This window comes from Diplotaxodon limnothrissa, linkage group LG6, assembly GCF_057381915.1.
Source record: "Diplotaxodon limnothrissa isolate DT_005_m linkage group LG6, D_limnothrissa_male_GT1.1, whole genome shotgun sequence".
NCBI classification, from domain to species: domain Eukaryota; kingdom Metazoa; phylum Chordata; class Actinopteri; order Cichliformes; family Cichlidae; genus Diplotaxodon; species Diplotaxodon limnothrissa.
Window position 1 is genome coordinate 21,239,744 of NC_140601.1, and position 144,179 is coordinate 21,383,922.

Here is a 144,179-nt window from a genome sequence, read left to right on the forward strand (position 1 = left end):
GTACTTTATCTCTGTTGGGATGTGTATCAGCAGCTATGCATAAACCTTTCACTGCTTCAGGGAGGCAGTAGAAGACTGCTCTGGTGTCCGTATAATATATGCTGTTATTCCCACATTTTTAACAGTAGAGCTTTTTGTTTTGCATAAAGATTGAATTTCCAGTTTATTACAAGCCACTGATGTTAAAGCTTGATGTCCACATGCGACTTCTGTGAGTTCAGCTTAATGTCAGCGCTCTGAACACCCACTGTCACTGCAGGACTCTGTTACAAAAAAGATTATTTTTATTGCGCAGAATTAATACCCATTAGGAAAACAACAAGGGCTTGAGGGGTATCTACTGCACTTAGACTTGGCAGCTCTTCCTGCCAACACTGGTGAACACTCTGCTTTCTCAAGACGAGCTGGGATTTATTCAGAGTGACAACCAAGCCGCTTGGTTTAATAGTAATACATCTTAAAGATATCAAAAATAATCATAGCAACGTTAAGGATTTATTGTAAATATATGTTACTTTTGTTTTCCAACCACTTTTTAAAATTGCCAGAAAGAAACAGAAAATTTGAATTTGAAGCTTTAAAACATGTGAAGAGACTCCCACAGCATCTCTGTAGGCGGTGCTAACACATAAAGACACATCAGTGTGAAACTTCAAATCTCGCTAAAGTTCAAATGAGTGCTGAGTTGAGATATCTGAGCTGAGAAAACAGAAAATCCAGCAGTCGAATGAAAAACAGGGGGATTAAAATAACGACAGAACAAGCCTCGGTGTGTGAGGAGAGAAAACACCCACAGATAACTTTCTGAATGGCTGCTTACGCTTCGCTCTTTAAGATAGGCGAGGAGAGAAAAAAGACTAACAAGATGCACATTTTACATTGAAAACTGTTATTGTTCCCCTCCTAATCTGGCCCACCATCTGAGAGGAAGGCTGCGCTAAAGAGCGCAGGGCTTTAATGGGAGGATGACAGCCAACTCAGTTACAGGGGAGATGAGGGGAGGAGGGGGAGATGATGGTGCTGGTGGTGGTGGAGGCAGGGGCCTGGTCTTTGGCTTTAAGGAGGGGATCAGTTGGGAAGTGTAGAATGGATGTTTCTTTTTCGCTATGGGGGGAACTTTGTATTTGACTGTTGTTTGTATCTGTCTTTCAGCAGCCTGATCCCCGTGGGCCAAGACAGGGAGATGCCTCTATATGTGTTTGCATGTGTGTGTGTCTATATGTGTGTGTGTGAGGCAGAGAGAGAGAGACTGATGGTGGGATCTACCCCTCTTCTTTCCTACAGCTGCAGCTCAGCGGATTAGCCGTCATCCACAAGGCAACATTACACAAGTAGCCTTTGAACAAAAGTCATGGATACTATTAATGATATGGTAATCCGTAATGGAGCTACCTCCCAGTAGTGATTATACTGACATGGGAAGAATGTCCAAGAGTCCTGGACGCAACTACCCAAACAACACTGTGGCTATTGTTGCCAGGCCTGGTCTGAGGCCTGCACCTATTTCCACTGGCATCGGCCGACGAACAATCCCTTCCTCCTACACACACACACACAGACACAAACTGCCCCCTGCTTTCTTGACACCCTTCCCTCCACCCCGACCACCCTATGAATAAAAATGAAAACCCCAAAAAATGGATGGACAGAAAGAGAGGGAGGGAAGGGGTGGGAGAGGAGGGGAGAAAAACAAAGTGTCTTGGCCAGGATCAGCCAGGGATTTCTTCCTATGTGGTTCCCACACACTGACTGAAGCTCCTCTCTTTCTCTGCCCGGTCCATCCTTTCTCCCCACGTCCCAGAGAAGACCACACAAACACTAAATGATTTCATGATTTAATCTCAGAGAGGATGAGAGTTGAATCAGTGCTCCTCTTTTCATTCCTAGGGTGCTACTGTGGTGGGTGTGTTGGGGCTAAGGTGGGGGCTAGGGAGAGGCCACTGTTTGCCTGGGTAAATGTTCTCTGCAGGACAGACTGGGTCACAGCAGGCATGTTTAACCCTAAAAATTTGTTTCTTTTACCAATTACTGAGTCCTCTGTTAACTCCCACCACTAATCCACTCTGAGGTTCATCCATGTTCTAAGGTGAAAACATTCAGGAGAGCTTGGGGCGCGTAAATCAACAAGATGGATGGAAAGAAGGGGTCCAAATTAGCATATTTGCTTATTACCGTCCTGATTGTTCATTTGTTCACTTCATTAGCTTTTTATGAGATTTAATTCAAGTCACTTTTATTTATATAGCACTAAATAACAACAGCAGTCACCTAAAGGCACTTTTTATTGTAAGGTAGAGATGCTATAATAATAGAAAGACATTACAATGATTGCATGTTTCAAAAGTTTGCCGTAAAACTGCTGCATTATTTCTGTTTTCAATACCTAGCATAGTGAAAAACAAAGGATGTTCATTTGTTATTTGTGCTCTAATTTCCCAAACGGGTTTTACAATGTACTAAACGTGAAAAAAAAATACAGCATGGAGTGTTTCGTTAAAAAAAGAGCTCATTCTGAAATGTCTTGTCAAATTCCAGAAAGGCTGGGACAAGGGTGGCAACAAAAGACTGGATCATTTGTGTAAAGCAACCAAGAGGAAGAAGATGTCAGAACTAATCGGGATAACCGGCTAACATAAAACTGCAAGAATGTGGTGATTTCAACACTGATATAAAATACATAATTCACAGCACAAAGATCCAGAGAATCCAGAGAGAAAGTCAGTGTGTGGCCTCAGGACCGCTCATGAACATTGCTGCTACTTTCAGCCTGTCAATAAAAATGGGGGTTTACATTCAGCAATATTATGTGCACCAAAAGTTGTGAAAGGATGCTGTCATCAAAGCTAAAGGAAAGTGAATAAATGATTATTGGGCGACACTCCAGAACAGTGGTTCAGTGGTTAACAATGTTGCCTCACATCAAGAAGGTTGTGGGTTTGAATCCAGCTGGAGCCTTTCTGTGGGGGGTTTGCACATTCGTATATGTGTCAGTTCTCTCCTGCTACTCTGGCTTCCTCACAAAGTCCAATGACATACATTTAGTAGGGTTAGATTAACCAGTAATTGTCCAAAGGTGTAGTGGGAAACTATACTATGATCTGAACAACCAAATATGGAATTGTACCAAAGCACGAATAAAGCTAAATCATATCTACAGGTTTTAGAGTCACATTTTACTGCCAGGTTTATTTCAGCAACACAATAACAAAGCAGCACAGCTCCAGAGTCACAGACCGAGTACTAAACTACTCCTGAAGTGCAGACCTGCCACCCACTGAATATAATCAATGCATTACAAACTGAAAAATATTTCAGAGGTGGGCCTGAAACATAGAGCAGCCCAACTGGTATATTAAAAAAGAAAGAAGAAAGATGTTACTTCTTGGTTTTCTCAGCTTCCAAAATGCTTAGAGTGCTTTTAAAAAACGATGTGATGCAACAAAGTGAAAAACATGCTACTGTCTCAACTAAAAACAAAATGAGCTTCTTTTTTTTAAATTAAACTTCTCATTTTAACTCTATCTAGGTGCAAAGTTTGATTAAATAATTTTCTACTCGGCATCCTGTCTTATAATAATTATAATAAACACATTTCCCACATGTTGAACTAACAATGGTTATCTCATCTTATCTTATTTTGGAGAAGGTGATATATGTGATTGCTGAAGGGTTTTTTTGTTTTTGGGTGAGGAAATTTACAGGAACTTGTTCATTAAAAGCACGTGCAAAGATGGGAGTTCAAGTTGCCTAAAGTATTACAAGACACAGAGTAAATATAAGTTAAAAGTATCTGTAATCTGTATCTCTTGAGAGGCGACATCGAAAAAATACATGTTTATACATTCGCTGTTAGGTAGCAATAGTATTTTTCAGTTATATTGCCCCTCCTTTTTTTATATGTCCCCAACGAGACTAGACAAACCTCCAGTGCCACAAGCTGAGGTGTAGCTCAGAACGTCTCCTCAATCACATCTTCTGAACCAAAGACTGAGCGGAAAAGTTTCGACTGTAAAGTGAAGACATACTTTGAAATCTCTGACAGTTTCATTGTGAAGATATTCAGTAGCAAACATTTAGTTTAATCCAAAAAATATGAGTTCTATGTAGATATTTTATATTCTAAAGACAGAAAAGAGACAGTATTATGATGATATGCAGATTTCATACTGAAAACTAGACACATATTTTCTGTTTGGAGGTTTTAAAAGTTGTTTTTGATTTTCTGGACGTCTTTCTGCTGTTTTTTTATGTCTCGTTTGTTGCATTGTTCTGTTGCTTTTGTTTGTCGATTGCTTCCTTTGTGAAAGCTTCTTGTTCTCAGATCTTTTTTAAATAAAAAAAACATGTTTAAAAAAATAATGGCATTTCTGTCTCATTAAGGCTGGCTGACCAAATGAACTATGAATTCAATGTATAGATGCATTTATGGCAAAAAACAAAAAATATTAGATACTGATCCAGTCTCATAGCTTTAATACATAAAAATGCAGTGTTTGAATCTAAAGTGCATGAACTGTTTTGCAGAGAGACAAACTTATTATTATTTATTTCATCAATTCAATTATTCTTTTAGAAAATAACATTTCTAAATATTTATTCCAATTCATTTATTGCTCGTTTTGCATTGTTAAGTTGGTCAACATGACAAGGGTGTCTAAGCATGATGTAAATCACAAAATGTTAGAGGGATTTTGTGTTTTAAGGTTAAGCTACAGGAAGTTTGAGGCAAGTAGCATTATATTAAAAATAAATCTCCAGTTAATGTACTACCCTCCTATGTAATGGCCTCCATGTGTGTGTTTGAGCTTAACAATTTATAAACACCCTTATTATTAAAATGCATGTATTCTGTGTGTAATTAACGCATGCAACAAAATCAAGGCCTTCTTGATTGTGTCTTATTACACATTCTTATACACAATCTGAACTTAATAATGTCATGCACAACTTAACAGCATGTCTGTTTAATGATGAGGAAATTGATCTCACAGCCCATCAGTGGTGCTAGTTTCAGTCAAACCTCAAACCTCAGAGATCAGCAGAGACTGAAGAAGTCACTTGGATGAGTAACGTCCACATGACTGGACAGATGAACAGAACAACTTTCGGGGAGCATGTCTAATGTTGCTTTGTTGGAGTTCTAAAGACAAAGGTGTTTTAAACAGTTTGTTTCAAGAGGACCTAATAAATACATGCAAATTTACAAATAACATTTAAAATGCCACTTCTTAGCCATCAGTCTGCCTTCGGATCAGTGCTCTTTGTGGCAGAGTGTCCTTGCTTGACTGATATGTCAAAGTTGAGGACATGGCGGAAAGAAGAGAATGAGAATACCACACAGGCACTGACACAGGGATCAATCCGATTGGAATGATTTAGCATTTCTACGTTTTGAATAAAAATGAGTGTGCTAGACGGTGGAGGTTTGATTAGTGAGATCCCTAAGTCCCCCGAAGCCTTCAGGGCCCTTTTTCTCTTCCTTCACTGCTAGAAGAAAAGTCTTCTTTCTCTCTTTTCAAAAGTCCCTTGGTACCCCGGCTTTTTGCTCACTGTTGGTATTACAAAATCCCCATTCAAAACAACCCTTGTCACCTGTCAGCTAAGCCAGGCTAATTTGCTAGGTCTTTATCCCCAGCACATACACTCACACGTACACAGAGGCTAACTCCCTACCCCCACCTAACACCCCCACCATTAATGCACATATCCCCCTACATTTATACAGATACATAGACACAGCCACAACTGCAAATCCTAACCGCACACACACACACGCCCACCCACTCACCCATGCTCACACACTAAAACCACATGTCTGAGAGCTGTTACTAGAGCAGTTTAAAATTCATTACCCTGTTCACTTTAACAAACGTCAGCTCTGGGATGGGCTGCTTTCAGCTGTACTTTGGCGTGCTGTGGTTAGGGTCGGAGAAACAAGTCTGCTGCTCCGTGGGTCAAATCTGTTGGACACATAGGACAAATTAAGAGGAGTTAAAGAAAAAGGCAAAGAAACATTTAGCAAGACAATTTAAAAGTTATTGTCCTCACATCCCAACCATCCTAATCCAATAAAAAAAGAAAGACAGATAGTAGTTAATAATTTTGTTTTAACAATGTATAAAATCTATTCATGTCTCAACAGGGTTTACGCAATTAAATATATTACCTGATTAAATCACTGTAATCTATTTGTTTGATGTTTTATTGACTTTTTTAGTTCATGATTCAACTAATAAGGATTTCTGAGGTTACATCAGCAAATAAGAAATCAAGAAAAAATAAATAAATAAATAATAAAACAATAAAGAAAATCACAATTTCATCTTTCCAGTGGGATGTTTGAGTTCGGTAAATCTGTATACATCACTACAGCTCAGTGTCAGTCAGGGTAAATGTGGCAAAACACTCACCTTCACTGTTAGAGCATGTATTTAATAAGGTCTGAGGCACTTTACCTAGATCAGTGGGTCATGTGAAGTAATCTGTGACAGTGTTGTAGTCGATTATTATGAAATTCGAGACAGGTGTTTCAAAAGCTGTTTCATTTTTAGTAGATTGTTACTGTTACAGCAAAGGATGCCAATACTCCTACACCACAGAAGATGGATGGATGGATGGGTGGATGGATGGATAATTGAAACAATTACTACCAGAGGACTAAAATGAACTATTTTTTAGCGTTTGTGTACTTATATGTATATATTGTACTATTCTTAGTTAGTGTATTGTCTGTCTTGTCTTAATGTTGGTTTATAATGGAGCACTGTAACAAAAAATAATTTCCCCCAGGGATCAATAAAGTATTCTGATTCTGATTCTGATTCTGATAACACTTATAAAAGGATTATGTCATTATTCATGTCCGCAAAGCTTACATATTATAATGTATTGTGTTGATAACCGGCTGATAATGAGTAAAACTACATTTACATAGCAGAACAGGATATAGGCATGTACTAGTCTTATAAATAGGCTGTAACATCTTTCAGTGTGAGTGAAATAAGTTTCTACATATGTAAAAATTCTAAAAGCATAAAGCAATGAGTTACATGAATAAACCTATTAAAACATGTTTTAATAGTGCATCAGGATAACATTTATTCTAATGAAATTTATGCTTAAAAGTCAGTTTCAGCTTTCAGGGTTTTTTTTTTTTTTAATAATAATGCTCCTGTGTTGATAGAGTTGCTGCACAGCTGCCACAGGTTCAGTGATCATTTCCGCTGCTGAGCAGTGAAAGCTTGAGCAGCAGCTGCACAAACCCGAGCTTAAATCCTGAGTCCCAGTTTCTCTCGCAGAGAGGGAGGAAGAGCAGAGGGTATTTAACTGAAGGCCATAGAGAGATGCAAGAGTCGGGGCAGAGGGTGGTCATCCGGTCTGGTCACTTAGCCAGGGCCCAGCATGCCCCGAGCAGCCGTCGCTCATTAACCCACTGACAGGAGCTCCGGACAGCGAAGAGAAGAGCGCCACCCCACACACAAGGGTCACAGGGTCAATCTGCTCTCTCTTCGGCCATCAAATCAAGATGGATGCACAAGCAGAGACTTATCCCCCAATCAATGAATTAGCCATGCATTGTCAGGCACACGCACACACTGACAGAGGAACACACGTGAAAACAAATTGATTTACCAAAGGCTTTGAGTTGCTTTTGAACTAATCTACCTTTAAGATTTTGAAATACTCTAAAACCTGAGACAAAGACAACATGAAGACATTATCCCGGACCAAAGATGTGTGACTGGGTGCTTTGCATGAAAATGATACACTAGTGTTATAGGTGAGTATCAGAAAGCAGACGGAAGCAAACAATGTATGACAACATCTTCGCTCTCCTGGGGTGGAGCAAAAATATCTGAAAAACAAAATCACATTTCAGTTTCAAAAGTTTATTTTTGTGTCTGTCAGATTCTAATCTCTGAACATCTGTAGAGTAGCACCTTTCTGGGTGTGTGAGCACGCAAGGTCGATGTTATTTTTAATAAAGTTTACACACACACATGCACACAAAACCCTAAATAAAGATAATGGAATAAATATGAAAAAAAATACACAGAACAATAAAGATTTAACAAAAATATTTAACCTGCTCAAGATAAGAATATAATTACATTTCACATAGTTGTCTTTAAGAAAGAGTTAAAATATTCTTACCTAAGAACATGATTTGATATTAAAATCCAATAAATAAATAAAAAAAATAAAAATTGTGAAGATCACTTTTATCCACTTTTTTAAAAAAAACTTGTTAATTTTAAAGAAGTACAAAAAAAAGAACAATAAGGTTAATCTACACCATAATGAAAGCATATTTGTTTCAACATACAGTACATGAGACTATCATTTGTTTAACGAAGCATCAAATTTATTTGTACAGCATTGCATTTTTTACTTGACTTATTTGAGATTTGATTTTAATTTATAATTAAACATTATTACACTCAAATAAAGACAAATATATATGCATTTTCTCAAATATATTTTCTCACAGCCTTTGAAGTAATCTCTTCTGGTCTTCTTGTTTTCTATCTGCAAATGCAGAAAGATGCCCTCTGTGCAAGAAAGTGGCCGAGCCTTTGTACAACAAATTTCCAAGACAAAACCTGTACTTTTAAGTACATCTACACAATAGAGCCTCTAAAATGTAAACTCAACAAGCTGTGCAACAAAGCCTTCCTCATTGCACACTCTGACCCGGGCAGAGATAATTTCACAGCTATAATGGCAGCACTAATTTGAAAGTAAGAGCTCTTGAGAAGGTTCAGAATCCGTCTTAAACGACCCTAAAGTTTGAAGAGGTTGTTGTCTTTCCGAGCAGCAAGACAAATGAATGAATGCCGTGCATGTGCTTCTATGAGAGGGACCATCATCTCGAGGGTTTTACAAGTATGTGACTACTCCGAACTGATTAGGTTGTCTTCACTGACCACCAGTCCAAGTGAAATACTCCTATTATGGGAAGAGATGAGTGCAACTATTTAAAATTTCCAACGCTGTGGTGCAAAGAAACCATGGCAGTGGAAGGTAAAAGAGACTTTAACGTCAAAGAAAAGAAGAGAGATTTTGTTCATTACTTTGCTTTATGCTGACGAGGTTTGCACACATTTCCTCGGCCAGATGTGTACCTGGATTACACAAGAATGACATCAATTAGCCGATGAATGTGAACGCCAGTGTGCATGAACCTCCACTAGGTTTATGCATATTAGATATTCTGATGCATGAAAACCAGAACAAAGAATGTAAAAGTGCACTTGATCATTCTTAGTAAGTAAAAAAGATCTAAAAGGAGAAGAAGACATGAATGAATGCAGTAAACCTCTTATAAAACACTCTCTCACACAGAGACACAAGCTGGGTGATCCTGTTACTGCTCATTCTGCACCACAGCCACACCAAATCCTGAAAATTTGCCAGTTTACAAATGGCAAATTTATCCAATTTAGGAAACTTAATCTATGAATCCCTGAAATTTTATCATTAAAGACCAGCGCAGAAGGTTCTTAAGTCTCTAATTTTGTATGTGAGTCATTATTAGCGCCAAATGCAATGCTTCTTATTTTTATAGTAATTTATATTTGTTTTGAGGTGCTGGGTGAAAATATGACACCTCAAACAACCCGGAATACGAATCTGGCTGGAAAAGTATAACAAGTTTGGAAAATTAACTGGGACTGTACAAAGGTTTTGGCCCTAATAGTAAAAGTAAAATGCAGTGAATCAATAAATGAACAGTTACTAAAACTGCTTTACCACATTATTAGGACAAGACAAGTAGTATAAATACATAAATTCAGCAGTTTTCTCAGGAGGATTGCTTGCAGTCCTCCTCTGGGACCAGAGGAGCATCTTTTACTACCTCACTTAGCACTTCTTCTTATTGCAGATATTTTGTATTAGTAGTTCTCATAGGAGCACTTTGACCTGGTTTTAAGTGCAGCTGATAAAATGCTTTACTGGATATTTCTTCCCTGTGCTCTGTTTACAATATGTCCCTGTTATATTAACATATGTTGATCATTGTCTTACAGTCATTTTCAATATTGTACATTATATATTTATCTGTAGATTATTTACTTGACTAAGCAATTACCATTTTTCTCTTCAAGGTCAGACAATGATGAAAATAGCCATGAAAAATTCCCACAGCTCCAGGTCATGTGTCTGAATTTTTATCCTTAAGTATCCTTTAATGTCAAAAAATATTGTAGCTGTGCCATGACCACCCAGCAGTGAATCATCTTCATAGATATTTTTAATAACATATTTTTAATAACGTAATTGTTGTGCAGACATTGTCATAACAAAACACCAACACACAATGAACTTGAGTGCTCAGGTTTATTTGACAGCTGCAATCATCAGACTTCGCTCTTAACTCTCATCTTTTCTTCTTCTTTCCTCAGCAACACGTCTGCTCTCATATTGTCACTCTCCCCCACTTCCTTTTCTCATGTTTTTTCCTGTCACTCAAGTGTCTGTCAATCTGAAGCCCCCACTCCTGCCCGGTCCATCCTTTAGTCCCCCACTGACTGCATGTCTCCAGGTCCTTCTGATTGGTCATGGAGATTTTTACTCCTTCGCAGCTGTGTGTGTGTGTGTGTGTGTTCATCCACCTTGCATGCTCTGCCATGGGCACTGCCCTGACTGCGGGTGTTAAATGGCAGCTGCATGATGCGCTCTCCCTCTCACCATGTCTGCATCTTTTTTTATATCCACAGACACACAGACACACACACGCATACGTGCTTTTGACATGTTTAGTCCCCAGTCAGCCCCTTTAACGTTTATGAAGAGGGGCCAACAGCCAATAATGCACCAAAGAGAAGACAGAAAGCACTTAAATAATCTCCTGAGCCCCAAAGAGCACAGTCTCTCTGTCTGCCAGGGAGAACTCATGCTGGATCTGAGGCCATGGGATTGTGTTAAGATTGTGCCTTTAAACTCACAAAGCTCACGGGACTGAGTATTGTGAGGAAGAAAATAAACAATATGGTTTTCTCTTAAGAGGGAGCCGGGTGTTTGCTGATTCATATGTAGGAGATAGGACAAAGAATTATGAAACATCCTCCAAATGTCTGTATAATTATTGGTTTTTGTGTCGTATCCCCATGCTGCCTTAGGACCAGTTGGAGCTTAGTGCTACAGACAGTGTAGAGAAGTCAGAAAGTGTTAAGAGATGCACAGAAACTCGGTTTGGTTCGGTTCGGTTTATATGAAAGGTTTTTCTTTTTTAACCTGTGTACATGAGAGGTCAAAGTATCTTGGAAAACTAAGCGACTGTGGTTGGTGAATACTGTAAATCAAAATAACACAAACATTAATGTTTACAATGTTTTGGACGAAACACTAATACTGTCAAGGCAGCGCAGGAGGTTTGCAGCAGTTTTTGTTGCATTGTGGCAAAATTAAATTAAATCCTCCAGACAGAAGAAACCTACGCTGCTGAGTTCTGACCTTCATATGAGTGGTTTTAACCCTGTCTGACATTCATAATCTCCATTCTCATCGTGCCTCAAATAGACAATAGGGGCTCAGGGGAATTAAAAAAAAGAAAAGAAAAACATGCCTGCTTCTTAACAGATAAAATCAGTGACTGTATTAGTGTAAGAGTGGTGTGTAACGGCTCTGTGTATGCGTGTTCTCGGAGCGGTGGGAGGGGGTTAACTGTCTGACACCTGCAGCTCTTCATACTCAAAATGCAAATCCAAACTCAACCCCCACCCTGGGTGACCCCTCCCTCAATCTAAAATCCAAGGTTACTGAGCAACGACTTTTGCAAACCTAGATTAGATTTAAATAATAGCACAAAAAGAGGTTTGACAGCAGTAAAGGCAACGTTAAACTGCTTCTCTAGAATTATAATGAGATCACTTCAGATAATATTCACAGCTCATATGAAGACCTGTAGACTTTGAAAATCCTTGAAGATGACGAGTCATAAGAACATTTTTAGAAACAAAAAATCTCTCTTTGAATATTAGGTTATATTAGGTCATCCAAAACTCCCTCAGTGCACATCATCTTCAATTAACAGAAGATGACTGATGCAGTGGATCAAGATATAGTTTCATTTCAAGAATACTTTCCAAAAGTAGCCTTTAATAATCCCATTAAATGAGGCTGTCTGCTGTAACTCAGGATAAAGATGCCTTAGAAGACAATGATGTAAACTAAAAAAGCCAGGTTTGAGTCTGTGCACTTGTAACTGCAAAAACTCCAACATTTGCTCACTCAAAAGCAGGTGCAAGTCCCGGTGCCAGCCAGCATCTGCCTTACCGAAGTGCTCAAGTGAACAAGATGCTGAATCCCTAACTAGAAATAAGGTCACAGGCCTGCAGCTGAGCCTGACCTCTGACCTGGGTGGTGGGAGGGGGGGCAAATAAAGTGGTGCATTATTTTCATTGTTGTGTGGTAAGTAAATAAGGAAAAGCACCTGTTTTACTGAGCGCACAAGTTGCACTCTGGAGGCGTTAGTGATGCTCTGGTGTGCAATTCAGCTCTCTGGTGCCACCCAGTGACTTCTTTTAATTCAAAAGTCAGCAGCAGGGAAAAGGGGAAGGACCACAACCAGGGGACCCTCCAGATAAACATTTAACACAGTTAAAAAGTTAAAGATGAAAAACATTGTTTCCCCCATTCTATAAATAAGAGCTTCAGCAAATATGGTTTTTGATAATGAACTAAATAGATAAATAATAATAATATTGTCTCCATGGTGTTAGATATACTACCATGAAGAATCTGTTTCTACGTCTAACATACACACATATACATACAGACTGAGTGTAAATGTAGGAATAATGAGTTTTGTAGTCTTACAACGGGGTTACTGATGCTATCCTGACAGGAGACGCCTTGTAGCGTCAAGTTGGCTGTGAATCTAAACAGTCAATAAGCGCCACCAAGTGGCCACAAGGTGGTAGTTAGTTATAGGCATATTCTTAGAGTGTTAACAAGAACAAAGCATTTCAGGACGGGGGGACGGCAACTCAAACATTTATCAGAAATAAAATCTGTGCAGAAACCCTAACATTGGGCACGATTTTCAGAATCCTATTCCAAATTTATTATGTGAAAAGTGGAGCTGCATAAGACTTTAAATATAATTTTGTGTTAGATAGTTGCTTTGCAAAGTGGAAAAAAAACAACCTTATTTATGCTTTTAACTTCAGTAAAAGTTACAAACCTACTGAAGTATTATAATAGTGCACAAGTTGCTTCAGCAATCAGTGGTGTATATATGTCGGTGCAGTGGTTTAGGACTGTTACCTCGCAACAAGAAGGTCCTGGGTTTGAACACTGTGCGGAATTTGTATGTCCTTCTTGCTTGAACTTGTCATAAAGGCCTAGTGTAGTTTGTAAATTTTTAAATTAATGTTATTGAACTTCTGTGCAGTGAATCTGGTATTGCCCTGGCTTATTGAACAGAAAGTAAGTCTTTGGGGAAAATATGTGAATGGGGTAATTTTGGAACACTATAGAGAACATGATACTCTGGTTGGTTAACATTTGCTCGGCAACCCCTCAGTGGAACAAATCCAGGTTGGCCAGTTTACCTGTTTTCAGGTAAGTTCATATCATCTCTTATGCAACAAGAAAAAATGACCTAAAACTATATTTTTGCTTTTTGACAAGTGGTATGCATTACTTAGAGAGTTACCCTAACCACAGAGAGTTAGGGTTAGGTGGGGCCATAGAGGTGGAGCAAGATTACATCAGTGGCTCTGCAGTGAATAACCTCTCCTCCCTACTAACAAAGCTGGACAAGTGACATTTTGAAATGACTACAGGGAGTGCAGAATTATTAGGCAAGTTGTATTTTTGAGGAATAATTTCATTATTGAACAACAACCATGTTCTCAATGAACCCAAAAAACTCATTAATATCAAAGCTGAATGTTTTTGGAAGTAGTTTTTAGTTTGTTTTTAGTTTTAGCTATTTTAGGGGGATATCTGTGTGTGCAGGTGACTATTACTGTGCATAATTATTAGGCAACTCAACAAAAAACAAATATATACCCATTTCAATTATTTATTTTTACCAGTGACGCCAATATAACATCTCCACATTCACAAATATACATTTCTGACATTCAAAAACAAAACAAAAACAAATCAGCGACCAATATAGCCACCTTTCTTTGCAAGGACACTCAAAAGCCTGCCACCCATGGATTCTGTCAGTGTTTTGATCTGTTCACCATCAACATTGCGTGCAGCAGCAACCACAGCCTCCCAGACACTGTTCAGAGAGGTGCACTGTTTTCCCTCCTTGTAAATCTCACATTTGATGATGGACCACAGGTTCTCAATGGGGTTCAGATCAGGTGAACAAGGTGGCCATGTCATTAGTTTTTCTTCTTTTATACCCTTTCTTGCCAGCCACGCTGTGGAGTACTTGGACGCGTGTGATGGAGCATTGTCCTGCATGAAAATCATGTTTTTCTTGAAGGATGCAGACTTCTTCCTGTACCACTGCTTGAAGAAGGTGTCTTCCAGAAACTGGCAGTAGGACTGGGAGTTGAGCTTGACTCCATCCTCAACCCGAAAAGGCCCCACAAGCTCATCTTTGATGATACCAGCCCAAACCAGTACTCCACCTCCACCTTGCTGGCGTCTGAGTCGGACTGGAGCTCTCTGCCCTTTACCAATCCAGCCACGGGCCCATCCATCTGGCCCATCAAGACTCACTCTCATTTCATCAGTCCATAAAACCTTAGAAAAACCAGTCTTGAGATATTTCTTGGCCCAGTCTTGACGTTTCAGCTTGTGTGTCTTGTTCAGTGGTGGTCGTCTTTCAGCCTTTCTTACCTTGGCCATGTCTCTGAGTATTGCACACCTTGTGCTTTTGGGCACTCCGGTGATGTTGCAGCTCTGAAATATGGCCAAACTGGTGGCAAGTGGCATCTTGGCAGCTGCACGCTTGACTTTTCTCAGTTCATGGGCAGTTATTTTGCGCCTTGGTTTTTCCACACGCTTCTTGCGACCCTGTTGACTATTTTGAATGAAACGCTTGATTGTTCGATGATCATGCTTCAGAAGCTTTGCAATTTTGAGACTGCTGCATCCCTCTGCAAGATATCTCACTATTTTTGACTTTTCTGAGCTTGTCAAGTCCTTCTTTTGACCCATTTTGCCAAAGGAAAGGACGTTGCCTAATAATTATGCACACCTGATATAGGGTGTTGATGTCATTAGACCACACCCCTTCTCATTACAGAGATGCACATCACCTAATATGCTTAATTGGTAGTAGGCTTTCGAGCCTATACAGCTTGGAGTAAGACAACATGCATGAAGAGGATGATGTGGACAAAATACTCATTTGCCTAATAATTCTGCACTCCCTGTATTTATCATAAATGAATATGCGACAAAACTGCCAGTGTGATGATACAAAAATCATTCTAATCTTCTTCTTTTTTTCAGTAAATATGTGTTCCATCCACTTGCCCTGTCCTAGAACAGATTGTATTTAGATAGATAGATAGATAGATAGATAGATAGATAGATAGATAGATAGATAGATAGATAGATAGATAAAAATCTCTTTTATGTTCTTTTAGGTTTCCCGAGGCCTTAGCAACTGGAGTCATTGGATAAAAATTACACCATGAGATTTACAGATTTACAGAGTACACAGCTCTCTGTAAATGTCATACTGGGGTTGAAGTCATGATACACATTTAATACGCTATGAAATTTAATTGTTACCTTAATATTATTCTAATAAAGACAGATTTTTTTTTCAGTTTTCTGGAAACTCAATAAACCCCACAAGTGTGTGTAGACAGAATGCAAAAGCTGTTCTCCAGTCGGACTTTAGATAAAGGACTTCTCCATCATAAGGATTAGTGACATCTGACTTTTAATAATTATCAAATTACACACATTGTGTCCTTTAAACGTCCCCGGGTAGGCCGACTCTTGACTTCAGAAACATGGCGCACGAGTTGAACTTTAACCTCGGAAATTTATTCGGCCTCGTTTATCTGTTCGACCAACTGTAAATCCATCACTCAAGATTCTCGCGATAATTGCCCCGCATATATTAAGACACATGGGGGTTGCCTCGTCCACTTGGAGAAGCGTAAGGTTTCCTTGAGGATCTTGGCCACTTTTGGAAAAGTCAGAAGTCTCGGATCTCCACAAGAAACAACCAATCATGTCGGACGCGGTGACTAGTTTTATGAAAGACTTTTTGGCCGGTGGCATCGCCGCTGCCATCTCCAAAACAGCTGTCGCTCCCATTGAGAGAGTCAAGCTGTTGCTGCAGGTAAAATGACTGAACCAACTGCTGCCTCTGGCACGGTCGCATGTCTGCGTAAAGCGTGCGTAATTGTGGGGCTTCTGCGATAACTCAAACACAAAATGCAACACAAGAATTGTTTTTCAAGAAAGAAATGGCCCTTTGGACTCATTTGGTCTCGTGCGTAATGCCAGTGGGCACGTGAGAGGTCATGGATTGATGTGGAAATAGTTTTACGCGCCAAGTTACGCAGAATTCTTCTGGTGACAGTAAGGGTGGCAAGCCCTCCTAATAAGCGTTGCAGAAAAACGACCATAAGTAGCTAGTTCATCATGCTGTTTGTGCTTTTATTAAGTTAATTAATCCTTTATTATTACAGATGACCGCTGCAATAGTCAGTGAAAGTGGACTGCTAAATTTAACTTGAAGTGTGTAATCTAATACACAGTGAGGTCTCAAGTGACAGGAGTGTGCCTCTGCTGGGCCTACAACTACATGATGTCTGTCCGGAGAATATTAAACATAGTAGTCTAAGATTATGTAAATACCAAAATGATGTATTTAAAATTAAAATTTTGCTCACATATTGCATACTATTTAGAAAAAATGGTCCCTGTCGTGTCAAGGTTTACATTTACATGGAACTATGGCACACGTGTGTCCAATACAGAACTTTTATGCTTTGTTTGCAGGTCCAGCATGCCAGCAAGCAGATCACAGCAGAAACACAGTACAAGGGAATCATTGACTGTGTGGTTAGAATCCCCAAGGAACAGGGCTTCATTTCTTTCTGGAGAGGCAACCTGGCCAATGTCATCCGTTACTTCCCAACCCAAGCCCTCAACTTCGCCTTCAAAGACAAGTACAAGAAGATCTTCCTCGGTGGCGTGGATCAAAAAAAACAATTCTGGCGTTACTTCGCTGGCAACCTGGCATCTGGTGGTGCCGCTGGTGCGACTTCGCTCTGTTTCGTGTATCCTCTCGACTTCGCCAGAACGAGGCTGGCTGCAGACATCGGCAAGGGCACAGCAGAGAGAGAGTTCACTGGTCTTGGAAACTGTATTGCCAAGATCTTCAAAACCGATGGGCTCAAGGGTCTTTACCTCGGATTCAACGTGTCAGTGCAGGGTATTATTATCTACAGAGCAGCCTACTTTGGATGCTTCGACACGGCTAAAGGTGCGCACAGCTGTTACACTAGAATGTATTAACAGTGTACATGTGCATTTTACACGTGGGTGACTTAACTTGTGCTTCTTATAGGTATGCTGCCAGATCCCAAGAACACGCACATCATCGTCAGCTGGATGATCGCCCAAACCGTCACTGCTGTAGCTGGTCTCATCTCATACCCCTTCGATACAGTCAGACGTCGTATGATGATGCAGTCTGGACGCAAAGGAGGTGAAACCATGTTCGATTCGTTTGGCCCAGTTATTGCACAGTTATTAAGCATTCATGTGAGGGCATTATGCAACATTATTCATGTCCGTTGTCTTCTTCTCTTTTTATTTCCAAAGCTGACATCATGTACAAGGGCACAATCGACTGCTGGAAGAAAATCATCAAGGACGAGGGACCAAAAGCCTTCTTCAAAGGTGCCTGGTCTAACGTGATCAGAGGCATGGGTGGTGCCTTTGTGCTGGTGCTTTACGATGAGTTCAAGAAGTTTGCATACTAAACTTTCAACCAATCCCCAAGGAAACCCTTTACTTTGTTTAAGTCTTATTTCTGGTGATACAGTGATAACAGCTTGGTGAATTTACAGTGTGGGCGTCTACAGTATGACAGCCCAGGTAAGGAGGGTGGGTGAACCAAAAGTGTATATATCCCATCTAGGACATGCCAACAGGCAGTCGTTCAGTAAAAGTCAAGCAGGTGGAGATTTTGTGATGACGCACATGATGATGTCACTTCAGGTCATGCTTCCCATGTTAGTAAGTTTGTGAAGCAAGTTGAGGAGACCCATGTGTTATGCTGTGACCACTCTGATCCTCATAAATTATTTTATTAAGAATAAAAACGTATTATTCTAACAGTCCAGTCTTTTTGATGAATGCACTGTTGTCACAGTCTTGTTGGTTTTCATATTAGATTTTCTGTTTAACTCCCCACATGGACACCAAGCCAACATACACAATGCTTCAGAAGTGAAGCAGCAAAGTGCGACTTTTCAATGTATTATTTACACCCATTTTTTTCTGCTGTCCCATCGATTGTCTTCCATGATAAAAGCTAATAAATGCATCTTCCAGCAAGAATGATTTGAACAAAACTTGCATCTTTAAAGATGCAAAACAGTACACTGTTAATTGGTGGGAAAACAGCTTTAGTTAACAGGAAACAGAATAAATATAAACAAGTAAACCTTTAAATAACTTAAAAACACAATTTTTTGTGTATCCCATTTAATCAAGCAATGTAAAAAAAAAAGGTTACATTTATAGGAACTGAAATTCAGTCATAATAAACAATAATTTGTACATTTATACCTTCAACAAAACAATATCTTCTGCTTGTGCAGCTAACTTCGGTACTGCGACACTGCTGTGGAAGCCACACATACCATATTTCAGATTCAAAGAAAATGTTTATAATGGATAAGCATGGTTACACGAAAATCACTGAAGAGTTGATTAAGCCAGATGAAAGTATGCTGAACACATTTACGTGACAAGAACCTTTGAGCTTTGTTCCTTTTTTAATATTTTGCGATGCAAAGATATCAACTGAATATGGATAACAGAAACCAGATTTTAGCAGATTAAATGTTAAACAGCGCTCTCAGCACCATGCTGCCCGCGCTGCACCTGGTTTTTTTGACCTGGGTGAAGGTCTGCTGCTGGAGTCAGTGGAGGGGAGTGATGCCCTGGAGTTGACTGACCTGGGACCTGCTGAGTGGATAACAGAAACATGCTCTCTGATTACAGGCTTATCATTACAGTTTAATCATAAAATAGCACAACTTTAAAAACCATTATTACACTGCTAAGAAAATATGTACATATTTGAAATTGTATTTAAAAACAATCAGGCAAACACACACACACACGTGTTTTATGACAGTTGGAATCTGTTATTGGTTAATTATTTCAAATGTTATTTTAACACCAGGAAGCAACAATGAAACATAAACATTAAAAAGACAAAAAGGTGTTAAGAGGAGAAACAGTTTGTCAGTTACTGAGCCATGAAATTCATTTCATAGCAGTGTTAAGAGCTGCTTTTTACAGTCTTCTCGTTCTCTTTAATCCAGTCTTTGCAACCATCTGGAGATAAATTTGCAGCCGTCAGTTTGACATGAGTGCGTACCACATGCTAATGCCTTTTTCTACCTTAATTAATGCAACACAAGCAAATAACAGCAGGCTTCTCCAAATGTCTCCCCACACACACTCCTGCAGGTGGTGTGCTCGTTGAACAAAAACACTGAGGTCTGCATGCAAAGGTTTTTTATTTATTATTAATATTCTGTAGCTGTGCTTTAATTGCAGTATGACAAACTGTAACTGGAGGAGCATATAGCATGTACTAGAAGGTACATATCTGTTATCTAAACCAAAGTACTTAAAATTAAAATTGTTGGAAAACAACCAAAGATGTAAGACACCAACCGGAGGTAGTCCTGCTGCTAGATCGATCTTTCTTTGTGGTGGACCTGCAGATGGGAAATGAAGAACCTCCCAGGTATCCGGCTTGGCGCTGATAGTCTGCCAGTTGCTCTGAGCGCCTCAGGCCAGGTGTGGGCTTCACAGACTCCAGCCTCTTCAGGAAAGCCTGAGAGGAATAGAAAGATTCTTACCTCATTAATACTCCAAAAATACTGTAAAAGTAAACTGTTCCCCCACCACTGTGGGAGGTAACTACATTTCAAACTCAAATTTTGGTACTGGACCTAAGGTACTGACAGAAAAAAATACACACAGTTTGTAATATTGTATGTGATATAGACCAATGATGCCAAATATACGTCCCATCAGGCCCACTGATGTTTAGTGTAATCAACTTGTGAAGGTTTTTGTTTGTTTTTTGTTGTTGTTTTTTTAAACATTAAGTCAGTGAGATTGTTTCTTTGAAGTGCTTAACAAAAGTATTAGACCACCACCCAATGTTAGGGTTATGCCAAAGCTGCCTGAAATTAACTACTGTATTGGCAAAATACTTTTTTTATGTTTAGGTAATGGTTAGATCAACATCAAGCTGGTGTGCAAGCTCTTTAATTAAAATAACATTTTTAAGTCTAAAATATAATAATTATTTTTCATGAACTTTTAAATTTACCATTTTACAAAAAAAGCTGAAACAAATAGTAAAGTACATGATTATTTTTTCATTAACAAGCTAAATTACCATTTGTTTGGGGTTTTTTGCAATACTCAGCAGAAAAAGTTGAATATTAGGCTTGATTCATTTCAGACTTCTTTGAGAAGTCTAGTCTGCTGTTTCTGTATTAAACATTAATTCAGTGAATTGAGCAATTTTAAGTTTTAAACAGGTTTTCGACAGATTTCTAAAATATTTGTGTTCTTTGTTTTTAGGTGGTCAAACAGTTTAAGTGCTGTATGTCCACTTTAGATGAAACCGGGGTGACACTCTTGAGCTAACCCATATGGAAAAGATATATATAAATCTTACAAAGTTTGTATCTGTCTTGTGTGAAACTTGTATGAAAAGCATATAAGTGTGAAAACAGATATAAGATCCCTTGAAAAATTATATAATGAAACTTGTATGTTTTGGATACTTACTAAAACAATGTATGAAAGTAATGCGAAAGTGGCCACTTTCATGAGTAAATCATGTAAGCCTTATATGATTTACTCATGAAAGTGGCCACTTTCATGAGTAATCACATATAAGTTTTTACTATTTCTTTTCCGTAGTTTAAACTACGCAGCACAGTTACAGTAAATATAGATAAAACAACCTGAAATGAACACCGTGCAAAAGAAATATATGGTAAGAGTTTATTTTTTTAAATATTTTTTTAAATATTACTTTTTTATTATTTGATTTGACTGGTTTGATTATATTCATTCTTGCTCTTGGCTAGAATGAATACATAAAAAAACAGCACATACACTAAGATGTATTTTAAAACAATCTACCTCTTAAAAATAAGTCACTATTTTATTAAATAAGTCAAATTTACCAGTCAACAATTTACCAACTGCTGTGCACCAGGACTTTGCGAAAGGTACACAGCAACCCCAACAAAACAGCATGAAGCAAATCAGTGTAGACAAGTGGCTAAATGTCACGCATGCACTCCCACACGCAGGGTCTGCTGTAATCTCTCAGTGAACAAAAGCTCCATATGAAGCAGTGTGATGAGGAAAAAGCTCAAGCATCACCAGACCTTCGTGCTGAAGATCAAAAGTCTTCCAGAGGGCATGAAAAGGCACTGCAGGCTTCTAAATACAGCCAGAATTACCACCTACTATATTTTTAATGTTTGCATTACAGGAGACATCTTCAATGAAAATGTACCCATTGTATTATCATTATTATTATTATTGTTATTATTAGTGTATATAATTTCTTTGAAAGAATACTATGTGTAGAGGGTAAACTAGCACTTGAAATACACAGAAGTGGTACTACTTGTGGTTGCCAGAGGTGTCTTACATGTGTGATGTGTGGGGTGTATACACTGATCACACGGGCAGATTCAATTACTAATCTCTAAGAATAGAGAAGGCGAAAACCACTCCTGACGCAGAGAGATGGGCTCAAGAGAGAGGACAGTCTGTTCTTAAAACCATAGAAACATTCTGGCTTATAGCAGCAACATTAGGGATCAATTTAAAAAATATATAATCATTATTACAGGAACACATGAGTAGAAAAGAAGTCAGGTTTTCACTTAGTAACACCAGTGCCTTGGCTGGCTACCAATAATTAATATGTCTTTACTTCCCCATCTCCTCTTTTGAAACTGTGCTGCATGTAGACATAAAAAATGTTGCCAAGATAAGTCAATATATGGGATGAGAGACTAAAGCGGCAGAGACTGAACTCTGTCAAATGTCAGTCTGCGGCACTGCTGCTGGCTGCCACCTGCTGCCATCTGTCCAAGTCTTTCCATTTACGTTTGCAGAGGTGGCACTCTTGGACTGACGCTAAACTCAAATCAAAACATCTCTATTCTTTATTCTCTCTATTCTGTTCTCTACTTAAAGTATTTATGAGGAAACTTCTTTTTTTTTTTTCATAAAATGTTTTCTTTATGTTTCTTCAATAGTTTACTAAAGGCAACGTAAAAAACATAAAAAAAAAGAGTAAATAATTAAAAAGTAGGATGCAATACAGTAACATGTAGACTGGTTTTCAAGGAAGTTACCAACTTGAGTAACAAGTCTAGTGGGAAAAGTCAACTTCTATAGTTACATGTTGTATTTACAGTCTCTTTAAGAATTTAAAATACAGTAAGAAAAGATTGTTTTTAGAACAGGAACCCAAAAAGACTTATTTAGACGTCCCCTAACAAAAAATAATGCCACTCTGACCCTATCTAGCAAACTAAAAGTCATTTTTATTCTATTAATTTCACACCTATAGACGTTTAGATCCAACAAGAAAAGAAATATAATTATTACATTTGAATTATGAAACCTCAAAACCAGTCCTAAGGTTTCTGTTTGGGACTTTTCTGACTTACATCTTAACTTTTGAGTGATTTACATATTATTAACCTACACGATCTCTCGCAGAGTGACAAGCCTGTTCACAGCAACATTAAATCTCTCTGCTCTTTTTGATATCCACTCATGTTAATAATTATCTTTCTTAGTTTTGAGAACTTCTGTTAGGGGTGTTGTTCTTTACAGTATTTCTCCTCAAAACCATATTGAAGAAAGTTGCTTTCAACCATAAGCATTTTGAGATATTTGAAAAACTAGATAAGAAAATACATTTTCTTATCTTTTCTAAAAATTTGTTGAAGAAAAACAAACATGAAAGCAATATAACAATGCTATTATAGCAGCTAATGCTGCTGTGCAATTGAAAGTCAATTCAAAAATATGTTACACTAGCAAAAGTTGATTGAGAGGGAAGAACAGTTAGATGTACCCCGCCTCTTGCCCTATGACAGCTGGGATAGGCCCCAGTGCCCCCGCGACCCCGAAAAGGATAAGCGGAAGAGAATGGATGGATGGATAAATATATTTATATGATTGAAAACTGGAATTTCTTTCTACAGATTATAAGTATACTGCAAGGACACAGGAGTAATTTTTTCCCCAACATTACATACTAGAATTAGTTGGGGGGGAATCATCCAATTCAATACATTAGTGGGTGAAGAGTTGTCGCCTGGTGAAACTCTTCTGTTGTTTGCAAAAGACAAAGAAACACAAAAGCAAATTAATTTCTTACTCAGTTTATCACAAATGTTTCTCTTGCTATTAAGACCGCCTATTATCAAAACAATTAAGCAAATCAAGGATTGAGTTTTGACCCAAGAAGTGAAACTTACCAGGTTCTCCCGCTCAATCCGTTGCTGTTCTCGTTGCCTGTTCACTGCACTGTGAGTGAGGCGAATTCGAGGAGAGTTACTTTCCCCGTGGCTTTTCTTCACTGGTGCGCTTCCCGATCTGGGACCCGGAGAGAGGCGAGACAGCTCGCGAAGTAGTCGCTGATTCTCTAAATCAATGCGCCGAACCTCCTCATTGCTGAAGGAGTAGTTTTTCCTGTTTCTCCCTCCAGGATAGTGGAAGACCAGTTTTCTTCCAAGCTGACTTTCTAAATTGAGAGAGCCTGAAAGGAAAAACAAACAGTTGTATCATAATTTGAGTTTCACATTTTGTGCTAGTGGTGGAAAATGTTCTGTTGTACTGATGCTCAGGTCAAACATCAGTACATCAGAACACCCTCTGCAAACAGCTAAAAACGCATCTTTTTCCAACTTGTTTTTGAGTCTTTGTTTTTTAGGTTTTAGCATTTTTGTTGTGAATTTCTCTGTATAAATAAAATTGTACTTACTTCTGCTGCTTATATAAGTTTGGGTTCTTTGATATGAAAAACTGAATTTTTGAAGAGCCATATTCTTGAGCTACATTTCTGCAACCTCCATCATGTACATTTTGAAAAGTCACAAATAAGTGAAGTGGAATCTTTTTGTGCACTTTATTTCTTCATCAGTGTTCAAAAGAGCTTGCTCTGCAATGTTAACCACACTCTGTGCAAACCCCTTCTGAGCTACATTTTGAAAAACAGCAGTATGTTGAAACTAAAAGAGAAAACCTTGAAAAAGATTTTTATGTGAAGCAGAATTCAACTAAAACTCACAAATCTTTGTGTGGACAACTGTTTTCATACACGTTACAATTACTTTGGGGAAAAAGCTGATTTACTGAACTCACGGAGGAGAAATAAACTTCTGTTTTAGAGAGAGAGAGAAGCTCATATAAAGCTTACACTACACTTACCAGCTAAAATCTTTAATGAAATGCATGTTGATGCAACAGTTCCTATTTTTCAGGTTAGGGACTGAAGTGTTTTTTTATACTTAGACTGCAATTTTAAGTGTAACAAATTTTTTATGTCATTTTCACCACATCAATGGACCTTTTTCATAGCCGCTATTCTGAAATGTGTTTGTAGGTTAATTATGGCCTTGTCCCTAGTAATGCATGCTGTCTCACTGGAATGAGTGTGGCGTAATAAAGGAAATGTTCCCATAATACCTTTAACCAATTAAACATCTATTTACACTTCTACGACATGTCAAAATGACTGCTGTGAAAAGAGGCCTAGGGCATAACTCCATGTGGGCTTAGAAATACAACTATTATAACGTAAAGCTCAACCATACTCACACTCATCCACATCCTGATCTGAGTCATCATCTTGTATGTTTCTAAGACCACTGGAGGGCACACTCTGCCGCGGCTGCTCCTCTTTATGACTTTCTTCTTCGACCTCTGTGACATTCAAGTCCAGTGACTGAAGAGGACTGGTGTCAGGTGAGGAGAGTGGGGTCACATCTGTCACTGAATCATCTGAGTCTGCCGTATGGAGAACAGGAAAATCACGAGGCCTTGCTGAGCCTACTCTGGTCCTTCTTATTCCTGGACATGAAGAAGAAGTTGCACTTGTTTTCGGGAGGGCAGGGGACTCTAAGCTGCTCTGGTGACTGCTACTGCTATAGGAGCCCTCAGAGTCTGCATCTGTGCTGGTCTCAGTCGATGAAAGAGAAGGACTCTCAGACCTGCTTGGAGGAGCTGAAGGACTTTGGTTGTGCAAATTTCTTATTACTTTTTTAGGAGATTGTTTATTTCTCCTTTTAGAGCTGGCACTGAATGGTAATGCTTCTCCTTTGGTCTCTTTTGGACTCTGAATGTAAACATCTGTATTATCTACCTCTTTGGCTTCAGCCAGTAAAGCCATGAATGTTCTACTGGACCTTTTAGGTTCTAAATTGGCGCAATCTTCACTATCACTGCTTTCATTGCTGATTTTATCCGATGTAGTGGAAACGGATGATCTACTGCTCCTATTATAGGTCTCCGCTTGCTTTAGATGTTTTCTTGTCTGATCACTCCTTGATGACAGATCGCCACGATAATTCTCTCTGTGTTTTGCATGTAACTTATCATGTGCTTTTGAGATCTTCTTCTCAGCCTTCAAACCTTTCTCCACCTTATGTTCTGCATCTGTGCTGCTTTCAGCACAATCGCTGTCGAAAAACGAGTGATCCACTTCACCTTCCAGTTCACTGGGGTTGAACATGGCAATTTCCCCTCTGCACACCTGTAAGGATGTAATGTGAGATACCTAAATAGTAATTTTTTAACCCATTTATTTAACATAACAGCTAACAACTTAGCAAAACCTGCTAGAGTGACTGCTTTCAAAGACTGAAATGATTGGCCAGGTGTCCCTTTTTATGTTGGGTTGCACAGCATTTTTATCCTTTGTCCACTGTCCCACATATTGAGACAATGTTCCACATTTTATGTGGTTCTAGCTTACAAACATCCTCACAAGAAACGTGGTTTAAACAGACATGTGCAAACAAGGATCCATACTGAAATACAAAATAAAGGTTAAGAATTTTAAAGGTTTTTTGCAATATAAAACAGGTAACACTGCATAAATCCATGAAAACAAGAACAAGAACAATAGGACAGTCCAGTGAACTCAGTGAAAACACACGATGGAGAAATGTTGATATGCACAAGTTACAGAACTTGAATGCATTTCTAAAGAACTGAAGATCATCACTTCAAACTGCTGTATGATCATCAAGTGAAAGGAAATTGTGTGAGGATGTTCATTATCAACCCAGGAAACAGCAAGGCTCGAGCCTGCCATGAACTGGAAACTGTTCGATCACCAGTGCCACTGTCTACAGTGAAGAGAGTTTTACATGACCATGTACCAAATTTCCCCTTTTGGGACAATTAAAGGATTATTAGAGGGCACCAATGAAAAAAGACGCCCCTTTTACAACATCGAAACCTTCAAGTTCAACTATTATTTGCAGCTGCCCACAGGAATAAAATAAATGCCTTCTGGAGAAGAATTTTATGGTCAGATGAGACCAACACTGAGCTAGCTGGCTACAATGACAAGAGGAATGTTTGGTAGCATGAAGGTGAGGCTTTCAAACTGTAGTATCTGTCAAGTACTGTGGTGTTAGCATGATGCTCCGAGGCTGTTGTGCTGCCAGTAGTACTGCCACACTACACAAAGTGGATGGAATACTAAAGACAGAGGACTACCTCCAAATTCTTCAACTTCACCTCAAATCAGCAGCTAGAGGGTTCAAACTTGAACCATCTTGTTCCAGCAAGCTGAGCACACACTGGCTTGGATGAAGCAGGCTAACACTAAGCTTCATGAATGGCCTTCCAATTCAAAATTTGTGGACCATGCTTAAAAGCTGTGGTCTGATAAAGGAAACCAACCGGTTTGAATGAACTCTACTAACTCTGCCAAGAAGAGTGGTCAAATACACACCCAGAATTATGCCAGAAAGTTGCTGATGACTACCAAAGATGTGTGCTCCAGGCGCAACTTGCTAAGGGACAATTAACCAAATATTAGTAGGGGTGCATGTATACACTTGAGACTACATGTATACTTTTGACGATGTGTGGATTAGAGAATCCAAATTAAATTCAAACTTATGGACCCAATACTAAAGTAATTAAAGATGTAGCTGTACAATCATTCTACCCTGGAAAAAGAACAGTCCACAAAAATTAATTAAAAGCCCCAAATTACCAAGATATTCAGGCCAATGATGTGTATGTAATCCTTTGTGTCAGATACAGTAACGGTCAGTCAATAAAAGACATCTGCATAGTTTGTGCGTGTGTGTGTGTTTTTGTTGAGGTTAGATAATACATGTTATACTATCGTGTAGCTTTAGCAAGCTTTGTCACATATAAATAAAATCTTTGCCCCACATTTCGCTTGTTGGTCCCCCTAGAGTGGCCTCTTCAACACTTTTCCTCAGTGCAAAGACCGGGTTTCATTTAGCTTAAAGTGGCATAACAGCAAACTGTTGTGTAATCTATCCATCAGTGTGTAGCAAGCTCCAAAACACTAACACTATTGGTTATCTGTTTACCTACACTTTCAATCTCCATTACTACAATAATATAAAATGCGGTGGGTATAATGCTTTCACGTGTGTTTTAACCCATAAACAACACACGTTAAGCCTGGCAGTTAACTAACGTTAATAGTAACATAGCTAACTTATCCAATTAGTTTAGTTTAGCTAACTTAAGCTCCAAGAATATCTTAGTTCTCTTACCCAACGAAAGAAGGCACGACACACCGTTTTCACGTTAGAATTAAGTTTCTTCTTAAGAAAGAATGTCAGGAATCTGAATAAATACAGAGCAAACCTGCAATAAAAACAAATTTAGCGTTAGCAGGCTAAAGCTGGAGTAACACGGTGCCTGGTAACTACGCAACGTCACTTCCTGGCAACGGTCGCCCTAGGAGATCTCTGCAGTAGTTAAGAGAAGCAGTCGACTCCAGCATTTTATCGCTATGAGGGTTATCAGAGTTTGATTATTTCATAAAAACAATAACAGCGAAAATTCAGCCGCTGATTTGCTAAATCCGATTATTTCAGTCAAAGTAAGTTAAACTGATCAAAAGTAAATTTATTTTTTGGTACTGAATCTAACAATAACTATTTGTGTTATATTTGAAGGTATTTGGGATAAAATTCAGTTAACATACAGTTTACAAAATGGTTTCTTATTGAGTAATATTAGGTAAACTTAATTTATATTGTATTATTTCTTTCTCATGATTTTGAGTGATAGAAAACATGCGCATTAACAAGACAAAACTGATGCAACTGATACACTGGGACAACAGAGTATATGACATATAATATACTTGAATTTGAATCACCTTTATTCCGATTTCTATCCTTTATTTATCGTTTGTTACTCTTCCTGCCCCTTGTATTTGTTTATGCGTGTCTACTTACTAAAATATGACTTAATACAATGATGTCTCTTCATGTTTTATATTTTTCACCTTTTTTTCTTGAGGTTATAAGTTTTGTTCTTTATAGACAATAAAAATTACTTTACTTCCTGCAATCTGGCCACTCAACTTACTGTCTGTTTTATGCAGAAAACAAACAAAAAGAGAGTTGCCCTGTGTTGTGTGTTTTTATCTTTGTGCACAAATTTCTAACCTACTTAAGAAACATGTCAAGAGACAGATACTGGAGACAAACAGATGGGAGGTCATTAAGTTTCTCCTGGGGATCCATTATACGACAGTAACTGCTCCCCCTAGTGCATCTCCATTACCAAGAAGAGGATTATCTGGAGGCGCGTCCCCTGAAATCACAATTTGTCATGGTTTTACTCTTAATAACATAATTAGACCAAGAAGTGACACACACTAATGAAATGCCGATGTCCTGGGACAATAGCACTCGGGGGGATCTGTTGTATAAACCTGTGACTGGTCACTGTCATATAATTTACATGCCAATGCAGGATGGGTAGAAATGAGGATTGAATAGGGGGGGTTTCTTTATTTGTCCCATACTCAGACAATGAAGGCATAAGTAACTGCAAATTTAGTATGAAAAAGATGAAAAAAGTTAATAAATCTCTGTTTTCTTTGAAAGAAAACCATCCATTTGACTGTGACACCTGGCTAATATTGGAACTTCAGTTACGAAGAAGGACCATTTTCCACAAATAACTTTTTCATTAACCATTTTTTTTTTAAACACGAATACCTGCATATCCTACAAACTGAGGGTTAGTTTCAGTGAAATGTATTTTATTCATTAAAAACAGAGTTAATTTCTTTCTGTTTCAACTGTAACTTGTTTCCAAATGAATACAGAATACATATTTGTACAATGTGATGTAAGGTTTGTTCTTTAGTCGTCTTATGTAGGACTACACCAACTAATTATTTATCATATAAATAGTAATATTGTAGCACAGATTCAACAAGGTGCTGGCAACATTCCTGAGAGATTTTGGTTCATATCCTGGAAGTATTGATCAGAAGATTACACTGAGGTCATAAAAGGATGGACATGGTCAGCAGCAATGCTCCCCACACCATTACACCACCATCAGCCTGAACTATTGACATAAGGCAGGATGGAGCCATGATTTCATGCTATTTACACCAAATTCTGACCCTACCATCCAGATGTTGCAGCAGACATCAAACTCTTCAAACTTCTTTTTTCCAATTTTGGTGAGCCTGCATGAATTGTAGTTTCCTGTTCTTAATTGACAAAAGTGGCACCCAGTGTGGTCTTCTGCTGCTGCAATCCACCTGTTTCAAAGTTCAACACATAAAAGATGCTCTTCTGCATATCTTGGTTGTCAACTTAAAGCAGTTTGATCATTCTCTTCTGGCATCAGCAACATACTTTCACTCTGAGAACTGCCACTGACTGGATAATTTCTCTTTTTCAGACCGTTCTCTGTACTTGTCTGGCACTAACAATCATGGCATAAAAATCACTTTAATCCCCTTTCCTCCCCATGCTGATGCTCAGTTTGAACTTAAACAGGTCGTCCTGTCCATGTCTACTTGCCAAAATACATTGAGTTGTTGCTATGCAACTTGCTGATTAGATATTTGTATTAACAAGTGGTTAAACAGGTATACCTAATAAAGTGACCAATGAGTGGTTTGCCCGTTATGGCATTTTAGCAAGGACTCCATCTTTCATGGTAGGTTCATAAGTCCACCAGGAACAAAAGGCAATGAGAAAACTGTTTAAAATGAAGTAAGATCAACGTATATAACTGAGCATAATTGATATAATTGATGAGCCTTTGTTATATTAAACCATGTCAAACAATGAAAGCACAGTAAACAACTATTTTCTTATTTCAGTACAAACATTACTTCCAACTGTAGCTGCAAGTTAATCATTTATGCAGGACTCAACCAAAACCAAAGCCTTTTACATACAGTAATAACACATTTTACTTCAGTTTGCAAAAGTTGACACGTGTTCATAAAGAAGGCGAGTTAGAGTGCTCCTCCATATTTCTGAACATGATTCACTGAAATGAGATCCATCTGGCAGGCTGAGGGAGCTCAGATGACCTTCGGCCTCTGAGGCAGACAAAGATTATAATACGCAGTTTGATCCCAAAAGTCAGGTCCTTTCCAGCCACACCAGCCCTGGAAATATAACAGCCACACCAAGATCAGCACAGTGTGTGGGAACCTGCTTTTCAGACTGAGAATTGCTGGCGGTGTGAATGCTTTTCCGTTACCTTGTCTGTGATAACCTGCAAGTCCTCTGCTCCAGTGTAATGAGGATCTAGGATGAGGTAGCGGATCTGCCCTGTGGTCTCACTCCAAGCCACACCCAGGATAGTGTGAGCTAAAACGCCTCCTCCTGCAACACAGAGCAAACAGCAATGTAAGTTTGAACAAGCTTTGTCTATGTTAGCTATCAACAGTACAGGCTTCTGAAAATAGTCAGCTCCCTCCTTTTCCAAATCCATAATCAATAGAATACAATAGAATACAATTCATATTTTTGGGCCAATTAGTAAAATTCTTAAGATGACTGTACGCACAAATCCTGGAAATGATAGCAGGCTCTGGTTTTCTTTGAGTTTTTGTGGTGATGTGACTTTAAAAAAAAATGTTTTAATGTTTATATGTGGTGTTTATAGTGAGTTTTATGTTGTCATGCACTGACAGCAAAATTCATGACAAATTTCCACTACTTTGTAATGGAAATGAAGTTTATTGATTATAATGAACTCCCTTCTTTACCAAATCCAAAATCAATAAGCTGCCAATTAAAACAAAACAAACAAAAAAATCCTGGGAATGATAGTGGGCTTCTGCTTCTCTTCGGGTTTTTGCGGTGAAGTAACTTTTCTATATTTGGATAATGAATTATAAAAATAAGGCTTATCATAAAAAATATCAAGAAAACAAAGTTTCTGTGAGGTCATAAAATTAATGTAACTGTAACAGTTTGAAAGTGAGCTCACCAATCATGACTGGAGTTCCTTCAGTGAGGAAGTGGTTGGCCAGTTCTCGGCCTTTGGACGCCAGCTCAGCTCCCTGACTACAGAGAAGGCAGATTAGTTGTCAGATATATTAAAATCATCCACAAACACATAATCATTCACAAGAAATGCAATCCCACCTCACAAACAGGATCTTGGAAGTGAGCCCAAGCAAATGACTCAGAACAGCCTGAACCTCAATGGATCCAATCCACTGACGTGACCCGACGAAGGATGCCTGCTTGTCTCCAACATCCACTAAAGCCTGGAAAGCAGAGAACCAGACAGCTTGGACATGTCTGATAACATTGTAAAAAAAAGAGGAAATGTGGGCATATCTTGTACTCTGATCATATTTTATAGGGCAACTACCTGCTGGATCTCCTTGTGAGTGGGCACAGGCAGCTCTACGTAACCCTGCTGCTGGAACCAAGAGCAGATAGTCTGCAGGGAGCGATAAGCACAGCCCCAGCCATTGTCATCTACACGGTCCTGCATGTAGTGGTGATAGCTGTAGATCCCCTGGACCAAATACACCTTGAGAAAAGAAAAAAAAAATCTTGCTGTGTTCATCTATTTCTGCAAATGAGCAGAATACTGTTAAGGATTTAAAATAAGTAATTAGATATACCTTTCCATTATCTAGGGTAGGGTGCGTGAGAGCCAGATGAGGGTTTCGGAGATAACCGTCTTTGTAGGGCTCATTGGGAAAGTGGTAAGCGTTGGCTCTTCTGAAGTAAGGCCTGTCATCTGGTAGCTCAAACTGCTGATGCAGCTCCTATTCAGACAAAATAAAGTTTCAAGGAAAGGTCATTCATTCTTTTTGTCCTTTCTTTAAACAAGAAAGCACAAGTTGAACTCATTGGGATTAATATGATAGAAGTTCAGTCTGCGGTTCTTACTTTACTTTCCCAAAAAGTTGATTCTGTTCATCTGGACGGAGCTCTACATCCAGATGAAGTGAATCAACTTCTTGGGATTTCCTTACCTGGATGATTGAGCACATGTTAAGACACTAACCTTACGTTGTGCTACTAGCTGGCTGTCAGGCACTCCTACTGGATAAACCACAGTCACCAGTCCTTTTGGTTCTGGAAGGAGGAAGTGGACCGGTTCAGGAACAAGTAATGTCATTCCCTTCATGTTCTGAAGAGTCACTTTCTCCATCTCACACAACTGATGAGTTAGTGCCTCAATTAGCTGCTCGCAGGCACTGCAATACCAGAATAAAAAAAACCAAAAAGTAATATTACTGTAAGAGACGAGCTTTGGTTAGTGGTATGAAACCAGATGTTTTGTATAAAAGACATACTCCTTGATTGTATCGCTGCGGCCGGTGCAGACAACACAGTCTAGTGGAAGAGTCACACTCACAAAGTGGGATTTCAGAACTGTTTTGGTGAGGATGGGGGCTGAGAGGGGGCCTGGCTTTGTCACCTCCGTCATCAGACGAAGGTTTATGACACTCTGAAAGGGAATAAGAGTGAATTTATATTCACAGGTAAACGCAAACGCCATAAAGACAACTAGACATAAAAAAACCGTTATGATGAGAGCTGAAACAATCAGCCAGTGGCATAGGTTCAAGTCGCATCTGCAGTGAACAGCAGGTTGACAAAGACAGAGCATGCCTGGCCTGTGGCAGCAGGACTGAGCCTGCTCTACTGTGTCAGCACTTTTATCATGTATTGTCACTGTGATATGGACTATTGTGACTAGACTGGATCAAAGCATCACACTGGGCTCAGGAAACAGTGCTATTTTCTCCTTTCTTTCTTTTATAAACAAAAATTGGTCAGATAATTAAAAAAAAAAATCACTGTCAAACTGATTATAGTCTTTAATATGGCTCCATATTATTCACAGAACACAAAATATTGCTGATTATTCGATACGTACCGCCACCGAACTTTTTTTGCTTTTCTTTTTTGATGATTTTTTCCCAGAACTCTCTTGTTCGTCTGCCCTGAAATAAAAAACAAAACAACCCCCCCACCACACACACACACACACTTTTCAATATAGCCCAATAAAATACAAAGAAACAGCAATGACAATAAAAGAGGTCCAGAACAATATAGGGAAACACACATTTAAAACTATAAACCAAAACAGAGACTAAAACAGATGAGCGCAAATCAAAGTGTCAAACACATGAATGCATTTATTCCTATAAAGTTCGTAGTATGGAGTGCATAAAATGTATTACATGACCACAGATGTCTGAAATTTTACATAATATCTGAAATTTGCTGTGGGTGGCTGCAGCTCAGGGATAGAGTCTACTCTGAAGGTATCTGGTAGTTTGAAACCTGGCTGCTTCAGTCTGCATGCCAAAGTATCCTCGGGCAAGATACTAATACTAAATGTTCTACTTTAGCTTCGCATTTTTTATTTTTTTTACCTTCATCTATTCTGCTTTAGATTTTTTTTTCATCGTGCCACTAAAAGATGCAGATCAATATGTCACTAAAGACTGTGTTCCTGTTGGTTAGTTGGTAGCAACAGTTTTAGTGTGTGGTAGTCGTCCTAAAATTTCAGACATTTTTTTTATAATTACATCCCAAATTATCTGTGGTCCACAACTCTGAACATCTCTCACTGTGCAACAAGGGACCACTGTTCATGAGCCACAATCAAAGATATTGTCTCAATTCTTGCATGTCAGTCAGCCTTCTTCTTACAAAATAAGATGAAGAATCTATTCAAGAGAGAAATAATGCACTGTAATAATGTCTGTACTTACTGTATCCATTGATGCATATCTTCACATAGTGTACTTGGAGTTATTTCTTCAGGTGTGGCATAAGCATCTTTGTTTGGCCATATAATAACAGGACTGTCGCTCACTGCCAGAACACAGGATTCAGATTTCACCTGGGAGCGAAGAGTCTCAAACGTTCTCGAGATGACATTTCGCACCAGCTGCTCTGTAAGAAGAAAATAGCGTTTCTCTTTAACATTCCTACAGCGTTAGGGTAATAGATTTGTATGGCTTGAGTTCTGGAATTTGCATTTGACCAGTTACTGCCACTCTGTTATAGAATTTACTGTTTCTAGTACACTAAACGGCTACACATGTATACATTTTACTTTAGTTAACTAAATATCTTCTAAATGAGGACATCCAAAGTAATGTTTGGGGGTTTTGTCTTAGAAGGCCATCATTACATCAAGCATGTATATTGAAATTATATTCCTGGTAATGTGGGTAAAGTTTGAAATAGCATTTAGTCTGACTCAATTATAGCAGGAAAAATGAATAGAAAAACTGCATTTTCTATAATCCACACGGGATCAAATATATAGATAGACCCCCACTAATATTTGGTTAAGTGTCACTTAGTGAGTTTCATCGTGGTACCCAACAACAAAATTCTGGCATAATTCTGTCTAGATATTTGACCACTCTTCTTGGCAGAATTGGTAGAGTTCATTTAAACTGGTTGGTTTCCTGGCACGGACGCAGATTTAAAGCATAATCCACAAATTTTCAATAGTCCTTCAGTTGAGCTTGAAGGTACCGATTTTGGAGCAAGGGCTTCTTTCTCAGTCTAAGCTGATGTAAAACTCTCTTCATTGTGGACAGTGACGCTAGTGTTCCAGCAGTTTCTAGTTCATAGGAAGTTTGAGCTTTGGTCGTTCCTGGGTTGTTCCTGAGCATCCTAACCAATTTCCTCTAATCTAAGGGTGATAGTTTGAGTCTTCTACCAGACCATGACAAAGTGGCGACATATGTAAATAACATGTAATTATGTACAGTTGTTTGAAGTGATGATTATGGAATCTGCAGTTGTTTAGAAGTGGCTCCATGAGACCTTCTCAGCTTGTGTAAATCTGTAATTCTCATTCTTAGATTTTCATGGAGCTCCTTTGACTTTCACAACTACAAAAAGAAACTACAATTTATTAATCAATCATGATCTCAAATGAGAAGGTAACAGGTTTTAGCCCCGTCAAGTTAAAATACATTTTAGAACCTTAATCTCCATTTATTAAAAAAAAAAAAATGAAATGAGTGTATTTATTTATTTGAACTTCACACAGGGTTTGACTCTGTGTTTAGTAGAAAAAAAACCCCAAATAAATATGCGCACACACACAATTATTATTATTTTTAAGTCTTAAAAATGTGTGCTGTGCTCGGAAGACAGCACTTCCAAGAAATCATTAAAAGCCCCAAAATATCATGACATTCATGCGCGAGCTGAATGGATGCAAACCACTTACCACGACTGTGGATGTTTTAACTTTACGTGTGTGTACATTTAGACATATTGTTAAAAATCGTTTCTGAACACACCATCTGTGCTGTCCAGCTGACATCTGAACTCCAGCAGACCTTTGACACGAAGAACGGTCGCAGTCTCGGAGTCAACAACGACCTGATAGCACACAAAACGACAGAAGTCAGCGGCTGGTTGGGGAAATCATCTGACAACGATTGTAATTACTCTTTTAGCGTTACTGGCTAACTGCTAAGCCACGAACTGAAGAACCCACAAGATAGACTTACTCGTGGGTCTGAACACAGAGGAACACAGACACGACCTCGTTTCGATAACTTAATTTCAGCAACCTTACCATTTTGGAGTTCTCAGCCTAGCAAAGGAACTACACTGTTTATTGTCAGTTGTTTCTAAGCACTGGGGGCTGACATGTCTACTAAAGCAAAAGTTCAACGTGTCTCTGGTTGGGGCTTTCTATTGGGCCACACTGGCTCCGCCCATTTATGGTGCATTTATAGTAACTCGTAAGTTCGGGAACGTTTTCTAGATAGTTTGTCATACACGTCTTCACAATATTTCGTTTTCTTTTATCAGTTTTTTTCCCTTTTAAATTTAAAACGCCTATAAATGTATTGTATATTACCACCTATATCCTCCCGAGAACCGAGGAAAAGTGCATCTTCTAGTTGAACTTTTGTTGTGAAATGTGAATCCCCTGAGATTCACATTTACTGCATGGATTTTTGTAGTTCATCAGATAAGCAATCATATACTCAATAGTTTACAAAAAAATAATAATTAAAAAACCAACACCCAACATTAGTCTATCTACATCTGGGGTAAAATTAGCCAATAAGTAAATAAAGGCACTTATAATCCTCCTCAGTCCTCCCTTAGAGAACGCTAAATCTTGTGCTTAGTCTCTAATGCACACTTTACTCCATCTAATTAGTCTTGCTTCACTGCCCATGTTCCCCTTCTTATGCAACATTTGACACAATGTGTCAATATTCTTCTTCTTATTAATTTTGTTGAGATATTTATTTTGTATGGGTGTGTGTGACTGTGTGTGTGTGTGTGTGTGTGTGCAGGGGAGGAGGGTATTAAAAACAACAATAAGTGTTTTGTAACACTGTAAGTGCTCACAGTCAGACACACACAAAAAAAGGTTAAAATGTGTTTCTTGGTGCATTGCCAGTTTATCTCAGGATATTCATAAGAGCTATGTGAGTTAAGCCAGAAGTGTAAGTGTAGACAAGGCTTTTGATATTTTAAGTTGCTGTTATGCAGGCTTAAGTCATAAATTGTTCCAAACATCACTGCCAAAGCTCTTCTAGTCAAAGGCAAATAAATTAAATCAGCATCAAGGCTCGGCTTGCAGATAAATCAGATTTACACCCTCTGATTTATAAAATATAAAGGACAACTCTTCAGCCTAAGAATTATAAATTACAAGAATATCTGTAAAAAGGAGGATCTACTGAAAAAATATTCCCATTACAGACCTTTTCCACCCCATTTTAAATTGTATTAGCTATTCTTAGCTGCTATGTCAAAGTCAAATAGCACAAATACCACATGCCAGGAAGTGGGGTTGAAAATGAGGACAGTTTCAGGTCACTGATGTTTTGTCCTAACAATGCCTCTGGATAAAATCAAGTTTGTTAGGATTACTGGAAAACAGAGATGAAATGGTTCCTCTTGTACACGCATGCAAAGTCAGTTGTCTAAATCTAACAGAGTGTCAGATAAAATAAAATAAACAAACCTAACAGGTGCAGTGTAGGGAAAAGGTATTTGCCCCCTAACTTATTTCAATTTCACTAGCAACACTCACGTTACTTTGGTTACTGTTGACTAAAGAAATTACTTAGTTAGAGCCTGTCTGACGGAGTGAAGTCGACTAATAGATCTCTAAAGGCAGCACATCATGACAGAAACAGCTGAGAAGCAAAATCAGTCACATCTATTGGTCTGGGAAGACTTTCAAAGCCATTGTAACTCTTTGGGATTCCAGTGAACTTATGGTGAGAGCTGAAAACTCTGCTGACCAAAAGAAACACAAAGGCTCGACTCACATTTGCCAAAAAACAATATTTTCAGGATCCCCAAGACATTTTGGAAAACAGTCTGTGCACTGACGAGACAGAGGCTGAACTTTTTGGAAGGTTTGAGTTACATGTGCATAAAATTAATAGCATTTCATAAAACGAACATCACACCGACAGTCAAACATGGTGCTGGACCTTAAACAGGCCATTTATGCTTGAAAACCTTCCAGTGTGGTCAAAATAAAACAATTCTGCAAAGAAGAGAGAAAGTAATGACTTTTTTCCACACAGAGCCAGGTAGGTTTGGATAACTTTTTTCTCTAAATGAACAAAGCATTTTGCATTTTGTAAATGTTATCTTTGTCTAATATTAAGATTTCTTTTATCTAAAACATTTATAGAATATTCAATATTTCTTCAATATATACACTAAAGTGCTGGAACACAACATTACCACAGTATTGTACTCCAAGTATCTACATTATTAAACAATTCTTTGTGCCTAAATGTGGCAATCTGCTCCAGGATGTTCCCTCTTATCAAACTGAGTCCGGCAGCAGCAGCATGCATTGTAACAGTGTGAAGTCATGACTCTTGAGTTCCCGTGGACTTAGTGTGCTTAACTATCTCCCTTTGTATCATAAACAGAGCATTAAGATCTTTTCAGTTATATGCTATAAATATTAGAGTGTGAGCGAGGAATGATTATATGGCAAGAACTCACATTACAAATGCACATTCATCATATGTCCATAGGCAGAGTTTATCTTTGGAGCCTTTTATTTATGTGAAAAGTGGCAGATGTGCTGGGATGTAAAAAACAAAACAAAAAACCCCAACTTCAATATATATAAAGAATTTTTGTGCAGCTGTGATGAAACATATAACTATTTTCAGGGTAGCCCATTTTGGCTTTCTAATGAGAGTTATATAAAAGCATTTCAGTATCAGCAGTGTGATTATTTTCTTGCTCCTTTTGCCGAGTGGCTGGTGATTGTAGACAAGCCATGAAGGTTCAAAGCTACATTTTTACAAAATAGAAGCGCAAATCTGTCTTGCACACCTATGTGAGCAACGACAGAGTGGAAAATTGATGTTATATGATAAAAAAACAAAACAAAACAATTGTAAAACATCCACTAGCTTCAGATTAATGTTGGAATCACTTGTACCAAATAGCTACTGAACGTAGATTAGGGAGGTTTTAATGACCACTTTGAACAAGAGGAATGATTACCGCAAGAATCTCATGTTTCAGTGCTTCTATGAGAACTTGGTAGTTATTTTAAGGCCCACTTTAAAAAAAATCCTTTAAGTAATCTTAAAGCCTCACAAGATACTTTTTTTCAAGTAATGTCAAGAAGAGAAACATCTGGATCATGTTATGCTCAGAGGTCTCACAGATGAAAGAAGTAGCTTTTGGCATCTGTGTGCTCTCTCAGAGCTGAAAGATTAATCTAGTTCATGAAAATCTTCTAATTTGTCTATATCAGGCAATGTAAGCAGTATACAGTAAATACTTTATGTAACTATAATTACATTTTCCTGCCTGTCTTTAGATTATCCAGCCATTAAAGCCACTATTTGAGTTTCTTTCCCAAATGCCATCAGATAATGTCAGAAATAATTTGAGCATTGCAGTTTCACTCTGCTCTCAAACATTTGTCACCTGCATGGAACTAAAGTCCAAACAGTTATAAAGAATATTATATCTTATTGGCTTTCCTACAAATGTTAGGGAATGCCAGGGGTAATTAAAAACAACAAGTAGAAGAGAGCATTGCATGAAAACCTCCTTTTGCTGCAGGATATCAAATGAGCTTAGCTTCACTTGATTGGTCTCCTATTGAGGCATGAGGTCTGCACACTGGTCCTAGTCATTCCTCAACACTAAGAGGCTCACCACAGGGCACCATCTGAGGGACGAATAGAGGCAGGCAACAGACGAGGAAAAGGAAAGCATACTTTTCTGTTCCTTATGCTGCATTAAAAAAAAGGTACATATATATAAATAATTTAATCACAAATATTATATTTATGGATTTCCACTTCATGCTGTGTCCCAGAAATTATGATATTTGTTTAACTTGTCAACATAATGAGGCCAATAATAAAATAAAACACAATTTATCAGTAGAATATTCCAGTATATTAGCTTATTCATTCAGTCACATAAATGGATTTCCCTTTACAGATTTCTCTATATTTATGCTTTGCCTGAATGTACTTGGATCAGCTGGATGTTATGTTTATGTCTCCAAACATGGCTGTTCCCAAAAAGGATGCTGCAGAGTGCCCTCTTGTGGACAAACTGTGTAGCATCAACTCTTATAATATGGTTGAAGGGTGTTTCTCCCATCTCTTCTTTACTCTTTAGAATTTTTCATTTATTCCCTGTTATAAATTATACTGATACATGAGCAAATAGCTAATATCTGGTGTAAATACTGGCTTACCAATAATCAGCTGGGCTTCAATATGCAGTAAGGCTGAAATGTAATTATGCTGCCTAATGGCTTTCACATTTACTGCTATTACAGTTTGCTGATAAAATGTTTCTTATTTCCACTTCTATGACTTCAGGCTTTAACGGTGTAGCCATAGATGGAAATATTGGAGGATTTCATGCACGGAAACCAGATTCCACAGAATGGAGGAGCTGGACTTTCTTCCCTCTTTTTCCAACCTCTTCTAGGTATTTTATTTTATTCTATTAACTGATATCCTAATGACATCATAGAGCTCTGCATGAGCTCTCTCTCCACCTTCCTCAAATTTCTAGCACAGACAACCAGAAGTAGCTGTGAGATCAATCTCGGTTCAGTCCTGTGATCATTGAGAGGATGAATGAGATGTTGAAGATATCATGTCATCTCTTATTAGCACCTCTTCTTTCTCTGAATTTGGATCCTTAATCATAACAACTGCACTTAGACGGAGAACCATTTTCCACTTTCCCCTGTCGCCAAGGTGTTACTTGAGAACAAACAGAGCGAGAAACAGACCTGCCTGCTGTGTCAGTCAGCACTTCTCATTTTATCTGAAAGATGTGTTGAAACCTGGTGGTTACTCCCTCAGTGCAAACATGGCTCCTCTGAAAGAACACACTGATAAGACACAGAGTAAAACAAAGCCGAGATTAACACTGAAACTTTTCAGCCAGTCATGACAAAGATGTTTGTTCATGCCAGCGCAGCTGGTGCTCTCTCCACTGGGTCCTGGTGAGAGGCAGCAGCAGCTGTTACCTCTGAGGTAGCAGATGGGTCACTAAGACCTGGGGAAAAAGATCTGCTTCAAGATGTTGCCCTCCAACCCCATATCAGTGCTCCGAGAGGCAAATGCAAACGAGCAAGTCACTGGCTGGATAGCTGTGATAGAGGCTATATTATTAACTTAAAGTGAATTAGAAGTCGTTGCTCTGGACTTGTTGTAAAGCATGATCTTGTTTCAAGCTAAAAATGTCTGAAAAAAAAATCACACAAACGCTGCTACATGTTAAAAATATTATTCAATTGGTCTCCATTAGAGCTGCTTTTAAGTAAATTTGCTTGTAAGGGGGGGGGGGGGGAGTGTTTGAAATGTTAGCTAACTTTTGTGAGCCGGCCTTTGAATGGAGTGGTTTTACTCACCTCAAAGCAGTTTTACACAACAAGCTTTAACAACAGCAACTTTAACAAAAAGTTAATTGTCTTTCCCAAAATATCTTCATCATGAAGATGGAGGAGCTTGGGATAAAACAAACCAAAACAAAATTAGGAAATGAGCCACATCCTGAGTCTTGTGGCTCAGGAGGCTTATTCATCAGAACCCCACAACTGGGTGCAATAATTTTAAGTTAAAAGTCATTGAAAGTCTTTAGAAACTCCAAATGTAATTAAAAGATTTGGTTCTCTTTCTTAAATCATATCTATAGGGGTCGAAAGGGTCAGAAAGCCATCATTCTTAAGAAGTGTACATTACAGCACCAAGAGACCAACGCCTACAGTAGTTTTAAAGATAGTCTGCACAGTTAGGACTGTGTGGTTTCAAAATGTTTTATCTCATTCGTGAATAAATTCACGATCAATGTTTGGGTCTGTGTTAAATGACAGGTTTTGTTGTATTCATGACCAAGATTGGGTGATTTTTTTTTTACGACTACAGGAGCACGTTCAGTAAAAGAAATCATTCCCACCTGTGGCCGTCAAACTCGATGGCTCCTCCCCATGACTAATCATGATTACAGACTGAAACCTGGATTATTCCACTTTCCATTTTCTTTTATATGAAGAACATAACTTTAATTAACTTCGGAGTATTGATTTAATATATTTTAATTATTTTTTTTAATAAATATTTATTCTATTTTTCTGCATTTCATATTGTGATTTTGTTTGTGTAAAATAACTAAAGTCAATTGATTTATTTTAAAAAGGCAAATAATGATATTTCTATTCATTAGCACCTTTCTGTATTGACTGGTAGTAGATGCTACAATGTTAAACAGATTGACTTTATTTGGTATTAATATTATTTAACCTTTACACAAGCATGATACTGCGATTCTTGAGATTAAGAGACACCTATACACATAGCAAAAATCCACAAAGTGCATTAAGTATACCAAATATGCAATAGATAAAGAGGAACATACTCAAATCTGTCAACTTCAGTGGCAGTAAAGCCTAAAACATCAGTAAAAGTGATTGTCCAGTGGTATTAATGGCACTGATTTGCACTGAAGCTGCTTTCAGGTTAGTTAAAATCATCTTAAAATTCATTGACTTTCACTGAATTTATTTTTATTTTTATTTATTTTATTTATTTATTTTACTGCATGGCCAGATGTAGCTAATAAGCCACTATCTGCCTGTATCACTAACTTTAGCCTTCCTTCAGAGCATCCATGCTCTTGTCATTTCAGTTAAAGTACCATGAAACTGTCACATGTAACATAACTTGCACATTTTAAATCCCCTTTTTTTTTTTAAATTCCCCCCCCCTTAGGTTGAACTGTTAAATTAATTACTCTAGTGGGGCGCCCACCCTGGGGCCTGATGAAAGGGTTCCTCCTTTAATCTCTAACCTATAAACCTTTTGTTTTATATGGTAGCAACATCTTTGGTCTTGACCTTAAAAGAAGCTCAGGGTTATATAAGAGAGAGTCCCTGTGAGAAACAAGAAAAGTCCCATGTGACAATACTATTCATTATTTAAACTCTCGAAATTGATTTATGGTGTTGTAGTGAAATTGCTTGCTTTTCAGACCAAACATGGCCAACAAGCACGAGTTTAGCCTTGTCATAGCCAACAAAATCTATTTTTTTCCACAATTTTTTTTATAAATGATCATCTAACATGTCCAATCCTTTCTGCGCCTTTCCCCGACCTTCAGTAGAACAGACCTAATTCAACTCACACAGGGTAACATCTTCTGTGGAAATGTGATCTCATGTTGCTCAGACTTCATATATTTACAAGACTGAAGCACATTTGTGTTTTTGTAAATGTGCCACTGTTAGACAGCTGCTTCATGAAACCCTTGAGTTATCTGTGGTTGATGTAGCCTCGAGCAGAGATGAGGAGGACTCACTTGTTTTTAACATTAGTCCCTTTCAGCCAAACTGGATGCAATGGCATCAGTTAAGTTATCTGTACAGCTTTATAAAACGTGTATAGGCATGGGTGTGAGTTAAACAAGTTGGGGACCATCTTTAAATCATTGTGCTGCTCATAAAGCATGTAGAAATACTGCTTTTCATACAGTCTTCCGCTTAAATGAACTTTTGGTTCAATAGTTTGTGTAACGATTGCAAGTTGCGGCACCACAAATTGTTTAAGACTTAAGACCCTGTAAGAGTTGCAGTAGTGACATTCACTCTGTCAAAACAGATCAATCGGAAATTTACTGCCCAAAATGTAGAAATGTTTTTAAAGCACTGTTCGTGAATCAAACTTCAATTCCCTTCATGTATCTGACAAGAAAGCTTTGGAAAGTGTTCTCGGTGAGGAAAGCTTTAATGCGCTGATCCTGATCATGACTTATTTATTTATAATTTTATGTTGGATAGAAAGTTATTCAAACAATTAATTTGTCCAACAGCTGTAAATTACAAAACGCTTAGGAAGGCTTAAGTCGTTGGTTTGAAAAGACAGGACAATTGGCTGCATTGGCCTGATCTTTCTCATAATTACAGTACAGCTGATCGTTCGTACAGGAAATACTGGTGAGATTCTGGAATGAATTAAACATGTGCAGATAACATGAGTGACAAATACATTATTAGAGTAAGCCATGCGAGATTTGTAATGCCAAATAAGATAATAAATGTAAAATGAACACCTTTCAGCGCAGAGCGGGGATATAACAGAAGTGTGGTTAACCTTATACGTTACTAGTTTTATTTGATGGTTCCCTGTCGGGCTAAAGTGAAAAAATTTTTTTTGCATGCGACGAGTCGTCTGGAAATAATTTCTCATTGCTGATAGGTTGCTTGGCTACACCATCCCCACTTGCGCATGGATTGGCTTAGTGCTCTTGCCCCCCTCTAGTTCCTCATTGGCTTTTGGTAATGATAGTTCCCTGCCATCATTTGCCCATGCTGTTTTCAATAAATATTGTATGTGGTCTCTGGCTTTGGTGCTGATCATGTGAATCGTCGGGTTGAGAGGAGGAAGGTATCCCGATGAGCACATCAGATGATGGAATTTCCCCCAGAGACCACAACTGCTCGTCCACAACTGTCTCCCTCCGAAATTAGATAAGAGAGAAGCGCCAGGAGGTTACAGCCGGGAAGATGTTCTGCGCCAAGCTGAAAGAGCTGAAGATATCCGGAGAGTGTCCGTTCTCTGCCAGCGCCAAAAATAATGAGCTCGGAGACTTTGAGGAGCGCTCAACTGAGACGGCGGATTTATTGCCTGTTTCCAAGGACGTGCACGGAAAAACAGGTGAGGGTGTACCTCGAAAGAAGACAAGCAGAGCCAAAGTTAACCTGCATACACTTGGGGATAGCATCCGAAAACTGGCATGTCCCGAGGTGAGTTATAAATGCATTTCTTATTCACCTCATGTATCTTCTGCAGTGTTTTACTTAGACCTGTGAAAAAACACAACTATTACTGCATTTATCGCATCTATTTTTATTTATTTATTTATTTTTGCCTTAAAGCACAGACACCATGCCCCTGTGTCCGCTTGAGACAATGAAACAGATAAATCTTATGCTATAAATATTAGAGCCTCTGTAATTGACGTTTAAGTATTCCCAGACGCTGACCTTTAACTTGCTTTGGGCACTCTGTGATACAGTTTCAAAGGCTGCACACTGCCCTCCAACGAATGATGACACTATCAGATCACAGCAGGGACTCTGAAAGGTAACTGGTGTTTTTAATTTCAGCTGCCACCAACACATCAATAAAAACACTGCTCATCCTATCAGCTGCAGTCTGTGAATTATAGGTCTAGCCCACAACTTTCACCACAGCGTGTATTCCTCATGATAAAAATAGTGAGGGTGAGATGTGTGATTTGTTACAAAATATCTTCTGGCACTCTCACTACTAGACTGATACAAGGAGTTGTGACACAGACTCCGGCTGCTATGGATACCTGGAGAAAAAGAGAAAACCCTCCCAAATGAAGGGCACATTAGACTGCTATGGAAAATATCACATGCGCAGTGACATTAATGCGTAGTTTTCACAGTAGGGTCATGGTCTGATGAGGAGCTAAAACGATTAGTGTATTAACCAATTAGCTGAAAATTAATTTGGAACTATTTTTGGTGATGTTTTCCCTCATTTTTAATGCATGTGTACCGATTGTTACCTTGCCGCAGCCTCTCAAATGCAAGGTTTTGCAGTCTTTGTGGTCACATGTCATATATGTGGATATAGAAATATAAATATGGAAAAAAAAATCTTTGGCTGTTTGTTCAGACAAAAAAGCACATAGAAAAATGCCACCTAGGAAGTTATAGCAGACATTTTCCATTTTGTCTGGGATGTTACAGACAGATGAAAAGGAAAATCAATGGTTAAAATGATCTTGTGGACAATTCCAGCCGATGTCTGCTGTATCTCAGTGACTGTCTACTGAAAGTGTGTTTTTAATGTGTGTCTGACTTTGATATTTGTTGACTTTCCAGTCTAGCAATTTCCTGTTCACATCACCAGAGCTGTAGCAGTGAACCAGAGCATTTATTAGAGATGATGAACATTCATTCTGTCAAAACAGGTAAAGACAAATCGGAATCTTATTGGCCAAAACATGCTAATGTTTTAGGGGGGTTTTAAGCACTGATTGTGAATTAGATCCCTATCCTCTTCATGTATCTAACAGGAATCCCGATAGAAGCTTTGAAAATTGCTCTTGGTGAGGAGATTTTTAATATGTGTTACGAAGAGGACAGCCACATTTTGACGGTGGTGGGGGGAGCGCTCCACGACTTCCTCAACAGCTTCAATGTCTTGTTGAAACAGAGCAGCATGCTGCCCAACCCGGATAGACGAGATTGTGTAAACGAACCTTCGGTACTCTGCTTAGACAAAGATCCAGGCCTGCTTACTGTCTATTTCTTCAACCCTTGCACCACCACTGAGCTCTTTTTCCCAGGAGTCATCAAAGCTGCTGCCCGCCTGTTGTACAACACCACTGTGGATGTGGTGATGGACCTCCAACATGGCAGAGACACCATCTTGCAATCCAGTCCACAGCCCAGCCTCCTGTACACAGTTGTAGTTAAAGATACAAAAAATCTGAGCCCCAGTCCGTTGCGGGCTACCTCAGCTGGGACCCTTCCTACCTCTCTCTTTTCCACTATCTTCCCTTTCCATCTGATACTTGACCAGGATCTGGTTCTGGTGCAAGTAGGACACGGGCTCAGGAAAAGACTGATCAGGAAGGATGGACTCAGACGGTTTAGTACCTTCCAAGACCACTTCTCTATTGTGTCCCCCCAGATCAAATGTACCTTTCAGGGTATCCTCACTATGCTAAATGCACAGTTTATCATTCGGATAAAGCATGGAGTTGCCACCACAGATAACACAGGAAAGGTACGTTGATACATCTGTGAAATTCCTTGAAAAGTGACTAGAGAGACTAGAGAGGCTGAAAACATTTTCCCATCATCACCTACATGTTTAAGGAACTTGGGTAGAAGAGGGGGAAAATGGGCTGCTTATAAGCATCGTAGCTTATTAGTGGTGTACTTGGGTGCACTCGGCCTGAGGTAGAGATCAACATTATACCCCCAGTGGAGATCAGAAGGAAATGTCAAACCATTTTATCCATCAAAGCCACAGCCATGCTCATGCTATTTTTGTAAGGGTGCACAGCCATCAGTTGCAATGAGAGGTACTGGCGAGTAAATGTTGCATGCTATAATGAAACTTATTCAAAGATGCTTCCACTTAATACCATGTGGCACTTGTCCTCCAGTGGTAGATTTACAGCTAGTGAACAGGGTCCAATTAAAACAGGTAGAAATCAGCAAATGGGCGAGCCAGCAAGTTTCACAGTCTCTTGCATCTTGGGTCAGCAATTTGATACTTATATTCCAGTCAGCAGAGATAGCACATTAACATAACTTGAATTATCTGATACGTTAAAAAAAGGAAAAACGGCCCACTCCTATGGCTCCACAAATCAAATTTTCATGTTCATTTATTCTAACAAATATTTAATAATTTATAGTAGAGAGAATATAAACATGAGAAATCAAAAGCATTCAGTGTCATTGTTGCGAAAGCTGTCTGTCTATGAAAAATAAAGAATAAGCTGTCAAAAATTTTAGCTATTTTCAGACAAAATGAATGAAATCGGAAAATTGTTGAGAAGACGATGTCAGATCTCTTCAAAGGCAAACAAACAAAAACACACAAACCAAAGGCTTGCAACGGTTTTTATTTAAACAACCCACATTTTTATCTCTTGAAGTCTTGACTGTGAGACAGATTGACCAATTGACCGGCTTACATTCCCTACATAAATAAATCTTTCAGCTTTGTTTAAAACTGTGGCTGATTGCAGCTGTATGCAGCTGTCATTTTATTTTACTGGAATATTTACATCTCTTGAGGGAATTAATTGTGTATACATTTGAAAAAACTGCTTCCATGGATAAAAACACCCCCCACAGCATGCATATATATATATATATATATATATATATATATATATATATATATATATATATATATGTACTTTTTTTTAAAAAGAAAAAAAGGCATCCTACAGTACAAATGCACAGAATATTTGAGCTGTAAGGATCTCATAGCTTTTAATAACAATTTTGTTAAAAATTTCTAAATGTTTCTCATCATTTTCCTTTTCCTTTTAGCACATGGACCTTAAAGGTCAGATGATTTACGTTTCAGAGTCAAACGCCATCTTGTTCTTGGGATCGCCATGCGTGGACAAGCTGGAGGAGCTGACAGGTCGCGGCCTCTATCTGTCAGACATCCCTATTCATAACGCTCTCCGTGATGTAGTCCTGGTTGGCGAGCAGGCCAAAGCACAGGATGGTTTGAAGAAGCGGTTGGGGAAGGCCAAGGCAGCCTTGGAGCATGCACATCAAGCTCTGGAGGAGGAAAAGAAGAAAACAGTGGATCTCCTCTTCTCGATCTTTCCCGGCACTGTGGCACAGCAGCTGTGGCAGGGTGAAACCGTCCAAGCCAAGAAGTTTGACCATGTTACGATGCTCTTCTCTGATATTGTGGGCTTCACGGCTGTTTGCTCAATCTGTACGCCCATGCAAGTGATCACCATGCTCAATGAGCTATACACCAGGTTTGACCACCAATGTGGAGAGCTTGATGTGTATAAGGTAGGTTAATATATATTGCTGAGCTGAGCTTTTTTTTATTTTTTTTATTTTTTACAGTGAACATTCACACATGCTTTCATGTCTACACTGCACAAATGTTGGGAAACCACTCAGGTGTTAACAATGCTGGATCATTGTCAAGCTTTCAAATTTGTTATGGAACAGTAAGTGACATGGTACAACATTAAGCAAGACTCAACATCAAGATTGAACATCCTAGGATTTTTGCAGTTTATTAGAAAGTCATTTTGCTGGCAAAAATTTCAGACTTATAGATAGGTGACTTCTTTCTTTATGAATAGCCACAACAACAATCGTTATTTTATTAATACATTTGTTGGTTCATTAATTTTTATGTAAGTACACTCGATCTTGCTAGGAATGTAAGTGTGCAAGTCAGTTGTAAGTACTCCGTTTCTGTCTTTTGTAAATCATTAAAATCCTTTTCTTAACTCCCACGTAAATTAAGGTGGACATTACCTGTGTGTCCCGCATGACCACACAGCCGTGCCTGCAGCTTGAATAACTTAGATATAATTATACACTAAAATAATATACACATACTATACACACAAAACTCATGGACAAAGAACTGCCCCTGTAACCCATTTGGTAGAAGAAGAGGCTGCTGAAGCTCTTTCTGCAACATCCCGGGCCACCAGGACAAGTATAATATACATACATTTATATATAAATATATGTGTATATATATATGAATAGGAGGTTACAAATGCATTAAATGCTTTCACAACATTTTGAACAAAGTAATACCATTTTGTGTACAAAGGACTGTAACTCAACCAGCTAGCCAAGTGTCTTGCATAGGCTGCTAATCTGCAGGGAGGCTGGATAATGTAATCAAACTGTCGTGGAAGCATAACAGAGAGAGGAGCGCGTTTGACAAATATCTCGTAAAACGCTAGGAAGTCAGAGGTTCCTTGAGGACCCTGTTTCCACTCCACATGTGTGAGCCTAAAAATAGTTTTACTTTGTTCCAGCCACATAGCAGCTGAGTGCTCTCCAGTTCAGATTTGCACAGAATAGAAGAAGAAAGGGGAAAAAAGATGGACTTTTTAATAAAGTACTACAGTATTACAGTTTAAGTTTTATTACACTTACTTGTCTTCTGCTGCACGATGGAGGCAAATTGTTGCAGACTGTTTGGTGAATATCCACTTTACATTTATCACTCTGTCTAAGGTTCGTTCCCTTCATGTCAAATGTATTCTTAACAGTTAAATATCATAGTCTCAGATTAAAAAAACACATAGGGTCCATATTTTCATGTGATCACACCAGCCACAACATCATTGACCAAGCTTCAAGAATATCACATTTATATATCAGATGAAGATAGCTCATTTTGGAAGACTTACTAATGCTTTGGAAATGAAAATAAAGGACTGATGAGTAAAGTAAGGGTGGGCTACTTCTGCTACGTCTAACCCATTGTTCATGCGTCAGACCACACACATCTTTAAAGTTTAAAACTACACACCTAAACACATTCACAGCTATCACATAACTATTGCTTTAACAAAACGTGCCTGCTTACACATAGATAAACACACACGCGCGCGTGCACACACACACACACACACACACTGCTACTGCTACAATATTAATATGCACCAATGTCGCGGCTCATAGCTTAAACGTGGTGTGCCACTTTAAATGCAGCAATAAAGCCCTTGACATTGAGTAGGAGAAGACATAAAAAGCTCCTGAAACAATGTATGCCGTTTTATATTTGTCTTTGTAGAAATAATTTTAACAATCTTCCGCTTTATTCAGGTGGAGACCATTGGTGATGCATACTGTGTAGCTGGTGGCTTGCACAGGGAGAGTGACACTCATGCTGTTCAAATTGCACTCATGGCTTTAAAGATGATGGAGCTTTCAAATGGAGTTATGACGCCAACGGGAGAACCAATACAGGTGAGGGCCAAGCACTAATTACTGTACAATTCTTTATTCAGTCAGATTATGTAACTTCCAACAGTGTCCGAGTGTTTTTATTTGGAGAGTTTTAAGAACAAGAAAAAGAGAACTATCACTACATTGTTGTTGTTACAAAATGTTGTTTATTATAATTTGAATATAAAGCAGATAATGATTTCACACAATAAGTAACGCTTTAATGGCTTCCTGCACTTTAAACTGTTGTCACTATTATTGGTGGCTTTCCAGTTATTGTCCTTATCTGCAGAGAACTTGGCACAATTAACGAACGATGACGTTGACAGCCACTACTGTCACTGTATCAGTGAGTCAGACAATTTTGGGTTTTTTTCAACATGAGTCTAACCTATCAAAACAAGAATGTGAATCACAAAAGCAGAGTGTAACATCTTTAATAATTAGGTGACACTATCTAATCAGAGTACAAATCATAATGTTTCACCAACATCTGACTCAGGATGATTTAATTGTGTGTCTCTGTGTCTCTCTTGACTGCTGGTTGCTCTTAGTAGCAGTTCACACAAAACTTATCTTCTGTTAAGAAATGCTGATTCACGCACTCTACAGAAGAAGTTTATGTATGAAGCTAGCTTGATTTCTATAACAGAGAAGTGTATTCAGAGTAATGTATTTCTATATAGTGTGTAAATGCATTATTAATTTAATAGCCTCACATTTCAGCTATTTGGTTGCATATTAAATTATGAAAGAATTAACTGTGAATTATTCATCCTTAACTGATTAGCTCTATTGACCTTGAACTAAAAACCTAAATAGATACATATCTTGATCGAATGGCATTGATTCAAGATTCATTCTGCATTAATTTATGTATTAAATGTCAGAAATAAAATAAGTTAAACATTACTTAATTTGTACTCTTCATAAGATGTTACAAACTGCGCAGCACATTACAGCACAGAATTTATTACACAGAAAGAATTGTATTCATAAAAGTGAACTGTCTTAGATATTTGACTAAATACTCTGATATGTAATCATGCATGTCTGATGATGATAAAACTATGTGGTGTTTTTGCCTTAAAAAGTCCTAATTGGCCTAACAGCTGTCAGAATCAGCCAAACCAAATATGTGCAAAGTCATGTCATTAACTTCCACGAATGCCAGAAATGCCATTCTGGATGTTTCCTCAGTGGTTACTTGGGAAGGTTTTCATCCCTCTGAAAACACCAAAACGTTATTCTGTAGCAAAATTATACCCATACAATATTGAGAAAATGTTATGATGAGGAATTAGATTTTGTTTCTAATATATGAAAATATAAAAAAAAATTAAAAAATTAAAAAATAAATAAAAAAATTATATATATATATATATATATATATATATATATATATATATATATACACACACACACCAATATTTGTAAATCTCACTTTTCCCAAAATTAAAATTACATCGGTTTCTTGGCAGGTCTCTGCATTTGTTACTGTATTCAGATGTTACTTTCACCATAGGTGATGAGTATAGCAGCATGAGAATGAAGGCAGGAATGGGTGTCATCGTGCACACGACTGCGTGCATGTGTAAGGCAAGACAAGCTGAAACTTGAACTAAAACATCTCATTTTCTTCCTAGATGCGTATCGGCCTCCACACCGGTTCAGTACTTGCTGGTGTAGTTGGGGTTAAGATGCCTCGCTACTGCCTTTTTGGGAACAATGTCACATTGGCCAACAAGTTTGAATCATGCAGCCAACCTAGAAAAATCAACATCAGCCCCACAACCCACAGGTGATATAACTCTGCAACTTGGGAACAAGAAAAGTAGCTCATAGTCACATGTCACTGTCTCAAAACATATAATCTGAAAAGCTTTGCAGGTTCAAGTTAGTCCATCCCAAAAGGAGATATAATCTCCCATTGAAAATGCTACCCTTTAACTGCTTGAAGTGTCCTGTTTATCATCCAGACAGTTCTGCTGTGACTTATCTACATTGTCAGGTAACACAATGACAATTACCCCCTACAGACAGACCCACAAATAAAAAGACTGACTTGCTACCTAGCTGGCAGCTCTTACGGGGCCACGCTGCTACTTATAGACTTATGAAAGGTGACCACTGCCTCATTTTTATGAGACAGACTGACCAATCAGAGCAGACTAGCTATTACGGGAACTAAAGAAAAGCCTTTCAGAACAGAACAATAACTGTTCAAAGTAAACCTATTCAGGCAGAACCCCCCAAATAAAATTGCATACCTCTCTTTCTGCACAGTATAATTTGTTTCCACAAGTGGTTGTTGCAGATAACAAAAAACCCAAAGTGCTCTTGACAGGAAACTTAACATTTGGATGAGCACTGTGTTTCCTCTTGTGTCAAATAATTCGCCACGTTGTTTTGAGATCCATCTTTTATCTGTGTGCTCTTTGTCCCAGATTGCTGAAGGGTCGCCCAGAGTTCGTGTTTGTTCCCAGGAGCAGACAGGAGCTTCCGGCCAACTTTCCAGACGACATCCCTGGAGTTTGTTACTTTTTGGAGGCGTCTGTCAAAACTTCAAAACTGAATATGAAATGAAGTCATGTGACAGATCCCAAAAACGTTAGCTATGGAGTAATATAAACCTATCTAGTGAACACAGTGCAACAACCTTGTATATCTTGGTTTTGGTTGAGTTGATGTCGATGATAGTGTCTTCGAGTCAAACTCTTGCAGTTGCTTAATTACAGAGATGTCAGTTTACTGTCAAACATGAGTCTTGTCTCTGTACAATTATCCATTTGTACAGTTGTTGTAGAAACTTACTTCATCTTTCTTCCAGAATGAGTCATCTGCGCAAACTGATATGATATAAAAGTAGCTTTCATTTCTAGCTCCTGCCAGAGATATAGAAGTGCTGTCAAGAGAGGACTTTGGGACTGTTGTTCTAAGACTGTTGTCTGTAAAAAATAGTATAAAATGTATAGTAAATGCACCAAAAAGCATACAAATTTTTAAAAAGAGTCATTAAAGTTTTTAATCTTGTAAAATGTGGCTATGTTACAAAAATACATTTTTGATATGATGACCTGTAAATGTCTGACTGCCCAGACTAGGTACCTGGTAAAGCAATGTGTCCTAGAATTACATACAAATAATAAAATAAATAAATAAATAAAAATACATTCTTTAATAACATATAACACAAACAATTAAACTATATTAAGAGTTTAGGATTAAACCTTTGAACCAATGAAGCAATGCCGAGCAGATCAAGGTGCCTTATGCAAGCTCTACAGGCAGGATCATATGTTGGTTTACAAACAAATGCTTTTATTTATTTATGTTTATTTTTTAATAAAACACAACCAATAATTTCTTTCTGAGTCAGACAAAAAACATATACACTGTTTTTTAGGTGTGTTGTGTAACATAAAGCATTCCTAACTCTCAGTATCTTAACATACGTAATGTTTGTGCATACTTTTAGTCTTTTTCCACACCTCACATTTATACTATATTTATTACATGAGTTTCATCGCACTCCTTTGCTACAGAGGGAATATGACACGGCCAGAGTACAATGAATATCACTCATAATGATGTGCTTTAACCATTATTGTAATGTAATCAAAGTGCAATAAATATTGACAAACAGTTTTAAATGAATGACTCTGTAGCACATTGCATTGTATGAATAATTGTCATCTTAAGTTATTGACATATATATGATGCAGTACATGCATTGAAAAGTAACTAGAGGCATTTACTCAATTACTTCTTTTCTGTATCATTTCAGGCACTTTTATTTTACTTGAGTGTTTTTAGTTTAAATTTCAGAGTAGAATAATTCCCTTTTTACTCCAGTACATTTATATGATAACTTCACAAAAATTAATTCCAAGGCAGAAACACATATGAGCTTCCTAAATTTGGGATTACAAAAACTATTTCTTACAATTCAGATTCATGCTCATTTAAATATTGGAATTGTGAAATTGTTGGCTAATATGTATGTTTTGTACGTTGTCTGATAGCTGATACTTATACCGCTGATTTTTGTTTATTTTTTATGTTGCTATTAATCCCTGTTGTGTAAACAAAGAAATTATTATAATAAATAACTATTAAAGTATTTCAGTGTATTATCATACTGTCTTGAAAGAGAATACATTTTGTTCTATTACTGACCAAACTGCATGTAGGCGCTGCATTGATAAATAAAAAAGAAATCCAACCAATGCCATTGGTGTCCTGCTAGTTCCAGTGTTGGGTTGATAAATCGCTGAATCACACCTTAATGAAATATAATGACTTTATCAGACCAATAGCATATAACATTTTTAAACTTCATGTGACCAGCTACAGCATTAAAATGCTGTATGGAGAGCAACAAAAATGTTAGGTGCACATGTAAAGTGAGGATCATTTTAAAAATAAGACCATGAAAGAAATGAATCTGGATCTGTGTGTAGCTGCAGAAAGAATGAACACAACCCTGATGTGTGCTAGACAGGTTAAAATACTAACACCTTTATAAAATACAGAGTTATTAGGAAGTATTTTGCTATAGGCAACACTTACTATTCTTAATCTTAATATTAATTATGTTAATATTTCGTTACTTATAGCCTTTGTTTAGTAGAAACATAAATGCATGACCTTTATTTTGAAAAAGAAAAGTAGGTCTGTTTTAAATATATTTATATATAGTTGTGGTTCCAGGTGTATCACCTGGGTACTTCTACCCTTAATATCAATAATAAAGCCTGTTACCCCGCATACTTTTTCAAAATGATGATTTTAGGTAAGTTTGAATGAAAAACTGTCAACATGTTTATCAGAATATATTATCAGGGCATTACAGCTGAACGCTCTTAGCAGAAACTATGTACGGAGAGTGCAGGTTGACCAGCATCACTTGGGCAACAGCAGCTTCTTTGCCATTGGTCAAAGTCTGCTTACGTAACGCCATTGCCGATCTGTTATTGGACAGCCTGGCTGTCAGTAAGAAGCTGACTGAAAAACGGGAGCTGGACCCAGAGACAGTCAGCATCTGTACCAAACGATGAAGATTTTGCTGGATTCTAATAATTTTGCTCAAAAATAAAGAAAACGAGAAACAGCGGACATCATGGTAAGTATTTAACATTAATATTTCCGATTGTGTTTGAATACTAATTAAATAAGTAGCATTTCCCCCCCGAAACGGTGTATTTGCGGTTGTCGTTTCCTGTTGGAATACCGCTATGTAGCGGTTTTTACAATAATATCCATGATTATCCTCATATTAAAATATATTAACGGCTGGACAGAACGTACATGAACACAAAAGGTCATAAAATGTTTAAGAATAGTTAATGTAATGAGCATATTTAAATTTATACATATATATTTTTTTAAGAAAATTGCGTTCGTTCCATGAAATATAACTCACGTTGCTCGTGTTTTTGAAATTTTACAGTATGGTTTTGTGAATCACGCCCTGGAGCTCCTCGTTTTGAGGAATTACGGTCCGGAAGTGTGGGAAGACATCAAGTGAGTTTCAGGATGTGTTTACTATTCAGCCATGTTGGTATCAAAGGTTACACTGTAGCAGCTCAGATCACAACAAGGACACAGGCCAGGCCTAATGTATACTGTACAGCCAGCCCAGCAGCATACACTGCCACAGTGTTACCAGCAGGAACAGATTAACCCGATTACCCTCCACCCTCTGTTGGCTCATGTAGGTTCACACCAAAAGTTAGTTGGTGAAGTGACAAAATGCCATTATTATTATTATTATTATTATTATTATTATTATTATTATTATTATTATTATTTCCCATTTTGTTTGTAATTGTAACAAGTAAATACCTGCAATAACTATGCAGTACAGACCTGAAAAAACTTGTTTGATGAAGTAACCTACTAAGAAATGCAAAAACCTATCATTCTGCTTTCAAAATCTTGCTTATGTAAAAATCTGCATAAATAATCACCAATATCAAGTACATTCAAGTACTAATTATTGTCATATTTGTCTATATTTGAATATATTTGCAACCTATAAGTGGAAATATTTAAAGTATAAATGTAATCTTACTTTTTCATAGAACTGGTTGATCTCTGGAACTATAATCATAATTGCTGTTTACTGTTTAGATTATCCACTTTATTAGTGGAGTTTAACATTTAAAAAAAGAAAAAAACTCTCTTCTCTAAATCCATCTGCCATTTCTTGCTTTAAATAAGCATTTCTTATCAGGTTCTTATATTTAGGCCTAGTAGGTTTGCTTTAATTGTAATCAAAATGTTATTAGTCACTGAATAAAATGCCTTTTTCACCAGAATGTAACTTAAGTAAATGTGTTATTTTTATTTTTATTTTTTGCAGAAAAAGCTGGCAATATCTTTTTGTGATCTTTTTACATTTTTTCAAAGAAAAACTGCAAGTACACCCCTTTGGACAAAACATGATGACTTAACAGTAGGAGAATCACTAAAGATGCAACTTGAAACATTGCTAAAGATCAGCATTAACCAGACAGTACAACTGCACAGTGTCACATCAAAAGACAGGAATCTTTATTGCACACTCTGAAATAACAACAACAATAACAACAAAATAAATAAAGATAAAAAATAAAACCAGTATAAAAATAACTATGAACTATAACTATAAAATAGTGTACTTTTGTCATGTCTAGAAAGTGAAGATGCAAAGTAGTTCATGGAGTTGACAAACAACATTGTGATAACACTGTGAACAAACTGATAAGTGGGACCTCTAATATGACAATCTGCTGCTGTGAACATAGTGGCTTTAGATGACAAATGAAAGTGCTGTTTGCAGGTTTCTGCCAGTGAAACCTTGTTTAGGAAAGAGACGCAGTGTCTGATTTAGTGGGATTTGAAACTAAAGCATTCGAGCTGATACTGAGAGCAATATCAAGTAAGCTTATTATTATCTCATTTTAGACTGAGGTGGCATTCGAGGCAGTTGCCTCTTAATATGTTTAATATGGACACTAAAGATTGACAAGGATACAGCAGCAAAACTAACGAATCCTTTGTTTATTCATATACAGTAAAGTATAATTCAAATGTGCTCCAATTGCCAAAATCCCATAAATAAAAAATTTTACACTTTAAGAGCTTTAAGTTTAGTCAACTTTAGGTTTAGTCTTAATGAGTCCTTTCCCCAGAATAATGGCCATTTTCTTCAGCTGTTGAAATATTTGGCTTAAAGTGAAGTTTATTTTTCATCTGTAGTCTTCTGTGCCCTATGCATGACCCTGTGAGCAGCAGCTGCCTTTTGTAAATGTTTTCAGAGTGGTCATTTTCCAGCCACCACAAAAAAACATGCTTCAGCGCAGCATGCTACAGCTCAGGGTTATATGTTACATCTCCAAATGTAACTCACTGTTACTCAGTGCTCAGTTTACCAGGTTCCGTCATGTGCTTTTTTAAAGGTTTTCATGAACTGAGTTATTTATATCAGAATTCTTACTTTTTCAAAGCTCGGTATGTTTTTCCAGCTGTGACACATTATGATAAAATTGTGGTTGCTGGTCAGGCCTGTAAATCATTCCTGTTTACTCAGTTAAATATTTGCAATCAGAAGCTCATTAAGCTTTCTGACAATTTTGTGAAAATTGGATTTTCTAAGATATAAATAGCAAAATGTACTCAGGAGCTTGGAGTGCATTGTATCAAAGGACCTGCAGTAGATCTAAACCTGATTAGCTATCTCTGCTTGTTCAGCAGTGCAATTCACACAAGGACTTCAAAGCAATATCAAAAGCTTTTTTTAATGTTTCCAGCTGAATATATATCATGAAAGAAGACCTAACCATTGGTGTCGAGTTGTTGGTGTAAACAGAAAAGCAATTGCAAAAAAGCCAAAGGTAGTGGTTTCCTGAACAAGTTGCCTACGAGACTGTTTACTTCTGCTGTGACATTCGCTGTAGCTTGTGAGTAACAGCTTCCCTTTGTTTTCAGGAGGGAGGCTCAGCTTGATATTGAGGGCCAGTTCCTCGTTAGAATCATATATGAGGATGGCAAAACATATGATCTTGTTGCAGCTGCAAGCAAAGTTCTCAGTAAGTAACAGCACGATTTTAAATCCCTGGAAATGAAATAAATGTAATTTGATGTAGGATACAAATGAAGCTTTAGCAGACATTTGCCCGATTTTATTAAGCTTTTTGTTTTGTTTTGCAGAAGTTGATGCGGGAGAGATCTTGCAGATGTTTGGCAAGATGTTTTTTGAATTTTGCCAGGAGTCAGGATATGACACCATCTTACGCGTGCTGGGCTCAAACGTTCGTGAATTCCTGCAGGTAGAGTCTTCCTCTTTGCCTTTACGAGCGAACTGAAGATGAGAGGAGGTTTTATTCATCACACTGAGTTTTTAGCCTGTAAAAACATTCGGATGATATTTTCTGCTGAGTTTTGGAGAGTTCTTAGGCTGGAGATTTGAGGCTTTTTAACAGAAAGCCAGACTTAACGCACTGTGGCTGTAAAGTTTGAAAGACACGAGAATTTACTGAGCACAAAAAATGTTATGTTGTATTATATCTTTTTTTTTTTTTTAGCTTAAAGGTCAGCTGGATATGTTACATCGCATAAATCAGCTTTGGGTGTCACGTGAAAACACTGGATTGTTGTAAATCGGTCGTTTCATGTTGATAAATACCGTTTGTTCGGGGAGTATTTGTAAGATTCCACTTTTGCAGTAAATTTAAAAAAATAATGTTATACTGTAAAACAAAGAAGAATTTCACACTGTGCAGCTGGATTCTGCTGCTAGAAATCAGCAAACATAAAGGCCTCAAGTTAAGTAAACACTTATAGCACAGTACTCTGCAAAAGTCTTGGGCTATCCCTCAGTTCTGTATATTTTAATAGTAAAATAGGAAACAGGTGTAGCAATTTATTGAAAGATGTGCAAACATAAATGGAAATACTGTATAAATACAACTTGAAAGTTTGTAATGCTGTGACCAGGTTTATTCTTTAACACAGCCTGAACTCTCTGAGACAACCTTTCTTAAAAAAGTAGTCTTCAGTAATAGTTATTTAGGCTTTTTGAAGGACATTCAAAACTCTTCTTTGAAAGTTGGAAGTTGGATCCATCACAGATCACTGTAGACAGTCACTGTGTAGCCCTGTTGCCACTGATTTTCAGTTCTTTCTCCCTGTTTTCATTTCTTAACAATAACTTCTTAACAGCCACCCTTCCAGTGACACTTCAGCAAACAGTAGATTGACATCTCTCAGGCCCTGTGTCAGGTCTTTACTAAATTGTTTCCTATTTCTGAGACATGGCTTTCAGATAAAGTTCAACTGCTGTAGATAATTTTTAGGTCTGCCATTTCTTCTTTTGTCCTCGACATGTCCAGTTTTTTGAGATAACCCATTTTTCAGCTTAGCTTTCTAGCTCTTTGGGAACCCCCTTGATGGTGCAAAAATACTATTTTATGGCTGTTTTTTTATTTCTGTGGTTTTTGGTTTTTTGTTCAAAAAGCAACTTTAAAAGTAGGGCTGCAACGATCCATCAGTGTAATCAATTAAGTCGACTATAAAAATGTGTCAATGCGGAATTGTATTTTCACGTCATATCCTAATACCACCTAAATGTGTTTTTGTAACTGCAATACACTACAGGAAGCCATGGGGGCAGTATTGTCTATATTGTCTGCCAAGACTGCACTCAGTACTAACGAAGAATAACGTAGCGCGACCACTAAACAGTAGGATAAAAGAAAATGGAAGCAAAGATTTAAAAAAAAAAGTGAACACATTTCACATAAAACAAACAAAGTTAAATGCAGACTGTGCAAAACAGAGCTTTCCTTCCACTACAGCACTACTGCAGTGCATATCAAAAATGATTGTGGGAATTTAAGCTGTTAGAAATGACTTGCTGACCAAAAACTGTTAAAAATAGGTCAATCATATCTCTCATGAAGAATATCAAGTAATTTAGAGCCAGAAATAACATCTCTAATACAAAGTAGATGCTGCAATCAGTTTTTGGCTAAGTGACTTTTATATATCTGTTATTTATCCTGGTAAAAAGTGTCATTGACATTAAAAACGTGGTTTTCAAGCGAGATCTAGCCAAGAGGACAGCTGAAATTGTTAGATATATAACATCACAGTTCTATAAACTTACTTGAAGTGGCCTGTTCACTACAGTCTATTTACTAATATAGGTAAAGATATTAGACACAAAAGTTAAGTTAGTGCATCGTGTTGATACCATGTTTATGTGAATGTTTGTACTGTGATGCTTATGTTAGCTTACCTATTGGAAACTTCTCAGGATGATGCTTGTTTTTGTTTAAATACTAGTAGCACTTTAATTTGTATTATTTCATATTTTTATTTATTTTATTTTTATTCTGACAGTCCTATTGAGTAATGTTAAAAATACATTTGATTATTTTCAAATTTATATTATTTTAATTTGCTGTGGGACGAGATCACAGGGTGACATTCACAGGTGTGCAGACTAGAGCAGGTGAGCTTAGAACAGGAGGTTTGCCCAGGAAACGGAGATAAGACTTATCGACTAATCGAAGAAAAATTGGCAGATTAGTCGACTACCAAAATTATCTTTAGTTGCAGTCCTATTTGAAAGAACTTCAGAAAGCCTGAAGAACTATCAGTCAAGACCACTTTAACGATTACAAGAATGTCTGGCTGCCTGGAAGCAAAATATAAAGAAATGAGGGTTGGCTCGAGTCTTTTGCACAACACTGTTCTTTAATAAAAGGAACAATTTCTCACTGTGCCGCCGCATTCTGTTGTCAGAAATCAGCAAACTTAAGAAATGCCAGTATTCTTTTAAAAGACTTCAAAACCTCTAGAAAGAGTAGATATTTCAGTGCAACACAGTGATGCTCTAATTATAGTTTAGGCTGTGTGATGTCAGGTACTAAAAAGAAAGCAAGGTCAAAGCGAAAACAGTCGCTGGGTTATTAGATTTCCGTTTATTACAGTACGAAGGGTAACAGTGCTGTGTACAACAGCATGATAGAAGACATCATCCACGAGCTTTCCATCCCGTGTTCAGTAATTACTAAAATGTATAATCAGCTGTGACAAAATATGCTGATAATAGTACTTCTCAGTAAATTGGTGTGCTAGGATGATTATGATGTAGTGCCCTTCATTTTGCATTAAGTTTGTTAGGATTTTTTAATCATATTCATTCAGATTAAGTCGCACTCTGTGAAAGAAGCCTATTTTCACCCTGCATAGAAACGAGCCTATCCCTTCATAGTTTGTAAGACATCTGTTTGTACAGCTGGTTCTTGCATGAGGCCCGCAGTCTGCATTTTCACAAAAAACAAGTAGCACTTCAAAGGGCAGAAGCAAATCGTGATGTGGGGGAGTGCAGCTTCTTTGTGCAGGTGTATATGTGTTTTCTTTTTAGTAGTGATCACATGATGCGATAATAGTTAAAGATAACTTACTGTTGTCATATGTGGTCTAATGAGGTTTTATGATGAACACCCAGCTGAGCTTTTAATTTTTTTATTCACCTTTTAAACTTCTTCTATTTGCACAACATAGAGGTTGGTGTTACAATCGGCTGTTACATATTCTTTTCTTTGATTTGAATTTTCAGAATCTGGATGCTCTCCACGATCACCTGGGCACCATTTATCCCGGGATGAGGGCTCCCTCGTTTCGCTGCACTGATGCAGAGAAAGGAAACAATCTAATTCTTCACTATTACTCGGAGAGAGAAGGCCTGCAAGACATAGTGATTGGCATCATTAAAACCGTCGCTCAGCAAATCCACGGAACAGAGATAGAGATGAAGGTCTCCTTTGTTGCTTTTGTTACCTTTTTGTGCATCGTGAAACCTTCGACTCTTTGGCTCACTCTGTCACTGCTAATGAACGGATATGACTTCTTCTCGCTCCCCTTTAATTTATGGTACAATATTCAAAGGCACTCTTGTGTTCCTGCATTGCATTGTGTCAGAATGTGTAAGTCTCTGTCACACAATATAAGTGGCGAGGCTGTAACGTGAAGATTAAACAACAGAAACGTCTCAAATACCCAAATGGGAACACTTTGACAGCTGCAGTTGAGTAGTGAATTTTTGGATAATGTCTGTGAGTCACAGGATATTTTTAGATCTAAGATATAGAGTCTCTAGCATAGAGACGGTGGGAATCTTCCAAGGAGTTTTATTCTTGCTCCTCATTTTTTTTAAACTTTTCTCTCACTGCGGCTGAACCAAAAATGACTGAGGGAATAGAAGAACAAGCCACATTTAAAATGTTAACTTAACCAGGCTAATCTCAGTAGCACTAAATTAAAATTTTCTAACAAACCAGCATTAAAAACTGTTAAGCTTGTTTTTTTTAATTGTAGGCCACCCAAAGCCTCAGCCTTAATCTGTACCATTCCCTGCAGCACGTTATTCCCCTCAGACGTCTACTGTGTTTAGATTGAGCTTTTCCTCTTCATTCAGTCGGTGACATTTTCTCCCAAACTTAATCATGTTATACAGACAGGATAATATCTTTCAGCAATTCTATAATGAAAGCACAGAAAATGACAGACGCTCCAAATGTGACACACAATTTCTGGAAATATTAGCCAGTGTTGCTGTGGCAACAGGGTGCAGAGACACCAGGTTGACGTCAGCATGCCTTATGCCCATAAAACCACAGGACTCTGTCATTATTACCCGCCTAATTCTATATAATAAATGCGAAATTAACATTTGTATTATTGGTATTATGTTTATGAAATGAAAATTGCAACGTTAAGGTTCAGATTTCTCTTTAAGGCCGTCATAGTGCTCTAATGATGTGCAACAAAGTTAGTCTTGCATCAGTGTCGTCAATATGTTATCAACTGATTAACTTCACGTGCTGCAGATGATCCAACCCAAAAATGAGGAGTGTGACCACATCAAATTTCTGATTGAGGAGAAGGAGTCAGAGGAAGAGGCGTTCTACGAAGATCTCGATGGCTTTGAAGAGAACGGCACGCAGGAGACTCGAATCAGCCCGTACACATTTTGCAAGGCCTTTCCATTCCACCTCATGTTTGACAAGGACCTGATGCTCACACAGTGTGGGAACGCCATATACCGAGTCCTGCCACAGGTCTGCATTCACATTCAGTTCTCCCAAACTCAGAATTTCAAGAAATTAGCAAATAATTATGTTTTAAATATTTGCTTTGTCTTTTATTATCAATAATAATGCTATAGTTTAATATAAAGAATAAATTCAACGTTACTAACATGGATATTTTTATCATATAGCTCCAGCCGGGTACCTGTATCCTTCCTTCAGTTTTTTCTTTGGTACGTCCTCACATTGACTTCAGCTTTCACGGCATCCTTTCCCACATCAACACTGTCTTCGTTCTTCGTAGCAAGGTATGTATGAAATATGTATGTTTGCACGAGTCCGTTTGGCTAATCACTTTTCATGTATTAGTTTAGCAGAGGAAATAGATCAATAAAATACACCAAAGTCTAATTAATTAAAATGCGGTTTGAAAGAATGTGTTAACAGTGTGTTAATATTCATAAGGTCACTGATATTTTTAGAAGCGCCGTAAAATTTGATGCTGTGGAGCTCAGTGAAAAAAAATAAAGGAGAAGGAAATTGTTGCCATGCAGGGAGCAATGAGCATATAAACAAATAGAAATAATATGTAAATTCAAGAGTAAAGAGTGAGTATACCATGTCTATATTCTAAGGTTTTAGGTATCAAAACATAATTAAGATAATATGGTCCCTAGCCAGTTTTAGAGTTGGGTAAATACAACCTCAGATAAATAACATCACCTGACCTTTTACATACATTACTTATTTAACAAAAAACTAAACCAGAATGCAGAAATTGTGTGATAAAGTAAGTGTACCTGTGCTGCTTCATAGTAATTAAGAGGGTAAGTAGCAGTCACGTGCTGATGATCAAATTCACTCGATCAATTGTTTGACAGCAAATGAGAGCATCTCTATAAAAGTAGAAGTTCTGGCTCTTTGCTGTTATGGAGCATTCAGGTGAGTGTAAACATAGTGCCCAGCAGGAAAGACATCAGAAATGATCTCAGAGAAGCAAATGCTGTTGCTCATAACTCTGGGAAGGGTTTTCTGGTCATTTCCAAACACTCTAAAATCCATCATTTAGCAGTGAGAAAGATTATTCACAAGTGGAAAACATTCAAGACAGTTCTTCCCAGGAGTGGACTTCCCAGCTTATTCACCCTAAGGTCAGACCATGGAATGCTCAGAGAAACTGCAGAAAAAACCAAGAGCTACATCTCAAACTCTACAGGCTTCAGTTTGCATGTCTAATGTTAAAGTTCATGACAGTACAGTTAGAAAGCGACTGAATAAGTATGAGTTGTCTGGAAGGGTTGCCAAGAGAAAGCCTCTTCTCTCTAAAGAGAAATGACTTAAAGCTTAAATTTGCAAAGTTGTATCTGAACAAACCACAAGACCTCTGGAACAATGCCCATCTCCAAGTTAGGTGAAAACCAACAAAACACCTAATTCACCAACTGTCACACATGGTGGTGATGATTGGGGCTTGTTTTGTAGCCACACGATCTTGGCACCTTTGAGGCACCATTGGGTCGACCATGAACTCCTCTGTAATCCAAAGTATTCTAGAATCACATGTGAGTCAACCTGCCCAACAGCTCAAGCTTGGCTCAAACTCAACCTCAAATGATGATCCACACCACAGCAAATCTACATCAGAATGGCTGAAAAAGAAAAGAATGAAGATGTCTAGACCCCAATCTGACTGAAATGCTATTATTGGACCTTAAGAGAGCTGTCCATAAATGAATCTAAATCTACAACGTCATTGAGTGTATGCATTTTTCACTCATTGTTTTATCTCAGTTTTTGTTAAATCAATGATGACAAAATGTAAAACCTTACAATTTATAGAAGCTATACAGTTACTATACAGTTTTACAATGCTTATGTTTATGCATAGAGCAAAGAGGGTCATGCAGCACAGTTAGAATATACCTTTGTTGATTTTCAGAATAGACAAAAAGTTGTGGGAGAAACAGAGAAAAGACTAATCTGAAAAGCTAATTTTATGAGCACAGAGGTCAGTGTGAAGTCAAATGAAAAGTCACAAGGTAAAAATAGAGCAAGAATAGAAAATAGTTTCAAATTTAAAATTTGTGTGGTTTGGTTTCTCATGGAATGGTTAATCCTTAAGTGACAAAATAATACCGCTATACTCAGATTAATTGTGACAAGACTGATCCTTGAAGCACTGCCACTCTTGGGGCATAAGCTACATGGCTACGTAAGCCCTGACAAAAAAGAGGAGTTTACTTTTTTTTTTCTTTACACAATAAAATCAAAATTAATTTAATGTAATGAGCGCTGAAAAATTTAACATTTAAAATGAAAAGCCAGATTTAAAAATAAAGTGCGAGCTAAACTGGCACCCAGTTTGGAAGCACATTTAGAGATGAACGCACTGCATCATGAAATATTCACAAGAGGGATGTAATCCTGACAGGAGGGCCTGCTGAATGTGGAGACTGTAGAGAATGAGGACGAGCTGACGGGGGTGGAGATCAGCTGTCTGAGACTGAAAGGACAGATGATTTATTTGCCAGAGGCTGAGAACATCCTTTTTCTTTGCTCACCCAGGTAAGCCATCAGTTGCAGAAGCCTTGACTGAATATGCACACCAGAAAAATGTTACTTTTACCCACAGAATGAGAATGCTCAGATTTCAGGTGAAGACATCTTGAAATCTAAAGGTTCAAGGTTTTGACTTACAGCAAAGTATAATCTATCTCTGTAAATGCAGAAATATGACAAACCAATATTTGAAATAAAGCTGATTTTTTTAAAGGAAGAGTTTTGTTCACTGTTAATTGCTCGTATGCATGAAGGTTACTAACGATGTGCTTTTCTTTCTGTGGTTTTTGTTTCCAACCAAAATATAAGAAACTAATTTCCACTTTTAGAGCTGCAATGCTACATGATAGTGTTGGAAAAAAACTAAAAATTTCTGCAAATTACAGTGAGCTGAGACAAACCTTAACATTCAGCATATATAGTCTAACCATAATCTAAGACAGCTAACGTAACACAGGTGAAGTGGATGCTACTTTGAATCAGAGCTGCTGTCAGAAGGAGTCTATTACAGAGTTAATGGTGGTACTCTGTCTAAGTCCTCCAGATATTCACTGATGATATACTGTTGGACATCTGTAATAATGTTTTTCGTTGTGCATTTTGCATTTCTTATGTCCAGCTGGCGATGCTGATGCTAGATGCACGGAGACTAATTAGGTCCCCTCAAACAGCCAGAGTGTTTAAACGACAAGGTTAACTTCAGAATCTGAGAATAATGGACATACTGGTCATATGCAAACATTAAAGATTGCAAAAATCACACTCAAAGTGTCGACAATAAAAATAGATCTAACTTCAGGGGAAAAAAGAAGCTCACCAGAGTCATCAAAAACATCAGTTAGCAAAAACCAAGGAGACAATTATGTGTTTTCACTGTGCTGTAAGGTCTCATGAAGTTTAACATTGCTGTATATGGTGGTTTGACATCCCTGGTCTAGATGACTACAAGGCTTATCCTTTAACAGTGTATAGTGTACAGTATTCTGTGTAAAACGTCTAAGTGAAGTTAATTAGAGCAAGAAAATGATTGATGAAAAGTAGAAGAGACATCAACAGAAGATCTGTTTTTGATTTACTTGTAATTTAGATCTGTTATAATCTCACTAATGAAAATGAGGTTATTTTTTCCATGTAGTTACACACTCTGTTAATCAAGCAATTACCCAGAATACTCAGAAGTGTTTTCCTCTTGGCCTTTTGGAAATGACAATGGGCTGGTAGATCGCCAGAGCGTGACCTACGTTATCCTCTGTAGCTCTTACGTAATCATTCAGAATTTTTTAGTAAACTGTTCGATCCAGGAGATGGCAGGGTTAAAAGGGTCTTGTCCCCTTACATTGAAGGCAGTTTGCAGCTCGTAGGATGAGTGTTTTCACTAAAGGTTGCTGCCTTGGAGGACTTTAACTGCTACTGAATGAAAACGAGATGCAACCTGACCAGAAAAGATCCGAACAGCACAGCGTCTGACCTCACCAGACAAAAAGCAGCATTTATCTGGAAACATTACAGTGCTCTCAGCCCTCACAAGAGGATGATGATTTCACTGCTCATGTCTCATTTTTTATGTCCTGTATAATTTATAACACCTCTTGATATGAACAAGAACAGCAAGACACAAATCAAATGTTTCCAGCAGCTTCACTCTGCAAAAATCTCTTATAATTTATGACTCTCACTTTTTTTGCCCTCTCTTTGTTGACCTGTTCCTACTTTTCTGGTTAGTGTTATGAACTTGGACGATCTTACACGGCGGGGACTCTACCTAAGTGACATCCCGCTGCATGACGCCACGCGCGACCTGGTGCTGCTGGGCGAGCAGTTTCGTGAGGAGTACAAACTGACCCAAGAGCTGGAAATCTTGACGGATCGCCTCCAGCACACACTCCGAGCCCTGGAGGACGAAAAGAAAAAGACAGATAGGTTTGACTGTTTTTATATTTTCATTAAAGTAGTCTTTAAGTACAGTGTGGGGTCAGATATTCATTAATTACAGGTATTATACCCACCAATTCTCAGTCAGTTTTTTGACATTATAATGTAGCTAGTATATGCAGCTTTAACCCATGTTGCCTGTCTCCCTTCATTTTTTCACTTTATTTAAACAAAAGAAAGTATTAAATGATGTCATTTACATTTTCTAGTTATGTCATTATCTGTAGGTTGTGTGTAGTATCCAAATTCACTACTATAAATCTCTAATAGCACTGTCATGATTCATTTGCTAGGAAAAAATGATAAAAAAAGATTGTTTATTATAAGTCTTGAGTAGGGAGATAAAGAGAAGCCTTAACCAGTTTTCCCTTTTAAGGGCAAACCACCGACAATACAGAAAGACACAGGTCTCAGTACAATAAAGTTGCATTAAGGATGTATGACAGCAGGGCAAGCAGGGGCTGATATTTAAGCTTCTCTTCAGTCCCTGTCAGAAAAAGGCCTGCCATTGTATTTTGTCACAGCAGTGGGTGACAGCTGGAGACGGAGAAGGGTGGAGTGTGATCTTTATTAAGAGCGCTGTAGCAGTTTATCTTCTCTTAGGAAAAGACTTTCACTCTCCCACTGGATTCCCACGTTATTATTCTGACCATTCTCTGGACTCAGATTGCCTCGGGCTCCAGACATTGATTTGAATTCATGGCTTCTCTAAATTTTAAGAGAACTGCTGCTGCACTGTTGTTGCCTTTTTAGATGCTACATCACTCTTTGTTTTTGCTTCTTTTTAACTTAGAGGTACAAGGCTGTGCATAAAATATTAACTATTTTAGATTTAAATATATGTATTCAAGCGCTGTATATATATACTATTTTTTTATGAATACATTTTAGAGTTTGCCATCTGTATGCATCATTCATCCTAAGATTATGATGCATCAAGGAAGGTATTTTGCTTTTAAGAGGCAGCCATGATCTAACCAGTTACCATAGAAACACCACCCTCCTTTCTGAAAGCAGCTTCCACAGCAAAATGACCAAAAGGTGGTGTCTGTGCAAACAAAATGCTGATCCAAAGGACGGACTTCAGCCCGGCGTCCCCAGCACCACCGTGCTCTCGCTCAGAATGTTCATTTCTCTTCTCCTTCTCAGATTGCTCTATTCTGTCCTGCCACCATCTGTTGCCAATGAGCTGCGACACAAACGCCCGGTGCCGGCAAAGCGCTATGACAACGTGACCATCCTCTTTAGTGGCATTGTCGGGTTCAATGCTTTCTGCAGCAAGCACGCCTCAGCTGAAGGAGCCATCAAGATCGTCAACCTGCTCAACGATGTTTACACACGCTTTGACATTTTGACAGACTCTCGGAAGAACCCTTATGTATACAAGGTCAGAAGCAGGAACTTTGCCATCACGTAATATTGCATACTGGTGTAAATTTGTGGTCAATAAAAAGGCCTGAAAGGAGGAAGTTTTGCTTCTACTCTGGAGGTCTGGTTCTGCAGCTGTAATGCACTAAGCTGCTGAATAATATTATGCAATTATGCATATACAACTCAGTTGCAGAGTATTTATATCAGTTAACTTAGGGTAGTACCAACATCTAAACAGGGTGTAGTTTTACAATGGCACTGCACCATTTTATAGGCCTCGTGCAACAGATTTACTCTCCAGGCTTTCAGACAAGAATGCACTTTCAGAAGTCAAACAGACCTCTTCCATGAGATTGGCTTCAGGCACTGGGTCACCAAAAAAAGTAATATTTACTCTACAAGCTGAAGGGCTAGGTGGTCCAGGGGTTTTAACAGGGCTTAAAGAGTCCCTGAATGTCTTAAAGCTGATGTAAGTGTTTAAGTGTTTATCTCGGGGTGTTTCAGTTTATTTCTGGCTGCACAGCACATTGGAACACCCCCCACCCCCCCGTTGCGCAGTGGGAACAAATCATTCTACATGAAGCAAAAGTAAATAGAAGCAGAAAAGAAAAAAGAAGTCATGACATCACTCATGTGGAGAATAAGAAAATGTTTTGGTTTATTTTCTTTATACAGGTGGAAACAGTCGGTGATAAGTACATGACGGTTAGTGGCCTGCCCGAGCCGTGCACGCACCACGCAAAGTCGATCTGCCACCTTGCTCTCGACATGATGGAGATTGCTGGACAAGTGAAAGTGGATGATGAACCAGTGCAGGTGTGAGATGAATCTCAGGTTTCAGAATAAAACATTTCTGCATATTATACTTCATTATCTGTGTGGAATTGTATTGCAACTAAATGTGAGCTGAGCAACTTTTTATACAGTACTTTTGCTTGACCTTAAATAATACCTGTTGCTGCTGAGAAAATTAGCAGGATATATTTATTTTTCTATAGTTTTAGCTGCTTCCAACACTGATAGATTATAGGCGTGCCTGTAGAGATCTCCTCGAACACTCTTGCCCACCATGTTACAAAAATTGTGAGGTGTGTAACTGGCCTGAACCACACCAGAGCGCAGCAAAGCCGTCACTTTTGTTGTGCCTTAAGGCAGTAGTGGCGAGTGTAATCTTTAGGTCTCGCTCGCTGATTGCGATTATCAACGATGAATCATCACAAGTGAATCAAAGTGTGTTTATGATTTGATTTTAAAACAATTGGTTTTAATAAGAATAATTTCTCCCAAATTGGGAAGTTAATGCATGTGAGAGGAAAGATTTCCTGTATTAGTCCTGGTTTGATTGGGTAGCAAAGGAAAATGTGAAGGTGTAGGAAACATTACCTCCACCTGCTGAAGCTCAGTGTGGCAGTAGTATATGTCTGTCTAGTCTAAAGCCAGTTCAGATGTTGTTCAAATTTAATTGTGGTGGCAGAGAATCAACACACTCAGTCACTCACTGTGGACAGTTTACTGTGGACCTGTCAGGTCCAAGACTTTTATAGTAAACAAAAGCTAAATTAAAAACTAACACTAGATGTGGAAAAAAACTTCAAATAAAAAATAGACTTTTTAAGAAAAGAAAAAAAAAGCTAACTGAAATGAACTTTGAAAACTAAACTAAAAAGAGAATATAAAGCAAACATGCTTAGTTTGATAGTTTGGAAAAAATCTTATTATATCTTTGATGGATGTGTTTATTGAGACTTTGGATGACTATGAGACTGTAAGTCAAGTCCTTTTAAAAAATGATGTGTTTTTATTGTAACTGATTTTCTTAGATCTTGCCTCCGACACATGTCTTCCATACATGAATTAATTTAGTAAAAAGACTAAAATATATTATTATAAACTGAAAAAAAAAAACACTCTGGAAACTAACTAAAACTAAACTTAATTTAAAAAAAGGTAGAAATGAAATGAAATAGAGAAATTAATTAGAAAATGCAAAACTATAATTCCATTTTTACATACAGGCTGTAACAGTTAAGAACGTAACAGTGTAGACTTTAATGCACAGAGGATTTTTTAAAACAAATTAAATAGACCAAAAAAGGACTAACTGGAAAATAATGTCATTGCATGTATTTCATCTTGTCTCTCTAACATGTCTGTTATATAGCTGTTGGATTATCTCTGTGTGGTGATGCGCTGACTGTCTAACTGTTCTCCTTCACATTTAATTATTTTTCAGCTTCTAAGCACTCCATCTGTTATTTTGGCACAGATGATTTTTTTGGAGCGCTGTCGGCTTTCTAATATTAGTTTGAAAATTCTCATATTAGTGCACCATATTAATGTGTCAGGCATTTACTCTATTACACTTAATATATACACATTTTTATTTTAGAATAATTATACCTGCGCATCTGGGAATGTATTTTTGTGCTGAAGTAATGAGCAATGAGAAGTTGTTGAAGTGAGTGCTGGAGATTGTTATTATATCAATGACTGTTGAGACTTAACTTTGGAAAATCGTGTCTGGTTAACAAAAGACTGTTTATTTTCAGACATGGCACTGGCTAAAGAGGGGCCTGGCTTAGTAGCAGAAACAGACTCAAATCATTTCACGATCCTGTGGCTTAAAATAGATTCTCATTTGTCCCAAACACTCCTGGCATGTTCATGCTCTGATGGCAGCAAGCGCTGAAGTGCCTATAAGATTAAGTGTAAATATTAGTCTCTTGATTGCCGGGGATTTCTTTTGGAACTGCATGGAGACACCTCAGGCAAACTCAACCTTATATTTACCAACCACATGTCAGTCGATGGCTTTAAGAATTTGTGCCAACACAAAACTTGCAATTTATTTTTATAAAGCATAAATTATTTATTCAAGTCCTTGAGTTATAATGTACACGGGATTTAAAGTAGGAAATTTTGTTACCATAGTTATTAAGTAAATAAATAAGGTTTGTTGTGTGCTGTTTTACAAATAAATGTACAGCAGATAACTAATGATCTGTGCTGCAGAGATGTATTTAAAGTTAAGTCTGCAAATTTGAAAAGAAACAGGGATGTCTTTAGGTAACTGCAGCATTTATTTTGCTTTGGTTAAAGTGTAAACATGCGCTTCGATCACGTTTTCTTCTCTTTTCTTTTCAGATTACTATTGGGATCCACACAGGAGAGGTGGTGACCGGAGTCATTGGGCAGAGGATGCCCAGATATTGCCTTTTTGGAAATACGGTCAACCTCACAAGCCGTACAGAGACGACGGGTGAAAAAGGAAAAATAAACGTGTCTGAATATACGTACCGGTGAGCAGCAGCGTCTCCTTATTTTTCAGGATCAGTTGTACTGCTAGAATTTTTTTTATTCTTTTAACTTTTAATAAAATATCCATTAATAGACATAAAACATGAAGCATATATAAGGAAAAACAAACCTAGTTACTGTGGACGTGAGCACGGCAAGTGTGCAGCTTGTGTGATATGTAGCGTTGTATTGCAGGTGTTTGCAGTCTGCCGAGAATGCCGACCCTCAGTTTCATCTGGAGTATCGGGGCCCGGTCACCATGAAAGGAAAGAAGGAGCCAATGAAGGTGTGGTTTCTTTCCAGGAAGCCCACAGACGCTTAAGGCTCATCGAAGGATTGCATTAATGCGGTCATGTCCTGTCACATTTTGACACAGGGATGGGTTGGATCAGGTGACACATATGCAGATATTTTTATTATGATGAAACACATTTGTCTATCCGAACACCCGCCTCTCTACGTACCCATGGTCTGCCATTACATTTTATAGCTGTGTAGCGTTTCATCGAGAGGTCCGTGATACAGTATTTGGTGCAGTCAAGTTTGATACGTTTGATACATACAAAGTGGTGTATTAGACTACACACTAAAGGTTTTAATAAACAAAACAATTTCCATTTATTGATTATTTTTATTTTAGTTTCCATTTTTGTCTGCCGTGTTTGTGTAGTGTGAAGCGTGCCAAAAAAAAGACAATTTATAGCCAAATTAAGTAATTTCAGAGTATACTTTATTTTATCATCATCATATTAAATTTTACAGGTACAGAATATATTAAATGTAAGTAAAAATTGGACTAATTAGTTTAATGAAAATGACTGTAGAGCTTACATTATTGTCCTTGTTCACCAAATGTGAGAATTTATAGTTTTACACTGAATATATTACACTGGCTTCAAGATTATTATAACAAATGAGAATTTAGATTTAGACTAGATATTATTATATATATAATACTGATGTCAAATCTGTATCATAAAAACTACTGTGCCAACTACATTCATATACAGTTTTACATTACACAGACTTACTTGTATTTTTAAAAGCCACAAATCATAAAGCATTTGAGCCATTAGTTCTTCACATGTACCCATTACTTAATTATTAAAATACCCTTAGTATTAAAAGCACTTAACACTATTTTATATATTTATGTTACCTCTGTACACATTGCACAATCACCTCATGTCTGCTTAAATGATATTGAATGCTATTTTCAGTTCTACTGTATGTTACTGAGATAAAGCTACATATTTATTGTGTCATGTTACTTTGTATTTATTCCTTTTTTGAGAAAAGAACTGTTATTACTTTTAGAAATGAAAAAAGAAAACGTATGGTAAATTTTGCTATGTATGACACTACTTTGTGCCTCCATCACATGTTGGATTAATCTCACTTGAGTATATGTACTGTACGATTTTTCAACATATTTTCCAAATTCACTATTAATAAACTAAACACAGTGTCCTCCGAGGTTTAATGTGTGACAACACACAGGTGCCTCTTGTGTTATAAGAGTGCATTTCTGTGCTTGTAGGACATCTTGTTTTATCTGGTGTTTATTTTGGAGGTAACTAATAAATAATGTGGACAAGTGTGGATTACTTGATATCGATATTTTATTTTGTACTGCATATATTTATTTTTTTATAATCCGTCAGGAAATTCAGACTGAATCATGTAGCTGCTTAAGTATTTTATGGTCTTTATTTTTGACCAAAGGCTGAAGTATGGCACACACACGTATGTTTTTTTGAGATGCACTCCCTCTAGTGGTGTTTCAGAAGATTGCAGCCCTTTTCTGTGGTAATGGCCACATACAGTACTGTGCAAAAGTCTTGAGCCACCGCTTTTCTTTAAAATATTTTGCTTTTTGAAGGTCTTTCAACTTTTTAGATGGCTGCTTTTCACTCATTTTCAGTCCAGTCCTTGTACCTGAACATTTTCAGAGGAATACTTTTTTTTGGATTTGTCAACGCTGAGCTATGAATCATTCAAGCATAAAAAAGGCACCTAACTCAAGCGACGAACCACTGTAGTGTTCACTCATAACAGACATCTTAGCAAAGAATTAATTTTAAATTACAACTTTAGGGATTTTATTACAAGCAGCCTTTTACAGCCAGTGTGGTAACACACTGCCATTGTAGTAAAAGCATACATGGATAGAAAAACGCACAATAGGACATTATTAGTCACGGATTAGCCTCTCCATAGTCTGGATCTCAACATTACTGAAGCAGTGAGGGATCATCTCGACAAAGAACAAAATAAAGTTGACTTTCATTCACGTTAGAAGTGTACAAACTCAGTTTTTGCCTTATATACTGCATTTCCATGTATGTTTTCATGTTTCAATAAGTCACTGCAATCACTGTTTCCCATTTTCCTATACTATAAAGGAATGGCTCAAGACATTTACACATTACTCTACCTTCAAAATCAGGTAAATTGTTTTATGTGTCTCTTGTCCTGCTTATCCATTCAGAATAAACTTTCTATTGCAGTACGATAATAAAAAAAATTGGTCAAGCCAATTTTCTTTAAATAACCAAATATGAATTTTGCTTAAAATTAGATTCTTACCTTCATATGTAAGAGGCTGATGGGGTCTTGGACGGGCAGGCAGAGAATGTGGACACCCAAGTTTGTGAATGTGATAACTCGAAAATGAAGCAATGTAGGTGTTTCAAATTGATACCACATGTATCCACTAAAAATTTCAGATGAATTCAAATCTCAATCAACTTCAAAGTCGGAGGTTAAGTTTTCTGGAAATCTTGTAAATGCAATAACTTGACATAATGTAGGATTTTGAAATTGATACCATAGGTATCAGTAGGCATCCTGTCTAAGGTGCACCCAACCTCTCATCCTAAGGTAGCTGGGATAGACTCCATCCCTCCCCTGCAACCCTGATAAGGATAAGTGGAAGAGAATGGATGGACAAATGGATGAGCTGTACCACTGGCCAAGGCAAGTATCTTTCAAATTACAGGTATTGTCCTTAAATCTAATTTAGAATGTGGCACCTTGTTCTCCTAGAAAATTTTAGAGACTGTGAAAAACAAAATAACTACTCAAAGACACATTTACCATGTTGCTTCTATGGTTGTTTTCAAGCAATGCAACAGAAGCTAATACTAGCAGCTAATGGTAAAGTCAGGGAGGGAGTAAACCTGTAGCAAAAAAGTCTGTGTAGGTTCTCAGTCTTCCAGGCCATTCCAGTCTAAGGAGACTGAAAATGTGGCAGCTGAACTTGTTTAATTTTTATTTTCAAGATGTTTTACCTCTCATCCAAGAGGTTTCTTTAGTAGCTCTTCTTCAGCTCTGTAGCTAAAGAGCCAGTTGTGTTTAATTAGATACCAGATATTGGAAAAAGGTAAACTGGATTTTCATTTCACTTTCCTGAGGTAATATAGCATTTAAATGTTTCACCCAGTGACCACAGATGTAGTAAATAGTTATAACAACTCCTTCATCAAATGGAGCACTAAGGAACTTAAACAGAGGTATCATCCGTATCAGTTCCACTATAGATTGTGATCAGCGTTAAGCACTGAAAAAAATATGTTGTTGGATTTACTTAATTCAATGGTGGACATTTGTTGCACACAGATGTTTTGCTTTGGCAGCAACTTAAACAATTGAGTTAAATTAACACAATTTATTCGTGTTCAATAAACCTGTGCAATTTGTGTTGATAAAATGTGACTTAAACATGTTTTGATGAAGTAATTTGAGCTCTTGGAATATTTTAATCCTTCACAATTTTCTCACGTTATCCCAACACGATTCAATAACTTTTACCCAATACTACTTGGTCACTTAAATACTACATGTTATCTTCAAATTACATTTTGCTATTATATTCTAGTATCAAATACACAATTTTCAAATGGAGGCCTTATAACAGATTGTATTGTCCTCTTCCAAGATGGTTGCTGGCATCCACCAGTAACCTTTCAAAACAACATGTCTAATTTCACTGCAGTAGGTAAAGAATGAAACTGACATTACTCCTCTACTGAATCTATATAAATCAACAGTTAAATAATGTCAGTTCTTCCGTGTTCTCTGGAATCAATCACAGCAAAGAAATTAGACTGTTTCTTTTGAAAAATGTTGGGAAAGAACAATACAAAACATTCTATTTAAGGCCTCTGACATCAAGATTCAGTTAAACAACAATTATAACTAAACAATTTGAGGTAATGTTAGTTTCCATTAACATTAAATTAGGTTACTGAATTGGCAAACACCTTCCTATTAACACTACCCATTTTACCCCAATAACTAAAGAAATTAGCACTTGCAGGTCAAAACCTTTATTCAAGAGACGCAAAAATAACATTGATACAGTGACTGTCAAAAATTACAGCACTGATCATACTGTGACATGTTGGTTCAAAACAGCACACTTAGAAATATTCAACGTTCTTTACTTCAACTGAATGAAACTGAAAATACCATTTCACACGACCCATATGGGATATTTAGACTGTATAACTGTTCACGCTACATCTCTTCACTAGTAAAAGAAAGAAAAAATACAAAGAGAAATTTAAAAATGCTGCCAAACAGACAAACAGAACTTGTACAGAGCAAAAGGAAAAACAAACAACAACAAAAAACGGCTCGTCCTCATGGCAGTTGCAGAGTATATAAGAATGAACCCTGCGATCCGTTCCTGGAATTGAGCTTCAAAAATGCAGCAGAACAAGTGTGAGATTTAAATGTCCTCTCACCTAGAGCTGGTCACCTCACATGCATAACAGTGAGCTTCGTTGCAGGAGCAGTTTTGTCTTAGTTGTGAGCTTTTCTTGAGAGCTGAGTTGCATCCAACTCCATTACCACCCTTTGAATCACCTCAAAAGTGTAGCAGAGTTGTGATGGGTAACTCATGTTGAAGGAATAAAAAAGGTCCAAACAGCATGGCTACTGCAAAGGTCACGTTATCCAGATCTTGAAGAACAACATCAGAAAAGTCATTGCCTGGCGCATCTCTGGAGACAGATGTTCATTGTGGTTTTCTCAATCTGTGCAGTGGCCTCAGTCAAGTCCTGGTTAAACACAAAACATTTCTTTAAGATTCCTTTTTAAACTCATCTCTTTTGAATCTACCAGTTCTAATGTTAGAGTAATTTAAACCAATGCAAGCAACATAGTAAATAGCTATAGCCAAAGAGTGGCCTGCCATGCTGCCATTCATGGTCTAACAGAGTTTCTAAGAGAGGGTGAAAAACATAATAATTTCAAATGCTTTACATTAGTTTTTGTTAGAAAGACACCGGCCCATCAGAAATCCAGGTTATGTCACTCAGAAGATGTTAGAATTTAGACTTTCAGCCCCACAATTTGGTTAGCTGTTGGTCAGTTGGTCTTTTTTTTTTTTTTTTTTTCAAACAAAAGCTAATGTAAATACTGGTGGGATTTTCCTTTGTTCATTAGAATGACAAATTTAAAGTTTTTTCACACTGATGTGACCCCTAATACAGGGGTGGGGGTGGGGCCTCAAGGGCCGGTGGCCGAGTTCACTACCAGGCCTCATGTGAACTTCAAATTATTAAAGAGCACTACTGGTCCTAACCAGTCCAATGAGGATCAAGTGGATAACTAAATGCATTTTTAAATGTTGCAAATCCACAATCTACTCATAAAACACTCACCATGAACTCCTGCACCAAGATGTTGCAATTGTCTTTCACACAGATGCGGAGCACTTTGATGAGGGACTCCGAGCATTAATGTCATCCTTGACTATTATAACAAAGAAAACAGAGATTTGTGAACTTTTCAGTAGCACAGAAGAAAATGATCCCAGACAAAAACTCTTGACTTTTTAAACCAGTCAACATGCAACACCAGCATCTACAAAGCAATATCAAAAGTTCCTGTTTGACATCAACTTTATGGATATATCGTTTCCAGAACATTTATTTTTTTTAAAATATAAATTTTTCTCAGTGGGCCAGTAAATGCATGACGAAAATTATGGCATCCTTTTAGTGGAATCATTACTCACAGGTAATAGTTGACTGTTTCAATGGATGTAGCATAAAAATCTTTTACTGACCTAATGCAATACATATACACTTTGTAGTTAAAGAATTTTAAAGTTCTTACTGTCATAATGGCAGCTACATCCTTTAGCTTTGTGCCCTGTTCCCCCGATCACTTTGCAAACACTTTCAGCAGACTGTCAGAGAGAAACTCAGCTCCGTCAGAAACCTTGACTGTAAAGGCATGGTTGGGATGCACTGGAATGCTGCATTTTATCTGAAATGACATAAAATTATTTTGAAATAACAGCAGGCACTGTGCTTGGTTAATCAGTAATGTTTTGTTGAATAAAAACTGTGTTTCCAGATCTTATGGGATTAAAAAAAAAATCCAAAGATGTTTGTTTCTGATTTGCAACCCAACAACCCACAAGTTACAACCTCATTTCAGTTCAAGTGTGCATTAATGCGAGTCCAGTAATCACCTTTCTGGCAATGGTAAATGGCCTGTATTTATATAGCGCCTTATTAGTCCCTAAGGACCCCAAAGCGCTTTACATATCCAGTCATCCACCCATTCACACACACATTCACACACTGGTGATGGCAAGCTACATTGTAGCCACAGCCACCCTGGGGCGCACTGACAGAGGCGAGGCTGCCGGACACTGGCGCCACCGGGCCCTCTGACCACCACCAGTAGGCAACGGGTGAAGTGTCTTGCCCAAGGACACAACGACCGAGACTGTCCGAGCCGGGGCTCGAACCGGCAACCTTCCAATTACAAGGCAAACTCCTAACTCTTGAGCCACGATCGCCCCATACAGGTATAAGTTAAACCTATGGCAGATTTTGGATTTCTCAGTTGTATTAATAGGGTGAGTATGCATGCACCTAATAATTATAAAAAACCTATTATAATTAAGTTACAGAAACGAAAATAGAATATACTTTCTTACCATAACACCTTGAACCCACAATCCATCAGCTGACTCCTGGGCCCTGTGCTTCGTACGTCGCTTACTACATCCAAGATCAAATGAAACATCCAAGACCAAATCATCGCGCTAACTCTGAGCTCGCTATTCCGGTTCCCCGAACACACCTGTTGTTGACGATTAGTATAGCTGGATGAAGTAATGTGAGATCACTGGGTGGCCCAACAGGGGCTACGCATCGATAGTAGAAACATTGATCGGCAACCCTTTGATTGGTCGGCGAAAATGTCGAAGGAGCGCGCTCGGTATTTTTCGGCAGCAGAGCAAGAACTCTTGAGTGAGGGATTTCAGGAGTTTCAGAGTTTAATTAAAACGCAAGGGAACACTGCAAAGGCTGCAAAAGCAAGGAGAGAGGGCTGGCAGAAAGTTGCTGACAAATCAAACTCGTAAGTAATTCAATAATAACAATAATAATGGAGTGGATTTATATAGCGCTTTTCAAGGCACCCAAAGCGCTTTACAATGCCACTATTCATTCACTCTCACATTCACACACTGGTGGAGGCAGCTACGGTTGTAGCCACAGCTGCCCTGGGGCAGACTGACAGAAGCCAGGCTGCCATATTGCGCCATCGGCCCCTCTGGCCAACACCAGTAGGCGGTAGGGTAGATTTATCATATCACACCATATTATCCAATATTATATTACATTATATTATATTATAATATGTTATATTATATCCCCTTTCACATTAGAGCCACAACAGGACCCACTAGAACATGGGAACAAGTAAAAGTGAAATATAAGAATATTCTACAGAATGGTAATATTTATCACTTATATTGCTTGTCGTCTCTTGGAAAGAGACCCTGGAATACTCTGTTTGTTTGTTCATAACAGCAACCAAGAAAAGGGCAGAGCAAAAAAAAAGACAGGTGGTGGTCCTGCACCCCCTCGTCAACAAGTTGGTTAAGTGAATAATACCCTCACGGGAAAATCGATATCTCTCTATGAGCACACTGTCGCGCTGAGCTAAAGGATCCTGTCTGTCCCGCAATATACGCTGAATTCTGAGGACTCTCCTTATCAATCTTGCACCTTCCGCAATGGGTTGCTCGCGTAAACGGACAGGATATGACTGCGACAGACTTCCCAAATCCACCTTCGCTTTTATAGCCGTGGTCTCTCATCTTGATTACACGAAGTAATTTACAATTACTACTCTGAAATATGAATTACATCTGTAATAATCACATACATGTAATAGAATGTTAATAGTACATTTCCCTTTTTTAGGGAATGACCTGTATGTATCTGTGTGAAATCAATAAAAGGATCAAGTGCTGCATTATCTTTAGTTACATTGATGTTATTTATTTATGGTGAAACAGTGGTGGAATATCGCTGTTGCTTTCGTATGAATGACGCGGACATACCTGCGTGGCCGCGATCTAATCCTGTTTACATAAAGTAAACCTGCTCCCCAGCAGGTTTACGCTTACGGCTCTGTTGCTATGACAGCAAGTCCCGGATGGGCTTCGGGGAACCGAACGATCCAGGATCACGCGAAATCGTCAACAATCTCATCCAGCTAACTCACTTAGCGCGGTACGAAGAACAGGCCCCTGGTGAAATGCAGAATAGAGGTCGTCTCTCAATGTGCAGCAAAAAAAACAAAAACAAAAGGACAGCAGGTGAGGGCATGAGGGGTAGGGATGTAAGCTAGCATAATGCCGCTGATGATATTAGCTAAAGCTGTTCAATGTCCAAAATCTCACTAACACCACGGTGCAGTAAATACACAATGTAACTGAAGAGTCAGTTGGCAAATCTATTCACACAGAAAACCAAATTATGTTATGAGTGTCTCGTAGGGTTGCCAACTCCCTGAAAAATAAATAAGGGACACCTCGTGGCCAGGGCCGGGCGACCCAATTGTCTTCACCCTTCCCAGTGTGGTGAATTTTCTAGCTCTTTTTTTGTGTGTGAAATTATTTTTTTAACCATTTGACTTGAATTTGATTTAAGTAGATGTGTATTCTTTGTGATATGAACACATGTGAAACAAATGATCATTTAGCCATTTATTTTTAGCTCAAAATGACAACATTAACACGATAAAACAGGTCTCCTTCTTAAACAGAAGCCTGTCATGCTTAACTTTTGAGAATATAAGTAAATCTTTCTTTAAAAGAACTCTGTCCTGCTTAACTTAAAATAATAGAAAACAATAGAAAGAAAAACATTCTTGTAACAGTGCACATTTAGTGCATTTAGTACAATTGGCTTCAGTTGAGGTATTATTTCAGCTTTTCTAATGCTAATCAGCTGCTCCTGTTTGTAAACCCACTTGCTCCCATGATTACGCATCTTAACTCATCATCATTATTCATCTATGTATTACTTTTATGTATTAGTCATCTATTTGTTGTAATCATCTATCCTTGCAGTTGTTTATTACACAAAATAAATTATATTATCACACTTCTGGCCACATAGCGCTGATATTCACTGCACATGCCCATATTAACTTTTTCCAGCCAGGTGTTTTCCTTTTCCCATTCTTCCCTTTCTCTGAGGGGAACAAACATTGCTGCTCTGATGCTGGGCTCACACTGTGCAGTTTTAGGCCCATTTTGAGCCGATTTTTTGAGTGATCGGACCGATTTTGGCCTTCATCGTGCATCGTGTAGTATACGTGGGGTAACGAGAAGTGATTAACACCTCACGACCAGCTCCCGATCATCAATCGCTCGTGAGGGTCTCACCACAGCCGCTCACACTGCTCGCGCGCAAACACGTAAACGTTGGTGTAAAAGATGGAGCAGCTCGGCTGTGCAGCGTGTGATCTGGACACAAGCGATGGAGGCACAACTTGTAGAACTTTGGAAAGCTCATCCGAGCCTTTTCGATGTGGCATCACAAAATTATCACGACCACAACAACCGTGAAAATAGTTGGATTTACATTGCTGCTCAGTCACAGCTGCCCGATCAATGTTTTTCATTAGCAATTTAGCAAAGTTGATGGTGGTGGTGGTGTGTCTGTGTGAGTGTAAGACGGAGAGAGAGAGCGCGACAGATTTTCTGTTATAACCTTCATTTTATGGAGGCACAGTGTGAGCACTCGGGTCGCATCAGAGCATCGGGCGGTATAGTGTGAGACCTGCATCGTGACCTACCAACTGCGAGTCAATCGTGCAGTTTGAGCAGGAGCTGAATAACGTGACTGAAAAAAAATTGCACAGTGTCTGCCCAGCTTTAGGTTTACTGTCGTCCGAGACTTGCACCGCAGTGTCTGCGTTTGTTTCCCTGTTGGCCATGCTTCTTGTTGTGGTCATTTGTTGTCTTCCGGTATTTTCTCCGTAAGCGACCTTTCCTCGACCAATGAGATGAGTGGTAATCTGAATTGTCATACTCGTAAGTGTGCTGTCAGCTCATTGGTCACAAAGCAGGAGAGGGGCTGGGAATTATGTTTTCAAACAAAGCGTTAATTCCATTAAAAGTTATAGACTACTTTTGATTCTCACTGTATTACGGGACAAAGTGCGTCCCTTATTAGCTCAATACGGGACGTGTACTTTTGTTTCGAAATACGGGACGATTCCGTATTTTAAGGGACGGTTGGCAACCCTAGTGCCTCGTAATTAGGTTTAATGTGATATTACGGCTCTTGTGCCAAAGACAAATTCAAATGAAAAAGCGCCAATTCTTTGACAACAGATAAAACAGCAAATAAGCTAACGGCTCTTTTTTAGCATGTTACATGGCGACACTCTAGACGTTTAACTACATTTGGCTGAAATATGGTAAATATTAATTCAAAAAATCAAGACATACCAAAAACGTAGAGTTGGCTGCTCGACTTGACTGAGATGGATGCCTTTTTTAAACCACGATCCAAAGCCCGCGAGATGAAATCACGCGTGGTTTCACGAGATTTAACGTTGCTATCTTATTGACTTACTTCACCTGAACATGATATGAACAATTTAATACACCCTTTCTGCATATCATGTAGTTTTTACACTATATAGTTACATTTAACTTTAAAACATGAGGCAATTGTGTTAAAGAGAGCATATAACCCCCGTGCTGGCCTCTCTGCACTGGCTGCCTGTGTCTTTTAGAGTTAATTTTAAAATTCTTATGTTTGTTTTTAAATGTCTACACAGTCTTGCCCCGCCTTACCTCTCTGAGCTTCTTCATCCCCACATACCCTGTCGGTCTCTCAGGTCAGCTGACCAGCTGCTCCTGGAGGTACCGAGATCCAGGAGGAAGCTCAGAGGGGACAGGGCCTTCTCTATTGTGGCTCCAAAATTATGGAATAATTTGCCCATGCATGTTAGAGAGGCCCCTTCACTGTCCACTTTTAAATCACGTCTTAAAACCCACTTTTATTCCTTGGCTTTTAACCTCAGTGAGACTTAGTTTCTTTTTTAATGCAGTAGTTATTTAATTAATGATTTCACTCTTCTTTTATTTGTTTTTTATTTATATCTCATGTAATTTTATTTTACAGTTCCAATGTACAGCACTTTGTGTCAGCTGTGGTTGTTTTAAAGTGCTTTATAAATAAAGTTGATGATGATGATGATGAAATACATGCAAGATGCTTACATAAATCCAAGAGATGGCCAGTCCCTTTTTTTCAGTGAGGGGTCTGGCCTTGACAACAGTCTGGTCAGTGAGCCACTCTGGAGAATTAATAAGCTGTTAAGAGTCTTGCTCAAGTCTCTTTCACTGTTATTAAAGAGTGAGGGACAAGTGCTCTTATCTTCCGTTCCCAAATTTATCTTGCTAGGTCAAGGTCCAGCATGGAATTATCATGAGCTTGCTTGTAAACTTCTGGTAGCACAACAAATGTTAAGCAGTTAGGTCCATAAAGTTTTCGAGTAATGACCCAATGTTGAGAATTTTGCCTTCGTACACCAAAACAGTGGATTTTAAATCAAACAAGACCCTCAGTTTTAATTCCAAGGGTTTAGCATGAATTGTTTAGGAACACATAACTAATTTTTAAAAGCTCAAAGTTAATTGAACAAACAAACATCAAGATTTAAAGTTCAAGATTGTTTTTCATATTTGGATTAAAATCCTTTACAGTCAATGACTGCCTGAAGTCCGGACCATATGGACATCACCAAATGCTATGCTTACCGTCTTGAGATGCTCTGCCATGCATTTACTGCAGCCCCATTCAGTTACACCCTATTGTAAATCCTCGGTACTTACTTACAGTAATGAAACCGTCTTATGATTGTTGACTTTGACAAATGCATGCGAATTTCCTAGAGGTTTTTCTGGGTTAGATATTGTAAATTTCACTTTAGTCCTCCTCCATGGTCTTCCAGGCCATTTGAGCTTGTTGCAAGTGCATTTCTCCTATTTTTTAAAAAATATATATTTCTGATATATTTATTTAGGTTTTAAGCCTAGTGATGGCCTTCTTCACCTACATTTCTTTGAACCTCATATCAATTCTGCCAGTGCAACAATAACTAAAATAAAAACTTCTTGGCAATCAATTATCCAATTATATTACATATTGATTGCCTGATTTAAAAGTCACTGTGGTAAAGTACGCAGACAAAATGACAAAAAATGTGTCACTGTCCAAAAACCTACGCACCTGACTGTACTTGAATGGATTTGAAAAAGACGGAAATTTGTTATCAGCATTTGTTTAGTATTTACTAAAATGGAGTTCACTGAATCACTAATTCAACCCTTTCAGTCTATGGTCTCATTTGTCACGTGCTTTTATGACTTATACTACAAACTGGACAAACCTCAAAGGATATAATTATGTTACAAAGAGTTTCCACCAGACTTGATCAACTATGGCTCCAACTCACCTGTGAATTTCATCACTGCGGTCTTGGTAGAAAGGTCTTTTGTCTGATAAGATGCAGTATTACTGAGGTGGAAGTGAAGGTCAGGCAAAGGTCTCTTTGACACATAGAATGACAAGAAACTGTGATGAAAGAGAAGACATGCTCTACATGTTTTATTCGTCCCATTCATCCCATTTTCTTTCTGTTAAACTTAAATATTTCAATTTTAATAGTGCAGTTAGTTGTGGGTTAGTTAATAGTTTCACAATGTTTTTGATGCCCTTTAGATTAAATTAAATTAAATTAACTTTCCGTGGTAAATTAATTATATAAAATTACTAGATGGTGGTAGACATAGTAGTGGTAGACAAGCAGAAAAAGACAGCTGTAGTGATAGATGTAGCGATACCAAAATGGTTTAAGGATGGTTTAATGACTCAAAAAAAAAATATTTTTTTCTTTTGTTTTGTATAACATTAACTTTAGATGTCAAAGGTCTTGTTTATTAGCAATGGGCAATAAAGGACAAAGGTATCACATATAATCAAGTATAGTGGAAGAGAGAAATTACAACTACTACACCGATGCAGTATCTTGGATGAATGATAAGATTAAACCTGCATTAGCTACATACAGATTTGGAGGAGTGCACATGTGCAATGGATCTGTAATAATAGTAAATGGCAGGAACAGTTTTAAAGTAAAAGAAATTTCAAATATATTCCTCTTGTATCAAATAGTGCAGACTTAAATGTTGCAGTTCTGCACTGAATATGGTTAGTGGTTAAGCTGTGACCAAGACTTTTGGCAAACAGATTCATGATGAAGTGGCCATTAAACATTCAATAGAGCACTTTGAGTGCTCTAGTAGAGTAGAGAAGCACTCTATAAGCTTGAGTCCATTTACCATTTAACTATTCATTGTCACACAGTTAGGATATTACCTTGGAAAAAAAAACATGAGCTTTAAACGGCCACATCAGCAATCAGATAGATGATGAGATAAGAGGGTGTGTGATTTAAAAGGAGCGGCAGAGTTTGAAAAGGGCACTCCTTGTTGCAGAGTCCTCCAGCTCACCCTCACCGCCACCATGACTTTCAACGGCACCTGGAAAGCTACTCAAAATGAGAACTATGACAAATTCATGGAAAAAATGGGTGAGTGCTAGAGCTGTCTTGATAAGCTGCTTCTGAATCTTCATTTTTTCTTAAATAAAGAATACTGATGTATTAATGTCTAAATATAATCTTTGCACCAAACTGATAGTCATGCACATTTTTTTGTGACTGCATTATAAGTGATTAGCCTTTAGACGGGTAAAACTTCCTGACATTGCTCAATCTATTGTGACCTTATTGTGTCTATCCACAGGAGTTAACATGGTGAAGAGGAAGCTGGCTGCTCACGACAACCTCAAGATTACCATCACACAGGAGGGAGACAAGTTTAACGTCAAGGAGAGCAGCACTTTCCGCAACATCGAAATTGAATTTACCCTCGGAGTCACCTTTGAGTACGCCCTTGCAGATGGAACAGAACTATCAGTAAGTTAAAGTGGCTCCTAGTTTTACTCACTTTAGACTTTCAACTTTTGAGTCCCTGTTACTAAGTCAACAATCCATACATCAAGCCTTGACTTTGCCCTCTGTTCAATACCGCAACTATAAAAGTGTCAAACAGCCTAGTCAGCCTTTGGACTTCTGCACAATATCCCCTCCTTGCCTGTTCTCTATTTCATTAATTTCCTCATCGTTGGTTTCAACTCTCAGGGTGCGTGGACCTTGGAGGGAGACGTGTTGAAGGGAATTTTCAAGAGAAAGGACAACGGAAAAGACCTGACGACAACCAGAATTGTTCAAGGAGATGAACTCATACAGGCAAGGCAGAGTTCCTACAAACGTATAAAAATAGAGATTATACATTCAGAAATATAAATTTTCATCCCGGCATAAAAAAATGTGAAGTTAAATAACAACTGTATTTGATTAATCTTTCTTCAACAGAGCTACACCTACGAAGGTGTGGATGCAAAGAGGATTTTCAAGAGGAGTTAGACCAAATCCATCTAAAGAACCGAATTGAAATATTTTCAGGGTTACATACAGTTTTGTGCCAAGTCATCAACAACATGTAACTCATCATATTTTAATAGCTGTATTAATAAAGTCACAACTGCCTATTAATTTGTGTGCTTGTTTCCTCTGCTTTTCATCAAATAATATTCTGTGGAAGCTCATGCAAAGTTAAACACACACACACACAAACACACGGTCAAGTGGCTAATTTAGTAGTGATACAATAATTGAAACTTTATTCAACAATGAATAAAAATAAATATATATTATCTACAAAAATATAAAGTGTAGACAGGTTTCACATGTTTCTTTAAACTGACATGAAGCATTTACTGTAATGTCAATAAATCAACTCAGCAGACCAAATGCACAGGACCAAAACCAAGCAGACGGCAGGATTCAGGGAGGCATCCCGAGGCTACTTATCAGGCATCGTCATCTTATAACTTCTTATAACTGATAAGATCAGTGACATGATAAGATCATGCAGAAAGCTTTCTTTTGTTTTGTGGTTTTACAGCGTAATTAGGTTGCTCCACTGTACGGGTAGCCCGAAATAAAAGAAACAGATCGATGCAATGCCAACTGTGACTTTAAGTGACACAGGAGAAAACCAGTCTCATCAAGCAGGCCTCGAGAGCAAATTCAAACTTTAACTGAAGACTACAAACTGTGAATGCAAGACATAATCGTATTTGCACAATTGGATTAAGTACTGTTAGTTTAACAGAGGGAATAGTTTTTGAACTGCTGAGTTTGCTGCCTGCAGCTGTGATTGTTACATCGAAGCCTGAAGGAGCCACTAAGAACCCCAATCCAACCTATAAATAACATTTTCACATACAGGAGTGTCAAATACGTCACCGGTAGCATTGCCTGCTCCAAATTTAATCGCAACATCGTCTATTTCCCTTCATTCATCATTTTTATTCTCTAAATGTGGTTCACCAACAAAGAACAAAACAACAACAAAAAATGAATTCACTGAAAGTGTCAAGGCACTGTTGATACAACTGAAGACACAATGTTCAGAATGTAAAATTAAACTTGTGAGGAAAAGAGAAGAGTTTTTTAAGATGAAGGAAAAAAAAACAAACCCACAATCATTATGAAGAAAAAACACTTCACATGTGAATCAACGTTAAGGTAATCTGGTTATTATTCGTGGACTGAGCTTCAGTTTATCGGTAATTTAGTTATTTAGTTACTTTTTCCATTAAATATATAGGAAGTCTTCAAAAAATAGCAGGGATTTATAATTACTACAGCACAATCAAGTTGTTTAAAGGCAGTCTAGTGTATATCATCGTGTACTGTATCAGTGAGCGATAGACTGGACTGCCTGTGAAGTCCAAGTCTTGTTTTTCTTATATTTAAACAGTGTAAGTAAACCATGACAAATACAAGTAGAAACACCCAAAAAAACGAAATGACCAACACAAATTTCAAATGTCTGTCGGGTCAAACACGGCATACATACACAGCTAAATGTGTTCAGTAGGAGTAAATACCTGGACAAAGGTTGATGTGATAAAAATGTAAGGTGAAAAAAAATATGTGTATATGGCATGATGGTTATAAAGAGACTTGGCAATCTAGTGAGTTGAAAAAAATATATATATATTGAGATTTGAAAAATGTGCATATAAAAAAAAGGATCTAAAAACACCAAAACCTGCTCTTAAAGTAATTATTTTTTAAAGTGAATGCATAGTATGCCTCTGACAGTTTGTTTTCCAACACATTGTTTGCATTATACATTTAGATTCAAAAATGTAAGCATAACATAATATTATGTATTCTAGTGTGAGCAAGAGAACATTCAAGTGTTTAAAAGGTTACAAATTGCTATTTGATGACTTTGTTTTATTACAATTGAATAAAATCAAACAGAATGTTATGTTTGCTGGAGTCAGTCCAGGATTATCATGCTCATGCTCAGGCTGTACAAACAGCTAGTATGACTCTGTAAAGGCCACATGCAGGTTTCAGAATATTAGTCTTACTATGAACAAGGATACTTGTGTGTTATGTTAAGTAGTATGGTTAATAGTTATGTCAGTTATATCAATTACATTGGCATTATTATGAAAATACCTGGAAATACAGACCTGCATTTAAATCTGCCTACTTTAAGAGGAAGACTGGGGAAAAATGGTTTTGACATCACTGGGAATTACAAAAAAAAGGTTACAAGAATCAGCACTGAAGACAAGAAAACACAAAAAGGTTGCACGACTGTGTATGGCGGTTACTAAATAGCCTGAAGGCTGCCCTGTGACATTGCCAATAAAACCAACCAATAAAACAAGTTACACATTTTTTTTCAAGGATGACATAAAATTGACCTTTACTGGGGGTGGTTTTCTCAAGTAAATGAACAATCGATCATCTTTTCCAGTACACTTTTTTTCTTTTTTTTTACATCAAAAGACTGACTGGTATGGGGCAGCCCACAGTCATTCATTAACAGAATAATGTTGTAAAATAACTGATAACTGATAACACTTAGAACACCTCAGTAAATAAATAAGAGTCACTGTTACAGCGTCTGTCCTCTGGTGACCTAAAGCCTCCAAAATGTGCATAAAACTCGTAAGGTGCTCAGAAATCATGAATACTTTTCCGATCTTACTCCTTTGACAGGGGTAATTAGATTAACTGCCTTTAACCTGCTATCGATGAGGCCAACCTTTGATGTTATTATGTTGTGTAGAATGACATCATAATCAGATAATGTATCTTTAGCATATCTTTTCATGATAGCATGCTCTTATTTGTGATCACACTCAATTCTTTTACCATACAGACCACAGCACATCATCTGTGATTCACCTTAATCTCTTTTGCCTTACCCTAAATATATTTGTATAGTTTAATTTCTGCAGCACTAGTGCACAAATAAAATATGTGCACTAAAATACAAATATTTTAAAACAGACATACGGTGATAAAAAAGAACGATCTAACCCTAAAAAAACTTCTTAGTGCAAACTGAAAACAGGGTTTTGTTGAAACGAAATCTTCGTGCAGCAACGCTACAAAACAAACGTTGATAATCCGTCAAGTCATACACAACAGCATTTAGAAATAGGTTTTATTTATGTGACAGGCTTGCATAAATAAGTTCGTCTCGGTTTGGAGGTGCCGTGGCTTCCTGACATATTTCCATTCTGTAAACTCTTTGGCATCCAGTTAATACTGCCCATCCATGTAAACAAAACTTACCAAGTTACACTCATAAAAAACCACGTTCATCCAGTCCTTTGGCTGTCACTGGGTTCCATTTTGCAGTGGGTTTATTGCTATTATGGCCTGTGAAGGAAAAAAAAAGAGTTTCCTTTAAAAAAAAACCTTGTTTTTACAACAGTCACGTGTCACTGACACAGCAACAAAGAAAACAATACGATATTGTCATTTTGTCCTTTCCAGTAACTTACTGGTTTTGTTTGGAGGCTTACTTGTTTCCGGTCTGGCTTTTGGCACATCTTGTGAATGTGTATCACTGTTATCTCTCCGCTCACTTGCAACCGTTGTCCGTGGCACCGTGGCAGAGAGGACAAGAGGCCTCTGGTTGTGGTACTTGAGACGGTATGTTTCCGTCATGCAGTTATCCACATTGAAGTATGTTGTCAGAGAAACCTCTTGAGCAGGCACTGCCTGTTCCATCCTGCATCCAGCTGCTCTTTCCTCGCTTTCACACGATGATGGGGTACTCCTTTCTGGGTCAGACCCTGACTTGGAGCTTGCATCTGAGAAGGTTCGGAGGCCCGACATGTCGGGCTTTCTGTGAGGACTGACGTAAGATGTAGACGAAAGACGAGGACTTGATGGAAAAGGTTCTTGGAGCATCCTGGGACGAAACACTGGGTGGCCTGTTTCCCCTTGGTGAGGAGTCCGTTGGCTGGGTCGAAGGTGAGGCAACCCTGTTGTACCAAGCTGACGCTGGCTGTTCAGTTGAAGAGGTTCTGCCGTCACATTGCTGGGAGGGTGGTATGGCAGGCTTATATGGGGACACTGAGAATCAGAGGCTGTGGCCTCGCTGTTACTGGAGAGGTAAGTGCTTTCTCTATCCTCTGGCTCAGAGAGAGCAAGATCATCAGAGCTGTTCCATTCTGAGCTGCTGGTTTTTGTAATGTGCCTCAGGTTTGTACTTTCTCCAGTGTGCCCTCTACAGTTTGTCATCTCCTGCTGCTCACTCTGCCTGCTGTCCGAGCCAGACGAGATCCTCTCAGAAGACCCTGCTTTTCTGGAGGTACTAGACGTGTACTTTGATTTCCGTCTACAGAAAAAGAGGAAATTAATTAAGATGTAAAAACTTAAAATTCATGTATATTGTCTTAAAGCATTTTGCTATATATTATTGCTATATTACATTTCAGTGTAATAACTTGGATTTATGCAAAACAACACATTTTGGGGTGCAAACTGAAGCAGCGCAAGTTTCCGACAACTTTTCAAACATCCAAGATCTACAACTTGCTGGCTGGCCTAATCACCGTAATCCAAACTACTCTGACATGTCACATGTATTTTTTTAAAGATATATTATACAACTGTACTTTTTCTCAGGTATCACTGATTTTCAATGAATGAAATGTCCAGAAATGTTCAGGAAGGAAGCTCAGCATCTGGTCTGGTTTGCTTTTTTTGTCAGCTGAAGTTTGGGGAGGAGAAACTAAAGTTTCCATGACAGCAGTGCTACAAAAATCTCTTCTATTAGTTATGCACACATCTATTTTTGATGTGGAGGGCATTGATTGTAGGAACATAACAAGTTTCCAGAGGTAAACTGAGTTTTAGAATCACAGTGTTGACTTTCTGGCTCCATCCTTTAGGTCTCCTCTTCCATTTCATTTAGCTCTCTGTCTGTGTTCTCAGTTTATACTAATTATGCGATTTGTTAATTTATCCAATATGACCCATTACACACTATAACCACAGTGCAAGTCATCCCTATATATACAGGTGGATTAAGTCCATCAACTTGAACTATTTTTTAAAAACTAAAGCCATTTTTATGTAATTCAAGAGAAACAACAAGAAACAACCTCGAACATGGACTGCTCTTTTGATGTGAATGTGAAACTTGATCATGGTTCTTTCCCTGAGGTTTGGGTTGATGTTTGCCTATAAAACAAAACAAAACAAAAAAACAGGATCAAAACAAAGCAGTAAACTGAATAAAACAGGAAACATCCAAAAAAGATAAATCCATCTTTTTATAAGGTTTATTATTACTATTATTACACAAGAAGAGCAAAACAAATAGTAAGACATGGAAAATCACAGGCTAATCAAAAGTCTAAACTAAGAAGGCAGCTGGGAGAAAATCATCTGTCTGACATCAAGGCTGTTGCCCTCTCAGGACACAAGGTGGCAGCAGCAGCAAGTTAATCTCACAAGACTTTCACACAGCTGGATGAATCAGTCAGCAAGCTCCCTCCATGCACCAGCGCAGCAAGAGGCAGTGTGGTGCTGAATTCCTTCCCTTTAAAAATAGATGTGTTATTTTTTTCTTCGCTGTTGCCCTGGAGAGGTCCATGCAAGGATAAAAGCTCTAGCTGTTGGTTGGAAACACTGGCTCTGAATGCACATAGCCTTGATTAAGTATTGAGTGCAGCACACTCCTAAGTACAGCATGCAACAGAAAGATATTTATGACAATGCCGGCAGCCACGTCCAGCTGTGCTATCTGAACAAGCTTTGTGGGATTATCATCAGATTAATGCCTGTGCAGGACTGACTGGGTGAAGAGGTTAAATAAGCCAGTCCAAACTCAACATAGCCTATACAAGACAGGTTGAAGAAGATAGAACTTTATTAATCCCTCGGGTGGGTTCCTCTGGGAAATTCGGTTAAAGAAAGAAAGAAAGAAAGATGAACTTTTGAAAGATCTAATCTAAGTTTCTTTTTTCCTTGTAAATCTTTTCATGTAAGTATTGCAAATATTTTAAAACATATAACTGAGACCAAAGTCCTGTTTCAAACGTCACATTATATTACTTTAATTTTTTTTTTTTTTACATGTTATCCTTTTTTTGCTTCTTTTATGGCAAAATCTACATTTAAAACATCCACATCGTGTTTTTAAAGCAGATATGACTTTGTTTGTGGAGAGATAATTACATCCACCCACAACGTATGTTTCCATGCATACCTGTTATATAAAGTGGACTTGTTACATAGAATAAGGCTGTTACATACAAGTACATGCATGTTAACATTTTACCAAAAACTGAAAATTACTAATAGCAGGTTACAATTACGCACTGCGCTGTGGTTACTTCACACACTACATTTATTACCAGCTAATTATTTTACTGTGCCACGAAAACCTCAGGAAGCCTATAAAATCGTGGAACTTACCATTGTGTGGAGGTGAGGACATTATACTAGATTTTGCATCGCCTCCTTTTTGGTGCTGCTGGCTGAAAATAAAAGACAGCAACTGAGTGTGTTTCCAAGTTTAATACAGAGCCAGCATAAAAAAAACCCTGAAGCATCAAACTTTTACTCTTTTTCTGGCAATAAATACTGCACATCAATCCAGATAATACCAGTAGTATGGCAGCACCAAAGACATATTCAAGGTCTACTGAGACTCTAATGACTAGAATTGACTTTAGATGGAATTGACTGTATAACAGTTGTTTTGAATCTTGTCTAGTTGACCCAATATATTGTCGAGCCTGTAAAAACGTATGATTGCTTTTAATTCTTACATTACATTCAAACTTTCATGTAGTTCTCTAGCTATACCATATATTGTTCAACAAAATGACAAAAATGTGCATAAAAAGGCTGAAAACAGTAGTAGTCCATGGTACTCTTTCATTTAAAGTATTTTTATTTTCAAAAGACATCTAAGGTAAATAACCAACCACTGAAAATATCTATCGTTATTACCAAGTTAAAACTGATTATTAATTGCTACATTCCTTCAGACCATTACAAAAATAATGCTTTGATGAGTACCATCATCAATAACATTCATGATATTTCAAGGATACCTTTGTAATATGTGTTAGAGTTTGTATTGTTGATTGTCATTTATGCTTAGAAATATTTACTTATATATGCTTAGAGTTTTGTAATTAGTTGTAGATTGGTAGAGGTTTTGATCCTTGATAGTCTGCAAACTTTGTGTGTATTAGACAGCACTTTGGGAGCATGAGAGGTCATACCGTGTCTTATTATTTTATGGTAGGATTAACGTAGTTGCGTCTGTTCTAGTCTAAGTGCTCTTTGTTTAGATGAACTGCAGGACTTCCTCACCGTGTTATCTAGGATGAACCATCTAGGGTGAGGGGGAGGCTACCCTCTTCCTGACCAAGGATGTTTGACCCTTTGATCAGCAGTCCACACACACACACACACACACACACACACACACACACACACACACACACACACACACACACACACACAGGCAAGGTACTCTTTGTTTGTATGTAGACGTCATATGTTAATGAACTTATGCATATTCATGTAACCTCAATAAAAGGACAGTGTATGGGAGAACGGACGAGAGCTACTGGGGTCAAGCGAAGGAACGGCGCTCTGTCCGGTTCTCTCCCGTGCACGAGTACCATGAAGAAGTTTGCCTACTTGCGTCTTGCTTGCAGTGTAATTATATTGTCTTCAACGTTCCAGCAGATGGGTTCAAGCTACAAACCTATCATTAATTGGTCCTTCGATGCCGGAGCCCTGGAATCGCATTCACCGAGGGGAGGAGGGACACGCTGAAAGACTGACGTCAGCCAGGAAGTTCCTGTGGATTCGCTGTATGTCTTTTCTCCTCGATGAATGGCGATTGGCGGGATTCGAGGCTGATATTACACGCTAAGCAACACCGAGTAAGTTTAGAGTCCAACTCTATAACTGTACGTCTTCGCCGCTCAGTGGGGCGTTGTCCGTGGCCGCTTAGTGGGGCTAAAATTACGTCTTCGCCGCTCAGTGGGGCGTTGTCCGTGGCCGCTTAGTGGGGCTAAAATTCGCCGTCTAAGTGGGGCGATGTACAAGGCCGCTCAGTGGGGTTTTTTGTACAGAAGCATTAAGTCGCAGAGTTGCGCAGTTCGAACTTTTTTTGGTTCGCCGTCTTAGTGGGGCGAAATACAGACCGCTGTGTGGGGTACTGTAGTGAGTTCTCCACCGCTCAGTGGGGTGTTGAGAAGTTCCGCGGGGTCCAGATTGTGCTGGACAGTAGGCCTATTTTGTGTTGTTGTCATTGTCGTCGTCGTTGTTGTTGTTGTTGTGTGTGCGGAGCAGAACATGTGGTCTGTGACACCGACTGTTGTTGTTATCATGGGTTTCTAAGCAACCAAGAGTGAGTCGGAGGGAGACAGACGTTTGTGCTGGACTTTGCTCCTGGCAGCACAAAGTATTTATGTAAAAAAAAGAGAGAGCGACGGCTCCACAGCTGCGCGGGTTCACGCGAGCGCGGTCACGCGGACCTGAGCCGTGCGGTTAATCGCAGGCTTATAAATGGAAGAGATTCAAATGTTAGAAGTTTTCAGAAAACACACCAGCCTTGGAGAGCTGTGGAGAAGGCCAGCCCACATCAGCAGCACTTGAGATATGCTCTGGTGAATGGCTTTCCCCCCACCCCTTGCTGACACAATGTTTATTCTTTAGCTTGCCCTGATCGACAGCAGCCTGTGTGCCAGACCATAGATTTAATTGAGGTGGATAGTTGTTAAAAGTAATCTACATTAAGCTTGTGGTTGCTTAAATTCAGTACAATGACATGTGAGGTGAAGTGATATAGGTAAATATTTAAACTAATGATGTGCATAGAGGCACTTGACCTGTGTGAAAGACTGTCGTCTTATTATGAGCCATTGTTGAGATATAGAGCACATCTGTGAAAACAACTAATATGCTCAACCCTGTATGAAACATCTAAAAATACATGATGGAGAAGCTGTGTTGAATATGTAAGTGTAAGACTTTGCCACTGTGGGCAGAGCATGCAACTACTGTGTGATGTCGCGTTGCAGTTTTGTTTTTGTTTTTTGAGCTGATGAGCAAGCTACACATTATCAGATCAAGAGCTGTCTGAGAACTACTCAAAGAGAGGGAAACAGAGAGTGTGCAGCGTTTCCATGAGCAGTTTTTCTGCACCTTGACTCGTGTGTGTGTGTGTAGCATCAGCATCATGTTTTTGTTTATTTGTTTTGTTGGATTAAAAATAATTAAATAAACTGGTGATCATGCTTATGGATCACCATGGCACATATCTCCAGCCATATGGTTTATTTATGCAGATGAAAAAGTGAGTGTGAATGTGTCTGACATCACAGTGTTTTTGTGCACTGTGCAAAAGTGATTGCCTCTGATTGTGAGTGAGAGCGGTGATTTTGCAGACCACCAGCTATTGTGAAGAAAAAAAAAAAGAGTGAAAAAGAGACAAATTACATTGTAGACGAAGAGAAATAATCATAGGAAAAAGGTTTTGTATTGATCAGCCGAAAAACAACTACAATGTCATTTTCTGCTTTTAAGAAAGGATTGTTCACACAGACAGAGAGAGAGAGAGAGAGATGTGTGTTGATTAAGCAGTGATGATAATAATGAACATGTCTTAGTTTGTCACTTTCAGGTGAAAAGCAGACCTGTATCAATTTTCCACATGCAACAGTCGGAAGAAAGTTATAGTTTAACATCATTGGAAACATGCAGGCCAAGTTTCTGGCTGACTTATTTACAGTGCCATGTGTTTCTCAACCTCACAAGCGAGCTCACTCCTCCCTGAAGATAAGGAATGCAGCTCCAAAGCAATAACATGATAAAGAGACAGCAGCAAGTCCTGAGCACAAAAAGTCCCAGCAAAGCAGCAGCAATGTGGATAAACAGCAGCAGAAGAAGAAAGCAAACCCATCTTCCTGTCTGATTGGTTGAATTTCACGGAGGGGCGAGCAAGATGGCAGCGTGAAGAGGAGTTTTTGTTTGAGTTCTCAGCACGAGACACTTATTTGACGTCTTTCTGGCCTTCGGGACTTTTTTGGAGATCAGCGCGCTAAACTTGCTGGATCTGAGGCCAGGGTCTGCGGCGGCAGCATGTTGAAATGCTCAAACAGGACTGAGTGACTCGGGCAAGCCACATGCGGCTAGCGACATGAAAGAAATGGACCCTTCATGATGCGTTCAACGTGCCAGCGCTGTGGTGGGAAAGGCTCCATCATAAACACGCCCTGCGCCCTGCGCCGAGGTTCAGGCCAAGAGGAAGAAGACGATGACTTCCAAGCCCAAGAAGGTCGGCCTCAGCGTGGGCGAGCTGATTGTGAAAGCCGTGGTCGCTTCCAAGGAGCGCAACGGCCTGTCCGTGGCCGCTCTCAAGAAGGCTCTGGCTGCCGGAGGCTACGATGTGGACAAGAACAAGGCCCGTGTCAAGACCGCCATCAAGAGTCTGGTGGCGAAGGGCACTCTGGTGCAGACCAAGGGCACCAGGACCTCCGGATCCTTCAAGATGAACAAGGCTACTGAGAGCAAAGCCAAGAAGCCCGCCGCGGCCAAAGCCAAGAAACCGGCAGCAGCTGCTAAGAAGTCGCCCAAGAAGGCAGCAGCAGCACTTCAGCTACTAGACAGGACAAAGCTGAAGGAGAACTGCCGGGACTGTTGAAGTGGGAGAGGACAACAGAGTGAGAAGACTAGGTGAGAACACATAGGAATTATTTAATGTGGGAAATCAAAATTTGGGTTAGCAAACCTGGGGAAAAGAAAACTGACTGCTTAAGTTGGAAAATTGAGACGGAGTCTGAAACATTGCGAAAATAGAAACATATACAAAATCACACACACACAAGCAGAACATGCATTAACCCTACTAACAATTCCAAACACAAAATGACTCATGAAGACTCATAGCACATTAGTTAAGAAATGATTAAATAATAGCAGAGAAATGTGTAGGAAAGGCAGCTTTAAGAACATGCTCTGCTGGAGATGCAGCTCCACAGACATGCATTAGACCTGCCTAATAACACAAACACATGTAATGAAAATTAGCTTGTTATCTTTCATCAGTGTTAAATTAGTGTCAATTTAGCAGACACTTGTTATTAAATACTGAATGTATCCAATGCAAAAAAAATTGACTCTCCAGGTTGCAGGACAACAGTTTAACTTTTGTGGGAAAAAAGATCCTGGTTTGACCAACCAGTGATCAGACAATAAATTTAGTTGTTAAAATGGTAAATTGGGAGAAGCTTCCTGCTTGATTGAGGCAGCACATGTAATTTACTGTATGAGGGAAATTGTCTTTTGTGATACTATTTTGAACATGCTTTTCTGTCGTCCTGTCAACTTAGTGGGTTAATAGCTGATATGCAAATTAGTTGATCGGTTTTAGATTAATGAAAGGTGACTGAATTCTAGTACGAGTGAATGAGATGTGTTGGAGTTGTTGTGTGTTGAGTGGAGACTCTAAAACACTGAGTTTCCTGTTTTGATGTGCGAGTGAATCTTGTATTTAGATACACAACTCTGAATACATCAGAACAAACGTCTTTTGTGAAGTGCATGACAGCATGTCACATGTTTTATGATGAAGGGAAAAAGAAAAATTGAATAAAATAGATCTGTGGCTTAAATGAGTGAAGAGCACAGACCGGGTGATTAAACTCATAGCTAATATGACATTAGGGTTATGTTGTGTGTTGTGCAGCTGATGGTTGGTTTGGAGTGAATCTAGCTGATGATTCTTCTCCTGTTGTGAAGATGATGAGGAGTTTGTGTCATGACTTAACAAGGCCTTTTTATTTTGATACTTTCACAGTGCACTGAGAGTTTGGTTTGATAATCTCTGTTATTTTTTATTTTTCATTTTTGAACAAGCACTGATTTTTGCTTGTGAATTTCTTTTCTTTGAGCAGATCTGCAAGTCGGGAATTAAAAGCGTTACACGTCGTCAAGAAAATTGTTGCAAGTGAGTTTCTCCACATTTAAAATGGGTTCAGGAGGAAGCCACTTATTTGGGACAATTAGGAAATGAGAGTCCCCCCCAAAAAGGATTCAACGAGGAAATCCAGTCTAAATTATTTTTCTTTTTGAAATAACGTCGTTTTGCTGAGCGTGGAAACGAATGCGATGATAATTTCCACAATTAGCAAAAGAAGGAACCACTGAGTGAATGAGTAAGAATTTTAAAATAACTGACTGACTGACTGAACATGATTGTGTGAAGCTAACCCCCACCTGACAAAGGTGCAGATGAACCCATGTGTTTCCTTTTACAGGAGCAGAAAGATGACAGCAACACTCGAGGTTGCATGATGATTTAACCTTTTAAATGCCATTTTCTGTGTCTGTGCATTTATCAGGTGTGTTATTCATAGGCTTGTGTTGCTCACAGAGATAACTGTGACAAAGTATGCATACGCCTGCGCAAGCGCTAATATTTGCATTTTCTTTTCTTACAGCATGCCAGTTCTTCATGTGAATTGATGATGTGATTTATACCAGGACAACTGGTTGATGTTTTTTCCTACTACAGGATTTCTGGGTTTATGTGTGAGGAAAACTGTGTTTACAGGTTATGAGTGGTGATGCTGTTGCATTGTGTTGATGGGAAAATGTGAAGGGTACTTTGGTAATGTGAATAACATGTGTGAAATTTCCTGTGTTGAGAACTGGTGTTACTTCTTTCCACAGCTATAGATGGCTAACTTTATGGTCTTTTTATGGCACCTCTGGAACCTGTTGACCTGTGTCTGACCTCTGTCTGACTACAGTCAATGTGTATTGCTAATGTTAGTTTCTTTGAGAATGCTGTGGAAGATTCAGCTGAAACGGACAAGTGACATGAGTGAAACAAATAAGAGTTTACGTGTTTATGGAATAGTTTGTTGTGGGCTCTTTGCTGGCCACTTTGAGCCCATAATAATAATAAATAATATATGAGTGGAGTGACTTTGCTTAAGAGCAGTCACCGATTACATTGATGTTGCCTGAGTACATGGGATGATCCATGTCTGAGGCGACTTATGAAAATGATTGTAGTTTACTGATTTGAGAAAACCTGCACATGACACTTGTCTTGCTGATGTTGAATGCTTCTTGTCCTTATGATACAATTGTTTATAGGTATGGAGTTTGATTTCACTTCCAGATTTTGCTTTCCAGGCCATGATGGTGTGTATGCAGGCTCCTGGGAGAGCCAGGTGTTAAGCAAACTTAATATGCAAAGCACACTAACATTTTCATTGCAGGGTTATAGGTCCAGGGTGGTGCTGCTCCAGGGGAGGAGATGCCCTGATGTTGCCTGGGATATGATCTAGCTAATCTTTTTCTTTAAGACAGGGATCCAGGTTTGGTGAGTTGACACATGGGAATGTCCATGCGTCAAGAGGTGGAGTCCAAGGATTAACATTAAACAATGTTTTTTATTATTGTTGCAGTGATTTGTGTGATTAGCCGTTTTATTTACAAATATTAAACCTATGCAAGTGGTGCATCCATGTTCAGATGAGGCTTTGATGGCCTATAAGTGAAGTTCACTGAACTAGAGAATGTGGTTTGATGATTGTTGACATGCTCTCCAAATAGAAGTTTTTCTTCTTAGCAAGGAAATACAGGTGCAGCAGTAATCTCCTGAGAAATCTTCAGAGACCCAGTGAGAAGCGTGAACCATTCCAGGCATAGCTGACAGCCAGGCAGTGGTTGAGGTCAAAGATCAAGCTGGTTGGGGCCCATCATGAGATCAGACCTTGGAGCCACAGCAAGGACCATGAAACTGCCTGCAAAATAGAGGAGAGGATCGTCCACAAGATGGGAGCTGAGGCCAGGAGAGAGGCTTCAGGAGGATCAGAGATCATCTTCAGCACAGCAGACATCACACAGAGAGCTGTGCTACTGAGCTTCCAGGAGATTTTAAATAAAATGAAAGATTCAATATTGACGCTGAGGAAGACGACTAAGGTGTACGACGTGCTCTGCCTTAAACCTTCAGCAGCGTTGGAACATAAACACTCAGGGGATGAGGAGCGTGCCAAGCTCCATCGACAGCGTAGAAGGAGTTCGAGGATGACATCATGATTCTGTGAAAAGCACAGGAACCAGAAGCTATGGTGGTGATAACAGCAGTTTCCTATGAACATCACCTAACGCTGTGCCACTGTACTGTGCATACGATGACACTCTGAAGGCTGCTGGGATCATAATAGCAGTAAGACAACCCTGCACCCTTTCCACAGAGGTGTTTTCTGCAGAGTATGGACAATGAAGGACAATGAAGGAGTCATAAATATCCCCCTCACAGGACGAAGGCCTGAAGTGAGGTAATGAGAGGCCATAAAACTAGAGTGCTGAGAGGTCTGCAGCTTTGGAAATAGCTGAGAACCATGTTGACAAACAACAAAACCAACTGGTATGTTTGAATGTTTATTCTACATACATTTGGACTCTGGTCCTATGGACAACGATGGAAACAACTGGAAGAGACATTCATGACGCCCTGCAGAACTCAAACCACTCTGCAGAGAGGCATGTGATGTGCACACCTGGAGGAAGCATTACCAAGCTGAGATGTTTTTGAAAATGTTACTTTTTTATTTTCACTATTAAATTAACAATTTCTTTGTTTGCTCGTAAGATGCAGTTTGCCATGAGATGAGCTCAATGAATGGGATAACTGCTAATACATTTATTAAACTGTGTACCTTTTCAGTAATTTAGGGTGATTTGACATATGCTGAGTAAAAAAATGTTTACATTGAAACTGTCAGACATGAGGTATGCATAACTGGGAACTTTCTAGCATAAAGGTCAAAAACGGGGGAATGTTAGAGTTTGTATTGTTGATTGTCATTTATGCTTAGAAATATTTACTTATATATGCTTAGAGTTTTGTAATTAGTTGTAGATTGGTAGAGGTTTTGATCCTTGATAGTCTGCAAACTTTGTGTGTATTAGACAGCACTTTGGGAGCATGAGAGGTCATACCGTGTCTTATTATTTTATGGTAGGATTAACGTAGTTGCGTCTGTTCTAGTCTAAGTGCTCTTTGTTTAGATGAACTGCAGGACTTCCTCACCGTGTTATCTAGGATGAACCATCTAGGGTGAGGGGGAGGCTACCCTCTTCCTGACCAAGGATGTTTGACCCTTTGATCAGCAGTCCACACACACACACACACACACACACACACACACACACACACACACACACACACACACAGGCAAGGTACTCTTTGTTTGTATGTAGACGTCATATGTTAATGAACTTATGCATATTCATGTAACCTCAATAAAAGGACAGTGTATGGGAGAACGGACGAGAGCTACTGGGGTCAAGCGAAGGAACGGCGCTCTGTCCGGTTCTCTCCCGTGCACGAGTACCATGAAGAAGTTTGCCTACTTGCGTCTTGCTTGCAGTGTAATTATATTGTCTTCAACGTTCCAGCAGATGGGTTCAAGCTACAAACCTATCAATATGATAGTGACTAAATGCAGTACTCAATAGGCTGTAAAAAAATGCAGTTTTTATTAAATAATTATTATTCCTAAAGGTGCTTATTATATTATGAATCCTCCCTAAAATGTACCTGTGTGTATCGGTACTCTCTGTTTATAAACCATACTCACTGACAAAGACTTACAAACTGCAAATTGAACAATTATGGAGAAATTTTATTAAATTTTTCATAATATTAATTTACAAAAAACAGATGATTTCCTACCTTAAATACCTTTTACTCAATATAATTACATACTTAAATACAAGTATTTTAATAGTTTGCTTTTACTTGCATGAGGCACGTTCATATTTTAATATCTCCGTGTACAGACTGCAAATTTAGAGAGCATTTACACATGCATTTCTTTTTAAACTTTAAAGTCCTTTTTAACCATTCAATTTTGGGTTGAATGTGACCTTTAAACAATCAATATTCATGTCAAATAAAGTCATTAACTGATGGGTGATTTGGAGCCTTGGTGAACACAAACAAATTTAGGACCAAATTCTCACAGTGTGACTGCTTCTCCACACACACACAAAACAACCAATCAAAACATACTGAGTAATGAAAAGTGCCATCTGAACAAGATTTAGACTGAAAACCACTCAAATATGGCTTTCAGTGATTAATAATTCCTTGTTAAATATACAGCCAAAACTGTTTTATAGCTTCCAGGTCTGCTTATGTATTGTAGATATATGTGCATTTCTGTGTCTGCTGCTGGCGTCCTCCACACACTCACCCTTTAAAGTGTACATGGGAATAGAGTATTAAAATAAACCTCCCTTTTTTAGCTTCTGGGAAACTTTTATAAATATAAAATGTCAGAGAATAAAAAAATAATGGAAAAATATCCTGTGTCCTATCAAAGGTTTTTAAGGTGTCCCTTTTATAATTATGGCGCTCACTGTGGATCCAAATGGATTTAGCCAGACCTACTCCAGCTGGACTCAGTCCAGGTACACTGCAGTGAGCGGAGTCCATCTCAGTCTATGGAGAAAAAGCTTTTTTGTCCACAACACAAAACGTGACCAGTGGATAAGTGGAAAAAATTAGCAAGTGGCAGAATATATCCAGCTCTCTTAAAATAACCATAGTCGCAAAAGGAAAACAAGAGTGCGCGTGACTATGAAACTAAAATGTGCAGAGCAGCATTTTTAAAACACATAAGCTAAAAAGATGGACAACACAAGTTTGTTTGTTTTTTTCTGTTTACATTGTAACGCAAATAGAAATGCTAGTTATTGTCATTGACAAGAACTTGACATATTCTCAACATGTTTATTAATGAAGGTTTTTATCCATAGTGTATTAATGCCATGGTAACGAGCTGAATCAAGAAGAAATTGTCTTCTTAGATTCACACATAGTACACATTTCACAGTGCAGGATGAGTCATAAACCTCTTTTGGTTTTCCAGGAAAAGATAGGCCTTAAAATACATTTTGAACATATACAAAACTATTTTTTGTCATTGTTAACACAGGCTTATTGGTGCTTTTAGAAAAAGATATCTGAAAATGTGATTTCTGGGCCAAAGTGTTCTGGGTCATCAAAATGTCCTTTTGTCACATGTACTATTTTAATGAGAAAATTCATAACAAAAGATTCACTTAAATCTTACTCTATTTCTAGAGATCTTATGATGTTGCCTATTAAATAAACTATTTATGAACACAGCATGCTGGCGATTTGCCGCAGGTAAAATTAAAATGACAGTATCTGTCATAGTCATCAGCTGAGTCTTACCTTTGCAGCGGTACCTCCGCTGTTGATCTCTGGTCTTTAACAGCAAAGCCATCGACCCCAGGAGAATCAGGATTGGTGGAGCCACTGCTGAGTCTATCACTGCTCTCATAGCCAGACTCTGTCCTTTGAATGGTCCAGGTATCACTACGTAGAAGAGTCTTTGGGCCCCCCTTTAGTTTGCTGCCCCTCTGGTAATTTGCTCGGCTTTCTGACTCTACAGAGCTGTGGCTCTCAGTCTCAAGCCGCTGCTCGTCCTCATAAATTGTCATTAAACATTTCTGTTTCCGATCCTCTCTGGTTCGGACATATTCCCGCTCGCGATCTCGGTTTTGTTCTGGGTGCACCCTCTCGTGTGATGGAGGCTTACTACACCGCGGGCTGTCATGTTGCTGCTGACGCCGCTGCTCTAGTTCATTCAATACAGTGTCCACATTTAACACCTCCCGAATAGGTCTCCAAGTACACTTAGACTTATTGCGACTTCCTCCACTCCCACCTTTTTCCCATTGGTCATGGGTGCCATCCTGGTCATTGTGACCTGGGAAATTATTAGTTTTCCGACTATGTCCACCACTCTGTGCACTAAAGGACTGTCCATGTGGCTCCTGAGATCCTCTGCTTGAATGGTTTGACGGCTTCTCATTACGTGGATAGCTTTTTGATTTTTCCACAGGAGGCCCTGGACCATTCTCTGGTGGAGATGAAGGTCTTGCATGCGTCATATCTAAGAACAGTGAACACAGATTATTTGCAGAATATCGCATGTAGAGCCCATGCAGTCTGCAAATTTGTCTTTCTCCTCCCAGATTTACACTGCTACCCTTATAACTAGAGAACATGTGCTATATGCACACAGCCCTCTACCTTTGTTTTGTGATGGTTCAGTTCTTCGATGACCTCTGTCTTTTTTTGATGTTTCACCTGGCCTCTGCAAATTCTCCATGAAAGTTTCCTGAAATTTGTTAGGACTGCCAAGAGGATGTTTTACTGTTGGGGAAAATAAATTAATCAAATGACAGGACTGTGGTTTCTCTACAACACAGAAATTATACTGTTTTTGACAAAGAATTTGGAATATTTCTGGCTCTCGAACAACTAAATGAGTGCTAAATATTTACTTTGAGCCATAAACTACCTTTAGCAGGGTTAGTTCCCATGGCCCAAATTTAAGAAAAGAAAGAAAGAAAGAAATAACAAGTAAAATGAAAAACTCTAAAGATTTGTATATATTTTAACTCAAGACTACAGTCTATACAAAAGACATTATTGTGCTTTTGACCAACATTATGTATGACGTAACCACAACTCTCCAGCATCACAAATATTTTGGCAAAGAGACAATAAGAGCACACACTCAAATGTGCATTCTAACTTTGAGAAATGTACTCTATCTTTTTATTTCTGCCAGGACGCTGGGGATGTAGCCAGTGGCCAGTGACTACAGATGTTTCTCATTTGACATCATGGTCACATTGATCGAACGTCCATATTGGTTGTAAAACAACCACCGACAGCGGGAGAAAAGTGTAAATCCCGGAACTGGTTAGCAAGTGGTTTCTGGATTTTGTCGGCTATTACTAGGTGAAACTGGTCGCAAGAGAGTGCTGCTTGTCAGTGGTTTGATTGTTACCAAATGGCTACAGTCGCCTGTGGAAAATGTCTGCATTGTCTGCAAGCACTCACAATCTACTAATCTACTGCAGTCTACATGTTCCAGAAGATGCAACATTGATTTTGAAAGCAAATGTTTCAATACAGCTCGAAGAGTAGCCGGGGAACATCTGCCGGTGTGTCAGTGTGCTCAATGCAAACTATGGGTAACCAAAGCAATCTTAAAGAGGTTTTTGCCAATTACTCAGGAAATACACATGGTTGCTAGGACCAGTTTTTAGGCCTGCATGATTTAGCCCTCTGGGCTATTCACTTAATCTATGATCGTCATCATGACTGTCACATGTCCAAAGTGGGCAGACAAGTCAACATGACGTAGTTAGCAGTCATGAATCTCACAAAACCTCAATATCATTTTTTGATCCATAAGATGTGAAATCCTGTGCAAACACTTATTCAACAGCAATTGGAAACTTTGTCTGGTTAAGCAAAAACTGGTTGCCTTGTGGTCTTGTTACACCCTGAATCTCATGATAAGACAGCAGTGTTAATCTGTTTGCAAAATTAGTGGCTGTAAATTCATCCATGGGCTATGATTTACTCTTAGAGTGACTCCTTTTGCATTTTTTCCTGTGCCATATACTTATAAGAATTAGTTATGAATCAAGTAAACGGTATTGCATGAGAAAATGTTAGAAGGGCTACTTTCATTATTAAATCATAGTCCATATAAAGTACACAGTAGATGCACCATTCTGCCGTTGCTTCTTGCCAACGGGGAAAGAGACAAAACAAGGAACATATGCTGCATCATTAACTTTGGTAAAATACACAATTGCTGCCATGGCTGCCCACCCTGTGGTGTTTCTTTGCCTTTTGTAGCAAACGGGTCACTGTGAGAAACAGTGCTGATGTGAACTGTGAACATCTGGCTTTTTAATGACCATGATCACCTTCCACTGTCTTTTACTTTTGTAACTCAGCTCTTCTCTTAGTTACTTTGCTTTTTGCAGCACTGTCTCTTTCTTTGTATGTGTACTGCGCTTTAAGCAGAGGTTTCATTTTTACTTTTTAAAAAGTAAAAACGGAGAAGCTGCATTCAGCTTTTATGCTCCTTATATCTGGAACAAACTCCCAGAAAGCCTCAGATCAGCTGAAACACTCAGTTTATTTAAATCCAGGTTGAAGACTCACCTATTCTCAGCTGCATTTGAATAAAGCACCAAATCCACACTTTTAAGCTTAAACTTCAAAACTTACATTTTAACTACTGATTTTATCTATTGCTCTGATTTTATCTGTTTTGATTTTACATACTGTTTTGTTTGTTTGTTTGTTTGTTTGTTTGTTTGTTATTTTGTTTGTTTGTTTGTTTGCTTGTTTTAATCAATTTTAAATCATGCTTTTTATTTGTTTTTGTTTCTAATGTCTCTGTAAAGCACTTTGAACCACCTTGTTGTTGAATAGTGCTATACAAATAAACTTGCCTTGCCTTGCCTTTTATTATAAGATCTACATTAAAACATAATACAATTATTACACTACAAATATTTATATGGCAGTGAAGGAAATATTGTGAGGATTATCTGAAACATGAGGTTAAATATTGCATAATGCTGTGTGTATGCAAAGCTGGATGTTACAAAAGTGGTGAGTAAGAGCAGTGAGTAAACTGTCATATACTGTTCATGCAGCCCAATGTTGGCATTGAAGGACATCGACTGTTCCAAGCATACTAAACAGTATATGCAGCAAAGTGCTGTTTAATTTAATAAAGCAAATTTTATCTTGTGTCTTGAAATGATAGAGCAAATTTGTAACGAAAGCATTAAACCACAAAACATTTCTTGGTTTGCTGCTTTAGTTTGAATGAGCATAAAGTACTGTACAGGACTGAAAACTCACTCCTAAAAACTGCACATCAAATTAACAGGACAACAGGCAAAATATGATTACATTCAATGAAAGGATAATAAATAAAAAACTGAGCCCTCTGAGTGTGAAGCAAATGCATCAACGACTTACTTTGAATGTCATAAAAACAAAAATCCTGTCCCATGCCAAAGTATCTGGGCTCCACATTAAAGCAAAACAATCCATCTAAACAGGAAAGGTGCCATTGCCAAAACCCCAAGCTTAGAAATTAATGGAGGCAAATGTCAGAAATGTCCAGGGGAGGAGTGAGAACTGTGGAGCAGGGGCATGAGTGCGTTTGGCCACAGGAGCGGGGATTAGGGAGCAAGGCGTGGGTGGTAATCTGCGTGCAACAGAGGCATCATCCTCATGTCAAGTTCAAGCCAGCACATAGAGGACAATCTTTCCGCCTGAGGTTTAACGGCATCACCCTGACGGAAACCATAACTGTAATTTGTGATTGACTGAAATCACCACTGTCATACTATTGTCATACTGTTAAATTTTACCTGATGATATTTTCACAAAGACAATTCAAATGCTGAAACAGACTGGGCTTTTTGGAAAAGAAATTACTAGACAAATTGGAATGGATCAGCATTCTGATCCCTATCATGCTCTCTTATGTCGCAGCTTCATTTCACTTTAAGTTCCCGGACAAGCCAAGGATAATCTCTGTGATTGCAGCCTGGTGGACACTAAACCCTATTGTTGCACAAAACTCATTGTGTAAGTGTAAGGTTTGCTTAGATAAATCATACGCACACAGTAAAAAACACACAGTACTTTTTTAATCTAAGCTAACAGAGAGAGCACACTGCATCTTACTCTGAAAAGAACACTGAGCCCAACATTATGTAACTAAAGCAAAATTCAAAGAAACAAAATTCCTTTAGCTGGCTAAAATTATTATGTATTACTATGTCAGAGGATTATTTTACTCCTTGCTGTATGTCCAGGTAGCTTTTAGAACGCTAATGTTAGCTGTCTGTTAGCAAGCTACTGCAGTTACCGTAGTTAAGGCATTTGTAAACGTAATAACATGAATCATTGTTTTTTTTTAAATAATCCAGGGTCCACTATTATAGAGTTACATATGTGTTACCTTACTTTAAAAAAATAGCCTCACACTGGCATTTGAATATCACTGATAAAATACAAGATGCTAAAATATACACAGATCACATCAAGTGTCAGGATCCCACAATTTTTCTATTCTTTCTCCTCTTGTTTATACAAAAAAAACTGTGCATCCCACTCCACAGCATGTATTAGACACTTATTACATTAATCAGATAGAGTTGATATGGAGGCATCTTTACACAATCAGAAGTCAGAGCCATGAATTGTTGTCTCCTGTGTGAGTGGGAATTAACTTCACTCTATGCTATATGAGAGAACATTTGAGTTTGTGAATGTGTGCGCACATGTGTGAAATTTCACATACCCCATTTTATAGTGTGAAGAATCAGTTAAGACTCATCCAGATATTAGCTGCCTAATATTACCTCATTCTTTTCACACTAGTGTTTCAGTAAAACCACCATTCCTTTTTGGAAAGTTTGTATGTCCAATCTGAAGTCACAAAAAGTTTTATGGTCATTTATCATGAATCTCCTGTGCTTTACTAGATTGAGATCTGGTGACTGTGGAGGCCATTTGAGTATAGTGAACTTAATTTACTGTTCAAGAAGCCAGTTTTCAGTGATTTGAGCTTTGGGACATGGAATGTAGCGGAGGTAGCCATAAGAGGATGGGTACAGTGATGGGTACATTTGGTGCTAAGGGGTCCAAAAAGTGTGCCACATAATATCCCCTACACTATTACACCACCACAATGATGGTTCACTGCTTTCATGTCATTTACATCAAATTCTGAGCCTACCATCTGAATGTTGCAGCCAAAATCAAGACTCGTTAGATCAGGCAAAATGTCCAATTTTGGTGAGCCTGCGCAAACTGAACCCTTGAGCTCCTGTTCTTAGATTTTTAGATACTTTTCTGCCTTGGATGAAATTTGTGATTATTTCATCGACTAATGTCTTCCTGTTAGCTTGAAACAGTCCTCTGACCTCTGATATCAACAGGGCAATTTGTCCCACAGAAGTGCTGCTCACTGTGAATTTTCTTTTATTTGTCTTTTTATGTAAACAGCAGTTTTGCACTTGAGGAAGTAAAACATAAACATTTAATGCTTTGAATAATTACAGGTAGTAATCAGGACTTAACTGTAGATTATCCCTAATCTGACTCGGGGTAGGCCATTATTTAATCTCATGGATTTATTGACAGTATTTGCCAACAATCCAATAATCATTAATACATTATTTACTTTCTCAAGTTAGTAAATGCAGGATAACTGATTTTTGGCATTAATGTATAACCAAACGATCTTGATGTAGAAAAATGAAGGAATGAACAGAAAGTAGGTCTATACTATTCAAACCATAAATACAAGCATTTCTGAGGCAGAGTTGAACATGTTTAGAGTGGGAAAATATAGTTCACAGTAAAAAGACATCACACCTGATATATATTGTGGATTATCGCCTTTATATATATGTGTGTATATATTAAATATACGCATATATATATATATATATATATGAGAAGTTATCTTTTGTCTCATCCTGGACTGTGGTGCTGACACTCACCAGTCCCCGGCCCCCTTCCTTCCGCTTAGCGTACAGCCTCAGGGTGCTGGACTTGGGGTGAAACCCTCCATACATGGTAAGGAGCTTTCTTGTCTTTATGTCAGTGGCTTCTATCTCCTCCTTTGGCCAACTTATTATACCAGCTGGGTACCTGATAACGGGGAGGGCGTACGTGTTGATAGCCCGGATCTTGTTCTTACAGTTCAGCTGACTCCACAGGACTTGCCTGACCCTCTGCAGGTACTTGGTGGTTGCAGCTTTCCTAGCTGCCTCTTCATGGTTCCCATTCGCCTGCGGGATCCCCAGGTACTTGTAATTGTTTTGCGCCTCTGGTATTCTTGCCAATTCCTTTCTGTGTCCCGCTCATGTATTGACCCATGTGCCTGTTCATCTTAGCCGATATGATGCCTGACAGGAGCTTCCATGTAGTACTGAGGCAGGTTATTGGTCGGTAGTTGGAGGGGACCGGTCCCTTCTTGGGGTCCTTGGGGATCAGGACCGTCCGACCTTCGGTTAGCCATTCTCTCTCGTCAACTAGCAGCTGGTTCATTTGTGCTGCCAGACGCTCGTGGAGTGCAGTCAGCTTCTTCAGCCAGTAGGCGTGAACCATGTTGTGGCCTGGTCCAACTCTTCATACTAGAGACCCTTGCTTGGATGTCTGCCACTGTGATGGTTACTGGACCCTGTTCAGGGAGGTTGCTATGGTCTGCCCTCAGATCCACTAGCCACTGAGCATTGCCGTTATGGGTTGCGTCCTTCTCCCATATGCTCTTCCAGTATTGCTCCTTCTCCAGCCTTGGTGGTGCTGTTCTCTTATTGTTCCCTTGCCACTGAGAGTACACCTTTGCTGGTTCTGTGGAGAAAAGCTGGTTTATTCTCCTGCCTTCTATCTCTCTGGTGTACCTCCTCAAGCGGCTGGCCAAGGCTGTGAGTCTTTGCTTGGCAGTTTCCAAGGCCTCAGGTATGGACAGCTTGCTGTATTTTTTATGCACCTTCTTTGTCGCACCTTTCTCCAACTCAGTTAGTTGGCTAACCTCCCTCCGTACTACTTTGATCTTGCCCTCTAGCCTCCTTCTCCATGGAGGGTACTGCTCCTTGTGGCTGTTCAACTTATAGACAAGCATCTCACTGATCACTGCTGCCGTATTGTAGATCAGCTTATGATGGCCCCAACTGACTGAGTGCTCAGTGAATACCTCAGGCAGCAAAAACCCAAGAAAGAGGAGGGAGACGAGGAACCATCATGGAAGGACAGGCCCCTGCACGGTATGTACCACCGGCAGATAGAGAAGGTGGCTGATATCCAGAAATCCTACCAGTGGCTGGACAAAGCTGGACTGAAAGACAGCACAGAGGCACTAATCATGGCAGCACAAGAACAAGCTCTGAGTACAAGATCCATTGAGGCTGGGGTCTATCACACCAAGCAAGACCCCAGGTGCAGGCTGTGTAAAGATGCCCCAGAGACAATCCACCACATAACATCAGGGTGCAAGATGCTAGCAGGCAAGGCATACATGGAACGCCATAACCAAGTGACCGGCATAGTGTACAGGAACATCTGTGCCGAGTATGGCCTGGAAGTCCCGAGGTCAAAATGGGAGATGCCCCCAAGGGTGGTGGAGAATGACCGAGCTAAGATCTTGTGGGACTTCCAGATACAGACGGACAAAATGGTGGTGGCTAACCAACCGGACATAGTGGTGGTAGACAAACAGAAGAAGACGGCCGTAGTGATCGATGTAGCGGTTCCGAATGACAGCAATATCAGGAAGAAGGAACACGAGAAGCTGGAGAAATACCAAGGGCTCAGAGAAGAGCTCGAGAGGATGTGGAGGGTGAAGGTAACGGTGGTCCCCGTGGTAATCGGAGCACTAGGTGCGGTGACTCCCAAGCTAGGCGAGTGGCTCCAGCAGATCCCGGGAACAACATCGGAGATCTCTGTCCAGAAGAGCACAGTCCTGGGAACAGCTAAGATACTGCGCAGGACCCTCAAGCTCCCAGGCCTCTGGTAGAGGACCCGAGCTTGAAGCATAAACCGCCTGCAGGGGTGAGCTGGGTGTTTTGTTTTGTTTTTTGAGAAGTTATAATAAGTGGAAGGCTGTCTTACCGTTCATGTCACCGTTTACTTGGGCTTTGTAGCGGGGACACATGGTGGTCTGCCTTGGTGCATCTTCATTAGATACAGGACTGCCCTCGGGGTTGGTGTAAAATAAAAGAAGCGGCTGGAAATGTCCTCTAATACATTTAGAAGCAACATCTTTCCATTTGGACCCAATCTGAAAAAAAGGTGAAAATAACTGAGTTAGAGCATGTAACACAGTAGTAGGTAATACACTTTTGAAAAGGGGTAAGGCGGATTAATGGCAGACATCCTAACCTCTTTCACAGTAGCATCGTCGAAAAACATCCACTTTGAAGATTTGGTGTGATAGGCAAAAGCTGAGTAATGTTTACTCGCAAAACAGATCATCCCCACCAGATGTAGCTCACTCCGTTTAGCATTTTCATCAGTGACTCGGTTGAAAAGCTGAAAGAGATCAAATTGAAGTTTGATGGTTTTGTGCCAGATTCTAAATCCTATGAAAATATCAGTTATTTGTGTGACTTCCGTGGCCAGTTTAAAGATTACAGCATGCTGACCTTCATATATATGATATTAAATGATAAAATTGACAAATATCTTTCGATATGTACATTTGTAACAAGTCTTTTAACACACTGGACAAAAGTGCAAAAAGTACAATGTTTTTTATCTATAATAATCTAATGGAATTCCATTTGTTATCAGGTTACTGGTGACTCAATTCAGCCTTTCACTTGGTCTTACCCCACACAGGTTCAAACGGGGGCTAAGGGACTTAATAACATCATCTGTAAGATCAGACTGCTCGGCGTCCCATACAAATCCAATCGTCACAATCTCTGGACAGTTCATTAGGACGCGACGGATCTTGATGCTCTGACCACAGTTACTCTGCATAACAAATAATGCATTTAAGGATAAAAACAACTGGGCATAGCAATTTTTAATTGTCCAGTAAAGTCCAGTAAAACTATATAATCTTTCTATTTGAAAAAAAAAATTATGTTTGCCTTTAAGTTATGCAGTAATGGGAAATGTGCCTTTCTAATGGGCTACTAGTTTAGGCAAATATGCTGTCTTTTCTAACTCTGAGAAAAACCCACTCTGTTGGATGTTTTGTAATTAGTTTTTTAGTGATAAAGTTGTTTATAAAGCACTTTACCGAATTTGCAAAATACTTTAAAACAACAACCAATAAAAACAAAGAAGCAGACACTGGTAAGGAAAATGGCAAAGTTCTTCACTCAAAGTAATAAAGGCATTAAATAAACAAGACAACAATGAATAAACAAGACGCACAATAAAACAATGAAATGACCGTGTGTAAATAAAACACTTACAATGTGGTTGAAAGTTTTGAATTGTTTTACAATTTGATTGAGGCTAGCTGTTCTGCTTATATAACTCTCACTGAACCAATCTCACTGTTGGAAACACAGATTAAAAAAAAGCAAACGTGAACTTTTCTTACTAACTTCTTTTAAGCAAATTTCCCCAAATGTCAGAGTCATAGGTTGTGTCTTTTTGAGGTATAAACAAAAAGATGAAATAAACTGAAAGGAAATTAAAGTGACTTAAATATCATCATCAGAATATTGTAAAGGCATAAAGCAGCCAGAGAGCATGGGAAGAGTACGGGTTTAAGGGAACACAGCACTGTGCCTTAACTGATGCACACTGAAAAGAAGACAGCGGTAGCAAATACAGATGAGAGAAAAACAGTGGATAAGCCCTTACCGCTATTTATATCCTAACACTAGTCTGGCATCGTCTCCTTCCGGTCGCTTCAAGTGCAGTGTCGCAGCAGAAAGCACAGAGTGTACTCTGCACAGTTGCAACAGTCATTTTTGTGTCCATTTTAAAGTATCATACTAACTGTTAAACTGAATGCCTAAATTATTCATTTATAGCTGCGTCAAACAAATCAGCATTTGCTAAAGGTTAAATTCAGACAGATGTTCTTACTAAATAGCAAAACAGGGAAAAGGTAGTGAGCCACCGATTTTCTAAGAAATATTACCAGAGGAAAAGGAAAAGTGACAGCAAATATGGAACATACCGGGCAGCTTCGGAGGTCACCTGTGTTGTTTGCTGCCTGCAGCAACTCTCCAAACATGTCTGACCTTAGCCGCTCGCTCTTCCCCAACATGCGATCAACCTGTTGGCTGGGTGCAAAAACAGAAAATGCATCAACTAATATTTTGTTCCCATTCGATGTGTAACATTAAAAAAAAGTGTGAATCAGAAAATATGATCCAAACAATAAATCTGATATAAATTTAAGCAGATAATAATAATAATTTATGCTATTTATTATTGAGGTTGTGCATTTTTATTATTTTTTGTCTTTGTAAGGTAGAGTGTGCAAAGCCCAGGAAACACCTACTGATAAAATCCAATAATAATAACAGACTACAGCTAAAAATCCCCGCTGGACACCTTTAAAGAAATATAAAAACACTTTTCCATTAAAAAACTGTGCAAACTGTGCAATTATTTAGCAGGTAACAAAGCATCTAATACATCTCTGAAAGAGTAATTGACTCTGCAAACAATTCAAAAATTCACAAATCCTGCATGAATGTACACACATCTCACACTTACATAGAGTAGAAAGAGAATGTAAAAATATCTTTCCATTAAACTGTTTATGAAGGTGTTTTGTTTTTTAACACACAAAGTGAAGGTTAAATATACAAAGGAAATCACAATAGCAACCATAGTAGGTGACACTGGACTGGACTGGAAAATGTTGAGGTCGTTACGATATTGGAATTTCAAACTTCATAGCAATAGCCAGCAAAATACTGGATACCACTTTTTTACCATTAAAAAGAAATACAAAATTAATCAATGACAACACTATTCTTAGGTTGTCTGAAACAGGACAAAAATATATGAGGATAAAAATTACAGATATTTTAAGACTTTCGTTGGTAGTGCAAAAAAGGAAAAAACATATTTTTAAATTGTCTGAAGTAGTGCTGTGCTTCAGGTGACGGCACTATATACTGCTGATCAGGGGGGCTTTGTAAGGTAGGCTGCCAATGTTTCTATGTAACTGATGTAGACTTCTCTCAGTTTCAAATTGTGATTTTTTGTCAAATTCGTTTTTAGTGTTATCCTGATAATTAAGGTTGCCTATTAATAATAAACATAGGCAGGACTGATAAGGTTCGCTTCCTCGCTCCCACATGAATATTGCTGTTTTATCTTTAACCACAGCCGCTAGCTGCTGCCTTAGTGGTTATTGGGGGATTGCTAATAGTTAAACAGCTAACATTAATGTGTACGTTGGTTAAGTTAACAGTTATGATAACTGTTTAATATTTAATGTTGTTGAAATGGGAGCTTCACCAACCTCTGAAAGTGAGTAAAGCAAATATGGATCAAGACATATTCAGTTTTGTTATCATTAGTATATTAGTACTGATTTTAGACAAGATCAGTCACTACTAAACATTTTTTATCTTTATGGTACAACAGTTTGTAGTGGCCAGCATTAGAGTTGTGGCCACTAGGTGTATATATTCATTCACTAGGTGTATATAATTAGCAGGGTGTTATTTAGCATCCATTTTGGGGTTCTTAAGAAACAAAAAGATTAACACAGAAAATTTCAAACAGGGATAAACTGATTGTAAAAATTCTTGGGCAATGTTTGAAATTTAGCTAATATCAAGTTAATGCAGATGTCGATATCTATACGTTTTTATGCACTTATTCCCCCATTGGTGGAAAAGAAGCAAATTCATTTTCTAAACAACTATTACTTTAATAAATAACAATTTTAAGCCGTTCAGCTTTTCACCTCACTATCTTTTAAAATTAATGTGGCAATATGAGTGAGCAAAGCTGTTCAACCTTTATTGCTATATGTCTTCTATCCATCACGTTTTGTTCCATAATGATTTAAAAGCACAAAAACATTTATAATCTATTAATTTCAATTTAATAACGCTAGCTTGGAAATAAATGAATCCAAATGGTAAATGGCCTGCATTTGTATAGCGCTTTACTCAGTCCCTAAGGACCCCAAAGCGCTTTACACTACATTCAGTCATTCACCCATTCACACACAGGCAATGGCAAGCTACATTGTAGCCACAGCTGCCCTGGGGCGCACTGACAGAGGCGAGGTTGCCGGACACTGGCGCCATCGGGCCCTCTGACCACCACCAGTAGGCAAACATGGGGTTAGTATCTTGCCCAAGGATATTTGGCATGCAGCCAGGAGGCAGCCTGGGATCGAACCACCGACCTTCTGATTAGTGGCTGACCTGCTCTGCCACCTGAGCTACAGCCAAGTCTAGTCTAGTCTAGTCTTGGAGCATAGCTGAGCCACTGTGTGAGAGCTGAGCAGCGAAAGGAAATTAAGTGAGGAGCCGGCTCTTGCTCAATGGGAGTCGACTCTTCTGATTCACTACAAAGCACTCTCTAAGCACGGCTCTTAGAGCTGATACTTTTGCGCGTGACACGTTATCAAACGTTACGTTGTGTGTCATGGATACTGTTGACTCCAAATCTCCCGAGAGACCAACACAAGACCGAGACCAAAGTACGTCAAGACCAAGACAAGACCAGTCCAAGACCACGTTAAAGTGGTCTCGAGACCGGTCTCAAGACCAGTTTTGAGACATCCAACTCTAGCAAAGACACTATTATTGATTTCTCACATCATTAAGATTGTGTGAAAAATTGATGGAAGTTTGTTTCTGCCACTGAAATGCTTCTTTTTGGCTGTCAAAGTCAAACTTTTTGGTTATTGTCTTTAAATTTCAACTTAATAATTTGAAATTATGGTTAGGTCTGAGACTCACTAATTCAAAATATTGAAAACATATGAAAAAAAATACGTTTCAATTTAGAGATAATACGCTGGATCTCCAAAAGTTGATTCTGTTCATCTGGACATAGCGTTTTGTGGGAGAAACGTTTTGTCACTCATCCAAGTGACTTCTTCAGTCTCAGCTGACTGCAGGTTTCCACAATCTTATAAACAGTACATTTGCATAATGACTGAAACCAGCCCACTGAAGGATAATAATACGCTGGAATTTCTTTTTTGTCAGGTGCAGGTGAAAAAAGTCAGAAACAATCTTGCACATATTTGAACTAAAAATTGTGACTACAATAAACCACAATAGACCTGCTGATAATAACCAGCCTTGGATTTGTAATGTGATGACTTGATTAAAACTAGTAACCACCATAGTTATTTTAGCATTGGTAGTATTTTGACATTTAAATTGGGTTTACTGCTTTGGCCTGATTTTTTTAATTTTTAATCAACCAATATCAATATTTTTTATCAATCGAGTACTTACCATAAAGCAGTAGTGGAGACATAATGTACTAATTCTGTGAATGGGTGTGGGTCTGAAGATGCACCACAACAGCGACACACGAACTGCAAAACAAAGGCTGTGCATTATTCTACTGTTTCAAGTTTACAGTCTAGCGTGTTAGATGCATATTTCTAACAAGCAACCAGCTATATGACTCTTTTTATTATTTCAATTTATTAATTGAAAAAACTGACCAACTTAAAATTATGCCCTTCTTTTGCACAAGACAACGCTATTGTGTAGTTTTTTTTTTAATAACACATAGTGGTTTTTTACAAGATTACTCACTTGCTCATAAAGCATCATTGCAAACTTCTGATGGGTGATGCAGGATTTGGATGAGCATGAATCAGTCGCCGTGTCTGAAACTATGTGTAAATGAATTCGCTCCAAGATGTTCTCCTATTATGTGTGAGAGGAGATACAGAGGCAACGATCAAAACAAAGAACACAGCACAGGTGCGTAATTGTAAACACAAAAGTTGACGCAGTAAATGAGAACCACTGAGTAACACTTCACGTAAGCGTGTATTTAATACTCCTCAAAAACGTAACTATGGTGATCATGTACCAACATTTGTGCAGTCTTTTAATGTTCCTATTTCTTCTTTCTTTTCTTCAGTAACACAGTAATACTCTGTAACACTCAGTTAGTGTGGAAAGGCGAGCTGAAGATTATTTTTGATTGTAAAGCAAAAGGCACGGTGTCAACATACAAAGCACTCAGCAGCATCATCCATCAGCCCAAGCTGGAAGCGTTGCTCATCCTTAAAAGTTTCAGCAAGGGCGTTACGCAAGCTGTCGGAGGGAAGCACCCGCTCTCTGCTCTGCTGAAACTGGCTGAATATACTCTGAAAAAGACATAATTAGTTGCATAATTAATTATTAGTTTGCGATGCAGATATTGCATGTATGATCAGACAAGAATTTAATCCTGGACAAAACTAATTTAAAAAAAAGAAGAATGACTTAATGAATTAACACTAAATGTACCTTTAAAGCGCAAAAAATGCAGGCATCACCGAGACAAAAGTGACCTGAGAGCTGCCTCAGACTTCTCCTGAAAATGTCCAGCTGCCAAAGCACCTGTGGGGGTCCAATCAACCACACACATGTGTTCACACAAGGACATAATCTAAAAAAGAGTGTTAGAGTTACCCAGAAATCTAAACCTATTTAAAACATGGTGCACACCTGAACAGCGCTGTTTAAGAAGCAGCTATTCTGGCCGGGCTCATTCAGCAGGCCTTTGGTGAGTGCGAGGGACAGCATGCTCCCAGGCTGGTAGGATTTCTTCAGGCCTCCTCCAGGTTTTTTGAACATCTTCACCCATGCCATGGAATTATTGCCTGCAGCTAAAGGAAAAGAATAACTTTTTAAATTAGAACTTCCCAAAGTTATTCTCTCTACACAAATCAACTTTTGACTTACTTTTTGTTCTTATTACCAAGTAATGATGCAACTCTAAGCCATACTTTTTAATAGGTAATCAGTAATTAACAAAATACTAGATCAATTTAGCACCATACACATTCTTATCTCCTTATACTTTGTTCATCTGCCTTTGTCCCATGTACTTATAGTTGGTGCTCAGTAGGTTTAAATATAGTATATTATAATAGATATTTTATTTTATTGTATTTTTTGGTGGTGGTGTTATAAATGAAACTTTGAAAAAGAAACAACTAGTGTCAACTCAAAACACACCACCACCCAGATTTCTGTCCATTTAAATGCAGTTGCAGCTAAACTCCAGTATACCTATAGCAATAATATTTATTGCATACTGTAATGGAGGCCCTGCTTGAAAATTCTGTTGATCTTGGATACAGTGTTCATTACATCACTAATGCAAATGACTGATTTGGTCAGACGCCAGATGAATCCTGTGAACTACCTTCTCCAGAGTTGGGGGGAGACTTGCTGCAGTTGGACATGTTGGGATGAGGGAGATAGTGAGTTGGTCTGGCCATGGGCTCCAACCATTTCATCCCCACGCACCTCCTGAGCGGTTTGTGGAAAGCATTGTCAGCCACAAGGCAGCCTCAGCCATGTGCTGCCCAACATTGAATGCTACTGGACAAAGTCTGAGGACCGAGGAGGGGGGGAAAAAGGTGTAATATTTTAAATACTGAGAAAATATTTTATTATGGAATTCTCAAAAACTATGATTGTTTTTAATCTTAAACACGAAATAAAATACAGATATAAGATAAAATAAACAACAATCCAAAGACACTTTCTTGTATCTTACTTATATGATCCGACTTTACTCCTTTCATGTCTCTGGAATAGCTTAATTTCTTATGAATATAGTATGAAATTACAATGAATGGCTACAGAAGGAAAGTAGTAAATAACTCCGTGGTTGTACATTTTAAAAAGACATAACATTTAATTTTAAAGCTACATCCATACATGCATAAAAAAATCAAAACACAAATAAATGAATCGTGACTTGTGCAAGATCCCTCATTTGCATGTCTATACACAGGCGAATAAGTTATTATTTTAAATAGTATATTATTGGTAAATGCTATTGTAAAAGTGACATAGCCAATATGAAATACATGCTGAAACAACGTTGATTTCAGGACATTAATTTCATCCTGAAGTCAATGTTGGTAACATCAACAGTGTCATCATATATTCTAACGTTTCAGTGGCCACATGTGTTTATTGCAACCCTCTCTGACACCATGTGATGCCTGTATAGGCCTATACGTGTACATAAGCGCCCATCTTTGCTGTCGGGTTCATGAAGAGGGCATACATCCTCCTTTATTGAACGGGATTTGTTGACCTGATCCTTGGTCCTGTGTTTCCCTGCGATAACAACCTACCGACCCTACACCCACCACCCCAATAAATAAATAAATAAATAAAGCTTCGACGTTCCCACAGTAGGAGACACGTTGCCAGTGTTACACAGCCTTACGCTGTAGATTTTACTGTATATGGGAGCAGCTCCCGGTCTGCCACTGTATTATAAATATGCCGCAACTTGCATTCATGCAGTGGGAAAACAAGCGCTCTTCTACACTCACCTTAAAGAGGAGTCGGATATCGGATAGTTGTCTCTCCTCTCCGCTGAAGGCGCAGAGCGGTCCAGCTGTCAACGCAAAAAAAAAAAAAAAAAAAAAAAAAAAAAAAAAACAATCCACGATTGGTCGGTGAATCCTGCAAATAAAACTGCCCAGAAATGACTGCAGATAGGTCCACGTAACGCACTCTCTGTGCAGCATTCCCAACCCCTCCGACACGCACACGAGCGGCAGCCCGAGCCCCTGCTTCCCTGCTTGATAGCGCACTCAACGCAGGACAGTGTTATTTCACTGGAATTAGTCCCCCCGCCTTTTTTTTTTTTTGTAAAACGGGGCCGATGATGGCCTGTACCAGAATGTCCGACGCGGATTAGTGATGTTTTGAGACTTGAGAGGTCAAACTCCGCCCCTAGTGTAGCCTCAAGTGCACTGCTGCTGTATTGCAATCTTCAATCCCTGCATGGCAAACTGTGTGCTGGCGGAAGGTCAGACTTCCAACTTGTCATGATGATGATGAGAGAAGACATCACATGACTGCACTGGTTTCATAATCATGCAGCACTGTGGGGACTAACCCCTGCCTGCGCTGTGCAGCACAGGCTCTCATTCAAATAAATTAAAAAAAAAAGAGTAGCATGTCTTTGCTGCGTTTTATGTCTTTGTTTGGAGTCCAAGTGAAATCCCAAATGCGTAAATATTCCACAAGTGTCTTTTCAAGCAACGCCAGATAAAGGGCTCCGTGCCCGTTCTTATAAAATATAAGCTAGGGGAGAAAACTGCGCCCAATATTGAACATTTTGTCAAGAGGCTTTGGAGAAATTTTAAACCCACAGTCTCTATCTGTGTGAGTGTAATGCTGCAGTAAACAGCACATGCAGTCGCTAAAAAAAATCCGGGCAGATGGAGGGCCTAGCAGGGGAAAAACTGCCCAGCTGAGCAGGTTATAAGTGTACACAGGAAGACTCAAAGAGACTGATGGTGCATGTAAGCTGGAGTCAGCAAAAGTGCCACTAATTGGTTGTGTCTTTCCCACATAGGTTACAGTGCATCTTTCCTGCACAGGAGAAAGTTTTGGCGCTTAACCGTAAAGCAAACTAAAGGAGAAAAAAACTGACTTAAAATCTTGCCAAGTGCTCATGCTGTTTTCCTACTTTGAATATTTACATTTGTGTATGTGAGTGTATACATGTTTGTGTGTGTGCGCTTGTGTATCCACAGCATGTGGTGCCAGCCTGTGAAAAAACAAGTAAATCACTGTTTATGAGCTGTTACACTGAGGAGTCCTTGTTGATCCTGAGTCCAAGAATGAAATCTGTTCAGGAATATTAAACAGGCACTTTGTCCTGTGGCTGGCAGTCACACGCAGAACTATCCCAGTGACTCACTGTAACACTCACTGTAAGAATCGACACCTTCAAGTTTGACCCTGGATGCTGTGACGCAAATCAGGCATTACTACTATTTACACGTGATCCTGAATATATTTAGCTCCATACTCCTAAACAGATATATAGATAGAGTTGTGCAATCTTATCTGAGAATACCTTTAAGATATTATGTGTATTCTTCCAGTGAAATAAATTCTGCTGTTAGTCTTTTCCAGCATTAGCACTGAAACCTCCCGTGGGAGACATGAAAAGGTGTTATTTATAAATACATCTGAAAAACAAAACAAAACAACAACATAGGCTTCAAATTTATCCTGCTGAATGTTAGTTTGCTGATTTCGGCTCAGATGTGCTGTCAAACACATCTTAAATGTTCTTAAGGTTATTTTTGGAGTTGGATGAACCTATTTTCCTTTCTTTTCCTGTTTTCTGCATGTGGTGTTATAACCCAGCCTTCCTGCAGCTCTTAACTCTGGAGCATTGCCACCACAATGAGTGGTTATTAGAGGGAGTTGCGTTTTTGCAATACTTGTAGTTTTTTCCCGTGACAGTCAGGTTTTGAGAAACATAAAGGCCGGTCAGCTGGACCAGATTTATAATTTATAATCAATGTCACGCATGCTTACACGTGTGTAACACTTTTTGTTTTGTTTGTACATGTACATACATGCTCAACCATGAAAACAAAACATCACTTTTATTTAAAACACAAAACATGCACAGCGTGTGTCATTTCAGGAATGAAACAAGACTTCAAAACTTGCTTTAACACATTCATTAGACCACCATCCAATCTAATTACCAAAAACATTTTTATGTCTCTTAATAATTACTGTTGTTATCCATTAATTTTCAGTGTAATTGTTTTACAAAAGAAAAGAAAAAATAATAATATAAAGCCCTTTTTTTCTTATGTTATTAAGATGCCAAATCACAGTTATTTGCTTGCATTTCTGGACAGAAACATTTTAGTGGTTGAATGTTATCTTTGATTAATGTGTGAGCTCTCATGAAAATCCAGTGACATGAAAATGTGAAATCACAATTTTTTAGTTGTAAACAAGTTTTTGATAGATTTCTAAAATATTTGTATTTTCTTGTTTTTTATAAGAAGTGGTCTAATAAATTTGTTAAGCACTGTAAGTAAAAGCTTCTGATGTGATGAACTGCTCGCACATCATTCTGCAGACACTATTCGACCTTCTCTGGAGTTCTGAGATTTTAGAGAAATCTTGTGTGACGTTTCTTCTTGTTTTCTCACCTCGCTCTCTTCCATATATTTTGCAGCTGTCTGGAAGACACCGCTTGTTTCTGTTTCTTTTCCACTTTGAAATTAATTAATAGCACACAATGATATTATATAATATAAGGAATATTTTATAATTAAGTATTATATAATTATATAAGTATTATATAATATAAGGAATAATGGTACATGTCTGATTCTTCAGCTCAGTATCAAACACCTGTACAGTGATTCACTGTATTACTATATGTATTTGTACAGTATATGTAACGATGCTGTTACAACTTCTGTCTCTACTTTCTATGATGAGAAACAATAAAACACAACAATTACATTTTTTCCTTTAGTGGTTTTGGTTTTTTCCCTTCAGGCACGGTAGAAATAACTGTGTGTGTGTGTGTGTGTGTGTGTGTGTGTGTGTGTGTGTGTGTGTGTGTGTGTGTGTGTGTGTAAGAGAGAAGAACAGTGTAACTTTTATACAATAGTTACATTCACAGAAAAAATATGGGAACAGCTTAAATATTTTTATACATACACTCAGTACTTTTTTTTGGATGAAATTTTTGGATGAATTTAGTTTAGACCTCAGTTTATTTATAAATGTTGATTTATAATTGTTTCCCTAGTGGATTTTTTTTCTTTTTTACAAATCTAAATTTACACTCACTCTGGCCTTTAAACAATGCTCAACTGATACTAAGGAACCCAAAGTATGACAACAAATCCCCCACCATTACCATCCTGATCCTAACCCTGGTCCTCATAGTGTTCACACCAAATTCTGACCCTACCATTCACATGTGGAAGCAGACAACTTGTGACTATTTGAGTTATCGTTGCTTCCTATCATCTTGAAGCAGTCTGCCCATTCTCCCTTGACCTCTGGCATCAACAAGTTATTTTTCCCAGAGAACTGATGGATATCTTCTCATTTCTGGACAGTTCGCTGTGAACTCTAGAGATGGTTGTGTGGGAAAATCTCAGTAGATCGGCAGTTTCTGAAATACTCAGACCAGCTCATATGGCACCAATAACCATGTCACGTTCAAAGTCACCTCTCTTCCCCGTTCTGTTGCTCAGTTTGAACTTCACCAGGTCGTCTTCACCATGTCTATATGCTCATGTGTGCAGAGTCGCTGCCATGTGATTGGCTATTTAGATATTTGTGTTAAAAAACAAATGAACAGGTGTACCTAACAAGAAGAATTATGAATATTACCTAAATAACTTGTTGCATGGCCATTTTTTTCTTGCACCACCAATAAATATATATATTTTTTTATTTACAATTTATATTCATCACTTCATTCATTTTTCACAATCTTTGTAATTTGCAGATATACTTCAGTATCTCTAGAGACTCCAGAACACATAGGGGTACATTCCATTTACTATTTACATTGTTTTCTTTGACACATGTCTTCAAAGGCAGTAAACATTCTAGTTTAAAGGGTGTCAAACACATGAAACCCTCTCTGTGCATTAAAATCTCTTATAAAAAAATTAGTGTTACTAATTGGCTGTTTTCTTGTCACAGGCAGCACCAAGCTGGCATCATTTTGCATAAAATCATCTACAGGTCATCAGACTCTGGCACTGAGATGGGCTCCAGGGTAATAGTGGGTAAAATCAGATGGGTGCCCTCAGATATCCATCCTTGGGCTGTCCTGTTGAAGGTGGGTCTCTTCAACCCCGCATCCTGGAGCTCTGGGTATCTGGGGGGGTTCAGGTCCACTTCAGGTAGTTTAAATGTGATTCCTCTGGAAACTTTCTCAAATCCACCAAATGGAGTGGCAACCCTGTAATTAAGATCAGTTTATGACTGTCAGTCTTTGTTGTGCTCAGCTCTAATTCATTAAAACAGACTCGTAGTTTTCTCACCGGTTGAAGCATTTGTATTCAGGAAGCTCTGACCGTGGGTCTGCTGCTGGCATTTTTAGTTTGAGAGTTTCAGCGAGGTCAGGGTCACGGAGCAGGGCCTCCTCCCATGGGGAGTGATATGACTTGTGTGTAGCTGTGGGATTTAACTTCTCAGTAGTCGTTACTGTGAAGGAGGAAACCAGAATCAGTCAAGGGCGATCATAATCTGGGTTATTGTTTGAACAGAATGATCCGTCAGCCTGCTTTGCTTTTACGTGTTAACTCTGAGCTGTTTTCTTGAGCCATTATGTTTTAGAGTGGACAGGCTTATGAATAGATACTGCGCTTAGACAACACTTAACACAGGCACACTGAGTTGTCCATCAATATGATCTGAGGCCTTAAAAATAGCACATAGTTGAAGCGTGTGCTCATCATGTAATGTGTCGACATGAGATGATATTGTGCTCAAGGGTTTTTAGAGGAGGCACAGGACTCTGCTGTCAAAATAATACAATTAAATAACGCTTTTAAAGCTGCCCATAATTAATCATAGTTACATTTAGTACATGGTGTCCTGTTCTGGAAATCGGTTGCCATAAGATAAGACCAGCTGTTATGAATCTATGATAGCAGTTGTTATTATTATGACATCATTACATAATCAGTAGCTTTTATTTGACTGTGCAGTCTTATCGGCTGAATTTCAGACTCATGTACAGAGGAGCAAATGTAAAACAGAGTAATCCATCTTAAAACTACATCTTTGATTATGATTGTTTTATTTATTTATTTATTTTTGCATTACCATATTTAGATCCTCATTTAATTCACTGTTGGATAAAACAAGAACAGCCTGACTTACTAAGCTGCATAATTACCTGAATCTTTTTTTTCAGCATTAGCAATGTTTCCATTGGCTGGCGGCTCCACTTTTATTTCCACAGAGTGTGTATTCATGTTCAAAATATCATTCTGCAAAACAGAATAAAGTGCATCATTGGGTTAAAATATCAGTTGTGTAGCTACATGTTGAACTGCTAACATCTATTGCTGCTTTTTGTGTCACGCACATTAACAGCAAAGTGCCTGAGCAGCCTCTCAGAAGACTTGCCCGCAGGATGTAAAAGGCACGAGGCACATGTCTCTGTTATCATCCATGTCTTACCACACTCTTTGTTAAGAGCAAATATCCTGATAAATGTGTGCAGGCACCTTTACAGATTTTCTTTAAACCAAATCCTGGAACTTCAGAGAGAGATAATGAATAAAAAGTAAGTAAAACAAACAAGTCGACTTACACTGAGCAGCGCATTTGCTTCGTTTTGAATACTTTCAAACGTGTATTTGTCAGATCTTCTCTGGCGCATTTTGAAAAGCCGAGAACCTCTGTTGGAAAGCAGAGATAACTCCTCCAACATGATGTCTTTAGGAGTGCTGAGCTTCTTTCCAAGGTCCATAACGTAACCTGCCCAACAACAAAGTTGAAAAGATGGGGAAAAAGCAGTCTGTTATGTAGTTTAATGTATTCATTACATTTTGCATAATAGTGATGAGGCAATATTTTTTTTGATATTCCAGTATTTTACTGTATGTACTTTAAGTTTTAACTTTGAATTTTAATTTTCACTGATAACTGATGTTTTGCTATAAATGAGAGAGTGCAGGCAAAGGTTCCTGGTTTATGTCAATGCCACAATAAAAACTACATTCATGAGTACATAAATAACAATATTAGTTTGTATCTATGTTAGATGCATATTCCTGCAGACATTTGTGTACTAAAGTAGGAATGGATGGGATTAACAGTGGCCACTGGCTTGTTTTCCCATAAACCCGTCCAGGAGATCATTGCAGCACTGGTTTTAAAGGTGAAAATGTGGGACAGAAAGTATAAATATACACAACGTAATGTCAGTTTATCGGCCTGGCTAGGTTTAGGCAAGCTCATAAGATAGCATTATATGAGTCACAAAATGTATAATTTCAATTCTGTGAGCTCTGCCATGGAAAACAAATTGTCCCCATTGTACTTGTACTTGTACAATCGTTTTGGCTGTACGTGATGCTCCGTTATCCACGTGTACAGACAGAATGTACCCCAGCTGTCACAGACCTTCACGTTTCCCAAGCAGCAGTTGGCCCTCACAACCTCCCTCCCTGACACCCACCCAAAAATAGACCTTTGGAAATGACAAAAACATAGCCACCATAGGTATAAATCATCCCATTAGCTGATTTATGGTAGTCGCTGGAGAGCAGCCTTGACATTTTGAACTCTGATAACAACGAATTTTCTCTTGTGTTTTTGTCTGCCGAGCCTCAGCTCTAATATCATACCGCTGGTACCCTGGACCTCTCGGCATATAGCTGTGGCACACTTCTTCCTCTCTCCAGCAGGCATTGTACAGAATTGTGACATTGTGGCTTTGGCGAGATGAGAAGAACTCAGGAGGACTGGAAACACATACAGGACACAGGATGTAGTTGTTCTGCCAGAATCATAAAGTTTTATTTTCTGCTCATAGGTTGATGAGTTTATAAATATAAGGCCATGTATGAAATGGAGAGTATTTAAAGATCTCTAAATAAAACTCAAAATATATTCATTCAGTGTTCGTTCTGTTCCTGTTTTGGTACATAATAAAATTCACAGACATGAGACATGTATAGTTTTTGAGTCTCTAACGTCTGTGTCCCATTTGCTGTTTGCATATCGATGATTTGAACAGTATACTGCTCATGTCATTTTATAATAAACTCTGAAGGTGCCACATTTAAAGATTGCAGCATATTGCATAACCTATAAAGCTCCATTGTACATGCATTAGTGCCATACACGCAATTCTTAAATCTCTGGTGGTCACTGCACCAGTTTTTCAGTATGTGAGCTAACATTAGTGGCATCGCTTTTAATGCTGCGTAAAGGTCAAGGATGAATATGTGTCCTAAGTTTGCATGCGTAGCTGGACACAATCATTGTCCTGCAGAGCCAAATAAAACTGCTCAAGCATGAGACCAAAAATATTTTTCTCTGTAGCTGGTGTTTTGTGTATTTTTAGGTTTACTTTGTTGCTAAATTCAGAATGAGATCAAAGATGGTACAGCTCTAAAAATGCTTTTTAGAAACTCTGAAATGTTGAATAACTCTGCTGTGCCCTATGCCGTTGACTTTGGAAGAACTGTATTAAAAAAAATGTTAAAAGTAAAAAGAAAGACGATCAATGGGATTCTCAATGCAAAAATATATCCAATGCTCTGATAAACTCCTAAACACACATGCAGCCATTTAGAAAACATAAATGTTAGATGGTGTCAAATTTAATTGTTTTTAAATTTTAAAAGAAGTGCTGTGTTAACGTTATTAGAGCATAATTAAAAATACATCACATATTCACAAAATAAGCTTGATAAGGCTTGTCCATACCTGTGATGGTCGTCCTGTATCCTTGAAGAGGAGACACGGAGGCTCAGGGGTCAACCTACAGTAGGTAGTTTGATCTTCCCTGATCTTCACACTCCTGGACACTAAAGCCAAACTGTGAGTGTGTCTCTGGGTCTGTTGTGACTGGAATGCAGCTTACATCAATAGGCTAAATTTAACCTGCCAAACACTCAAAACCAATCTCAAACACCATGGGGCAAGGATCACTATCATAGAGAGAGGGGGGAGGATGGACAGCACACACACCCACTCAGTGAGATTTTGTTTGGTGCCTCTCCTGTCTCTCGACGCCTTATATTCGACATGTCTCTGTGGGCTGACATAACCTCTGAGGTACCATGCCTTCATGTTAGGGAAGCTGTTAATGTTGCGTGCGCACTTCTGTCTCCAAACTGAGTTGTGTTACTATTGTTATGTGTAATTACTGACTCTGGATAATGATAAACAGATAAGAGAGGGGTGTTAAAGGGGTGATGGAGTATTGCCAAGAAGGGTTTTATATCAAAGTCATTATCCTCGCAGTTGAAGCTGTTGCAGTGCTGAAGATATTCTGACCGTTAAATCTTTTTCAAAGTCTGTGAAGTTTAAAATAGGAATAAGGCTGAAACCCTGTCAACTCAGTATTTTAACCCTTTAAAGCCTGAACCATGAAATAATTGCCAGAAAATTCTAATCTAAAAATGGAGCGTTTATTGAACCATCTGACAAAATTGTTAAAAAAATTAATTACATTTTATTTTCTATATATAAATTTGCATCATATTTGCTACATCCGCCATTAAAAAAAAAGCTTAAAAATGTATCCTGCAATTTATACCATTTTTTCAGGGGGAAAACCGGCATCAGCTGCATGTGATATTATCCTATAATCTGAATTTAAAAAGGCAAAACAGAGAAATGAAAAAGACTATATCTACTCTTCAAGAGTCAAATTTTACAATAAAAGATTGATATCAGGAACTTCTGAGAAACAAATTAAATTCAAATAACAACACTAAAAGTGTGTTTTAATCTGTTTTATTTCTTGTGTTTCAAAAGTGAAAACAGTGATATTGTACACGGTAAGAGCCCAACTTTAAATTTGCACGCGTCACGTGGAAACTCTGGCACTCAAGGACAGCATCTGCTTCTGTTAACACTTAAACACCACACAGTGTCTGATCAAAGGTGGGAAACTTTGCATTTATTCATGCAGGATTCATTCCTATTAAAAGATCAACAAAATAAAAGCAAATAAGCCAACACACAGTTTGTCACTTTAAATAACACTTTCCTTAAGGCACACACACTGATTGTAAGCTTACAACTTTTCTGGCAATGCATTGCAAAAGATAAAATAGGAACCATATGATGTCTGAAAAACACAAAAGTCAATAAAGTGAATGAGATTATTGGAAATGGTTACTTGTGTAATCGCCACTGCATTACTACTGAGAAAAAATCTGATTATTATAGGATGAGTGATATAATACTGTGTGGATGACACTCTGGTGGCACAATAGCAACATTTCCCATGAAAGCTGAGCTCATATCTCACACAATCGTCACAGTATGTTCTTGCTTTAAACCAAATGATTTTTTCATGCAATCAACATAATTATCCATCCCGTCATAAATGCAAAACCAACATAACAAATGGCTTAAACTGTGCCAAAGCCTTACCCTCATTTTTCGACATACAGTACTCCATCTCCTAGTGACAAATAACAATTCTCTGCATTTCATGTTTTCTATACTCTGAAGGAAAATCTGTGCCTTACAATGTTAATATCATTTATTATTTCTCTTTCTCTGATATCTGACTTCATCTATTAACTTCGCTGAAATGCACTGTACACAGGAGAGCACTTTGTTGGACTGAAGCCTTGTGCCATTTGCCCAATACTGGCCCTAAGAGGCTGGGCAGGTCTGAAGGGAGGCCCATAGAAGGCTGGTTTCTCAGGTGAGAATGTCCTGCTCTTGGTAAGAATGTGAAAAGCTGGGGCCTCATGATGATAATGACTCTTACTGACAGGTGCAGGATCAAGAGATACCCTGCGTTTCCATTCTTCTGGAGGCTCTGGCAGAGATCCCCGGTGCTTTGCAGCTTTGGCATTAGTAGCTGCAGATGAGGGGAGAAACAAAAAGGCTTCATCCACAGAGCCAATAGGGCTTCTTGATGCTGCCTCCCATGGTGTAAGTGGTTTGTGGACTTTTTCTTGGAATGATGTTTGCCTCTGTATTGGCAGTACCCCGGGTGTGCTCACTGGTGACAGATGTCCAGGAGAAGGCATTGAACTCAGTCTCTGAGGCAGGCTCAGCGAACGACTTCTACCAAATCCCTAAAAGAAAAGCACAAACTTGTTGGCTGGAGTGACAGCAGCATTGCAGACTCTGCTGCCACCATCTGGCTTCTCTGAAACCTGGAGAGCTAATGCTTTTGAAGTGTATTCATATTTTAAGTGTAATAAAATGTGTGTTACTCTTCTCTAAAATAAAAAAAGACTTACTGAATAAAGATTATCCTTGAATTGTCCTATGACAAAACATTACCATTATGTGAATGTTTGAGCCCTAAGAGTGTCAGGTATTGAAACTATTAGTTTCGATGCTAGGGGTGGGAATACTATCAAATGCCTCAAATAAAGAACAGCATGTAGGATTGAGTTGCACCAGTTACCCTGGTATAAAAGTCTAAATAAGGACTTAGACCTCTGATATTTCTTAAGTCATTACCTTTGCTCGAAATTAGGAACCCTGTTTTTGTGATTGACTTGAGTTGACCTATAATGCTGTCTTTCTTGTCAAGCATTGTTGTATATTTGATATTGTTGTGGCTTCACTCTAGCTGTTCTGTTCTGAGTCTTTTTAAACTTTTTATTTCTTGCATCTGTCCTTGCTTAGAAAAGTGTTTTAACAGCCCACGAGAGCACTTTGTACTTCGTGGGTGATGCCTCAACAGAAATGGTTTACTCAATATTGCCTGCAGAAGCTAAAGAAACCAATGCATGTATTTGATGTTGCACACCTGTGGTAAGTGTAGCTATAATTGCTCTGCTGGTATACTTGTGTCTCTGCACACAGAAGAAGGAATACATTGATGCATTTGAAATCTTGTTCATGTTTATGTCTTTAGCTCTGTGAAATAAATTAACGTAAAGATACTTTATTACTTTACCAAATCCATCTTGACTGTCTGTTCTTTGATAGTTTTTTTATGTCATTTTTTGGTCATTTTATTACATTTTCCTTTTTACACTTCCACAGAGCAAGGGCAGAAGTAGTGTTAATGTTTTGAGGTCCCCCCCGTTTTTCCGTCTTTTTTTGATTGATTAAATATGCCTTACATTGTCTTTTAAAAAGTGCAGATTCCACATTACAAAGCAATTTCAGATTTGTAGAATATTTTGAGGTTTTATTTGTTTTTTCTATGAATCCTGTTAAAATGTTTTAGTGAAAACAAATGGACATGGTTAATATCAATATTAGTAGCAAATGGACAATTTCACTTGTGTAAAAGTCATATATATCTGAATTTTAGGAATTATTCAGACTAAATGAAGAAGATTTCCGAACTTACCTGCTGCTGGTTCAAGCACCTTGAAACAAGTACAGTGTTAATGCCATTGAAAAGACAGGGGAAAAAACTTGGAACTACTGGAACTATTTCCTCTGCCTCTAGAATTTGCATAAGAATTACAATTTTTTTAAATTACTTATTTTATTTTTTTTATTATTTTTTTTAGTTTGAACAAGTATTTATGTTATGGGTCTATTTCTAAAGGCACTCTAATAGGGTTTTTAATGCAATAAAAACAAACAAAACATTTAGCTACACGTAAGTATGTCAAAATTTTAATTTAATAACTTTTCTGGAAAAAAACCAACAACTTGAAACTGAGAAAATAACTTGAAATTTTAAGTTATAAAATCAAAATTTTGAGATGATAACCTGTAATTGGGACTATAAATGTTTTTTTGAAAAAAAAAAAAGTAAAACTATTTTGTTTTTGCTTTTTTCAGTGGCAGAAACAAGCTTCTATATAGCTCTCATCAGATTAAAGGTAGACAGAGTCATGCTGTAAACTGTGTGACTGGATAACTCTCTAACTCTCTTTTTCATTGTCACAAACTCCTGAAGTCAACTGAATGTAGCATTTTTCATATTGCCTGTAATCTGCATACTATAGTATTTAGCAAGTTTGTGAGCTTATCCAAATACACTTTCCCTCTCACACACACAGGACAAGGAAAAAGACAATTCTTAAGAGAAAGAAATGTAAACTTAAATGTGCAATTTTACATGTGACCTGTAGAGGTCCACAGAATTGGGATGAGCTTGGAAGCACTTTAAAACATCAATATTTTTCAGTATTTAAAAGAACAGCTGCTACTAAAATATGTTTGATTTTGAACCCTGTATAGCAAAGATCTTTCAAAATCTGCAATAGCACTATATTTTAAGTTCATACTTTAATAAACTACTTACTTTATATACTTTAATACTATTATCATGTGCTAACACTATTATCACTGCCTACGTGTGTTAGATTAGTGTTATTAATATGACGATATTTGAATTAATAAGACATTGTATGTTAGAAGGTTGTGTTTGTTTTTCATGATCTTTTATTTATCCAGGTAAAAGTCTCATTGAGATTAAAATCTCTTTTCCAAGTGAGACTTGGCCAAGAGGACAAATGTATATAATTGAATGAATAGTGGAATTGTAAAGCGCTTTGGGTGCCTAGAAAAGCGCTATTCATTATTATTGCAATCCATTATTATTATTATTATTATTATTATTATTATTATTATTATTATTATATTTTTCATGCATATCATCTGATGCCTGGGCCACTATTTAGTCCAATTTCATAAATAACTATTTTGCATGTTAACATTTTTTTACTTGTATTTTAAGCTGACTTCTGAATAAACTAAACTGAATTTAATTTAATTGAACTGGTAACTATAATAAAGGTGTTTGTTGCATAATTATGGCTGTAACTAGACTGAGAGAGAGAGAGAGATTGATGTCAATCAAATGCTATTTCTACATGAAATAAGCAAAAAAGTTTATTAATGTGTATAGTTTCTCAATAGAAAACAGGAACACTAAAAAGGTAAGGAGATGTTTTGTGATTGCTGTATCTTTAATCAGCGATAATAAGTTAAGGGTATATGAAACCACTGAAAATGCTCAAAGCTTTAGTTAATTCTACTCTGTCTCTAGTTATACATTTGAAAAAAATGCCTCTTTGCTGTATACAGATAATATATTATTCAGAGGTGGGACCAAGTCATTGTTTTGCAAGTCTCAAGTAAGTCTCAAGTCTTTATCCTCAAGTCTCAAGTCAAGTCTCAAGTAATGTCAGGCAAGTCAGAGTCGAGTCTCAAGTCACTGGTGTAAAAGTCCGAGTCAAGTCACAAGTCTGAAACTTTGAATTTCAAGTCCTTTCGAGTCTTTAAAAAAAAAAAAAAACGAAAAAATAATGTTGCAGTTATGCTAAATGTAAATATTAGACCATGTAATTTTAAAATCTGTGTTTTTCTCAACACATGACAAAATAGTGAACTTAGAAAATATACACAAATTGTGAAATTGCACCTCTTTAAAATGCAGCTCAATTAAACCTAGCTCCAAGAATAATTTTCACCGACAGTTCTGAGATAAGCTGCATGTTATTCTTGGATGCGGTTGTAGGACCAGCTTTAAAATCGCATGACAAAAATATACACATTAAAAAAAACTGCATCACCAACGTAGCCTGGACAACATTTGCTAGTTAGATGAAGTCAGCTATCTCATCTTAGCATATTTATATGCATATTTATAATCATACGGTTCTTGGAGTGAGTGCATACACTCATGAAGTTTAGTAACTTCAGGTCACTGCAACAAGCCCAGGTACAGTTTACCGCCGGATGGGTGCAGGACCTTGAAATGCACCGTGTAGAACGAAAGACCATCGTACGTATCATAAGTTTACCAGTCTCACAAATCGTCGTCATAAATACATAATCGTACTGGGCAATTAGTGATACAAAAAACCTGTTTTATCCTGTGAATAAAAGTATATGTTTTTGTCAATGTACCATAATAACAGAAGCGAAACGCAATATTGTGTCAGGACAATTCACTATTTATGCACAATAAACAAAGGAGCATAGCGCGACAATTTCTGTTCAGTGCCAGACTTGCTTGTAACCTATATCACTAATTATGTTATGAAAATGACGTATTAAGTACTAAAAAACACTGACCTTCGTGTAAATGCTTGGAGCAGACTAACCTGTGAGCTGGAGTGTTCTGGGACGTTATATTTGATCTTTGAATGGCTGCGATCCAGGCCATCCGTCGCGTCTTTGTTACTTCGGAAACATGGCTCGAACAATTTCTCTTCAACGTCGTAATCCGATAACAACCGATCTCTTTACCCGTCGGCTTCCCGTGGCTGTCATGCGACCGGCTATTGCAGTTAATAATACAACAGCTTCTTGACATTTTTGTGTTTCTTTTTATCGCTGTGTGACTGATTTTAATTGAAAGCCTGCGTGCGCTAGTACCGCTTGCCACGAGTTCCCAGAATCCTTTGCGGTTCTACCCGTGAATGACGTCACATTTTCAATCTCTATATAATATGCATGTTAAATTTTATATTTAGGGTAAAATATCAAGTCTTTTCAAGTAAACCGGTTCAAGTCCAATTCAAGTCCCAAGTCATTGGTGTAAAAGTCCAAGTCAAGTCACAAGTCTTAGAACATTTTTTCAAGTCAAGTCTAAAGTCATAAAATTAATGACTCGAGTCTGACTCGAGTCCAAGTCATGTGACTCGAGTCCACACCTCTGATATTATTTATCATGACGGAAGCTAATGACTTGCTGTCCATGAATGTTTAGAATAGCAAAATCAAATTTTGCTTTTGGGGGGGCTGAGATTATAGTTCCAGACTTTCAACATTCAGAGATTAAGATCGAAAAGCTGTAACACACAAATACAGTTAAGTTTGAAAGATTAGGTCGTAATTGCTAAAAGTGCAACAAGATTGAGCCACTTATGTGCAAAAGTGTGAGGCAGTGAGAAAGACAAAGGAGAAAGGAAATAGGGAAATTGTTCACAACACACATATGAAGTACACAAGTAGGAGGAAAGAGAAATTTAATAGCATGATAGTGCCGAGTACAAGAAGTGCAAACACTGACATGTCAGAAAGATGAGGGGATAAAGATTTGCAGTAGATGTTTTCGTGAAACCGTAGCAGAACATTCAAATTTCTATGATATTTTGCTCATTTTTTCCATCAAGGATGAGGATATAGAATTTCTGATGAAATTTCTGACAGTTGAATAACTGGCCATGTTGAAAAATACCCACATAAAAAACATTTTTAGAATATTTTAGTCATCAGGTCACAACCAAAATGAATGCTTTTTGCTGCTCTAATGCCATCAAAGTCTGGAATGAGGCTGAAGCAAATGCAAATTGTTTCCCCAAACACACATGAGTATTATAAGTATAAGTTGTAAAAATCAGTTATCATTAACTTGAATAAAAGATTAAACAATCTAATTTGATAGGGGTAAATATCTATCTATCTATCTATCTATCTATCTATCTATCTATCTATCTATCTATCTATCTATCTATCTCATATATATATATATAGCGAGAGAGAGAGAGAGAGAGAGAGAGAGAGAGAGAGAGAGAGAGAGAGAGAGAGAGAGAGAGAGAGATAATAAACATTATGTGTTTGTTTTGTATTGTCTGGGGTTTCATGGGTTCCTATCTCAGCATGCAAATTTGCAGGTGATCTATTTTCTTAAAAAAACCAAAAAAACCCAAAATAAGATATTGTAGCAGAACAGGACTCTCTGCACACATTATTGCACATGACATAGCACATCACAAGAATCTACATTATTTTGTTTTGCTTTTCCCTTTTTCTCCAATTGTCAGGGACATTATGTTATGTGCTAATGTGTTTATTTGTTGTACTTTATGTTGAATTTATCTGTCACAGATTTAAAAGAGCTTAACTGTACCTTAAGTTGTTTCCTTACATTGCCAGCTAAACAGATCTCTATAGCTGCAAATTATTCCAGTTGAGGCCTACGTTTAGTGCAAAGGACTCTATATTTCCACCTGTTAAGACACATTAGAGGCTGCCAAGTTGCAGATAACTATGTAATTACTGTCTCAGTGTTGACTATACCAAAACAAGACCATATACAGTACAAGAATTAATGTAGCATGGCTACAGGTTTCCAGTGTTTGCTTGTCACCACTGGCTTCTTAGCAGAAAACTTTGGCCAAGGAGCCAATTGACGTGCGCCTCTAGCAATAAGAGATGCAGGAGAGAAAGCTGAAGCTATGCTGTCAGCAGCAGATGGCTGCTGGGAAGATGTGCTTGCAGGTCTGGCGCTGTGTGCTGGCTTTTTGGTTAAGCGATGGGCTGCAGGTGCTGCAGTGTGCTTTTTATCCACGTGCTTGTCAATTGCAAGAGGCTCAGCCAATCTTGTGTTTTGGGCAGAAGAACTTTGGGAACTTACCGATCCAGGTGACTTAGTTGGGACTTCTGCCTTGCTTTCAACAGCAAGCTCAGAGGCATTATAAGGAGAAGTGGCAGAGGCAACTCTAAGTTTAAGGTTTTTGGTAACCTCGAACTTTGACACTGGGGCTGGTTTGGGACTGGGGGTGGGGCTGGGGGTGGGGCTTTTGGTTCCAGGCACCACATTATATTTGAACAGTGATGAGTTCAACTGATAAGGCTGATGTTTCATTATATCTAAAGAGTTGAGTTGCTTGGGGGCTGATTTAGATTTCTCTTTGGTCTTGACATTGACTTTTGGGCTTGTGGAAGGGGGTTGTTTGGCTGCAGCATAGAAAGGAGAAAGAAGGGGATTGTAGGATAATGGAGGTGGGGCTCGAATATTCGATGAATACCTCCAAGAGTTCGGGAGGGATGAGGTCAGGGAGGGGGATCTGATTTTGTTTGCTTGCACTGTTTCAGCATCAACAATGAACTTCTCCATACGGGACTGTCTTTTGGCAAACAATTCTGCACCTTTTCCAGTCATAGCTGGGCCATCACCAGCCCAACTGGTACCTCTGTCTGAGATCCGACCCTTTGGAGAAAACTGTGGTGCTTTTGACAAGTGGATATATGACTTCCCTGCTTGTGGTGGGCAAGAGGCAATTGAGTGTGAAGTGCTGTCTGCCTTGTTCTTTGAGCGTGAAGTTGGATACTGTGGTCTGTAAGTAGGACTGTGGGCCTGCATACTCACAGGGGATCGTTGCTGCTGTTGACTCCAGCTATTTGTGGTTGGCTGCAGATGAAGCTGAGAAGAGCTGTCCGGAGCCCAGGCATTAGTAGGTGTTTGAAGTGTTGCCTGAGTTTGATCTGGTGCCCAGCGGTTGGCCATCTGTTGAAGCTGAGCCCAGTCTTGTTGCTGTAAGTAATTCTGACTATGAGGACCCACGGGACTGTGCGAAGGTTGTGAAACCGGACTTCTTGGCGGAATATTGGGCTCGCTGGAGGGGCTCCTTCTCATCCATGGTGGACAGTTTGGGTTGAGGGTGGGTTTTGGGGCTACTGGAGGGGGATTCTTGAGTTTTATTGTTCTGGGTTGCATGAAATTACAAGCTTCAGCACCTAGACTAAAACAGTCCTCCTCCGAATCAATATAAGACCTCCTTTCCCCTTTGTTTTGAGTGTGAAGATCTGAATATTGTGCCCGCACAGATGACTGTTTATTAGTGGCTTTCTGTTTTGATTCTGGTAGGATGCCAGTTTTGATGGCTGGCACAGATATTCGCTCATCTCTTGAGGCTATTATGTCTCCAGTTGGAGACCAAACCTGTGGGTTAGTGTTAATAGGCACAGGTACTTTAAATCTTGTTTCGTGTTTCTTTGTAACTGGAACAACACTCCCAGGTATGGGGGTAGAACTTGGGCTATCTTGAAATCCTAGAAAAGGCCTTGCAGTTCTGTTTGGTACCAAGGGTTTTGGTACATTGGACAGATGGTTCATGTCCTGGAAATCTTCTTGGTATTCTCCATGCTGCTTGAGATTTGCATTCATATAACTCTGATCTGCCTGATCAGCATGCGCGTACATTTCCTCAGTGTCGTAAATTTGCTGTGCTTGTTCACAGGCAGGTTCTGTTAATACTTCCACAGGTAATCCTTCACTCCTCAGTTTTTCATGCTCGGTAACAATTTCATCTATTCGTTTGCGCCGCTGAGCAAACATCAAAACTCCCTTCCCTTTTGTCTCTGGTAGAGCATCCATTTCTTGAACACTTCCCCAATTCAGACTCAAATTGTGCTGCTGCTGATAAAGAGAATACTGCTCCTCTAACTCTGAATCACTGGTGGCCACAAAGTTATACCCGGCTGATCTAACTTCTTCAGCCCCCTCCTCTATTTGGTCTTCACTGTCAACCTTGTTGTCACCAGTTCCGTAACTCACAAGCGTAAACTTCTTGACTCTCTGCCGGCGTTTTTTGAACAGCAGGGCTCCCTTATTTTGGGGGTTTGGCGCATCGGTTAGAAGCCGAGCAATTCTCTTGCATTTAGACTTGGTCTCCTTGACATGCCTTTCTGACTGGCTCTCGCTGCGACTGAGCCCTGAGACAAAGAAAAAAATGAAGGGAGGGACAGAAAGAGAACGAGGGTGAGAGGAGAAGGAGGAGGAGGAAGGAGAGAGATTAAAACAAGAAGAAGCTGAACCATAAAACATAGGAAAATGTGGATTGTAATGTTTTTTGTTTACACTGTACTCAATTGGTCAATTTTCAGTAAAGTTAAAAAAAAAAAGCTATGGGACTGATAATGCCATTAGTATAAGCAACTAATGGAAGCATGACAGGTAAGACACAATTTCAGATCCCCCTGCTGAAGCAAGCACACTAATAAAAGCATCATATTTACTTACAGCTAACTTAGGGGGCATCCATAAGGCAAGAAAAGTGAGGAGCTCATTTTCCACTGCAGTCAAGGCTTACGATCGGAAAAGGGATCGGGTGACAGGCCAGGGTGACACATGCTGGTGTCTGTCAAATTTGTTTCTGCCAGCCTCATCATATGGTCATATTTTATTCTTATCCTGCTCTGACTAATAAAGCCATGGGTATTCTCCCAGTAAGTCCACTTCAAATAGACCCTGTGTTACAGCATGAAAAAACAGCAGCACCCATTGTGCTTTGTCAAAGTTATTTATCAATTAAGTTAGGTCTTTTGATTCACATACCAGCTACAGTAAATACAGCCAAAGGTAACTTTTTAAAAACTTTATTCACTGACTGTAATGTGTGCCTCAGCTGGCTGAATTTAAAGTAACTAAATAATATCTTAACTGTTCACAAATCTTATTAAATCATTTTAAATCTTAGAAAAAAAACAACCTTTCTGCTGCTGTGCAGTTTGCAGTACTACCTTGACTGACACATAAAAGGAGGGTAGAAGATCGATACTTACGTGTGTACTTTGCCCTCTGCCTGTCTGGTCTGCACAGATCTGTGTCAGACTCCGAGTTCCACTTCTCTGCCTGCTCAGCACCCTCATCTGAAATTCCAAAGGAGACAGAAGCAGGAGGTGCTTCACTGCTCCCTCCTTCCTCTGAAGATTCAAGCTTGCTGTTTCCAGTCTCTGGGCCTTTTCTATTACTGGCTCCCGTGGGCTGTCCTGTGGTCAGGGTCAAGGCCATGGTCATATCAGCAGCACAGCCAAGAGAGGAGAAAGAAGACTGGGAATGTGGCCGTGATATCTTGCCAGCATGATCCTCTGAGTCTGTGCACTCTGGATGCAGGGATGTTTGTGAGGTTTGGATGTGAGGAGACTCTCTCGACTCACTAAGGTAGATGTCATCCTCTTCCTGATATGATACTTCTTCTTCACTTCCACTAAGTTCAGGCGGGGACTGTTGCTCACCTGCAGATTCCCATTCTTGAAGGTGTTCTGGGGAGTCAGGGTCATACTTGGAGATATAAGTACTTTCTGGCTCTAACAGGTACTCTGCTTCGCTGACTTCATCTTCATTGTGGGACTCTACCACAGACCCAGACACATAAATCTCCTGGGACCCATCTGAACCTGACCAGGGGGCCAAGTTACCACTCTGCTCTTGGTCTTCCGTTTCTGGTTCCATCTCAAGTAGTGTTTCACAATATCCCGGGTTTCACCAGCAATACCTTCATTAAGACAAGGACAAACAACTTAAGGCTAATTAATCTTTTCCCTTTAGGTATATATATCTCAATATAACAAACTATTTCAGCACACATATAACTATATAGCATGCCCCTGAAGGTCCACCCTTGGCTACAATTCATGTTTTCTGTTCAGCTCAAGAGATTTTTAGCATTCAGTGACCTTTGTGACATTAGTGGTTACCATGTTATTTCCTAAATTATTCCTATCCCCAATAGGAAGTGCAGTTCTGCTTTGGCAGTTTCAACAGGGCTGCCATTGCTGTAAATGGAATGGTATGTATTATCATGAGGGAAACAGCATTCACATCCAAGAGCATAAGCAAAACAATTGGTGGCTGTTTTCCGAACTTGTGTTTATACAGAGATTTCTTTTCCCTCCGCTGCCGTCATCTGTCACAACAACCAAAATCTCTGTCAGCCTCTCCATGTAAGAACTAAATCCAAGACACCAGTCCTCCTTCCCTTCCTTCAAAGACATTGTTTATTTTGTCACATGCTTTTTTTGTTTGTTTCTTAGCTTGTTTTTTGGTAATCAGTTGTTATATCACAACTGAGAAAATGACTATGAAGAAAAATCTGTCCTTTTCAAAACAGCTGTAAAAGACAGTCAGAGCAGGGCTCAGACAGGGGGAGAGCTGTTTGTAGAGCAGGAGGGAGCACTAAAAATAGTTTTTTACTGACAATATAAATCTTTTATTGTAAATTAAAACATTTCCTGACATTCACCAAGAGGTGGCACTCTAACACTGTGACTCAACATCCATACTCTTCAATAAGCCTTTGTTTATTCAAATTAAAGTCAGTACGAGCTGTAGAAACTTCACACTGTGTAGTCCCACGCTGTACACTATGCATACAGTAAGTGGAGTGTTCATCTAAAACAAACAAACAAACAAACAAAAAACACCCAGGTTCATCTATAATAATCTCGTTACCATATATGTCACTATAAGGAACCCAACTTTCTCTTATACACAGGAAGAGTTTATATGAAAACCAAAGACATGTTTTGTTGAAGCCATATTTTCTAAAAAGCAACCAAACACATACACCTCCTAATAGGTCTTGGAAACACGCTCTTTCTATAGAGTACCACTTTGTTTATGTACATTTAAGTGGACTGGGAAAACCAGAGTTTTTGCCTCTATTAAAATATGGTGTTAGAGGAGATAAATGTCTTGATTAGTACAAGAGAAGGTTCTCCCAGGAGGATAAGGTCAGTAAATCTTACATCAGTCAGTTAATATTACCATAATGACCCGAGGATGACACCAGAGAAAAAATTATATAGTCTCCAAAAAGAATTAACTCTTTCATCTTTTTTGGTTTTGTGGGTTCTTTGCTTGTTTGTTTTTCAAATACTACTCTACACTTTTGATTTTAAATAAATGTATATTTTGGTTTGATAGCAGCTGTGTAGAAATGATCAAGTTATAACTAAAAAAAACATCAGTATCAAAAGATATTAAATGTCCGACTCAAAGTCTTTTGGAGCTGGCTAAGAGGCCAGGTAAGTCTGATATGATAATGACAATGACATTAACCCGCAGCTGTGTTTGAATTGTGTTTGTATACAGTGTTTAAACTTTAGCTCATTTTTACAGTGATGTGACAAAGATCATATCTTTTGATTTTTCAGTTGATTAGCTTTGAATTGTACACCCTCTGCTATAAAGACAATACAAGCTGAAAATTGATGATTCACTACTGTCATTAATTATTACTTTTTCTTGGGCATTTGTACGTGTTAGGGGGGACCTTTATTGTTTCTTCTGTTTACTATAACATTTTATTGCTTGTGGTTGCTAGTAAGTACAAATGGAAATTCTGGAGGAGGCCCCAAAACATGCTGGAAATTATGTTTCTCAAATGGCTTGGGAACACCTCTGTGACCGACTCGATGAGCTAAGGGAGGTGACTCTGGAGAAGGGAGGTCTGGGTATCTCTGTTTAAACAGCCGCCTCCATGACTCAGCAGAAAATGGACAGACAGCTGGATGGAACTGCACCATCCATCCATCCACAATTGGTTCTATCAGAGTTTAGTTTAGTTCTCAGATACAGTACACATACACTAATCATTGCTTTAAACTTACTTAAACTTTAAACTTACTTACTTTGTAAGTTTAAAGCAATTATTTAAAAAACACAAAATTGGGTGCACAAGCTTGAATTTATTTTGTTTTTTCTCCAATTCATACAGGCTCAAATATAAACATATACTCATTTAAATCTGCTTTTAACCTTGACATGACCATGGCCTCCTAAATTCTCAGCAGTCATCAAGATTGATGACAACTTATAGTTTCTCT

At 38.4% G+C, this 144,179-nt stretch overlaps 9 protein-coding genes and 1 pseudogene across 12 annotated transcripts; 5 read left to right on the forward strand and 5 right to left on the reverse strand.

Moving 5' to 3' along the window:
* Positions 1–16,078: 16,078 nt before the first annotated feature.
* slc25a4 (solute carrier family 25 member 4) lies at positions 16,079–18,321 on the forward strand. Its single transcript, XM_085356949.1, has 4 exons — positions 16,079–16,279; positions 16,945–17,431; positions 17,516–17,656; positions 17,773–18,321. The coding sequence occupies exons 1-4, from the start codon at positions 16,169–16,171 to the stop codon at positions 17,931–17,933; spliced, it is 900 nt and encodes a 299-aa protein (XP_085213075.1). The 5' UTR covers positions 16,079–16,168; the 3' UTR covers positions 17,934–18,321.
* A 650-nt stretch (positions 18,322–18,971) lies between these two features.
* On the reverse strand, positions 18,972–28,082 carry cfap97 (cilia and flagella associated protein 97). Its single transcript, XM_085355896.1, has 5 exons — positions 28,026–28,082; positions 25,075–26,008; positions 23,733–24,013; positions 19,867–20,029; positions 18,972–19,146 (listed from the first exon to the last, which is right to left on the reverse strand). The coding sequence occupies exons 2-5, from the start codon at positions 25,985–25,987 to the stop codon at positions 19,037–19,039; spliced, it is 1,467 nt and encodes a 488-aa protein (XP_085212022.1). The 5' UTR covers positions 25,988–26,008; positions 28,026–28,082; the 3' UTR covers positions 18,972–19,036.
* A 2,540-nt stretch (positions 28,083–30,622) lies between these two features.
* ufsp2 (ufm1-specific peptidase 2) lies at positions 30,623–36,410 on the reverse strand. Its single transcript, XM_085355897.1, has 12 exons — positions 36,343–36,410; positions 36,062–36,143; positions 34,505–34,688; positions 33,658–33,724; positions 33,071–33,225; positions 32,779–32,971; positions 32,390–32,536; positions 32,131–32,295; positions 31,899–32,023; positions 31,741–31,817; positions 31,006–31,130; positions 30,623–30,910 (listed from the first exon to the last, which is right to left on the reverse strand). The coding sequence occupies exons 1-12, from the start codon at positions 36,343–36,345 to the stop codon at positions 30,824–30,826; spliced, it is 1,410 nt and encodes a 469-aa protein (XP_085212023.1). The 5' UTR covers positions 36,346–36,410; the 3' UTR covers positions 30,623–30,823.
* Positions 36,411–44,741: 8,331 nt separating this feature from the next.
* Positions 44,742–54,404, forward strand: gucy1a1 (guanylate cyclase 1 soluble subunit alpha 1). The gene is made up of 8 exons (XM_085355898.1): positions 44,742–45,054; positions 45,327–45,394; positions 46,168–46,256; positions 46,362–47,077; positions 48,364–48,849; positions 50,644–50,787; positions 52,413–52,567; positions 53,214–54,404. The coding sequence occupies exons 1-8, from the start codon at positions 44,815–44,817 to the stop codon at positions 53,350–53,352; spliced, it is 2,037 nt and encodes a 678-aa protein (XP_085212024.1). The 5' UTR covers positions 44,742–44,814; the 3' UTR covers positions 53,353–54,404.
* Positions 54,405–55,837: 1,433 nt separating this feature from the next.
* Positions 55,838–73,332, forward strand: gucy1b1 (guanylate cyclase 1 soluble subunit beta 1). The gene is made up of 13 exons (XM_085355899.1): positions 55,838–55,891; positions 56,219–56,292; positions 58,741–58,841; positions 58,963–59,081; positions 62,381–62,578; positions 63,651–63,881; positions 64,043–64,159; positions 66,283–66,416; positions 68,133–68,330; positions 69,492–69,729; positions 70,389–70,529; positions 72,858–73,012; positions 73,206–73,332. The coding sequence occupies exons 1-13, from the start codon at positions 55,889–55,891 to the stop codon at positions 73,330–73,332; spliced, it is 1,836 nt and encodes a 611-aa protein (XP_085212025.1). The 5' UTR covers positions 55,838–55,888.
* A 13,549-nt stretch (positions 73,333–86,881) lies between these two features.
* On the forward strand, positions 86,882–87,845 carry fabp2 (fatty acid binding protein 2, intestinal). The gene is made up of 4 exons (XM_085355900.1): positions 86,882–86,948; positions 87,163–87,335; positions 87,561–87,668; positions 87,795–87,845. The coding sequence occupies exons 1-4, from the start codon at positions 86,882–86,884 to the stop codon at positions 87,843–87,845; spliced, it is 399 nt and encodes a 132-aa protein (XP_085212026.1).
* A 3,089-nt stretch (positions 87,846–90,934) lies between these two features.
* On the reverse strand, positions 90,935–120,687 carry usp53b (ubiquitin specific peptidase 53b). 3 transcript variants are annotated; one of them, XM_085356951.1, is made up of 16 exons: positions 120,586–120,687; positions 119,883–120,043; positions 119,682–119,774; positions 119,405–119,539; positions 118,977–119,090; positions 118,668–118,750; positions 115,400–115,505; positions 114,085–114,231; positions 113,635–113,784; positions 113,365–113,533; positions 105,940–106,062; positions 105,076–105,799; positions 94,236–94,297; positions 92,918–92,996; positions 91,328–92,148; positions 90,935–91,181 (listed from the first exon to the last, which is right to left on the reverse strand). In XM_085356951.1, exons 1-16 carry the CDS (start codon positions 120,677–120,679, stop codon positions 91,105–91,107), a joined length of 3,138 nt encoding a protein of 1,045 aa, XP_085213077.1. In that variant the 5' UTR covers positions 120,680–120,687; the 3' UTR covers positions 90,935–91,104. The 3 variants fall into 3 exon arrangements, with proteins under 3 accessions (XP_085213077.1, XP_085213076.1, XP_085213078.1); XM_085356950.1 differs by having other exon boundaries at positions 91,307–92,148; XM_085356952.1 differs by having other exon boundaries at positions 92,915–92,996.
* Positions 97,968–98,883, forward strand: LOC146630509 (histone H1-like; annotated as a pseudogene).
* A 4,936-nt stretch (positions 120,688–125,623) lies between the features above and the next one.
* Positions 125,624–129,755, reverse strand: myoz2b (myozenin 2b). Of its 2 annotated transcripts, XM_085355901.1 has the most exons (6): positions 129,654–129,755; positions 128,567–128,683; positions 127,528–127,694; positions 127,108–127,201; positions 126,248–126,410; positions 125,624–126,165 (listed from the first exon to the last, which is right to left on the reverse strand). In XM_085355901.1, the coding sequence occupies exons 2-6, from the start codon at positions 128,646–128,648 to the stop codon at positions 125,940–125,942; spliced, it is 732 nt and encodes a 243-aa protein (XP_085212027.1). In that variant the 5' UTR covers positions 128,649–128,683; positions 129,654–129,755; the 3' UTR covers positions 125,624–125,939. The 2 variants fall into 2 exon arrangements, with proteins under 2 accessions (XP_085212027.1, XP_085212028.1); XM_085355902.1 differs by lacking the exon at positions 128,567–128,683.
* A 1,688-nt stretch (positions 129,756–131,443) lies between these two features.
* synpo2b (synaptopodin 2b) lies at positions 131,444–141,823 on the reverse strand. The gene is made up of 3 exons (XM_085356954.1): positions 141,135–141,823; positions 138,205–140,285; positions 131,444–131,992 (listed from the first exon to the last, which is right to left on the reverse strand). Exons 1-3 carry the CDS (start codon positions 141,802–141,804, stop codon positions 131,483–131,485), a joined length of 3,261 nt encoding a protein of 1,086 aa, XP_085213080.1. The 5' UTR covers positions 141,805–141,823; the 3' UTR covers positions 131,444–131,482.
* Between the last annotated feature and the right edge of the window lie 2,356 nt (positions 141,824–144,179).

Coding starts and splice junctions, on each gene's coding strand:
- slc25a4 (XM_085356949.1), top strand. CDS start 16,169: ATGTCGGACGCGGTGACTAGTTTTATGAAAGACTTTTTGGCCGGTGGC. Junction 16,280..16,944: donor GAGTCAAGCTGTTGCTGCAG/GTAAAATGACTG, acceptor CTTTGTTTGCAG/GTCCAGCATGCCAGCAAGCA. Junction 17,657..17,772: donor GCAGTCTGGACGCAAAGGAG/GTGAAACCATGT, acceptor TTATTTCCAAAG/CTGACATCATGTACAAGGGC.
- cfap97 (XM_085355896.1), bottom strand. CDS start 25,987: ATGTTCAACCCCAGTGAACTGGAAGGTGAAGTGGATCACTCGTTTTTC. Junction 24,014..25,074: donor AGATCAGGATGTGGATGAGT/GTGAGTATGGTT, acceptor TTTTCCTTTCAG/GCTCTCTCAATTTAGAAAGT. Junction 19,147..19,866: donor TAGCAGCAGGACTACCTCCG/GTTGGTGTCTTA, acceptor TTATCCACTCAG/CAGGTCCCAGGTCAGTCAAC.
- ufsp2 (XM_085355897.1), bottom strand. Junction 33,226..33,657: donor GCAAAAAAAGTTCGGTGGCG/GTACGTATCGAA, acceptor ATTCCCTTTCAG/AGTGTCATAAACCTTCGTCT. Junction 32,296..32,389: donor CTACCCTAGATAATGGAAAG/GTATATCTAATT, acceptor TCTTTTCTCAAG/GTGTATTTGGTCCAGGGGAT.
- gucy1a1 (XM_085355898.1), top strand. CDS start 44,815: ATGTTCTGCGCCAAGCTGAAAGAGCTGAAGATATCCGGAGAGTGTCCG. Junction 45,395..46,167: donor CACAGCAGGGACTCTGAAAG/GTAACTGGTGTT, acceptor TTGACTTTCCAG/TCTAGCAATTTCCTGTTCAC. Junction 46,257..46,361: donor CATTCATTCTGTCAAAACAG/GTAAAGACAAAT, acceptor TGTATCTAACAG/GAATCCCGATAGAAGCTTTG.
- gucy1b1 (XM_085355899.1), top strand. Junction 62,579..63,650: donor GAACAGAGATAGAGATGAAG/GTCTCCTTTGTT, acceptor CACGTGCTGCAG/ATGATCCAACCCAAAAATGA. Junction 73,013..73,205: donor GTGTCTGAATATACGTACCG/GTGAGCAGCAGC, acceptor GTTGTATTGCAG/GTGTTTGCAGTCTGCCGAGA.
- fabp2 (XM_085355900.1), top strand. CDS start 86,882: ATGACTTTCAACGGCACCTGGAAAGCTACTCAAAATGAGAACTATGAC. Junction 87,336..87,560: donor CAGATGGAACAGAACTATCA/GTAAGTTAAAGT, acceptor TTCAACTCTCAG/GGTGCGTGGACCTTGGAGGG. Junction 87,669..87,794: donor AAGGAGATGAACTCATACAG/GCAAGGCAGAGT, acceptor TTTCTTCAACAG/AGCTACACCTACGAAGGTGT.
- usp53b (XM_085356950.1), bottom strand. CDS start 120,679: ATGAAATGGTTGGAGCCCATGGCCAGACCAACTCACTATCTCCCTCAT. Junction 115,506..118,667: donor GTCTCCACTACTGCTTTATG/GTAAGTACTCGA, acceptor TTTTGCACCCAG/CCAACAGGTTGATCGCATGT. Junction 91,182..91,306: donor TAAGCCTCCAAACAAAACCA/GTAAGTTACTGG, acceptor TTTCCTTCACAG/GCCATAATAGCAATAAACCC.
- myoz2b (XM_085355901.1), bottom strand. CDS start 128,648: ATGTCACAATTCTGTACAATGCCTGCTGGAGAGAGGAAGAAGTGTGCC. Junction 127,695..128,566: donor AGAGGTCCAGGGTACCAGCG/GTATGATATTAG, acceptor GTTGTTGGGCAG/GTTACGTTATGGACCTTGGA. Junction 126,411..127,107: donor TGCTGAAAAAAAAGATTCAG/GTAATTATGCAG, acceptor CCTCCTTCACAG/TAACGACTACTGAGAAGTTA.
- synpo2b (XM_085356954.1), bottom strand. CDS start 141,804: ATGGAACCAGAAACGGAAGACCAAGAGCAGAGTGGTAACTTGGCCCCC. Junction 140,286..141,134: donor GCAGAGGGCAAAGTACACAC/GTAAGTATCGAT, acceptor TCTTTGTCTCAG/GGCTCAGTCGCAGCGAGAGC. Junction 131,993..138,204: donor CAACTAAGTCACCTGGATCG/GTAAGTTCCCAA, acceptor CTTTTCTTTTAG/GGATTTGGTAGAAGTCGTTC.